The sequence below is a fragment of the Rattus rattus genome, chromosome 4, assembly GCF_011064425.1.
Source record: "Rattus rattus isolate New Zealand chromosome 4, Rrattus_CSIRO_v1, whole genome shotgun sequence".
Lineage (NCBI taxonomy): Eukaryota > Metazoa > Chordata > Mammalia > Rodentia > Muridae > Rattus > Rattus rattus.
Window position 1 is genome coordinate 2,115,549 of NC_046157.1, and position 107,907 is coordinate 2,223,455.

The following is a 107,907-nucleotide window of genomic DNA, read 5'->3' on the forward strand; positions in this document are numbered from 1 at the left end:
TCACATCTCATCATGATATTGAGGACTTTAAGAAGAGGCATAAATAGCTCCCTTTAAAGAAAATACAGGATAACACAGGTAAACAAGTAGAAGCCCTTAAAGAGAAACACAAAAAATCCCTTAAAGAATTGTTAGGAAAACACAACAAAACAAGTAAAAAAATGATCTAAAAATGGAAATAGAAACAATAAAGAGATCACAAAGGAGACAAACCAGAGCTAGAAACCTAGGAAAGAGATCAGCAGAAATAAATGAAAGCATCATCAACAGAATGCAAGAGACTGAACAGAGAATCTAAGGGGCAAAGATACCATAGAAAAGAGTGACACAATAGTCAAAGAAAATGCAAAAAGCTGCTAACCCAAAACATCCAGGAAGTCCATGACACAATGAGAAGACCAAACCTAAGGATAATAGGTATAGAAGAGAATGAAGATTCCCAACTTGAAGGACCAGGAAATATCTTCAAAATAATTATAGAAGAAAACTTCCTTAAGGTAAAGAAAGAGATGCTCATAAACATACAAGAAACCTACAGAACTCCAAACAGATGACTAGAAAAGAAATTCTTTCCATCACATATTATTCAAAACACCAAATGCACAAACAAAGATTATTAAAAGCAGTAAGGAAAAAAAAGGGAAAAAAAGCAGTAAGGAAAAAAGGTCAAGTAACGTATAAAGGAGGACCTATCAGAATTACACCAGACCTCTTAACAGAGACTATGAAAGCTAGAAGATCCTGAACAGATGTCATACTGATGCTAAGAGAGCACGAATGTCAGCCCAGGCTACTATACCCAGCAAAACTATCAATTACCATAGATAAAGAAACCAAGATATTCCATGGCAAAACCAAATTAATACAGTATCTTTCCACAAATCCAGCCCTACAAAGAATAATAGATGGAAAATTCCAACACAAGAAGGGAAAATACACCCTAGAAAAAGCAAGAAAGTACTCTTCTTTCAACAAACCTGAAGAAGAGAGTCCTATGAACATAATTCCACCTCTAACAACAAAAATAACAGGAAACATCAATCACTATTCTTTAATATCTCTTAATATCAATGGACTCAATTCCCTAGAAGAAGACAAAGAATAACAGACTGAATACATAAACAGGATCCAGCATTTTGCTGCATATAGGAAACGTACCTCAGTAACAAAGACAGACACTTCCTCAGAGTAAAAGACTGAAAAAAAATTTTTCAGGCAAATAGTCAAAAGAAACAAGTTGAAGTAGCCACTCCAATATTGAATAAATTCAACTTTCAACCAAATAAGGATAGGATAAGGATAAGGATTCTCCTCAAAGGACACATTCATTAAAAAAAAAAACTTTACTAAAGTTCAAAGCATATATATTACACCACACACAATAATAGTGTCACACACCATTCTAATCAATGGAGAGATCATGGAAACAGAAACTAAATGGAGACACAGTTAAACTAACAGAAGTTATGAACCATATGGATTTAACAGACATCTATACAACATTTCATCCTAAAACAAAAGAATATATGTTCTCAGCACCTCATGGTACCTTCTCCAAAATTGACCATATAATCGGTCACAAAACAGGCCTCAACAGATACAGGAAGATAGAAATAATCCCATGCATCCTATCAGATCACCACGCACTAAGGCTGATCTTCAATAACTCAAAGAAACAGAAATCCCATATACACATCCAAGATGAACAATGCTGAGCTCAATAATAATTTGGTCAAGGAAGAAAGAGAGAAAGAAATTAAAGACTTTTTAAAATTTAATGAAGCAGACTCCCGGACCAGCGGAGGATCCCTGCCTTCAGCAGCTCTCTGCTCCCAGGCCCCCTGGAGGGGAGTTCTTGCCACCTGGTCGGGCGGGCTCTCCTGAGGCAGCAGAGCGGAGGAGACCACCAACGCTGCCCACCCCTGCCCACATCCCTGGCCCAGGAGGAAACTGTCGGCCTCTGGGTACCCGAGAGGAGGCCCAGGGAGCAGCAGATCCACTGCGTCTGAGACACCGCACCTGAAGGGACTGACCGGATAAACAGTTCTCTGCACCCAAATCCCGTGGGAGGGAGAGCTAAACCTTCAGAGAGGCGGACACGCCTGGGAAACCAGAAGAGACTGCACGCTGCACACAGTACTGACCCCAGAGGAAAACAAAAGCTATCTGGAACCCTGGTGCACCAAACCTCCCGGAAGGGGCGGCGCAGATCTTCCTGGCTGCTGAGGCCGTGGAGAGCTCATAGACAACACCCCGCGAGCAAACTTGAGCCTGGGGACCACAGGTAAGACAAACTTTTCTGCTACAAACGACTTGCCTGGTGAACTCAAGACACAGGCTCACAGGAACAGCTGAAGACCTGTAGAGAAGAAAAACTACGCGCCCGAAAACAGAACACTCTGTCCCCATAACTGGCTGAAAGAAAACAGGAAAACAGGTCTACAGCACTCCTGAAACACAGGCTTATAAGACAGTCTAGCCACTGTCAGAAATAGCAGAACAAAGTAACACTAGAGATAATCTGATGGCGAGAGGCAAGCGCAGGAACCCAAGCAACAGAAACCAAGACTACATGGCATCATCGGAGCCCAATTCTCCCACCAAAGCAAACACAGAATATCCAAACACACCAGAAAAGCAAGATCTAGTCTCAAAATCATATTTGATCATGATGTTGGAGGACTTCAAGAAAGACATGAAGAACTCCCTTAGAGAAACACAGGAAAACATAAACAAACAAGTAGAAGCCTACAGAGAGGAATGTAAAAATTCCTAAAAAATTCCAGGAAAACATAAATAAACAAGTAGAAGCCCATAGAGAGGAGTCACAAAAATCCCTGAAAGAATTCCAGGAAAACACAATCAAACAGTTGAAGGAATTAAAAAATGGAAATAGAAGCAATCAATCAGAAAGAACACATGGAAACAACCCTGGATATAGAAAACCAAAAGAAGAGACAAGGAGCTGTAGATACAAGCATCACCAACAGAATACAAGAGATGGAAGAGAATCTCAGGAGCAGAAGATTCCATAGAAATCATTGACTCAACTGTCAAAGATAATGTAAAGCGGAAAAAGCTACTGGTCCAAAACATACAGGAAATCCAGGACTCAATGAGAAGATCAAACCTAAGGATAATAGGTATAGAAGAGAGTGAAGACTCCCCAGCTCAAAGGACCAGTAAATATCTTCAACAAAATCATAGAAGAAAACTTCCCTAACCTAAAAAAAGATACCCATAGGCATACAAGAAGCCTACAGAACTCCAAATAGATTGGACCAGAAAAGAAACACCTCCCGTCACATAATAGTCAAAACACCAAACGCACAAAATAAAGAAAGAATATTAAAAGCAGTAAGGGGAAAAGGTCAAGTAACATATAAAGGCAGACCTATCAGAATCACACCAGACTTTTCGCCAGAAACTATGAAGGCCAGAAGATCCTGGACTGATGTCATACAGACCCTAAGAGAACACAAATGCCAGACCAGGTTACTGTATCCTGCAAAACTCTCAATCAACATAGATGGAGAAACCAAGATATTCCATGACAAAACCAAATTTACACAATATCTTTCTACAAATCCAGCACTACAAAGGATAATAAATGGTAAAGCCCAACATAAGGAGGCAAGCTATACCCTAGAAGAAGCAAGAAACTAATAGTCTTGGCAACAAAACAAAGAGAAGAAAAGCACACAAACATAACCTCACATCCAAATATGAATACAACAGGAAGCAATAATCAGTATTCCTTAATATCTCTCAACATCAATGGCCTCAACTCCCCAATAAAAAGACATAGATTAACAAACTGGATACGCAACGAGGACCCTGCATTCTGCTGCCTACAGGAAACACACCTCAGTGACAAAGACAGACACTACCTCAGAGTGAAAGGCTGGGAAACAACTTTCCAAGCAAATGGTCGGAAGAAGCAAGCTGGAGTAGCCATTCTAATATCAAATAAAGTCAATTTTCAACTAAAAGTCATCAAAAAAAGATAAGGAAGGACACTTCATATTCATCAAAGGAAAAATCCACCAAGATGAACTCTCAATCCTAAATATCTATGCCCCAAATACAAGGGCACCTACATACGTAAAAGAAAAACCTTTATAAAGCTCAAAACACACATTACACTCACACAATAATAGTAGGAGATTTCAACACCCCTCATCAATGGACAGATCATGGAAATAGAAATTAAACAGAGACGTTAGAAAGACTAAGAGAAGTCATGAGCAAATGGACTTAACAGATATTTATAGAACATTCTATCCTAAAAGCAAAAGGATATACCTTCTTCTCAGCTCCTCATGGTACTTTCTCCAAAATTGACCATATAATTGGTCAAAAAATGGCCTCAACAGGCAGAAAGATAGAAATAATCCCATGCGTGCTATCAGAACACCACGGCCTAAAACTGGTCTTCAATAACAATAAGGGAAGAATGCCCACATATACGTGGAAATTGAACAATGCTCTACTCAATGATAACCTGGTCAAGGAAGAAATAAAGAAAGAAATTAAAGACTTTTTAGAATTTAATGAAAATGAAGATACAACATACCCAAACTTATGGGACACAATGAAAGCTGTGCTAAGAGGAAAACTCATAGCGCTGAGTGCCTGCAGAAAGAAACAGGAAAGAGCATATGTCAGCAGCTTGACAGCACACCTAAAAGCTCTAGAACAAAAAGAAGCAAATACACCCAGGAGGAGTAGAAGGCAGGAAATAATCAAACTCAGAGCTGAAATCAACCAAGTAGAAACAAAAAGGACCATAGAAAGAATCAACAGAACCAAAAGTTGGTTCTTTGAGAAAATCAACAAGATAGATAAACCCTTAGCCAGACTAACGAGAGGACACAGAGAGTGTGTCCAAATTAACAAAATCAGAAATGAAAAGGGAGACATAACTACAGATTCAGAGGAAATTCAAAAAATCATCAGATCTTACTATAAAAGCCTATATTCAACAAAACTTGAAAATCTGCAGAAAAGGGACAATTTCCTAAACAAATACCAGGTACCGAAGTTAAATCAGGAACAGATAAACCAGTTAAACAACCCCATAACTCTAAGGAAATAGAAGAAGTCATTAAAGGTCTCCCAACCAAAAAGAGCCCAGGTCCAGAGCCAGGTTTAGTGCGAATTCTATCAGACCTTCATAAAGACCTCGTACCAATATTATCCAAACTATTCCACAAAATTGAAACAGATGGAGCACTACCAAATACCTTATACGAAGCCACAATTACTCTTATACCTAAACCACACAAAGACCCAACAAAGAAAGAGAACTTCAGACCAATTTCCCTTGTGAATATCGACGCAAAAATACTCAATAAAATTCTGGCAAACCGAATCCAAGAGTACATCAAAACAATCATCCACCATGATCAAGTAGGCTTCATCCCAGGCATGCAGGGATGGTTTAATATACGTAAAACCATCAACGTGATCCATTATATAAACAAACTGAAAGAACAAAACCACATGATCATTTCATTAGATGCTGAGAAAGCATTTGACAAAATTCAACACCCCTTCATGATAAAAGTCCTGGAAAGAATAGAATTCAAGGCCCATACCTAAACATAGTAAAAGCCATATACAGCAAACCAGTTGCTAACATTAAACTAAATGGAGAGAAACTTGAAGCAATCCCACTAAAAATCAGGGACTAGACAAGGCTGCCCACTCTCCCTACTTATTCAATATAGTTCTTGAAGTTCTAGCCAGAGCAATCAGACAACAAAAAGGAGGTCAAGGGATACAGATCGGAAAAGAAGAAGTCAAAATATCACTATTTGCAGATGGTATGATCGTATATTTAAGTGATCCCAAAAGTTCCACCAAAGAACTACTAAAGCTGATAAACAACTTCAGCAAAGTGGCTGGGTATAAAATTAACTCAAATAAATCAGTACCCTTCCTCTACACAAAAGAGAAACAGGCCGAGAAAGAAATCAGGGAAATGACACCCTTCATAATAGACCCAAATAATATAAAGTACCTCGGTGTGACTTTAACCAAGCAAGGGAAAGATCTGTACAATAAGAACTTCAAGACTCTGAAGAAAGAAATTGAAGAAGATCTCAGAAGATGGAAAGATCTCCCATGCTCATGGATTGGCAGGATTAATATAGTAAAAATGGCCATTCTACCAAAAGCGATCTACAGATTCAATGCAATCCCCATCAAAATACCAATCCAATTCTTCAAAGAGTTAGACAGAACAATTTGCAAATTCATCTGGAATAACAAAAAACCCAGGATAGCTAAAACTATCCTCAACAATAAAAGGACTTCAGGGGGAATCACTATCCCAGATCTCAAGCAGTATTACAGAGCAATAGTGATAAAAACTGCATGGTATTGGTACAGAGACAGACAGATAGACCAATGGAACCGAATTGAAGACCCAGAAATGAACCCACACACCTATGGGCACTTGATTTTGACAAAGGAGCCAAAACCATCCAATGGAAAAAAAGATAGCATTTTCAGCAAATGGTGCTGGTTCAACTGGAGGTCAACATGTAAAGAATGCAATGATCCATCCATGCTTATCACCCTATACACAAAGCTTAAGTTCAAGTGGATCAAGGACCTCCCACATCAAACCAGATACACTCAAACTAATAGAAGAAAAACTAGGGAAGCATTTGGAACACATGGGCACTGGAAAAATTTCCTGAACAAAAACACCAATGGCTTATGCTCTAAGATCAAGAATCACAAATGGGATCTCATAAAACTGCAAAAGCTTCTGTAAGGCAAAGGACACTGTGGTTAGGACAAACGGCAACCAACAGATTGGGAAAAGATCTTTACCAATCCTACAACAGATAGAGGGCTTATATCCAAAATATACAAAGAACTCAAGAGTTAGACAGCAGGGAGACAAATAACCCTATTAAAAAATGGGGTTCAGAGCTAAACAGAGAATTCACAGCTGAGGAATGCCGAATGGCTGAGAAACACCTAAAGAAATGTTCAACATCGTTAGTCATAAGGGAAATGCAAATCAAAACAACCCTGAGATTTCACCTCACACCAGTGAGAATGGCTAAGATCAAAAACTCAGGTGACAGCAAATGCTGGCGAGGATGTGGAGAAAGGGAAACACCTCCATTGTTGGTGGGGTTGCAGACTGCTACAACCATTCTGGAAATCAGTCTGAGGTTCCTCAGAAAATTGGACATTGAACTGCCTGAGGATCCAGCTATACCTCTCTTGGGCATATACCCAAAGATGCCCCAACATATAAAAAGACACGTGCTCCACTATGTTCATCGCAGCCTTATTCATAATAGCCAAAGCTGGAAAGAACCCAGATGCCCTTCAACAGAGGAATGGATACAGAAAATGTGGTACATCTACAAATGGAATATTACTCAGCCATCAAAAACAATGACTTTTGTGAAATTAAGTAGGCAAATGGTTGAACTGGAAACTATCATCCTGAGTGAGCTAACCCAATCACAGAAAGACATACATGGTATGTACTCATTGATAAGTGGCTATTAGCCCAAATGCTTGAATTACCCTAGATGCCTAGAACAAATGAAACTCAAGACGGATGATCAAAATGTGAATGCAGATCGCTCCTGAGAGACACAGCCAGAATACAGCAAATACAGAGGCGTATGCCAGCAGGAAACCACTGAACTGAGAACAGGACCCCTGTTGAAGGAATCAGAGAAAGAACTGGAAGAGCTTGAAGGAGCTCAAGACCCCATATGTACAGCAATGCCAACCAACCAGAGCTTCCAGGGACTAAGCCACTACCCAAAGACCATACATGGACTGACCCTGGACTCTGACCTCGTAGGTTGCAGTGAATATCCTAGGAGGAGCACCAGGGGAAGGGGAAGGCCTGGGTCCTGCTAAGACTGAACCCCCTAGTGAACTAGACTGTTGGGGAGAGGGGCAGCAATGGGGGAGGGTTGGGAGGGGGAACACCCATAAGGAAGGGAGGGGAGGGGATGTTTGCCGGAAACCGAAAAGGAATAACACTCAAATGTATATAAGAAATACTCAAGTTAATAATAAAAAAAAAAAAATTTAAAATTTAATGAAAATGAAGGCACAAAATACTCAAACATATAGGACACAATGAAAGCAGTGGTAAGAGGAAAATTCATAGCTCTGAGTGCCTCCAAAAAGAAACTGGAGAGAGCATACACTAGCAGCTTGACAGCACACCTGAAAGCTCTAGAACAAAAAGAAGCAAACAGGAAATAATCAAACACAGAGCTGAAATTAACCAAGTAGAAATGAAAATAACTATACAAAGAATCAACAAAACCAGGAGCTGGTTATTTGAGAAAATCAACAAGATAGAAAAATGCTTAGCCAAACTAACCAGAGGGCACAGAAACAGTATCCAAATTAGCAAAATCGGAAGTGAAAAGGGAAACATAGCAACAGAAACCAAGGGAATCTAAAAATCATCACATCCTACTACAAAAGCCTACACTCAAAAAAAATAACTGGAAAATCTGGAGGAAATGAACAATTTTCTAGACAGATACCAGGTACCAAAGTTAAATCATGATCAGATAAACCATGTAATCAGTCCCATGACCCATAAAGAAATAGAAGTAGTCATTAAAAGTCTCCCAACCAAAATAAAACCAGAACCAGATGGGTTTAGTGCAGAATTCTATCAGACCTTCAAAGAAGACCTAAGAGCAATACTCTTCAAACTATTTCACAAAATAGAAACAGAAGGTATACTACCCAATTTGTTCTTTGAGGCAACAATTGTGCTTATACCTAAACCACACAAAGACCCAAAAAAGAAAGAGAACTTCAGACCAATTTTCCTCATGAATATCAATATAAAAATACTCAATAAAATTCTCCCAAACCAAATCCAAGAACACATCAAAACAATCACTCACCATAACCAAGTAGGATTCATCACAGGGATGTGGGGATGGTTCAGTATACAGACCATCAACACAATCCACTATATAAACAAACTCAAAGAAAAAAGAAAACCATATGATCATCTCATTAGATGCTGAGAAAACATTGACAAATTTCAACACCCCTTCATGATCAAAGTCTTGGAAAGATCAGGAATTCAAATCCCATAACTAAACATAGTAAAAGCCATATAGAGCAAACCAGTAGCCAACATCAAACTAAATGGAGAGAAACTAGAAGCAATCCCACTAAAATCTGGGATTAGACAAGGCTGCCCACTCTCTCCCTACCTATTCAATACAGTGCTTGAAGTCCTAGCCAGACCAATTAGATAACATCAAAAGGATACAAATTGGAAAGGAAGAAGTCAAAATATCACTCTTTCCAGATGATACATTAGTATACTTAAGTGACCCCAAAAATTCCACAAGAGAACTACTAAACCTGATAAACAACTTCAGCAAAGTGGCTGGGTATAAAATTAACTCAAACAAATCAGTAGCCTTCTTCCACTCAAATGATAAACAGGCTGAGAAAGAAATTATGGAAATGATACCCTTCACAATAGTCCCAAATAATATAAAATACCTCACCGTGACTCTAACCAAGCAAGTGAAAGATCTGTATGACAAGAACTTCAAGTCTCTGAAGAAAAAAATTGAAGATCTCAGACAATGGAAAGATCTTCCATGCCCATGGATCGGTAGGATTAATATAGTAAAAATGGTCTTTTTGCCAAAAGCAATCTACAGATTTAATACAATCCCCATCAAAATTCCAACTCAATTCTTCATAGAGTTAGAAAGAGCAATTTGAAAATTAATTTGGAATAACAAAAATCCCTGGATAGTGAAAACTATTCTTAACAGTAAAGAACTTCTGGGGGAATCACCATCCCTGACCTCAAGCTATATTACAGAGCTATCGTGATAAAAACTGCATGGTATTAGTACAGAGATAGGCAGGTAGATCAATAGAATAGAACTGAAGGGCCAGAAATGAACCCACACACCTATGGTCACTTGGTCTTTGACAAAGGAGCTAAATGGTTTCATGGGGGGGGGGGTGCAAAAAGCAGCATTTTCAACAAATGGTGCTGGTTCAATTCGAGGTCAGCACATAGAAGAATGCAAATCAACCCATTCTTATCTTCTTGTACCAAGCTCAAGTCCAAGCTCTGTGCTTCTGTAAGGCATAGGACACTGTTAATAGGACAAAAATGGGAACGAACAGATTGGGAAAAGATAGATAGAGGCCTAATATCTAAAATATACAAAGAACTCAAGAAGTTAGACTCCAGAGAACCAAAAAAATCCTATTAAAAATGGGGCTGAGAGCTAAACAAAGAATTCTCAACTAAGGAATGCCGAGAAACACCTAAAGATGTGTTCAATATCCTTAGTCATCAGGGAAATGCAAATCAAAACAACACTGAGTTCCCACTTCACACCAGTCAGAATGGCTAAAATCAAAGACTCGTGTTATAGCAGATGCTTATTGAGGATGTGGAGAAAGAGGAACACTCCTCCATTGTTGGTGGGATTGCAAGCTGGTACAACCACTCTGGAAATCAGTCCTGTGATTCCTCAGAATATTGGACATAGTACTCCCTGGGGACCCAGCTATTCCATTCCAGCTATACCCAAATGATGCTTCAATATATAACAAGGACACATGCTCCATTGTGTTCATAGAGGCCTTATTTACAATTGCCAGAAGCTCAAAAGAACCCAGATATCCCTCAACAGAGGAATGGATACAGAGAATGTGATACATTTACACAATGGAGTCTACTCAGCTATTAAAAACAATGACTCCATGAAATTCTTAGGCAAATGGATAGAACTAGAAAATATCATCCATGGTTACAGGCTGTAACCCAGTCACAAAAGAACACACATGATATGCACTCACTGATAAGTGGATCATAGCCCAAAAGCTCAAAATACCCAGGATACAATTCACAGACCACATGAAGCTCAAGAAGAAGGAAGACCAAAATGTGAATGTTTCAGTCCTTCTTAGAAGGGGGAACTAAATACTCATGGGAGGAAATACAGGGACAAAGAGTGGAGCAGGGACTGAAGAAAAGGTCATCCAGAGACTGCCCTGCCTGGGAATCCATCCCATATGCAGCCACCAAACCCAGTCACTATTGCTGATGCCAAGAAGTACTTGCTGACAGGATCCTGATATGGATGTCTCCTGAGAGGCTCTGTCAGAGCCTTACTGATACAGATGAGGATGCTTGCAGTTAACCATCAGACTGAGCACAGGGACCCCATTGGAGGAGTCAGAGAAAGGACTGAAGGAACTGAATAGGGTTTGCAACAATATCAACCAATCAGACACCCCAGAGCTCCTAGGGACTAAACCACCAACCAAGGAGTACATATGGAGCAACCCATGGCTCCAGTCGCTTATGTAGCAGAGGATGGCATTGTCAGGAGAAGGAGCCCTTGGTCCTGTGAAGGCTCATTTCTCCAGTGTAGAGGAACTCCAGGGTGTAGAGGTGGGAGTGGGTGGCTGGGAAGGGGATCATCCTCATAGAAGCAGGAGGAGGAGGAATGGGAGAGGGGGGAACTGGGAAAGGGGGATAACATTAGAAATGTAAATACATAAAATATCCAATGAAAAAGAGGATAAAATCATATAAGAGAGATTTTGTATCCTAATACTGAATCACCCTTGTAAAAAGCTTGCTTTTGTTATGGTTGTTTGTTTTCTTTCTTGAGACAAGGTTTCTCTTTTTAATAGCTCTGACTGTTCTGGAACTCAATGTGTAAGCCAGGCTGGTCTCAAACTCACAGAGATCTACCTGCCTCTGCCTCCCAAGTGCCGGGATGTACCACCATGACAGACCCAAAAGCTAGTTTAATGCCTGTTCCATTCTCTTTTCGAATGTCCTTTGTGAGTCCAGAAAACTTCATTATCATGGTTCAACATATTACTCGTGCCTTTACTAATTGTAACATACATGTATTTTTCCAGTTTTCACTATATTTTAAAAGTTATATATTCTATATATATATGCTGATGTGACATTAACATTCATATTTTTAAAATGTGCTGCACCATCTGAACATAACAATATCACTATGTGCCAACAACTTTGCTAATGAGAATATGCCTGTGCTCCCGGGTGTGAAGTCTAGTGAGAGGAGTGAGTTCATTCTGCAAGCATATAGTACAGTTGGTATGAATTCAACAGACGTATCTGCTTCTGTTTTAAGGACTGTAATCACTCCAAATTTGTTAAGTGCTTTGGGAACAAAGATCAGGTGGTTGGGGGTAAAGCAGAGAATGGTGAAATATAAGAAACATTATTTAAGTAATAAAAGCATATTCAAAACAAAAATTAACCACTTCATATAGATTTGAAGTCCTTTAACAAACAAATTTAAGCATTACATTAGCATTTGAGAGTCATGACTGGTGATGGTGGTGATTTGAATAGGAACGGTCCCCTAGACTCACGTATTTTAGTGCTTGTCCTCCAGGGACTGGCCTTGTTGGAGTGGGTGTGGCCTTGTTGAAGGAAGTGTGTCACTGTTGGGGCAGACTTTGAGGTCTCAATGCTCAAGCTACACCCGGGATGAGATACAGTCTCCTTCTGCTGTCTGTGGATCAAGATGTGGAGCTCTCAGCTCCTTCTGCAGCACCACGTCTGCCTGGATGCCGCCATGCTTCCCACCCTGATGATAGTGGACTGACCCTCTGAACCTGTAAGCCAGCCCCAATTAAATGAGCAATGTACCAAGGGCAGCACCTCTAAAGAAAACTGGCACACGCATATCCAGCAGCCATTAACTGCCAACAGCTCCTCGACTTCATACATACATACATACATACATACACACATACATACATACATTCATACATACATACACACATACATACAAAGTAAGTTATATTACTCTAGAGGACCCTGACTCATACACTGAGATCATCCAAATGTGGACTACTGCTCCCTCATCCCCTTAGCTGACTGACAGGAACTCATTATTTGGTCAGAGATTTGGTTTGGTTTGATTTTGCTTGATGGATCCAACACAGACATTAGAACTAAACAGGCAAAGTGTAAACTGCTCTCAGGTCTGGCCCTTCAAAGTCCAGTATTTATTATTATCTGACAACTGTTACTGCTATATGTATAGGTGCTGCTGCGTGTATAGGTGCTGTGTGTATAGGTGCTGCGTGTATAGGTGCTGCATGTATAGGTGCTGTGTGCATAGGTGCTGTGTGTATAAGGGGTGTGTATAGGTGCTGTGTGTATAGGAGCTGTGTATAGGTGCTACATGTATAGGTGCTGTGTGCATAGGTGCTGTGTGTATAGGTGCTGTGTATAGGTGCTGTGTATAGGTGCTGTGTATAGTATAGGTGCTGCATGTATAGGTGCTGTGTATAGGTGCTGCATGTATAGGTGCTGTGTTTAGGTGCTGTGTGTATAGGTGCTGTGTGTATAGGTGTTATTGTATGGATAATATGTGTATGGATGCTATGTGTATAGTTACTGTATGTATAGGTGTTATATGTATAGGTGCTAGGTGAATGGATGCTGTATGTATAAATGCTATATGTATAAGTGCTGTATGTATAGGTGCTATAGACACAGGATCTGGGTCCAGCCTGTCAGCAGAACTGTTCTCCTGTCAGAGTAAGAATATGCTGTCTCTTCTACCTCCCTAGGTAATGCATGCCTGCTATGTTCAAGAAGCCAGTTAAAGGGCTAGAATATAGAAAGAACTTCTATCCTCTGCTTACAAGATAACTTATCTACTCAAAGTCAAAATGTAACATTCATTAACTCTCCAACTTCAATAAGGGGAAAAAAGCCTTTTAAAATTACAGACCACAAAGATATTTTCCAAAACACTTGGAACAAACAGAAGTCTTGTAGGTTAACATCATATGTGGACAGGTAAATCTTGATGTGTTACTTTATTCTATAAATATAATTTGGATTCAATTTAATAAACTTGTAAATTGATTCATTAGTGTTACTATCCCTCCTGTGATGATAAGTTTGTTTTGTTTTTGTCTGGTAAGTTTGTTTTGTTTTCGTCAACATGATTCAAGCTGGGAAAACAAAACCTTTGGGTGGGGGATGCTGAGACAGGGTTTCTCTGTGTAGCCCTGGTTGACCTGAAACTCACTCTATAGATCAGGCTGGCCTGGAACTCATGGAGATCAATCCGCCCCCACTCCCACCCCCACCTCTGCCTCTCATGTAAGAAAACAGAAACTTAATTTTGGAATTGCCTCTATCAGGTTGCCTGTAGGGAAGTCTGTAGAACATTTTTAAATTGATGATTGATGTGGAAAAGCCCAGTTCACAGTGGGTGGTGCCATTCCCTAGGCAGGTGGAGCAGGAAAGTCATGTGGCAGGGAAAGATGGTCTGGAGCAAGAGTGAGGTCAAGACATGTCCGACCCCAAAAATGTCCAGCAAACACCTGGAATTCCTCTTCATATAAATGAACATTCCCCAGCACCTAAGTACCAACCAATAATATATATTCACCCCAAAACCCCTACCAACTCCCCCAAGGTTTATATAGACCTTGTTCCCCCACAATAAAGAGAGCTGTCTCAATGAAAACCGTCTCCAGAGAAGGCTGTTTCTCCCACACTCACACTGACCAAGATTCTGACCACTCCACCTCCACCTCCCAAGCTCTCTACCTCCTGTCTGTTCTTCTGCTCTCATACTCCTGGGGCCAGCTCATCAGCAACCCATGCAGCTAAGGCCAGTTTTACCCTGCTGACCAGTCAAAGCGCAGGACCTACTCTCTCAAATGCTGCCGCAGGTAAGGGACAGAGGCAGCTCTCCTGCCTGCTGTGACAAGGGGTGAGGGAGGGCATCTCTCCCACACTGCTGCATGGCAGATAAGGTGCAGGGCCAGCTCTCCCATGCTCACACCCTCAGGGCTCACCTGTGCCCCTGCCACCAGGGTCAGCTCTAATGGACTGCCTAGGGGAGGTGCAGGGTCCACTCTCCTAAATGCTGAATAAAGCTGGTAAGGGGCAGGGCCATCTCTCCTGCTCTCATGATTCTAGGATAAGGTTTCCCACAGTACCAAAGTGAGGTCCAGCGGTGAGTCCAGTTTTGCACAGCTCTCCTGTCCTCAGGTGGCATCCTGGCCTTTGTGGTATCAGACCTCTACTGCTGCAGGGCCACAGTCCCAGATGTGGCCCCTGGTGTCAGCACAGGCCAGGACCCCAACATGTCCCTGGTGGCATCTCTGGCCTCTCTACCCCACAGTCTCCAGGTCTGTCTCTTGTTATGTGCCCACATCCTTCTGTGTCTCCTTTTCCTCCATTTCTCCACCACTTACTTGCTCCTCTTAGTCGCACATGAGGTCTCTGGTGTCTGCAGTCATCCCAGGAGTGGCCTCTGCTTGTGCATTATGGCACCAGGCAGGGGTCATCTCAGGCTCATCCCCCCCACCCCCCGAGAATGTTAGGCTACTAAGCATTCAGACATTCACAGGTCAGAATGCTTGAATGTAGACATAGCCTGTCTCCTGTCTGCCACCTACTGGCGCACATGTAGCACAGCAGCCACACCTGCAATGTCTCTACATACTGCCGTCATTTCCTCCATTTCTTTTCCTCCTTCCAATTCCTTCCATGCACCCATCTCACTCATTCTCAAATAAACGGCCACTTTTTCTTGTTAATGTTACATGCATGTGTAACATCTGAGCCAATTAGTGTTGCTTGTACATATATAATTTCAAGGATGACTACTTAGAATTGTATAACCAATTATGAGGCTCATCCCTAGAGAAGATGAACCCTACACTCTCTTTTTTCTTTTTCTTTTTTTTCCGGAGCTGGGGACCGAACCCAGGGCCTTAAGCTTGCTAGGCAAGCGCTCTACCACTGAGCTAAATCCCCAACCCCCGAACCCTACACTCTCAACAGTCCTTAGTTGCCTGTAGTTCTTTGTCTAGGTGTAAAACTCCAGGAGGGTTCCTATTTTTATTTGGTATTATTATTATTATTATTATTATTATTATTAGGTATTACTGGTATTATTATTTGTCCTGTTTAGGCAGCCGTGTTTTTGAAGCATCATAGGATAGCTTCCCTATTCATTTCTATAAGTCACAACCTCACAGAAGACTTCTTGGTCCTCCGACTCTTGCAGAATTCCCAGCCCCTGTCCCACTATGTTTCCCAAGCCTTGGATGCAGAAATTGTGTTGCTTATGTGGCCGTTGAGAGTTTGGCCACCTTGTGACTAGTTTTTCTCTGAGTTTTGACCAGTCGTGGTCTTCTTTAATACTCACTATCTACTGCAAATAAACTTCTAGAATGGGGAGAGAGAGCTTCACTTGTCCGTGAATAAAAGAATAACTATTTAAAATGTAGTGGCCAATTATGCTAGTTTGGTAAAGTGGTGGTAGGGGGTTCTCCGGTAAGATCCATAAGCTCACTAAGTAGATTTCCAGTCCCAAGCAAGCTTTCCTTCCTGTTAGACAGCTGTTAGTTACTGCTGTCTGGATGCCACTACTGCACTTTTAGGGATATCTTACACATGCTGGTCATTGTTGTGATCAATAGGCGGCAAGGTGTGGTAAGAGTATTGGTTACTGCCCTCCTTAGTTTATATAGTGCTGTAAGCTACTTCACAGAAAGGAGATTTTCAGGTCAGATGAAGCTAGCTAGAGTCTTCCCAGGCCTGTGACCAAAGTACATGGTGTCTTAAGCAATATGGACTTATATTCAACCTCTGGGAGGCAGCTAAGGGCAACAGCAAAAGCTTATACGGTTGGGGAGTCTTTTAGACTTACCTAACCAAGAAGTCTAAACGGGAGTTTCTCTCATCTCATGCCTCTACCAGGTGTGATGGTTTGAATGAAGATGGCCCAAATCGATTCACATTTGAAGGCTTAGTCATTAGGGGGTAGAACTGTTTGACATGATTCCAAGGATGAGGATGTGTGGCCTTGTTGGGTAGTTATGCTGTTAGAGGAAGTGTGTCACTGGGAGTAGACTTCAAGGTTTTCAAAAATCCATGCCTGTCCCCTCCCCACATCTGTGGCCCTTGGATCACGGTGTCTCTTCACAGCAACAGAGCAGTGTGACTAAGACGCCAGGGTTTTGTTAGCTAGCCTATGGCTCTTGGGAAAAGTATTATCAGAACAAGTGGCATAACTTCGTGTAAACTACATGTGCATGTATACACATATGGTTTTAAGAGTTATCTGTAAATGTAGGCAAGTATAAACTAATAATAATTCCGTGTGTCTGTCTTAGGATCCTTCCTGTACTGATCTGTCTTCCTTCCCTTTTCTCCCTTCTTCCCCTTTCCCAATTAAAGCCCGTCCCCCTTTTCCTACTTCTCCTTCATATCACCCACATCCTGCTGTTCGCTTCTCTACAGCGTCCCCTAACCATGATCCCTCTTTACTTTCCTGGTTTCTGTCGTTACTTCAGGTTTTATGCTTGTATTTGAAGATATGAACCTAGAAACCACAGACGGGAGACAGGCTGGAGTGTTTTTTGGGTCTGGCCTATCAAACTCAGTGTAATTTGTTCTAGTTCCATCCGTTTACCTGAAATTTTCATAGTTTCGTTTTCCTTTCCTGCAGAAGAGCATCCCGTTGTGTACACACCACATTTTCATTATCCACACATCACTTGGAGGACATTTAGGTGGCTTCCACTTTCCAGCTATTGTGAATAGAGTGGCAGTGAACATGGTTGAGCATGCTGGACCTAAGCAGATATCTGTGGAACATTGTGTTGGGTACTCCAGGCATACTCCAAGAAGAGGAATAGCTGGGTCGTTTGGTAGGTTAATTTTTAGCTTTTTAAGAACTCTCCATGCGAGCTGGAGAGATGGCTCAGAGGTTAAGAGCACTGACTGCTCTTCCAGAGGTCCTGAGTTCAAATCCCAGCAACCACATGGTGACTCACAACCATCTGTAATGAGATCTGATGCCCTCTTCTGGTGTGTCCGAAGACAGCGACAGTGCACTTATATACAAATAAGTTTTTTAAAAAAGAACTCTCCATGCTTGTTTTTACAGTGTCTGGACCAATTTATATTCTCATTAACAGTGAATTAGGAGTCCCCGTTTTCTATACCTAAGCCAGCATGTGTTGTCAGTCGGTTTTTCGGTTGGATGGATGGATGGATGGATGGATGGATGGTTGATTTTTTTTATCTTGGCCACTGGGATAAGATGGAATCTCAAAACTGTTTTACTTTGCATTTCCCTAATTGTTAAGAACGTGAAAAGTTTTTTAAATGTTTCTTCAACATTTTTATTCCTTCTTTAATGAACTCTGTGTTCAGATCTGTAGCCCATTCTAATTGATTGCATGTTTTTCTGACGGTTTCTTGAGTTCTTTACATAACCTAAATATAGTCTGTCAGATATACAGTTGTCATAGATTCTGTCCCACCCTGTGGGATTCTTCTATTCTTAAGGGATTGTTTCCTTTGCTGTACAGAGCGTTTTATGAGCTCTTATCTGTCAGTTGTCGACCTTAAATTCTGATCAGATGAAGTCTGATTGAGAAAACACTTTCCTACATTTGTATCTCGTAGAGTATGACTGTTTTCTTCCAGCTGTTTTAGCAGTTCGGGTTCCACACGGAGGCATTTGACCTGTTTAGAGTTGATTTTTCTGCAGGATGATAGATATGGGTCTGTTTCATTCTTCTATGTTATGGATTGCTGTTTGTATTTTCTGCTCCCCCAAGAGGAGTGCCTGTACCAGATGCAGCTCTCTCCTGAGAGAGACAGCCAGAATACAGCAAATATATAGGCGAATGCCAACAGCAAACCACTGAACTGAGAACGGGACCCCCGTTGAAGGATTCAGAAAAAGAACTGAAAGAGCTTGAAGGGGCTTGCAACTCCGTAAGAACAACAATGCTAACCGACCAGAGCTTCCAGGAACTAAACCACTACCCAAAGACTCTACATGGACTGACCCAGGGCTCCAACTGCATATGTAACAGAGAGGTAGTGTCTGTCTTTGTCTCTGAGGTGTGTTTCCTGTAGGCAACAAAATGCTGGGTCCTAATTACATATCCAGTTCGTTAATCTGTGCCTTTTTATTGGGGAATTGAGTCCATTGATGTTGAGAGATATTAAGGAATAGTGATTGTTGCTTCCTGTTACATTCGTGTTTGGATGTGAGGTTATGTTTGTGTGCTTGTCTTCTCTTTGTTTTGTTGCCAAGACAATTAGTTTCTTGCTTTTTCTAGGGTGTAGCTTGCCTCCTTGTGTTGGGCTTTACCATTTATTATCCTTTGTAGGGCTGGATTTGTAGAAAGATATTGTGTAAATTTGGTTTTGTCATGGAATATCTTGGTTTCTCCATCTATGTTGATTGAGAGTTTTGCAGGATACAGTAACCTGGTCTGGCATTTGTGTTCTCTTAGGGTCTGTATGACATCTGTCCAGGATCTTCTGGCTTTCGTAGTCTCTGGTGAGAAGTCTGGTGTAATTCTGATAGGTCTGCCTTTATTTGTTATTTGACCTTTTTTCCTTACTGCTTTTAATATTCTTTGTTTGTTTTGTGCATTTGGTGTTTTATTATGTAACAGGAGGAATTTCTTTTCTGGTCCAATCTGTTTGGAGTTCTGTAGGCTTCTCATGTTTATGGGCATCTCTTTCTTTAGGTTAAGGAAGTTTTCTTCTATCTTTTGTTGAAGATATTTAGTGGCCCTATAAGTTGGGAATCTTTGCTCTCTTCTATTCCTATTATCTTTAGGTTTGGTCTTCTCCTTTTATCCTGAATTTCCTGAATGTCTGGATTAGGAGTTTTGTATCTTGCATTTGCTTTGACTGTTGTGTCAGTGTTTTCTATGGTATCTTCTGCCCCTGAGATTCTATGTTTTATCTCTTGTATTCTGTTGGTGATGCTTTCCTAGGTTTTATATCTCCAGGGTTGTCTCCCTTTGTGATTTCTTTATTGTTTCTACTTCCATTTTTAGATCCTGGATGGTTTTGTTCAATTCCTTCACCTGTTTACCTGTGCTGACCTGTATTTCTTTGAGGGAGTTATTTATGTCCTTCTGTCAACATCATGAGATGTGATTTTAAATCCATATCTTGCTTTTCTTGTCTGATGGGGTGTCCAGGACTTGATGTTATGAGAGATCTGGGCTCTGATGATGCCAAGTAGTCTTGGTGTCTGTTGCTTATGTTCTTGTGCTTGCCTCTCACTATCTGGTTATCTCTAGTGTTGCCTGCCTTGCTGTCTCTGACTGGAGACTTTCCCTCTTGTGATCCTGGTTGTGTCAGAACTCCTAGAATCCAGCTGTCTCTGTGCTCCTATGATCCTGGGAATTTCAGAGCACCTCTGATCTTCAGGGTGTTAGAGCACCTGGGAGTCTGGCTTCCTCTAGATGGTGGTACTTGGTACAGAGCCAGTGCCCAAGGTCTGCTCTGGGCACTGGTTCAAAGAAGAAGGGAACCCGTGTCACTGGCTGGGTGGGGGTTCCTGTATCCCTGGATCCTGGGGGTCCCAGTTATTCCTGGTATTGGGGAAGTTGTTGTGGCCTCTCCTGTGATCCTGGGTGTTTCGGACCATCTGGGAGTCAGTCTCCCTCTGGGTGTTGTAGGAGTGGGTGCAGAACTAGCAGCCAAGATCTGCTAGGGCACTGGTTCAGACCAGAAGGGCAACACTGAACTTTTAAAGTGTTGAAATTTTTAAGAACTGTGGGACCCTTAAATTTAGAATATTTTTATTGTGATATTGATATTAATATAAAATCTTAGGAACAACAAAAAACAAAGATTATGCTGATGTATTTGTGTGTCAAGTTGACAAAGGGTCAATTGTGCTTACTAATTTCATGTCAAGTTGACAAAAGCTAGAGTCGTAGGGGAATGGGGAATCTCAACTGAGAAAAAAATGCTCCTACCAAATTGGCCTGTGGGCAAGCCTATGCTACATTTTCTTGATTGATGTGGAATGGCCCAGGCCACTGTGGTCCTGGGTATTATATCAAAGTTTGCTGTGCAAGACATGAGAAGCAAGGCAATGAGAAGCCTTGACCTCTGCATTAGCTCCTGCCTTGAGCTGCTGCCCTGACTTCCTAGATGACAGACTACAAAGGGTAAGCTGAAACTGTCGTTCAAAAGTTGTATTTGGTCATAGTTGTTGTTTGTTTGTTTTGTTTGCTTTTTTATCATGCCCATAGAAGCCCTAACTAAGAATCTAGCAACATGCATGGATCTGTTATGTCACTACCCAGGAAACCAAGTTGTGGAAGGCAGATGGCAGGAAACACCTGCTAAAGGAGGCATAGAAGCAGTTGGCACCTCAAAGTTCAGCTATCTGAAAAAGCACAAAATTTGTGGATGCAGGAGCTAGCCAACAAAGCCTGGAGAGGCCGTGTGCCTTGATTTGTTGCAGAGTGGGAGTTAAGCCAGGAAAAAATGAGAGGAGTTGGAACCTGTCTCTTCTCCCAGTATGTGTAGCAATGTCGTCTAAACTGAAACAATGTATATTAGCAGAGACTTTTTAAGACTTGGAAAGTAGGGGCTGGAAAGAAGTCTCAATGTTTAAGAGCAGTTTTTGCTCTTGCAGGGGACTACAGCTCAGTTCCCAACACACAACCAACTGTGACTCCAGTTGGAGGCTAATTACTGCCCCTTCTGGCCTTCTGGGGCATTAGACCCACATATGGTGCCCATTTCACACATATGGACAAGAAACACAAAATAAAAATAAACCAAGAAGTAAAAGAACTTTACAAGGCTCAGGAAGTGAACAAATGCATAAGTCTCTAGAAGTTCTGAAATGTTCCCAATATTTACAAGATTCCCATGGTTTTATAAGCTGTAGTGATTGCTGGGGTGAGGTGACTTTCCAACCAGCCGAGGTGCCTGGGAATCTCAAAAGGATCTCCCATAGTGCAGCTTTCATGAGACTGCCACTCCTGATGATGGGAAGGCTTTTTGGTGATGCAGCTACCTCTGAGTCATGCATACTCCTATAAGTAAAACAAATAAACTCATTAATTTGCCATGTTGGACTTCAGCGGGATTGTTACTGTTGTCTACAAGTAGTTCTCCATCTGAGATGAAGAAACATCTGTTCACATCTCACCAGGAAAAGTCACACTGCTGCTGGCCACCCCAGTAACCTCCAGACTGAAATTAATCAGAGCTGAGGATGGAGAAGAAAGGGGGGAAAGATAAACCAAGCTGCAACACATAGGACCAGCAACAAGCAGGACAGACGGGCTCCATTAAAGGTTATGTCTTGGATTATGTTCCAATCCTAGCTCTGTTCTTGACTCAAATGCAACCTGAGCCACTTCCTACTGTTTCTAAGTCTTGAGCCCTCAGACTAGAGTAGAAATAGAAGGCCTTATCTCAGGAGGTTAGAGTTCCATCCTGAAAGGAAGAGGAACATGAGGGGAGGGCTATGCTGGAGGGAGAAAAACATAGTAGCTCATGGGCTGAAATCTTGATGACCACACTTGTGAATTGTAGCAGGAGTTTTTAGCTACACCGCTTTGTGTTTCGAGTGAATTGAATGTTTCCAGCCACCCACCAGGAATACACACACACACACACACACACACACACACACACACACACACACACACACACCAGTTAATTTTAAAATACCTTGGCTACCTCAAAGGCTGGGAACCCCTAAACTTTCCCCTGATAACCCAAGCCCAATTGGGAAAGTGGACAGTGACTACCCACCTGAATTCTCTCATCCTGGTTGGCTTTCTTTCCTGCAGCTCCTGCATCCATCCATCTCCCACCACTTCATGGCCATCTCCCTTCTCTCTCCCCTGCATCCTAGACTGCACAACTCCAGGGTCCTGCCCCATTCCCAGCCATTGGCCATTTGGGGACCAGGACCCCAAACCAATTGGGGACAAAAACCTTTAGCGTTTGGACCTGCAAATTCCTGATTGTGTCAGAGCATTAGAACCAATCTCCAACAGTGAGTGACTGTTCACCAACCCAAGAAACAGCCATCTTGGGGCATTCAGCTGCACCCCACTGTAAAAAATCATCCTAGTTAAATTTGTTGATGATTTATACCACCAAATGGAGGGATGGAGAAGAGCATGAGATTCTTAACCTGAGTATCAAGTTCTTTCCTATAATCTGTTGAATACATTTCTGCCTTAATTAGTGAGACTGCATGGAAGGCCCTTACCCTTCTAAGTAAGGTGTTTCAGGTGCAGCCTGTTAGGAAGGAGGAGTGCCCACATCTGGATAAGTAAGCCCTCACCTATGATCCGTAAGGAAGCTAAGAAACTCATTGGTTTCCTGGAATGAACTTTGGTGGTGCCTTGACTTGTCATCAGTACCTTAGAAGGAGTACATATCGCATATGTCTCCCCTAAGAAGGAATTTTAGCAATAACACTATTTTCCAGGGAATACTTGGGTTGAAAACTCTCCTCTGAGTTAGTTTCCCACTGGGTTCCAGGACTCCCCAACTCTGCATCCCTGGGCATGCAAGTGATGATATAGGCAAGACTCTTGTTGCTGATAAGATATTTATTGAGTATTACACACAGGAAAAACAGTGGGATGATTAATGGCAAAAGAAAACAAAAACAAAACAAAAAACTTTTTTCTGGAACTTTAGATCCAGGCCCCCTGATGCTTCAGGAAGGATCGTGGTCTAAGAACATTCAGCAGGTGACACACTCTTCTCCACAGTGTTTCCTTCATGAGTGACCTGGCAACTGTATCTACTGTGAGGCATCCACTGGTCAGACATCAGTGTCAGGTAGCTGCTGGCCACGTACTTGTTGTTGGTCTGTTTGGAGGGTTGGGTTGTCTCCACACCCTGAGTGACAGGGATCCCATCTACCTTCCAGTCCACCACCAAAGTACCTGGGTAGAATTCGCTCACCAGACACACTAGTGTTGCCTTCTTAACCTGGAGATTCTTTAAGGAAGGCAGGAACAGAGTGACCAAGGGGTCAGACTTGGGCTGCCCTGTGCAGATAGAGAAGGGGATAAGAGTTGGCATAGGAGAGCCCACATGACAGGGAAGCATCCTCCTCTTATCAGGAGCCCTGTAGCCATTCACTACAGCTCAGAGTGTTCCATCAAGAATGCTTCCTTCTTTTCCTCTGCCCACCTGAGTCCCCTGGAGAGCAGACAGCCTGGTGCCCTATTAGACCGTGTTCCTCTTCCAGGTGAAATGACCCACACCCTGCCCCTTGCAGTTTCCCCACTGAGACCAAGGCCATCTGTCTCTAGCCACTAGGAGCTGGAATCTGAATTGGGATCTGACTCTGACCTCCTGTGGGCAGTGGGGTGGGGAGCAGCTCCCCAACCCCCATTGCTTCTCCAGTGTCAGAGCCTCCTCTGAGAATTACTGCTCATTTATTCTGCAAGACTGGTCCTGGGGAGTTGGTCTTGAGGTGTACCTGCTGTATAAGGGCTCCCAGGCCTGTGCTCCAGATTCCATTTAGTTATCTCACCAAGGATTAGATTCCATCCTGAAAAGTCCTAGGAACTCCTCCAAGGGCCTGATGCTTTGTCCACAGTAATCACAAGGCCTACTCTGACTGTGCTCCTGGGGCTCCGTCTCCCAGACTAGGAAGGATAGCAAACCCCTGAGCACCCAGGAAGTCTCTGGTGACTCCTGATTTCATTTGGCACCATTTGCTCCCTCATTCCTCATCTAACTCTAAGGACATTTGAGGGAGATGGACAAGTTAGACAACAGGCTCCAGGCCTGAGAGACCCCAGAAACAATAGACAGTCTACATTTTTTTCTAGTAATCATCCTGGGAGGAGCTGGTTCCAGTTACCTGGTCACTCTAAGCCTTTTCTGTGTCTCTATGACCTCAATGGTCAGCAGAAGATTAAACTGAGCCAGATTCTTCTCTCAGCCTCTGTGGTTTTCTATCTAGGGTTACCTGAATCTTTAAAGGCAGGATTCATGGCACCAGTCATATCCCTGCACCTACTATGTGGCCTTCTTAATCTGGATAGGCATCTGGGCCTCAGTTTAGATGCTGAAGTGCAGTGGTCTCTATAGCCTGAAAACCTCAGTCCCTGATCCCTTTTTGGACATCTGCCTCAGAAGAGTAGATGAAGCTATTGGGACCTTCCCTGTGGTTTACCTTAGAACTACTTGCCTTCCCCATACTCACAGAAAAAGGTACCATTCAGACTACAAGACTAGGAAAGGCAGGTGAGAAGAACTCCCCAGAGGAAAAAGGGACTTCCCTAAGACAGCTGGATCATGAGACCATGGGAATCGCTTACCTAGGATTGTGAGCTGGGTCCCACTACCAAAGACGTACCATAACTGGGACTCAGATGGAAGCCTATGGGGCCAGCACCTGGGACCTGCTCCCCGTGGAATGATCTGGAACAGGAACCTGTTGGGTGAGTTAGGCACCGGACTTCAGGAAATGAACTATGTCCTTGGCAGAAAATAAGTCCATCTATCCATCTCCTATTTCCATCTATGAATTTTTCTGTGTCGATGGCAACACCAGGTCCAACAGATTCTCAGAAAATTTCTGGGTAGTATATCTTCTCTGGTGAGTGTAGTGGAGCCAGGAATCTCTGATGTGTATTTGTGTGTGTGTGTGTGTGTGTGTGTGTGTGTGTGTGTGTGTGTGTGTGTGTGTGTATTCCTCCTGGTCCTGTGCTTCATCCCAGGACCCATGCACACTATATTTTGTGAGAATTCTTTTGTTTTATTTCTGTCATGAGGCTACTATGTAAACCAGACTGGCCTCAAACTCACGAAGGTCTATCTGCCTCTGCCTGCCAACTGCTGGGATATAAGGGATGTGCCACCACACCAAACCTTAATTTTTTCTATTTATCTGAGTAAAAAACATGTGATTGTATCTTGATAGCAGATGCATGAGTGCTGAGAGTCTGAACTAGGTCCTCATGCTTGACAAAGTCTTCTTCACTGGGGGGTCTCCATGTCCCCAGTGTTTACTCTTCCCACCCCAAGACACTCTCAGAATATTTAATGGATGTTTTGATAATTGTCTAATAATAAACTTCTAAAACTGCAACTATTTGACTAAGATGAGCCCACACAATTCTAAATGAATTAGGACCATGACACACTAAAATAACCTGGTACCAGTCTTAATTCCAGCTACTAAAGAGGACTTAGGAAGGAGGAAGGATCTAGGAGGTCAAATCCTGCATAGGCTACAGAAAGTAAGATCAGCCTAGGCAATCAGGTAAGCCCTCTACTCTAAATAAATGGAAAAGGGAGGCGGGCTATGGATATGGCTCATCGATAGAATACTGGCCTTGCATGAGTTAGGTACTAAGTTTAAGCTAGCATTTGCCCAGCCCCCTCCTCTTAGGCAGATTCTTCCTTCTCACACCTATGGCCTCAATGGTTACCTTCCTTCCCAGTCACCCATTTCAGCCTCCAGTCCATGGACCCACACACGTACATTCCCCTATAAGCAAGCCCCTTACCTGCCTGGAAGGGTCCACAGGCTAGACCTGCTGCTTCCCACTGAGGCTCCAGGGCCCACAGCTCTGCCTCTTTGTGCTGAGCTTGGGGAAAGTATGTGGTGGACACCATCCACCAGGCCCAACAGCAGCAACAGAAGGAGAATTTCACACTGCCTGGGGATAGTGCCCAGTGTCTGTCCTGCCCTGAGCTTCATTGACCCAGAAGTTCAAAGTCAACTCCGGTCCCACTTGCAATGTAGGTCTCCTGGTAAAAGAATTGTTCTTCCTCTGACGGCCAGAAGCTATTCCAGTGCAAATGGATCTGTGTAGCCAAACCGCAGGTTGTCTCTGATTTCCACCACCAGCAGGCATACCCCAGTGCCCATGGTCACCATCTGTGGAGGTCTCTCCCAAAGGGACATCTGCAAACTACCCGGCTGTGGTTGGGATACAAGCTCAACTGTTTTTAACTCACAGCTGCCTGTCTAACCCCATCCCTGGAGCTCTGGGCAGCTCCGCCTGACTGATACCTAGGTCCCCAAGGGCTCCTGGGTCTGTGGGGCAGGTCCCCAGGGCTTAAATGGGCCAACAACTGAACACCTGCCCCCATGGAACAAGAGTCTCTAAAGGCCTAATGCCAGAGGTGTAAGGTACAGCTGTAGCTAATGTAGGGCCAGGGGTATCCTGAAAGCAGAAGTTTAGGTCCAGCAAAAAGCTGAACCGACCCAGGAAAAATGACGTAGTGATTAAAACGGTGTTTAGTGCACCATATTCAGCACCTATAGGTCTCATATAACAAACTAAGACACCCCAAATCTTTGTAGGTAACACCCATATCTTCAACAGTAGAACTGATAAACATTAGCCACTTGCCATGCCAGCCACCTGCAATTGCAACACTAAGGAGGCTGAGGCAGGATAGTGAGTTCAAGGCCAGCCTGTGACACATAACAAGATCTTGTCTCTAAAAACAGCATAAAACAAAGAAAGTGAATAGAAATTGGGTCGAGACATATTACATGCTCTTTGGATACCCCATATGCATTGTCAAATAACTCTAAGCTATTTATCTGCCATCTTATTTGTGCTTTTCTGTATAATCAAAACATGCAAAGTCTATCCTCGGCACTGTTTCCCATGACCTATAGGATTCTTGTGGCACAGAAGAACTTCAGAACTTCATTGTACATCTTTCTCCAAAGCCGATGAGTTTCTCCAGCTGTGGCCACCCAAGACTTCCCCTTCATCCATCCAGCCACACTGTGGAAGGCTGGGATAGGCAGACATCTTGGTGTCCCACAGAGATCACGAGAGCCACAGTGAAGTCAGACTCCATGGACTGATAAGATACGACTTGGATCTCTGTGTCCCACAGACACTGACTGGAAACCCTGTGGGACAAGCATTACATCTTGGAGTGTTCGTGGTCCATCAGGACAAGGACAAAGTAGCAAGCTATAGAGTACAAGTTCCCCTAAAGATGAACCGTGAGCATAGGGGTGACCTCTGATACTATCTAGCTCTTCCTCACTTGGGGCACATGGCCTTCTCTGCCTACTTTGACCTCCTTATATTTTGGAGATTGGAGAAGGATCCAAGGGACATTGACTAAGTTACTCCACCCCAACAACCCCACATCCCAGGACCCAGAACCTATGATTCCCTTTAGAGAAGTGCCATACTTACCCTAAATGTATAGTGACCTAACTGTTCTTTGAGACCTGATTCTACCACAGGCTCATGGCAAGAAGCAAGCCACAGACCACGGCTTCCTGCAGTTATCCAGATGCAGCCATCAGACTACCCCCTTTGCTCAACACCCAAGATACCTGACTCTTCTGTCCTTGTGTAGAAGACTGTCTCCTATCCAGATACTTCTGCCCTGCTTTGATACTAGAAAATATCTCTCTCCTCTGGCTCCTGCCCATCTAGGTCCCAGGGAAGCTGCTTGTGACCATTGTGAACCCACCTACACAGACTGACTTTAGAACAGCCTCAGAACTGCTTTTTCCAGTTCAAACATGTTGGTGTTCTAGAAGCTTCCTAGCTTTCAGAGTCCCTAACCTATTTCATGGCTCCTAAGACCCTCTCTGAGGTGGCTTCTGTGGTTCTGGAAGGCTCAAAATATTCTCCAAAGTCCACAGATCTCCAGGTTTCACTGAACATGAAATGATAATGAAGCAAACACTGGAAGTAGTAAGTGCAGCCAGAATAGCAAGGAGGTCTCTGCATCTACTTGGCTGGTCTACAAGAGCCCAGGGACTTGGTCCAATCTTTATCTTGATGCTTTGTGGATAATTTGATGAAATTAATATTTAAATCATGGACTTCAAATAATATATTATCTTTTATGATATGGATGACTCATCCAGCTTACTGGATGGAGTACAGAGATTGAATTCCCCTGAAAAAGAAGAACTTTTGCTGGCTAATGGTTTTAAGCTTAATAGCAAGTCCTCCCTGGGCTTCCACCTTGACAGCCCCTTCAGATTCTGAGCTTGCCATCCTCAAGTATAAGTCTGTGTTGAGAGTTATACTGGTCAGGTCATATGGGGAAAAAGAGAGAGAGACAGAGAGAGAGAGAGAGAGAGAGAGAGAGAGAGAGAGAGAGAGACTGCATGATATATTACAGGCTTTTGCTAGCAGCAGGACATCAGAGCTAATAAACTAAACAAACCCCCTCGCCAACGTGCTTTTACTGATCGTTACACACAAGACCTTCTAGCAATTGCCACATACCAAAACCTCCTATCTGATCTGGGAGTTGTCATAGGAAACCATTACCTAAGCAAACATATTCATTGGTAAGAATTCCAGGATTGCCAGGAATGTCTTATGACTGAGGTCATGCTCAGGGTCTGAAATTCCCATAAATCTCAGATAATAATCACTGACTATTTACAAGAGATTACTGCAGGGCCCAAGTAGCCATCACTCAGGAGTAATGGCACAATAGCTTTATTCTGCTGCAAAGCTGTGGGCATCAATTCATGAAAACACACGCACAATTTTGTTTCTCTAGAAAATGTTACTAGCAAATCAGCTATATCAGCTGATAGCCATTGAGTGCTTGTCACAGTCTCTCACAGATGGGCACATCGATATGCTGGGCTTAACACTGGTACACCTCCTGCCCAAGCTGTTAAGGAACCCTGAGACGGCCCTAAGTCCAAAGAAGATAAGCCTTTTACAAGTCATTATCTCAGAAAATGTACGGAAAACCACAGAAAATCATTTAGAAAATAATGTATGCCTCCATAAAATGCTGCTTCCAACTCCCAGGGCTTCACGGTTAGACTAGAAACTTGGGGAAAGCAAGGAAGTGCTCACACTCACTACAGCTTCCCTAGTGCACTGAAGCTAGCACATGATGGCACTTAGTCGGGCTTCCAGATTCACAGAGTTGAGTCCAGACAGATGTTTCTGACCAGGAGGCATGAGACATGAGATGTTAGAGGTAGTTAAGACTCTCAGTACATAGAGTCACAGAAAGATCAAGTTCAAGTTCCAGATAGAAGACAAATCTAGTCACTAATACCAAGGCCCTGCTCCCAGCAGAGGTTGGCTAGAACTGTGGGTACATATCCATAGGGCTTACAGTGGCCTGGGCAGAGGGTCAGTGGGGTAAGCACTTACAGATGACCAACTCTGCCCACCTCTCCTGCCCTGCCAACACTACTGAAAGAGATATACCATGGCATCTGAAATACCAAGCCTGGGCTTGTCCTCCACAGAGCCAAGAGCACAATACTGAAAGGAGAACCCTTAAAGGAGACATCTGTGGGCTGGAGAGATGGCTCAGAGGTTAAGAGCACTGACTGCTCTTCCAGACGTCCTGAGTTCAAGTCCCAGCAACCACATGGTGGCTCACAGCCATCTACAATCAGATCTAGCGCCCTCTTCTGGCCTGCAGGCAGAAAACTGTATGATGTATACTAAATATAAATAAATAAATAAATAAATAAATAAATAAATAAATAAATAAGACATCTGTGTTGCATGTGCTAACTAAGATTGGTACCAGAGGCCATTTAGAGCTCTTCAAACCATCTATGTCAGAAACCACTAGGACGCACATAAGTGTCACCCTGACACCCACTCACTATGCTGGGGATATAGTTTGCCTTCCAAAAGGCCATGTGCTCCAAGCTTTGTCACTAGTGTGGCAGTGGCAGTGTGAAGATGGCAGTACCTTTAAAGGTAGTGTCTAGGATCTCAAGCGATGACATCCAGGGGAGAGGTCCAGAGTCTGCATCCCTGGAATCACATAAAAACCCATCTCTCTACACTCCCAACCCTCCGAAGTAGGAGGTGAGCACCTCTGGAGCAAGCCGGCTAGACCGCCTGCGTTGGTAATGTCTGGGTTCAAGCAAAGAATCCTGCTTCAGCAATCGACTTCTGCCTGACCCCTACATACCTAACACAAGTACACACACACACACACACACACACACACACTAACATGAATACAAAAGAGCATGCATAGCACATACACGTGCCAAAAAAGTTGGAGTTCACTGGAAAGTGGTTACGTAATTGGGGCATTCACCTATAGAATGGTCTAGTGGAACAATACCAGAGGACTACATGGAGATCATAATGTGAGGCCAAGAGTCTTAATACATAGGGGATATGATGCTTACAGGGGCAAGGTCCCAATATCTGCACAGAGATGTTAGGCTTGTAGAACCAAGGATTCTCATATCTGAGATCTTCACAGTGCTCTAAAACTGCTAGGACCAAAGGTTCTGATGCCTGTGGCTACCTGGGATGACAACACTTATAAGGGCTACCTATTTCTACCATTCAGTGCTACTACACCTGAGAGAAATGAAAGTTACTAGAGACCAGCATTTCGAAAGCTTTCCTTGCCCAACTACAATCCCTATCCACGTAGTACGAAAGAATCCTAAGCCAGCTGATTCCTGGACACTACCTTGCTCCTAGTAATACTCTCTCTGATTTAGAACATAACTGCTTAGGAATTCTCAGTGCAGGAGGCTCAGCTCACCTACTGGCTTTCTCTAATGACTTTTCTGGAGCCAAGCATGCTGCACCATCTCCACTCCCAAGCCTGGCTCTGCACACACAGCAGTTCCCGCGCTGGCCCAGCCTGAAGCAAGCTGGACTCTGTATCGGTCTAAGAAAAGAAATCTGCATGCACAGGTCATGTCACGAAAATTCAAACAATATGAAAAACCAAGACGTGTTCCCTTCCCTCTCCACACCCACCCTCCAGCATTATAGAAGTGTTTTCCAATGGGAATTACTTAGAAAAACCTCAGCATACACAACAATCATAAACTTGAACGAAGAATCCAAGGAGTTTTAAGAAGACATTTAAAAAAAAAAACCCTCAATGGGGGCTGGAGAAATGGCTCAGCGGTTAAGAGCCCCGACTGCTCTTCCAGAGGTCCTGAGTTCAATTCCCAGCAACCACATAGTGGCTCACACCCATCTGTAATGAGATCTGGTGTGTCTGGAGACAGCTACAGTGTACTCATATACATTAAATAAATAAATACGTAAATCTTTGAAAAAAAAACCCTCAATGGAATTAAACAGGATAAGCAAAAAAAACACCTTTAAGTTATGGCCAAGAAAAGACAAATACAGAGGTGAATCAAATTGTGGGGATGACCCAAGATACAAAAGCTTAATTAAATAAAAATTTAGAAATAGTGAAAGTTCAAGCTGAAGTTCAAAAGGAATTGAAAAACACAATAACCAAGTCAGAAAACTCAGGCGGAGGCTTATAAGTAGGATCAAGAAGAAGACAGAGTGTCAGAATTTTAAGATAAAGAAAAGGAGTTAGACTACACAAGCAAAGGCTATGAAAACATATTTTAATCACATGAATCATGCAGGAATTATAAGGTTCTATGAAAAGACCAAATCTTCAGATTATATGTATAGATGAAGGAGAATACAAAGTCAATGCCATAGATCAGCTCTCACCCCAGATTAAGGGGAAACACATACATACAGATACAAGAAGAACCTTAGAACCAGAAAAGAAAGTCCCCATATAGTCAGTTCTTCTAAAAGAATGGAGCTGACAAAATGAATTTATATATAAAGAAGTTTTATTAGAGTGGTTTACAGGCAGGGGTCCTGCTAGTCCAACTATCACTGTCTCCCAGAATCCAGCAGACGTTCACTCCACGAGGCTGGATGTTTCAGTTGTTCTTCTGCATATGCCAGAGTCCTGAAGTAGGCTCTAATACGGCGAGGGAACGCCTCTATAGCAGGATAGATGAGCTCGTAGGGAAAGCAAAGGCACACGGGGGAAGCAAAGCCTTTCTTCTTCCATGCCCTTTATGTAGACCCAGGTGTGGCCTAGCTTTAAGTCTTTTGCCTTGGGTGATCAGATTTAAGGCTGGTCTTCCCACTTCAAATGATTCAGAACAACCCCCCCCCAAAAAAATAATCACTCACAGGTGTACCTAGCTGCTTGGGGTTTGTAATTAATTCCAGATGTAGTCAAGCTGACAACCAAGGATAGCCATCAAACACTCCCCACAATATATTACAATTAAAATGCCGGAATATGTGGAATAAAGAGAGGGCATTGACAGCTGCAAGAGAAAAAGTACGAATCACAGATAAAGGAACACCTAATACAGATGATGCCTCAGTGGAAACTTTCAAAGCCAGAGAGGCCTACAACAATATACTTCAAGTTCTAAAAGACCACAGATGCCAGGTTAGATGACTATACCCAGCAAAACTAACCACCATAGTTGAAGGAGAAAGAAAAACGTTCCACAATATAAACGTGCTAAACGAATTCACTTCCGTCAAGTCAGACTTACAGAAAATGCTGGGCACTTCAAGGAGTACTTCAGATTAAAGAGAACGATAAGTATGGCTCAGAGATCCGTGCCATCCAACCACCATCAGAGAAGCCTCCTCCTGCAGCAGCTGGGAACACATTCACAGACGCACAGCCAGACACGCAGAGAGTGAGAGACCTTACAACACCAGCCCTCGAAGGAATGTCTCCATCAAATCCCTCCCCACAGAGCTCAGAGGACTCTCCAGAAGAGGAAATGAAGAGTGAAAGAACCAGAGGGGGTGGAAGGAATCAAGGCCTTCTAGGTACAGCAGGGCTGCTGCACATAGGCGCTCAGAGACTGTGACCGCATGTACAGAGCCTACACCAATGGGGCTCTAGAGCTGAAAGGCAAGTAGACACCATCCCTAACCCAGAAGCTATTTCCAGTTGATAGCTTCTGTAAATGAGAATATCGCTTTCTCCAAGGGAGTCTCACTGGGGAAACAAACGCCATGCGGTAGATGACAACACAAAACAAATTCAACAGAATCTGGGGGGGGGGGAGGTTTCTCCTAATGTTAAGTCAGTGTGTGTGTGTGTGTGTGTGTGTGTGTGTGTGTGTTGGGGTACATTGTGTGAAGGTGTGGCTTTTTTTTTTTATTCAATTGTTTATTCTGTAACAGCAGAGAGCTATACACTGGCAGGATCTTGGTATTGTTATTTTATAGAGAGTGGAGGGGCAGGGAGGGAGAAAGAGGGAGAGGGAGAGAGAGAGATGGGGGCAGGGGAACCAGGAGATTCACCACTAGCCTACAGGGAAGGGATGGCGTAGAGCAGAGAGATAGCGGTAACCACGTGGTGGACATAGTGCCAGAATTAGTCCAGTTAAGCCAGACACCTGGCTCTGGCTGCAAGACTGCCCTAGCCGAAAGGCCTAAGCTTTAAAATATTAAAAAGTCTCTGTGTCATTATTTATACTGCTGGTGGTTCAGAAGGCCATATACATATAATTCACACACACACACACACACACGCACATACACACACACATTGACACATATGCACACACACTGACACACATGCACACACACATGCATGCACACACACACATGCATGCACACACACACATGCATGCACACACATGCACACATGCACACACACTTTGTGTCTATATTGTGGCCTCTGGTTTTATGGGATTCCTTAGTGTTCCAACATGTACCCCTGCATCCATATTTGTTTCTTGTGTTTTTTCTTTGGCTGCTGTTTGTTTGTTCATTTATTCATTTGGAAGTTTTGTCCTATTCCAATTTGTTCATCATTATGTCTTAGATACCTTTTGTTTTCTAAAGAGAGACACATAGGTATGGATCTGGATGGTAGGGAAGAACTGGGAAGAATGGGGGAAGGGAAACTATGAAAAATATACCATTTCTTCCCTCCCCCCCCCTTTCCTCCTCCAGCTTTACTGGAATAGTTTAAAATTACATTTTCTATTTTCCAGGACTTCAGTTGCTTTTTCCATCTGACTTTTAAAAACTGATTACAGCCAGTGAAACACGGTCGTCTAAGTGACACAGTATACAGAAATAACATCTTGATTTCTGTGAGATTGCATTTCTCTGCAATTCCTGAATAGCTCCAAATTATGCTAACTCTGAACATCGGATGTTTACCCTGGGTTTTAGATTTAGTCTTTGGAAAACTGTGTTCTGCACCTTTGCCATCACCTTCTGTACGTCCAGCATCAGCACTGGGATGAAGCTGCTCCTGTGTTGGGCTTTTAGCCAGATTCCCTGGCATAGCCTTCAACACAGTTGTCTTTTCAGTTCACTCCCAACTCCACTGTACGTTCTATGAGGGCCCGATGTAGATGTAACTCGATGTTATTTAATAGCTACTGAGGTCAGACAATCCAAGGCTCTCATGCTGAGAATAAAGTTATTTATGGAAGCTTAGATGCTTTCAGAATTGGTTTTACCTCCTACATGGGAACACACTCAAACCTAGAAGGGCTTACTAGACTGACTGAACTCTTCCCAGCCATAAATCCCTATTCACCAGTGGCATGGAAAGGGGGTTCTTTAACAAGGCATTATACATAACACCTCTACCAAACTAAACATAAACTTTTTTTTTGTAGTTAAATGCAGAAATTCGGGGGTTTTTTTCCACCCCTTTCCTCCTTTTACATTGCACGTAAAGCTTACTGGCCTGGAGAACAGCCTCTATCTGCCAACAGTGAAGAGGATTCAGGGAAAATAATATAACCATCAATCAGAAAAAGGAGGGGCAATAACAGAAAATAATTAGGCTGTAGCCTCACTGTGCATTCCCATGCAAGATGCCCTGACTCACCACGGCGGTAACAGTTGACGTCACTTTTCTTGCTGCAATGGATGGCTACCTGACCTGTTTCACCACACCTATAGCACTTCACCTTGGTGCAATCTTTTTGAGCATGTCCAAATTCACCACAAGGATAGCACTTCTGCTCATCTGCGTGGTCCCACTCCCGAGCCAGATGGCCTGGCTTGCCACAATTGTAGCAGCATTGCTCTCCCTCTCTCTTGGGCTCCTTGCAGTCCTTGGCAATGTGGCCTCCTCTACTGCAGTTATAGCAGGTTTCATCCTCCTGAATCCTTGGCAAGATGACCAGACTCACCACGGCAGTAGCAGATGTCAGGAAGATGTCTAGGAAACAAACTAGAACCCTCTGCCTCGACTTCTCATTCCACGACCCCGACCTCCACCAGTAGGGCGTTCCCTGGCCTAGTGGACAAATCATCCACACTTGGAGCATTCGTTGCTGCTCATAGCTGCAGATAGAGCTTTGGCGTCTGAGCTGCCCACAGCGGAGGAGACTCAGACTTAGATCCAAAAAGGCAACTCGCAAAGCAGCTGCTGTTTATTTTCAGGGTCCTTGCTGCACCACTCGCAGGTCTGCACAGGGTCCCACACTCGCTGCTGCAAAAAATCCCACTTCAATAGGAGAAAAAAAGATAATGCAAAAAGGGTATGCAGACCTTCCACTTTATTAAATTTATTTTGATATAATTCTTGGTGACGACATTAATATGATTACCATCTTGCACTGTTTGGTGTTCCCCCATCTCCAACAGACTCGGAAAACTCATAGTTTCAGCAATCTCTTTTAAGCTGACAATTGTTTCCAAGAACACTCTGTTTTTTTGCCTGTCCCTGCACACTACTTCAAAGTCACAATTTACAGCTGTTCTTGTAATGTGTTCATTAGCATTACTTAACCATAGTTATGGCTAATACGTTTCTCCTTAGACTATAACAAAGTGACAGTTAACTTATGAACCAGCTGAGTAATAAAGAACTACTTCACAGGGCATTAGTGGCACATGCCTTTTTTAGTCCCAGCACTCAGGAGGCAGAAATAGGATTTCTGAGCTCAAGGCCAGCCTGGTCTACAGAGCAAGTTCCAGGCCAGCCAGGGTTACATGAAAAAACCCTGCCTCAAAAACTCCAAAATATTTTTTAAAAAAGAATTATTTCTTGTGTAATTATTCTTGTGTGTGTGTGTATTCACATACATACATACATACATACATACATACATACATACATACATACATACATACAGTTTTTAAAATGCTGACTGGCCCTTCCCTGCCCTGCACAGAAGGTAGATGCATCTTGCTAACCCTGGGGCCTTCACTGCTACCTGGTGCCATCTGGGACTGTCACCACTCACATTGGAGAGCACGGGCTGGGTGCTGCATTTGGTAGCAGAGGCCACACCCACAATGCACAGGCAGCTCCATGACAACGGTCTGTCCATCCCACAACATCACTAGTAACAGTGAGGGGCACCTGCCCCACACCTGTCACTTGGCACCTGCTCTCCCCCAAGGTAGATGGCGTTTGCTGGGCTCCTTTACTCTGTGACTGTGGAGATGACAACAGGAGACCCTGTCCTTTGCAAGAAGGTCCTCCTCCAGGATGTTTTTATCACCCATTTGCCCCATGATCATAACAATAGGGCTAAGGCAGTGCTCTGCCTCAGTGTTGGGTACCTGGCCAAACTGGGCATGACTAGCCAGGGTCCGGGGACCTTTGACCTAGCCAGTTCTTAAATTGGTTCTGAGATCACAAACCAGCCAAGCCAAACTCAGTAGAAAAAAAAAAAAACAGCTTTAATTCTACAATCCAGCCTCCGATGGGGCGCATAGCAACACTGCAATACAAGGAAAAGCTGGCTGGCTCCACCTTCCTGGCTCTGCGAAGCCGGGCGTTCTACCCCTCCTCCCCAAACCAGCCTAGCGGAGCAAAGCAAACTCCGTGGTTCTGGGTCTGAATGTCTCCAGAGCCTAAGATCCCGAATCTGTCTGCTACTTTTCTTCTTCCCACTCCCTCTCCATCCTCTTCTCCTTTTCCCAGCTCCGAAGCCCCACGGCGCAGTAATACACAGCCTCGTCCTCTGGCTGCAGGTCAGAGATGCTCAGGTACCCCAGGTTCCTGGCTATATCTTTGGATCCGGAGAAGCGAAGGGGGATCTTGGGACCCTGGTGCTTGTCTGAGTGTGAGAAGAATCTCAGCAGGAACGTAGGAGGGTGGCCTGGCCTCTGCTGGTACCAGTAAATGCTGTAAATGCCAATGTTATGGTTGCTGCTCAGGGCACAGGTGAGGCGGATGGAGGTTCCAAGGAAGGAAGAGGCCGATGGTGGCTGATGCAGCACGGGCTGAGGGCCACAACCTGAGAAAATAGAAGCGTACCCATCACTGCGGCAGAGCAAGGCAAGAGGAGGGGCAAGGAGGCTCTGGGCCCCAAGAGTTCCCGTACCTGTGAGATGGGCCAGCAGTATGAGCAGGGCAGACGTCCAGGCCATGGTTCCAGACCTGCAGCACCCTGACCCCTACAGCCACTGCTCCTGTGCCCTGACCAGCTAGGAAGCAGTCTCGCCCCTGCTTTGCACCCTGGTTCCTGCTCACCACCCTCCCAGGCTTTCTGGGCTCTGCAACGTCACTTACCAGAATGGTTTAATGGTAGCCTTTGTGGCTCTGGGTTTAACCCAGGGAAGCATCCTGGGAGGAAGCACCTGCTGGAAAGTCATGGGCCAGAACCCAGGCGCTAGATGGTGGGCTCATCTCCCTGAGGGAGAGTGACCTCAACTCCCCTCTGAGAGGCTGAGCCCCACGGAAGCAGATTTGTAGTTCATGTTCAAATGCCTGGTGAATGGGATGAGAGTTCTCTCCTTAAACCTAAGCCTCATATCAGACCCCAAAAATGTGTGGGAGCAGTCATTGGACCTCTTTAGATGTTCATAAACCACATGTGAGCACACTGAATAAATTCCTTTTTAGTATTACTTATCTCTTTTTTAATTACATTTTTACTTTCATTTCTTTTGTGTGCACATGGTCAGCTTGACAACCGCTGTCTTTGCCTGCTGAGCTATCTTACAGGTTCTTACTTGTCTCTTTGATTGATGATTTGAGAGTGTGTGCTCAACCCTAGCTTGTTGGGGGTGTTAGAGCCAGCCTTGGTAACAAAAGAATGGCTTAACACCATAAGTTTGAGGCCACCCTGGGTCCACAGTGAGTTCCAGGACATCCTTGGCCACATAATGAGACAATTTTAAAATAAATAAATTTAAAAAAAATTTTTTTAAGATAGGGTCCCACTATGTTGCTCTGACTGGCTATTCTGGACCCCGCTATGCAGATGAGGCTGACCTCGAACTCACTGAAATCTGCTTTTCTCTGCCTCCCAAGAGCTGAGATAAAAGGTGTGAGCCACCACCAGGCTATTAAAAATGATATGCTAGGGTTGGGGATTTAGCTCAGTGGTAGAACGCTTGCCTAGCAAGCGCAAGGCCCTGGGTTCGATCCCCAGCTCCGAAAAAAAGAAAAAAGAAAAAAAAATGATATGCTAATAGAGTCATAAAAACTATTTTAAAATTACATAATTCTAATGCTCTAAAAATGTATATATTATCTTCCAGATACATTAACACAAATAGTATGGTCTACAAAAATTTAAATGGTATTTTGTTTTGTACAGCCTGTAGTCCTAAGCTGGAATGAAATTCACTGTGTAGCCCTGAATGGCCTCTAATTCTCTGCCTCGGCCTCCTGATTGCTTGATTCCTGGTAAGAGCCACCATCCTAGCTCACAGATGTTCCTAACACTGAAAGAAGCCTGCTATCTGAAATGTTTAAATCATTTTAATTATTGGGCTGAAGAGATGCCTTCGTGGTTAAAGACACTAGCTGCTCTTCCAGAGGACCTGGGTTCAATTCCCAGCATCCACAAGGCTGCTCACAACTATCCCCAGTTCCAGGAAATTCGACACCCTCACATGGATATGCATATGCAAGCAAAACACCGATGTACATCAAATAAAACTTTATTAAACTTTTTATTAAACTTTAAATTTTTATTTTAATCATTAATTGCATCTGTTTTCATCATCATACTGACAATCGTCATTATTGTCCTCTGGATAGTTTTTGGAAGACCAACTCCAGGCTGAGGGAAGACACACAACGGAGACTTGGGGAACCCCTCCTGCACCTAACAAGATGCAGACAGCAAGGCACCCGGAACTCACCAACCTCGGAACTTGCAGACACCTTAGTGTCGACATCGGAGAGCAGATGAGGGGACGCCACAAGCGGACAGAGCCGGAAGTGCGTTCGTGAGTGGCCACCGGGAAAGCACGGCCGGAGCGAGAGGTGCAGCGGCACGGCGGGTGAGCAGTGGGTTGCTGGCTGCTCGAGGAAGCGGAAGACGCTGGCTTTCTTCGGGCATTTCCGGAATGGTAGCGGAGCTCCGACCCGGGTGGGGGCGTGGGGGAGGGTCCTTGCCTGGTGCAGCTTTTTCCCGGTCCCGCCCTCGCTTCGGGTGGGACCGAGTTTAGTAGGCGACTGTCGCTCCACCGAGCTCCCTGCGGCCCCGCGATGAGACGTTTCTCCCTAATTGAGGGTAGGGAAACTGGCTCAGGGAAGCCTTGCTGCCCACAAAAGCTCGGGCCTGCGGTCCGCGTTCTTAGTCGAAGGTTCTACTTGCTGCCCGCCGGAGCCTGCTCTGTCTGGAGACCCGGGCTGTTCTCTGTTTTGATCTCCACAGGTTTGGAGAAAACGTGGGTAAACCAATGAATTAGAATCGAGGGCCAGCTACTTAATCATAGGTGAAAGGGAAGAACGATGACTTCTCTTAAACTATTTGGCACTCGGCCTTTGGGAACAGGACTGTGAAAAGCGAGGACGACTTGGATTTGATATCCAGAGAAGGAGGGGAATTTTCACCGTTCGCCAAGGTCCCTTTTCACTTGTCTGAATTATTAGGAACTGCAATTTACTCTGGCTAACTGGGCTGATGAGATGGCTCAGAGCTCTTACCACCAAGGTTTCGATCCCGGGAACCCACTTGGTAAAAGGAGAGCTGAATCCCACAAGTTGTCCTCTGACTTGTGACCTGCAGCATGCGCGTGCCCATACATATCCACACACAAATAATTGTTTGTTTGTTTAATTTAAATTTAACTCCTATTTTATAGCGATGTTCATAGAACTGCAGCATAGTAGATACAGAGGAGTTAAGAGATAACAGAGAAGGAGTTAAGAGGCTTGTTTTCCTGGGACTGTAGGTGCTTAAAAGTCACTGAAGTGTTAAATACTTAGATTTTCCGTGCTTTGCTGACCCCTTTTGGGGATCCCCAAGTTAAATCCCCTACTTCATAATACACTGACCCAAAAGGAAATCTCCATATTTACAATGTTTTCCAAAGGGCACAATGATTGGTGAGATTTGGCAAGGTATAAACAAGTTGTCTTACTATTACTCTCTCTATGCAGTCCACACCTAAATAACTCCAGAATAGGACAAACTGTAATGTCAAAGCCTTGGCAGAAAAGATCAAAGTTGGTGTATCATGTAGGTTTACGTTAAGGAGTCTATATATAAAAATCTTGGCTGGACATTTTGGTATACTCCTGAATTCCCAGCACTCAGGAGTTGAAGATGGAAAGATCAAGAATTCAAGATCATAGTGACTACATAATAGAGAGGCTACACAAGGCCCTGTCTCTGCCTAATCCCTCACCCCACACACACCCACACCCCCCCACCCGGGGGGGGGGGAGACAGACAGACAGACTGAGGGAGGGAGGTGGGGGGAGAGCACAAAAGCACAAAAGCTGAAGTAAATAGTCGTGTTTCTGAGTCACAAAGTGTGAAGGTGGTATGTAAGTGATCTTGTAAGCCTGATATCACATCCAGGTTTTCTTATTGGTTTTCACTTTGAAATGGAAGATGTGCCTTAATAGAAAATAGGGAGGTCTTGAGATTAATCACAGTTACATCTCCAGAGACCTTTTTAAAAAGTAGAATCCAGTCTAGGTAAAGGGAAGTGTTCTAAGCTAGAACTAAGGAAACCAAGTTCAGCCTCCCCTCAACAAGTTTCCAGTAACTGAGTCACTTTCTTGGAGACTTAGTGCCTTTTCTTTTGTGACAGAGACTGTTAAGGCCCCGGATTACCTGGTTCTGTATCCTTAAAGGAATAAAAAAAATGTTTTAACAGCTTATTGCTATGTAACTGAATATAGCCTGCAACTCAAGCTTCTCCTGCCTCATTCAGCCTCTTGAAAGATGCTATTATAGGTGTATGCCAGCATACCTGGCATTAAAAATCATGTTTTTCCTCCTTTGAAATAGTGATAGAATATTACAAAGTCCCCTTATGCTGAAGTGCTACAACTACTTGTATTTGTTTTGAGTCAAAGCTCCTGAAGATAAATATATATTCAAAGTGGACAACAGCTGAATAATCTGACAAGTGGGCAAGCATCTGAAGTTGAAATGTGTCGCATACCTTTGTATTACTGCCCAGTCATATTCCTTTTCCTGGATAAATGACATACTCCTGCAAAGGCAGAATGTCTGTGTCTGAAGGAACTTGTCAATCTATTCAGTAATTTAGGATCTTAGGTTGTAGAAGAGTAAAAGAGATACAAACTTCCCAAACTTTGAAAGCATAGAAAAAGAATGCCTAGAAATAGAAGTATTTGCTGGCAATGCCCTATAAAGTCCGGTGTTGCTGCTGTTGCTGCTGCTGTTGCTGTTTTTATGTGATGAGGACTCACTGATAACACTGGCTATCCTGGAACTTACTGGAGAGACCAGACTGGCCTCAAACTCACACTAAGAAATCTACTTGCCTCTGCCTCCTACCACACCTAAGGTGAACTAAGTTTTTGGTCTGGTTTGGTGTGGTCTGGTTTGGTTTGGTTTGGTTTGGTTTGAAGGATCTATAAACAGGTAAACTTACAGGTAAAACTGTTGTCATGTATTCAGACACTCATGTAATTGAGATTGCTCACCATCCACTACTTTCTGTTAGATTGAGCAAGAAAGTCCCTGCTCTCACATAGCCAGCTTATGTTCCAGGAGCTGTAAGATAAGAACCTGTTAGGAGTCTGTATCAGGCTTAGAAGTAAGCTACAGGGCAATATAGCAGAGACATCCTTAGAGGCAACAGGATAAAATCTTAGAGCACAGGTTCTAGAGCAAACAGATGTCCTGCCACTTCAGCTCTAGTGTGATCCACATTCCCATTCATTATAGAACATTATAATGACAGTGTCCCCATTCCAACCACACTGGTGGGACTGTCCAGTACCCACCACTTTCTTTGGAAGACACAGGAACTTCAAAAGCCTTAGTAGAACAATCTGTTTCCAGTTTTCCTTTCTGGCCTCTTGCTCCTCTATATGTGATAGCTCTAAGGACTGAAGACCTAGGTACGGAAGACACAGCAGTAACCTAAACAAGCCATGGACAGACAGACCATGGACAGACAGACCTGCAGTACCAAGTATGGTTCTCAGAAAGAGGTAGGCCAGGAAGTCAGAGTCAGTACATGTTTTGAAGATGCTTGGCTTTTTTCTTATGTGAGGTTGTATATTTAGGAAAAACATTCAAGTTTTTACTTGGGGCAATTTTTATTCTTTTGTCCTACAGCAAGGACTGTAACAGCCCAGGTTCACCTCCATACATGATATCAAGGAGTAACAAAAATACTTTTAGTGAAGGAATTTTCCTTAACATCTCCATTGTTTCTAAACAGTGCTCTTTCTGGGGCACCTTAGAATCTCTCTTAGGATTCTAAATTCCATTGTTTTTTGTCCTTTTTGATCAGTCACATGCATCCAAGGCACCAGATTCTTAAATAGCACAGAAGGGATTGGAATGAGCTAGAACCATCTGCACCCCAGACCCTCACAGCCTCCCCAGGCAGCTGCTTCTGAGTCGTGTCCAAATGCATCTGCCTTTTGTAAATGTATTAGCTGGGGTTTTACTGTGGTAAACAGACACCGTGACCAAGGCAAGTCTTATAAAGAACAATATTTAATTGGGGCTGGCTTACAGGTTCAGTCCACTATCATCAAAGCAGGAGCATGGCAGCATCCAGGCAGACATGGTGCAGGAGGAGCTGAGAGTTCTACGTCTTCATCTGAAGGCTGCTAGGAGAAGACTGGCTTCCAGGAAACTAGGATGAGGGTCTTAAAGCCCACACCCATAATGACACACCCTACTCCAACAAGGCCACACTTCCTAATAGTGCTATCCCTGGGCCAACCATCTACAAACCACCGCAGTAAATGAGCATGTGTGCACAAAGACATGTTCAGTCGCTGTTTGTTTGGGTTAATTGCATAAGGTCCCTATGTAACTGATCTTGGTGATCTGTGGGTGTCCTGGTGTACTTAGATACCATTCATTCAGGTAACCAGCTCCCTGCCGACTACTAGGTCGTTATGCAGTGTTCTCACAGCTGTCTTATCTGGTCCTTCACCACAGTCCTGTCTGCCTCACAGGGTTCACTGTCCACCTGAACCAACTTGCTAGCACTTACCGTTTGTTTCTGTCCTTTCTTCTCAGGACACTTCCACCCCTCAGATCCATGTTCATTGCTATCCCCATCCAAGAGTCACTCCCTCTAACTCCATTCCTACGTGAGCAACAAGCTTTTTACCATTGGAGCCCACAGGACATAGTTTATCCCCTTCCTGCACCCTCTCCTTACCCTCTCTAGAATCAGGGCTGCTATCTTGATCATGCCTCTCACTGCCCTCTCCTCACCTAGAGGCGCCACCTCCTTTGCTTCCCATCTGAAAGCTGCCTTTCAGCCCTCAGACACTCTGGTGTCATGTCAGTAGTCCCTAACCCCCTTACCTTTCTTCTATTTTACTGGGACAGTTATCACAGTGGTATGCCATCCATCTGAAACAAAATGAAACAATGTCCTTTTGGTTTTCTAGAGTTTGTCCCACTCGACCTTTGCTTTTGTCACTGGACAAATGGTTTCCATCCAGGTCACAGAGGTTTACTCCAGTCTGTTGTTATATCCCCCAGCCTGCATTTAACACTGTAGTAGTATCACTGTTTCTTTTACTGGGTTTCAGGCCTCTCCTCCTGCCACACCCAAATAGCTCCTCTTCACCTCCTTGGCTCCCCGCCACATTCCTTCCATGTACCCCTGCTGCTGCCCTCCACACATCTACACTGCTCCTGAATTCTGACTTGACCTGCTTCTCCTTCAGGTTTCCATTAACCAGCAGGGATTTCTTTCTTCATTTGCCTGAGCCAAAAATCCAGAGGTTATCTGTTTTTTCCACATCCCAGTCTTGCCTAGCCCCTGTCTCTTTAGGGTCCCGTCACCTGTGTGTCAGCTAGAGGGCCTCTTTAATGTTTGAGGTCAGCTTGTTATACTCCACAGCAACCCTTCACTGCCTCCCAGCTTCTCCACCCCACCCCACTGACTTTATTGCCCCTCCAAGTGTCCAGCCATCTCTCCAGGTCTCACCTTTCCTGACCCCTTCTACCTGTATACTTCTCCCAGCTGCCGTCTTGTCCAGTCCTATCCTATCCCTTACTCTCCCTCCTGTGGAGACACGGCACTGTAGTGTGAACTCCAAGAAGACATGAACTAGTGTTGCTTTCTACCATCGTAGCTGAACCCAGGAGTAGACCTGGTTCTAGTGTAGTGTAGTGGTCACTCAGTAAACTTGCTGACGACGGTACTCGTATCTAGTCAGGGGACTGCTGAAGAGGTGCACTTAAACAAATGGCCCAGTTCAGCCGTCCCACGCTGACATAAGCTATGTTCTTAGACTTAGGGTCTTTGCTACTAAGTATAGATTTGCTTTAGTTCTTCATTTTCATAATGAATGTTGTCAAGCAGCCTTTCCTATCACTAAATACTATTTTTAAGATAATATCTTTAATTATGTATATACAAGTAGGGGTTGTACATGCAAGTACAAGGCCAGAAGAAAGCATCAGATCCCCTAGCAGTTGTGAGCTGCTCCATTTGGGTGCTGGGAACCAAACTCCAGTTCTCTGCAAGCGTAGTCCACACGCTTAACTGCTGGGCCATCTCTCCAGCAAAACTCTAATTTTCTTAAACAATTTCTAAAAATAAGAAAACAGTCCAACTGTGCCCAAATGTGAGTAAAATATAAATGTGCAGGGATAAATAAACAGTAAAAGAGACATTTTTATAAGTTTGCAGTTGTGCTGTTCTCGGAGGCCAGAGGTCAGAGGTTTCTTTTCTTGCTCTCCACCCTATTTTTTGAGACAGAGTCTCTCAGTAAACCTAAAGCTTACCATTTCTGCTAGATTAGCTAGCCAGCAAGCACCAGATCAGCCTCTCTCTGCTTTCCCAGTGCTGGGATTCTAAGCCCATGCTACCACATCTTGCTCTTCATGTTGGTCCTAAGGATCAAACTTGTATCCATACACCTGCACAGCAAGCACTTCACTCACTGAGTTGTCTCATCAGGAAGAAGACGCCTCACATCACCTTTGCCCCAGAAGGTTGACCTTGTCTGAACAAGTCTTTGGGTTTTTAAATAAACACAGTAATGTATTTATAAATTTTAATGCAGCTGGGCATGTTGGCCCAGGACTATAATTCTGGCGCTTTGGGAAACTGAGACAGTAGTATTGCCACCAGTTCAAGGCCAACATAGAACACAGAGTAAAACTCTTACTCCATAACAATAATGTTATATCTATAGATCAAAAAGAAAGGGAGACTGGAGGTATGGTTGGTGGTAGGGCACTTGCCTGGCATGCATGGAGCCCTGGGTTCAACCCCAAACACAACAAAGAAAAGGAATGTGGGGCTGGAGAGATGGGCCCAGGTTCCGTATATATCACCCATGTGGTAGTTGACAACAGTCTGTAACTCCATTTCCATTTCCTCTTCTGGCCTCCACATACAAACATTCAGGGGAGAAAAAAATAAATACATATATACATATATATATATATATATACATATATACATATATATATATCAAAACAAAAAAATTTATTGTAAAGAAAAAAATGCATCTTTTTTTCTGTTTTATTTTGGTTGGTATGGTTTTGGTCTGGTAGTTTTGTGCTTATATTAAGTCTTTCTTCCTCCTCTACCAGCAGGTTTCAAGTGACACACCCTGCCCAGAAAGCTACAGCAGAGGCCAACAGGGGTCCAGATGTGACGTTTGCATGTCCTCTTGCAAGGTATCACTGGTCATGGCACAATATAATGTGGGTTAGTTAAGACAGATACCTGGCCAAGGGCTATGGGTATGGGAGAGAGGCTTGACACCAGTACAGTGTTAGGAGAGCTCTGAGGCTGTGTGCAGCTCCATGCAAAAATTTGGCTTCCTAGGCCAGCAACAAAAAGAAGAGGGGGTCACCAAACAGTATTTTTCAGGGTGGTGGAACAGTCAGGGAGCACAGGCAGAGGCTCCAAATGGACTCACGTCTTTCTTTTCCTCCCTCCTCCCTCCCTTCCTTTCTTTAGAGGGGTGGGGACTATTTTGAGATAGAATCTCACATATTCCAGGCTGGCCCTGAGTTCCCTAATAGACAGTGACCTTAAACTGTTGACTCTCTGACCTCTATTTTCCAAGTTCCCAAATAGGGTTGGTTCCCCCACCCCCCACCCCCTTAGGATTTAGTTTCTTTGTTTGTTTTTTAACATTTTTTTAGTAAAAAATGTTTTTTTTTCATATATTTTGATCATGTTTTCCCCCCCTCCCTCAATTCTTCCCTACATCTCTACCCACCCAACTTTGCAACACATACACACAACCATACAAAGTAAATAAGCAAAATATCAATAAAACCAAAAATGCCCAAACATTGCAAAATGAGATAAAAAGACTACAAAGATATTGTTGGTTCATTTGGGATTGGCCAACTACTCCTGGGCATAGTGCCTTCCCTGAGGTGTGGTTAATATACACATTGAGACTCTGGTAGAAAACTAATCTTTCCATTGCAAGTAGATATCAATTACAGATAGCTTCTTGGTTAGGGGTGGGATCCCCTGTCCACGTCCTTCTCTCAGTGCTGGGACTGCATCTGGCTGAAACCTGTATAAACCTTGTGCACGCTACCACAATCCCTACGAGTTCACATGTGCATCAATTCTGTTATATCTGGAAGACACTTTTCTTGAAGTCATCCATCACCTCTGGCTCTTAAAATATTTTTGCTTTCTCTTCTACATAACTCCCAAGCCCTAAGGAGAGGGATTTAATACAGACGTCCCATTTAGGTCTGAGTCTCTTATTCTCTGCACATTGTCCAATTATGAGTCCCTATGTTAGATCCCAGCTACTGCAAAGAGAAACTTCTCTAATGACTGTTGAGCAAGGCTCTGGTTTTTGGGTATAGGAGAATGTCGTTAAGAGTCATTTTACTGCTGTGTTTCTGTAGCAGAGCAATAGTATTTGGGTTTGCCGTAGGCCTGTGTACTGTCTGAGATCAGGTTCTCAGCTACCTTAGCAGTGTCAGGGATGGCTTCCATCTCATGGAGTAAGCCTTAAATCTTATCAGAAAGTGTTTGGTTACTCCTGTAACATTTGTACCACTATTGTACCAATATAATTTGTAAGTGTCGTAGGTTGCAGGGATTATAGCTGAGAGATACTGGTAATTACCTTTCTCCTCTAGTAGCATGCAGGGTACTCTGCAATACCATGAGTGTATCTGTAGGTTGCAGGGATTATAGCTGAGAGATACTGGTAATTATCTTTCTCCTCCAGTAGCATACAGGGTACTCTGCAATACCATGAGTGTGTCAGTAGGGGTGAAACCTCTAGTTGGGCATCAGCTCAACTTCTCCATGTTTGATTCATATAAAGTGTTTTCTTCAGTAATAGGACCTTAACTTTGGGTAGTGGAGAGCAAGCAGTAGCCTTGACAAAAGCCTGAGATGTTTGGGGGTTTCCATAGTGCTCCTTTGGCCCATTCAAGCTGTTACTCATTCCTGGCACTGGAGGTTTGAAAACTTGGCAGCATAAGATGTCTAGTTGGGATCCTGTCAGAGCCTATTATCTGGTAACTCGATTTAGATTCCTTTTTTGTATGACTGTATTTTAGGAAGCTTCTGCAGTAGGTTTCCATACAGCTTTTCAAATGTCTCTTAGTGTTAGTTGTCCCTCTCCATATTCCTTCCTTTATCTTTTTCTCTATCTCCTTCCTTACTTAATCCCTCTATTCTAGTTTCCTCTTTGTCTCTCCACAACACTGTGTTCTATTTCCCCTTCCAAAAAATGATTTACAAACAGGTATTCCAAGAGCTGGCAGGGGCTTGGGCACACATACCCTGCCCCAGCCTATGAGTCCAGGTCTGTAGGTCCCAGCATGTTTTAGGCACAAGTTTAACACCAAACTGAAGTCGTAGTGTCACTGCTGCTTTCCCACATAGAGTCAGACTCCCACTTCCTGAGCAGTTGGTTGTAGGCAGATGTTCTCCGATTTCCCCAGGTTTTCTTTTTCTTGCCCTGGCTTTCATTGGTTCTGTTTCCATAGGGCTAGGTACAGTTGAGTACTTACTTAGCATTCTGGGTTCCATCTCCATCACCAACCTAAGAAAGAAAGTGCATTCCTTGTTCTCCCCACTTAGCCTTCTGTCAACCCAGTCATTAGCAAATTATACCTAATAATGGGTTTCCTCATGACATTTTCATACGTGAATATAATGTATTTTTATATTCGTCACTGACTGTCTTTTTCATCCCATTCTGTGAGTGCCTTCCTCTTCCTAACTGTGGTCTCTACTTTCTGTGTGTGTGTAGCCTGTGAGTTCCGCTGGGTTGTTTACAGGATCCTGGACACTCGAGCAGTAGCTACACCACTGAAGAAAATGTTTCTCCTTTCCTCAAAACTGTTAACCACATTTAGAAACTTGCTGCCTGCGAGAAAGCACAGCACTTCCTCCCCCAGTGCATGCCTTCTTCTGCCCCTCTTCACAGAGTTCCCTGAGCATGGAGGGATGAGGTAAATGTGCTGCCTTTCTTCCCCTTAGGAGTCAGCGTCGGCAGTCCTGTTGAACTACAGAGGAGACATTTCTAAGCTTTTGCATTGCTGCTCTTCTGGGTGCCACAGTCTGTGGGCCCTGACAGCCTGGAGCAGGAATGAAGACGGTGCTCATGGTAGCAGAAAAGCCATCCCTGGCACAATCCATTGCCAAAATCCTCTCCCGAGGTAGGAAAAAGCAAGCACTAGGCTGTTTGATTGCTTTCATCTGTAAACACAGACTTGTGGGTTTTTGGTCATTTCTTTTTCCAAAGTGTGCCTCCACAGCTGGTGGGTTCAGCTGGGATTGGCAGGTTTCAACAAGCACCTTAGTAGCAAATCTCCTATGACATGCCATGTCCACATGTGGAAGTCCCAGGGCTGAAGCCTCCAGGAACAACAGTGACGTAGTAGAAAGTGCAGTGGTTGTCAGCGTGCTGACCCAGTTAGGGGCACTGGTCATGAGCATAAGAAACAATCATGGAAGAAGGTAAATGAGACTGAGTCTTGGGCTTTGCACACTAGATATCACTATAGTCTGCTGGTGATATAACCCTGGACGTGGTTACAGTTACATTCCCTACATCTCATATCACTCACAAGTGGCCAGTGACTTGAGAGCCAGAAAGGCAGAGGAAGATTTGCCCATCAGGACCCACTCTGCCACTGAGATGATACATGGAGGGAGGCCCTCTAACAAGAAAGATGCTTGGATGCTGGCTGGCTATCCAGAGATGGCAGGCATCCACCTTGACCTCCTGTCACCAGCACTTAGAGGAAGAGCCCCCCTTGTTAAGCTGAGAATGCGCACTCCAAAGGTCCAGACAGGCCCAGAAGGCATCTTCTCATTTCCAAGTACCAAGAGTGTGCAGCTGAGGAACCATAGTGTAGGATATAATAATTAGGTTTCTGGTAACCTTATAATCTAAATAAATGAAGGTAGCATTCAAATTGAAAAACAGAAATATAATGAGACCCCAGGAGTCTCAGCTTCTAGTTCCCAGCCAGTATGGGACTGATGTGAGTTTCTGTGAGATTTTTTATAGATGTTTCTGTTCCTCAGCACCATTAAGTCAGCCAAGACTTAGTTATCTGCAAGGGAGCTAAGGGATGTTACCAGTGGCCACGCTGGAGAAGGAGAACTCTTGTCCCCTGAGAGTCAGCATGTAGGCTCGGGGATCCACAGCGTCTACAGTCTCACAGTTGTCTGTGTGGTTTGCCTCCCTAGGAAACATGTCCTCACACAAAGGGCTAAATGGGGCGTGTTCAGTGCACAAATACACAGGAACCTTTGCTGGCCAGCCCGTCCACTTCAAGATGACATCTGTCTGCGGTCATGTGATGACACTGGATTTTCTGGGTAAGATAACCATTCTCCTGTCTCTGTCCTGTTGAAAGGACACCATACACTACCCAGGGTCCAGTTAGACCCTGTTCCCAGCAGATCATGAAGTGGTTAACATCTGGGTAAGCTACCCATCCCCATCCCTGCATGATGCACCCCACCTTCCCCATCCCTGCATGATGCACCCCACCTTCCCCATCCCTGCATGGTGTACCCCACCTTCCCCATCCCTGCATGATGTACCCCACCTTCCCCATCCCTGCATGATGCACCCCACCTTCCATATTCCTAGTTGTGACAACCACAGAGGCCGACCTTTGTGAGCTGTGACGTGTGACTTGGTGCCTTTGGATATTGTTTCCAGGAAAGTACAACAAGTGGGATAAGGTAGATCCTGCAGAGTTATTCAGCCAAGCTCCAACAGAGAAAAAGGAAGCAAACCCCAAGCTGAACATGGTCAAGTTCCTGCAGGTAAGGGAGGGCGTACGAGCCCACCAAGGAGGCTCCTCCCAGGTCCCCATGTCATAAGTAGCCACAGCTGTCTTTTGCACCATAATTTGTGCCCTCATTCACATCTTAGCCCTCATCCACGTCTTAGACATCAAGGCTCTGGCCAATAACCACTGACCCATCTTTCTGTCATTTCTAAAAGTACTCTGTTGGCCCGCCTGGCACTTTCCCTGACACTCTTGACACCCGTTCAGGAAAGCAGACATTCTGCTTTTATAATGGCTCAGTTAAGGGTTTTCCCCAATTTTAAAATAAATATGTACGTCTTATTAAAAAGACAAACTGGAAAATAAAGACAAGTTTAAAGGAAAAGCTGTATAGCCACATGACCCAAAACAAGCATTGTTAATGCTGAACTGTGTCATATCAGCTTTCGATGCGTAGGTCAGGGCATTAAGGTCATAAAGAAAGGAGGAGAGCCAGTGGAAGGAGATGAGGACAACAATGTAAAAAATAAAACCTTCAGTAAACCCACTTAATCTTTTATTTCCCTCTGAAAATTATGAAGCACACACTGTGTTTTGTACACAATAAAGTTAAAAACACTCACTATAGGGTTAGCGAGACGACTCCCTGACAGCTCCGTGGGTAGAGCACTTGCTGCACAAGCATAAGAACCTGAGTTTGGATCCTAGCAGCCACGGCAGTGCTGTGCTGTGAAAGGCAGAGACAGGAGGATCGCTGGGGCTTGCTGGCCAACCACATACCTCCAGGTTCAGTGAGAAACCTCGTCTTAGGGGATAAGAAAGAAACTGGTAGAGCAAGATACCCAGTAATGTCCTCTGGCCTCGGCCCCACAAGCTTATGCACATGCACACCCGTCTTGGTTCTTCTTTTCTCCTCCTCTCTCCAAAACTCTGTACCCACTTTACCTTTTCACTGCCCAATCACAAGCCTTGCCCTATCTTGTGCCTGCCCTCGCCTGCATATAGACATCAATCTGCATTTCACCCTTTCTGTCTAATTAAAAAAGGACTTTTCTCTCAAATGTAAGCTGAGCACAACTGTTACCATTCTGTAATTTAGAAAATATAAAATAAGCCTAACACCCATCATTTTTGTTAATTAAATAGTACATTCTGTTATCCTAGCTTATGAAAGGCTTAAAAATCTGTGTGTTATGTCTTGGCTAGCTTGTATACTCTCTGAAAACTATCTAATTAAATATGTATTCTCAATGTTGAATAGCCTGGGTAGGCTGTGAGACTATAATTAGTCTTCAACCCTGTCAGAAATCTGAGAATGACCACTACTATCTGAAAATATAGGAATCCTAACACGACTTCCCAGACTGAGGCAAGTTGAAGAGACGGCTGCCTACCTGTACAGTCCTCTGTTAGCAACACAAAAGAGCATCAGTCTTCAGCCTTCTGGCCCAGGATCTTCTGACAGACGTTTGTAACAGAATTTTGAAGGACTGATTATTCTGACTTGGCAGAGATTTTCAGTCAACTATTCTGTATAGTGTGTCCTTTTCTGGACAGTATTTTATCTGTAATGAAATAGGCAATGTCTGCCCAGTGGCTGCCTAGCCACAATGTAATGCGTCACCTAGAGTTAGAGATGCTCAGTTTCTTCTTTGAATCCGCAAAAGGAAGCTGCTAGAGGCAGATATGTCTCAACAACAAAAGAATAAATACCATTAAGTGTCACATTTTGTGGATTTCTGACATTTTTAAAAACCATCTATGTAATCTGGACTGTTGTCTGATAACTACTCTTAACTATTTCTAATAAATTATCTTGAAAACATCCTAACATAAACTCAGAGCTATGAATTTGTTATCTGTCCCTTAACTCATACATTTAATCATCTCAGATCAGTGTATAGTAGCAGTTATAGGACTGGGTCTGAGCCCTGTATTCTTAGGTGTGTTGTATAAGCATAATGTTTGTATGAGAGTAATAATATCAATCTCAATTTTATACCAATAAGAAATTTATACCAATGAAAACCTTAAATTTGTATTAAATTCTGTACCAACATAAGAGATTATAACTTAAACTTAGTAACAAATATAAGGATTTCTACCAAATGAGATTACAGCAATCAATTCTAGCTAATTTCTGCCTGTTAAATTATGACCATTTCTAAATTTCCCAGAAAGACAGCCTCAGAACAACCACCCTCAGCCCCCAAGTCCAGGACACTGGGTCGCCGACTTGTCACAACTTCTTCAGGCTGAATGTGGGCCTTGAGATATCTTGAAGTGGGGTGGGGGTAGGGAAAATGTCTTAAGAAGCCATACCAATGATCACTGTAGTCTCTGCTGTCTGTCCTGACTGGATCCAGCCAAAGGTCCCTGAGATCAGGAGTTCAAGCAGGCCAGTTCAGCATGTCTGACGATGAGACCCACCAAAGCTGTCCATTCTGTGATAAATCGCAAGACAAAGTTTTAGTGTCATTGAGACATCCGTGTGGATTGCCTCAGTCTGGGTAGGGTGTGCAGACTGGTTAGGGTGAAATTCTGTTCCCCTTTGTTGTTGTTTTATTCTCTTCAGTCTAGTTCTTCCAGGGTCTCCCTCTATCAAATCTGATCCACACTGACCCACTCTGGAAGGTGTCCAGAGCCTAACACCTTTTCTAAAAACACAAAGACAAAACCTTTCTCCCAAGTCAACATATCCTTCAGTCAGCAACCAGAAAAGCTTGTATCTTGTATTCCCTTCCAGAGAAATAATATTATCACAAAACTCAAAATTACACCCATTTTGAAAATTAAAACAATTTAAAATAAATGAACTAAACTAAACAATACTGTATGAGCCTATTTTTAGGCCTCTCTAATCTGTCATGCCAGGAAATCAACCCAAATTCCCATGGAGCCCATGTTAGAGATTATGAGCCTCCTGCAGACTATAATATACCATCTTTAAAGTGAACTTTACTAATTCCTGCCTGTAGGAAGCAGGCAGCTTTGATCCATTATGCTGTCTGCTTGGAGCCATTGCATTTTTCCCTGTACTAGTTGTGAACTGTGGGCAGAATTCTTGTATGACTCGGGCAAAATCTGTATTCTCTCCTTTAACTATAAAAAGTTTAATCACACTTCTATTAATACCTGCTAATAAGAAGCAGGCAGCTTGCCAAACCAAGATTTTAACCCAAAATCCCCGTGGAGCCCACGTTAGAAAGAATATGAGTATCCTGTCAGACTTATTAGAGCATTGTCTTATACCTCTGTCTGCTAAGCTCTCTACCTGGAGCCTCTGACGTCCACTCACAGCAACTTCTGTAATGTGTATCTGTTATGCACTCTGCCTGGTGCTACAGACTTCTGCTTTTTCTCTCTTAGTTCCAAATCATGGTCAGAAATCCCCATGTGATTCAAACAAACTCTGTATATAAATCTATTCTAAAACCAAATAAGCCAGTCTTTGAATTAAGCCACACTCGGCTCCCTGACCCAGAGCAGCTTGTTTTCTTTCACAGCAGGGGACCTAGAGTCCGTGAGCAGGACACCCCCTGTGTTTGTTTCAAGGGTCCTGTACTTGAGTCCATGTGACTCCTCTCCACACCACCACTCCCTCACTTAGAAAATAAAACTCTAACTCTCAGGCTATAATCTAAATCATTAGTGGATTCTTGCCTAACACGTTGGTTCACCATCTGTTGCTGTAAATATTAAATAAAGGAAGCAAGACACCAAGCACCATGCCATGCTACCTCCTGCTACTCTCTGTCCCTGCAGTGATCTCCCCACCATGGCTAGTCCCAGCAGCAGCTATCCATCTAATTCCCAAGGCAGGTCGCTGCCACACCAGTCCCATACAGAGACCGCCTATCTCGGGGCTCTCTTGCTGCACTCTGCTCACATTTCCAGCTACCCAGTAAAATCAAAACTCAATAAGCTTATAATTTATCAATCAGATTTATATCAGTAAACTCACAACCTCCTGTAAAACATCCCTTATAGGATTTTCATAACTACCTATGGCCATTTAAGACCACACGGATCTGGGTCATCCTCTGCCTCCATTTTGTTCTTCTTTTCTCCTTCTCCTCTCTCCAAAACTATGCTCGCTTTACTTCTTCACCGCCCCATCACAGGCCTTGCCTTATCTTGTGCCTGCCCTCATGTGCATATAAACATCAGTTCACACACCCATGCACCTGCACACCCATGCACTCGCACCACACCACATGCAGAAGGATAGACATATTGTAATTACAAATTTTTGATCTAACGATATGATAGTTCTGAACCAAAACCGAGTCTAAGACAGCCTCATTGTAGGCAGCTTCTTGCTCAGCTCCTCATCCTAGAAGTCCAGTACCTTGTTCCATCTCCTGTCCCCAGAGAGGAATGTCACAGGGATGACTGTCAGTGTGTACTTCGTGGCAGGTGGAGGGCAGAGGCTGTGACTATGTCGTGCTGTGGCTGGACTGTGACAAGGAAGGCGAGAATATTTGCTTTGAGGTGAGTGTGGGGCCCACTCTGGTTCCCTGTAGACCTTTTCCCCACCTTCCCGGTCAGATTTTGTCACATTATTCCTGAGGCTAACATAGGGAGTATAGGGCTAAAAGAACATCTTCTTCCAACCCCTCAATTTCAGAAAATCTGTAGCTACTTTAAATGCATAGACCTAGAGCTGGAGAAACAGCTCATTGGTTAAGAGCACTTGTTGCTCTTACAAAGGAAACAAGTTTACAAGCATCTGTAACTTCCAAGGTATCTGATGCCCTTCTCTAAAGGCACTAAGCATGCACATTGGGCACATACAGACAGACAGAACATTCATACACATAACGTGAAATAAATGAATCTTTTTTTAAAAAAGATTAAGACATAACTAGGGCCTACAAGATGGTTCTGCAAGTGGAGGTGATTCCCACTAAACCTGACACCCTGAGTTCAGTCCCCAGAGCCTCAGATGGTAGGAGTAAGCCAGCTCATGAGAACTGTCCTCTGACTCACACCATGGCACATGCACACAGCCCAGTTAGTAGTAGTTGTAGTAGCAGTATTTTTTTAAGCACTGTTCTGGGTGAGTGCAAGTTTCAAGAACTTTCAGTGTTTGGCTTAGCCTGTTGTAGACTTTGAGTTCCTGTAGTTAATCTCCTCAGCAGTTTGCTAATTCATATGACTATTTTGCCTAGGTGTATATATTTGCCCTTGGCAGTCAAAAAAGGGCATCAGATTTCCCAGACCTGGAGTTACATGTAGCTTTAAGCCTGAGTCCTCTGCAAGAGCAACAGGTGCTCTTAACCACTGAGCCATCTCTCTAGCCTCTGGTCTCATCTCCCACCTTCACATGTCCTCTGCCCTGTCATCCTGGGGAGCCCAGCCACAGGGAAGCTGGTGGAGGTTTCCCATGTGCCCTCTAATGACACTTTAATGATACTGGCTGTGCCTGCTGGTCCTGCCACTGCCCCTTGCCTCTATGTCCCTGTACCCCAGCTGTAACCTGCGACTTGTCACACTTAAGTACAGGAGATGGCTCTAGTGAGACAGGAATTCAGGGCACCAGAATTCTCATGCAGCTCTCTTAGCAAATGCCGTACTGTCCCTTCTCAGATACCCTCTTCTCTCCTTTTTCTGTTCCACCCGACAGGAGTATCCCCTCGGAAGGCCTTTGCCTCTGGTACTAGAAACAATAGCAGCTCATAGGGCCACTGCTTTCTCATAATGTTGCCACTGCATGGCCCAGCTTCTCTGGTGACGTCCCTCCCCTCGTATGGCCTTAGTGAGTCTCAATTCCAGGAACTTTATACCTGGCTCTCACCCCCATACAGAGCCTGCTGCAGCCTTCCCATTCTCCGTCACTTTATCTTTTCCTTTGTCGGTTTTCCAGTTGTGTGAAAGTTCTACCAATCCATTCAAGCACTCCCTACTCCCAGCAAAGGGAAGGGATGTGGGACCATGGAGTCATTTGTGTACTGGGTACAGCATTCACTGGTTAGTTCAGATGCACGCTCATGAGAAGGGAAAGGGTAGCAGTCTTGAGGCAACACTAAGAGGAAGTGGGCTGAGGAGTGGCTGCGTATCTGGAAGTCAGTGCAACCAGCAAGACAGCCAGAAGGCAAGGAACTTGTAGGGGACAAGATGTCTAAAAGGGAGAAGGGGTATAGGAGGGCCCTAGGGGTGGGAAAAGGCTAACCCTGGAAGGCCCACCTAGCAGTGGGGATAAAGAGGGAAAGGCAGGGGCCAGGGATTAGCCACAGCCAGTATTCTTCCTCCCAGGTCCTTGATGCCGTTCTGCCTGTCCTGAATAATGCCCACAATGGTGAGAAGACAGTGTTCCGGGCCAGGTTCAGTTCCATCACAGACACGGACATCTGCAATGCCATGACCCGCCTGACTGAGCCAGACCACAATGAGGCACTCTCGGTGGATGCCCGCCAGGAGCTAGACCTGCGCATCGGCTGTGCGTTCACTAGGTGCTGTTCCCCGCCACAGGCACAGGGCCAGGGTACTGCCTTTCCCAGGGCCCTAAGAGCCTGCATGAGCTACCAGAGATGCCATTTTTTTTAACCTGAAGAAAATTTTATATATTCATCAGATGCACATCAATAGGCCACAATTTCCTAACCAGATTATTTGTATGCACTCTCGTGTACTGGGGGACAGTATGCATGGGACACGCTCTGCCCTCACTCCATCCTGTCCTGGGGACAGTATGCATGGGACACGCTCTGTCCTCACTCCATCCTGTCCTGGGGACAGTATTCATGGGACACGCTCTGTCCTCACTCCATCCTGACCCTGGGGACAGTATTCATGGGACACACTCTGTCCTCACTCCATCCTGACCTGGGGACAGTATGCATGGGACACGCTCTGTCCTCACTCCATCCTGACCCTGGGGACAGTATGCATGGGACACGCTCTGTCCTCACTCCATCCTGACCCTGGGGACAGTATTCATGGGACACGCTCTGTCCTCACTCCATCCTGTCCTGGGGACAGTATGCATGGGACACACTCTGCCCTCACTCCATCCTGACCCTGGGGACAGTATGCATGGGACACACTCTGCCCTCACTCCATCCTGCCCTGGGGACACTCTTCATGGGACCCGCTCTGCCCTCACTCCATCCTGACCCTGGGGACAGAATACATGAAACACGCTCTGCCCACACTCCATCCTGACCCTGGGGACAGTATTCATGGGACACACCTGTCCTCACTCCATCCTGACCCTGGGGACAGTATGCATGGGACCCGCTCTGCCCTCACTCCATCCTGACCCTGGGGACAGTATTCATGGGACACGCTCTGTCCTCACTCCATCCTGACCCTGGGGACAGTATGCATGGGACCCGCTCTGCCCCTCACTCCATCCTGACCCTGGGGACAGTATGCATGGGACACACCTGTCCTCCTCCATCCTGACCCTGGGGACAGTATGCATGGGACACGCTCTGCCCTCACTCCATCCTGACCCTGGGGACAGTATTCATGGGACACGCTCTGCCCTCACTCCATCCTGACCCTGGGGACAGTATGCATGGGACCCGCTCTGCCCTCACTCCATCCTGACCCTGGGGACAGTATGCATGGGACACACCTGTCCTCACTCCATCCTGACCCTGGGGACAGTATGCATGGGACACGCTCTGTCCTCACTCCATCCTGACCCTGGGGACAGTATTCATGGGACACGCTCTGCCCTCACTCCATCCTGACCCTGGGGACAGTATGCATGGGACCCGCTCTGCCCTCACTCCATCCTGACCCTGGGGACAGTATGCATGGGACACGCTCTGTCCTCACTCCATCCTGACCCTGGGGACAGTATGCATGGGACACGCCTGTCCTCACTCCATCCTGACCCTGGGGACAGTATGCATGGGACACGCTCTGTCCTCACTCCATCCTGACCCTGGGGACAGTATTCATGGGACACGCTCTGCCCTCACTCCATCCTGACCCTGGGGACAGTATTCATGGGACACGCTCTGGCCTCACTCCATCCTGACCCTGGGGACAGTATTCATGGGACCCGTTCTGTCCTACCTCCATCCTGTCCTGGGGACAGTATTCATGGGACACGCTCTGTCCTCACTCCATCCTGACCCTGGGGACAGTATGCATGGGACACGCTCTGTCCTCACTCCATCCTGACCCTGGGGACAGTATTCATGGGACACGCTCTGCCCTCACTCCATCCTGACCCTGGGGACAGTATTCATGGGACACGCTCTGCCCTCACTCCATCCTGACCCTGGGGACAGTATTCATGGGACACGCTCTGCCCTCACTCCATCCTGACCCTGGGGACAGTATTCATGGGACACACTCTGTCCTCACTCCATCCTGACCCTGGGGACAGTATGCATGGGACACGCTCTGTCCTCACTCCATCCTGTCCTGGGGACAGTATGCATGGGACACGCTCTGTCCTCACTCCATCCTGACCCTGGGGACAGTATGCATGGGACACACCTGGCCTCACTCCATCCTGACCCTGGGGACAGTATGCATGGGACACACTCTGTCATCACTCCATCCTGACCCTGGGGACAGTATGCATGGGACACGCCTGTCCTCACTCCATCCTGACCCTGGGGACAGTATTCATGGGACACGCTCTGCCTCACTCCATCCTGACCCTGGGGACAGTATGCATGGGACACGCTCTGCCCTCACTCCATCCTGACCCTGGGCACAGTATGCATGGGACGCGCTCTGCCCTCACTCCATCCTGACCCTGGGGACAGTATGCATGGGACACGCTCTGTCCCTCACTCCATCCTGACCCTGGGGACAGTATGCATGGGACACACCTGTCCTCACTCCATCCTGACCCTGGGGACAGTATGCATGGGACACTCTGTCCTCACTCCATCCTGACCCTGGGGACAGTATTCATGGGACACGCCTGCCCTCCTCCATCCTGACCCTGGGGACAGTATTCATGGGACACCCTCTGGCCTCACTCCATCCTGACCCTGGGGACAGTATTCATGGGACACGCTCTGCCCTCACTCCATCCTGACCCTGGGGACAGTATTCATGGGACACGCTCTGCCCTCACTCCATCCTGACCCTGGGGACAGTATTCATGGGACACGCTCTGTCCTCACTCCATCCTGACCCTGGGGACAGTATTCATGGGACACGCTCTGTCCTCACTCCATCCTGACCCTGGGGACAGTATGCATGGGACACGCTCTGGCCTCACTCCATCCTGACCCTGGGGACAGTATTCATGGGACACACTCTGTCCTCACTCCATCCTGACCCTGGGGACAGTATGCATGGGACACGCTCTGGCCTCACTCCATCCTGACCCTGGGGACAGTATGCATGGGACACACCTGTCCTCCATCCTGTGCACATGCATAGTTCTTCTTTCATGACTTCATACTCTGTCACCATTGCTAACTTCAAAGTGAGGAGCAGCCTCTTTGTGTGACCTCTCCGTATATTCCCCCAAATCCACAGACTAGGTTTACATGGGGTTTTTCTAGAACTAATTATTCATCCATTTTTTTGTCTTTCCCAACCTCTAGGTTTCAAACAAAGTATTTCCAGGGAAAATATGGCGACTTAGACAGCTCTCTCATCTCCTTTGGGCCTTGTCAGACTCCAACCCTGGGATTCTGTGTAGAAAGACATGATAAAATCCAGTCCTTCAAACCAGAGACCTACTGGGTACTTCAGGCCAAGGTTCTCTTCCCTTCTGTATTCCTGTTCTGTTGTTGTGGGTTTGGGTGTGGACTTGAGAGTTTTCCTCCTCATCATGAGCACCTTGTTGGCACCAGGCTAAGAGCACGAGTGTGTCTTATAGTACCAAACAGTTGTAAGTCCTGGCGCCCAGGAAGGAGAGTCTCCAGCTTTCATGGAGCAGTGAAGCTGGGCTGCACCTGGACACACTGAATTTGGATAAGTAGGAGTTCCCTCTTGGTAAAGGTGAGGTCAGCCATTGGAGTCTTCAGTGGGGAAGCTCAGCACAGGGTTAAGACTGCTGTCAAACCTTACAGGTCTTTAGGGCTTTTTTACATAAAGCCTCCTAATGTACAACAGGTCTAAAACCCAGTACAGAGTTCCTCTGGTCGCCTTCAAGGTTGGGGACTGTGTGGGTATGGAGACCTTGATAAGCAGGGATAGAGTGAGAAGCACAGCTTCAGATATTCCATAAGGGCCCAACCTCAGTGTCTGCTCAGCAATGGGAAGTCAGGTATCAGCTTGGGATCCACAGCTCAACAGTTATGAGCTGTTACAGTGAGGCTGTTTATCTGTGGACCAAACCCAGCGTCCTCTGTCTCGGTTTTCTTCCCTGCAGTGTGCTTGTCTTTTGTCTTTCCTGCAGGTTCATACTGATAAAGAGGAGTCACTCCTTTTGGACTGGGACCGAGTTAGAGTTTTCGACCGGGAGATTGCACAGATGTTTTTAAACATGACAAAGCTAGAAAAAGAAGCTTGGGTATGCGTTCTACGTCCACATCTGTCTCGTCTGTCCTGGATGGGCATGCCCTAGAATCAGTGACCCTGGGCCATGCTTTCTGCCTTTTATGAAACTCAAATGGCTTCTCAGACAAATGAATGGTTTCCTCACACATTCATTCATTCTTAACAAGTTGTGCAGTGCAGCATCTGTGAAGCACTACCTCATGCTAGCCACACCTGAGCCACTGCTGAGCCATTTCCATTGTTCTTCCAACAGACTGAGGTGCAAGGCCTCAGGCAGGACTCCATTTCATACAAATGTTTCTCTTCTATAATATCCAAAGCCACCAGCTGCAGAGGAACCTATGTGCACATTCATAAACTTGCCTGAGTTCATACAGCTAGGATATAGGTCTAAGATCCCACACTCAGTCAACTCTTACACTTCAATGGTGGTGTCTCCTACTCAGGGCTTCTCCGAGTCAGGGTCTCCTGCCTGGTGCTTAGGAAGATGGTCAGCTTAGCAAAAACTGGCTGACAGGATAGAAGCAGGTCTACATTCATCACAGCCAAGATCCGACAGCTGTGACAACCAACCATCACTGAGCCTCTGCCTGGCCTTCTGTCACGTCTATTTACAGTTTTCAAACCTCGCTTTGGTGCCATTTTTGCTCAGGCTCTGCTGACTCACATGTGTGGCTATTTCACATTGGTAACTGATGTCAGGACCCACCCCAAGGGAACCTAACCTCCAGTGTCACTTGTACACAAATATTATCAGTGTCAGCACCCATATTTGTTGGCCTGAAATCCAGAATGTGTTGCAACATTCTTTGTGAGTCTTTGTGACCAGTCTTTGTGAGTTTAGTAAAGGAAGAGACTAGCTGGTCTGTTTGGGTTGGTTTTGCAATAGGCAAAACAGTCAACTTCTCTGTGAGTGTGCTGACCCGCAGTGGGAGGGGAGCTCACCAACTGACCACTATGGGAGAATTATGGGCTTTCCCATAGAGATCACACCTTGCAGCTCCCCTTAAAAGTAGGAAAGCTTTACAGTGCTATGGCCCAGTGGCAGCACTCACAAAAGGCCACCAGCAGCCATTTCCCTCACCCAGCACACAGGCCACCCTGGGGCTTGGCCTATGTTGACTTCTGTGGGATTTACCTCTACAGTCCTTCAGTTCTTCTCCAGTCCTCCATGTTTTCTGTTTTCTTCAAGAGAAACAGGATGTGTGCACTCTCTGCCCCCACTCCACCTTCGCCCCTTTCCTAATTCTGAATATTCAGAGAAAGTGAATTTCAGAAGGGCAGCCAATGAACTAATTCAGACCTTTGTTCACACATTTCACCTCTGTTATGTTTATCTTGCCAGTTATCACTCCATCTGTCCTGCCCCCAGGTGGAGGCTACAAGCAAGAAAGAAAAAGCCAAGCAGAGACCACTTGCTCTGAACACTGTGGAGATGTTGCGTGTGGCCAGTTCAGCTCTGGGTATGTAGAAACGCTTCTCTAAAGCACCTCCAGAGGCGTCTCGAGGTTGGCACAGGGCAGGGCCAGTATTGTAACCCGCACCAAGCCCTTTCATGCTGTGATGCTCGAAGCTTGCAGGTGGCGGTCTTGAGCCTCATGCGAGTTTTCTTTAAATCCTAGTATAGGACTCCTGAGCACTGCTTCCTTAGCTAGCTGTCACACGAGATAGCCGAAAACTGGTGATCTTTGAAAGGTGTTTGATATCCTAAAGCGTTATCCTCAGAGGTAACAGTGCCATCAATGGTCAGTAGCCAGGTGCCAACTCACAGGTGAGAGGGGAAGAGAACCGATCCTGCAGTGTAGAATCCTAATAGGCCCAGCCACCCAAGGCCTGCTTGCCACTCGATGCCGTCAGCACTGCTGTGAATGCTGTAAAGTAGCACTGTGGAGCAGTGAGCAGTGTTTCCCACTGGGCCCACCTTTTCAGATACAGGACCTCAGTTTTAGACAGGCTGTGTTCCAGATGCCCAGCCAGCCAGTACCTCTGAGCCTTGGCAGTAACCACTAAGAGTCATCTGTGGGGGTAAACGAAAATGCCCAAGCCTGTGGGTGAGCCCTAGCCACCTTCCAGACCCCTTAGCCACCTATTTTTGGCAGGTATGGGACCACAGCATGCCATGCAAGTAGCTGAGAGATTATACACACAGGGCTACATCAGCTACCCACGGACAGAAACCACCCACTATCCCGAGAACTTTGACCTGAAGGGCTCTTTGCGACAACAGGCCAATCACCCATACTGGGCAGACTCGGTGAGTAGAATGGGCCTTGCCCTGAACAGCCCATCGGCTGTGGCCCCTGGACAGGCTTTGGCCAAAACCAAGACTGGTGGGAAGCCATCAGCCTGACTTGACTCTGCTTTGCCTCCCCTCCCTCAGGTAAAGCAGTTGTTAGCAGAAGGCATCAACCGCCCTCGGAAAGGTCACGATGCTGGTGACCATCCTCCGATCACACCAATGAAGTCAGCTACAGAGGCTGAATTAGGTATCACTGCTCCTCTTTCCAACATCCTCACACTCCTAAGATTCCAAGGTGTGAGGTGAAGCTGCTGTAGGCTCCAGTGGACAAGGTCAGGCCTTATCAGTACAGCTGCTCACGAGCCTGCCTCCGGCATCACCAATCACCTAAGACAGACGTGAACTGGTTGCAGCTAGTTGGGGAGAGGTAGTATGCAGACAGCCTTGGTGTCGGGGAATGAGGCAGAGTAACAGAGCTCAGAGGCAGTCTGTACCTCCTACCTAAACTAAGGCTGTTCTGGTATTCCAGAAGGCCTGTGGAGAAGGGAGAGCCATGCTAATGGGACCAGGAACTGCTGTAGATCCGAGTGTGAAGCAAGAGTCCCACATACAGATGTGCCTAAAGCACAATCCCCTGGAAACATTTTGTGAAGGGGCCACCTAGGCACTAGACGCAGCTTCCATACCTGTGTTTTCCTTCCTCCTTTCAAGCTTTGAGGCTGGGGATGGGACTTAATGGTATGGTATGGACTTATGGTGTATGCCTGGCATGTGCTTAAAGCCCTAAATTCAGTCCCTGGCATCATAAATATGCACACATCCTTGGTGCCCACGCAAAGGCCCTGTTGCTGGTCCAGGGCACCTGGTTACACTGAGCCTTTACAGGAGGTGACGCTTGGCGACTCTACGAGTACATCACCAGACACTTCATCGCCACAGTGAGCCATGACTGCAAGTATCTGCAGAGCACCATCTCCTTCAGGATCGGGCCCGAGCACTTCACATGCATGGGAAAGACAGTTATTTCCCCAGGTACAATGGCAGACCACGGGGGTCCCTTCTCATCCATACAGACACCAAGATCCCTGGATAGAAGGCCCAAGTGGGGACCTCAAATGGCAGTGGTATCTCTCTAGGCTTCACAGAGATCATGCCTTGGCAGAGCGTGCCCCTGGAAGAGAGTCTGCCCACATGTCAGAAGGGCGATACCTTCACTGTGGGTGAGGTGAAGATGCTAGAGAAGCAGACGAGCCCCCCGGACTATCTGACTGAGGCTGAGCTCATCACCCTCATGGAGAAGCATGGCATCGGTGGGTACCCAGATCTAGGGTCTCCATTCCCAGGGCCTGAGCCAAGAGGTGGTGATGGTAGTAAAACTTCCTGTGATCTGCATATACCTGGCTCAGCATGAGGTAACATGGTCCAGTGTATAACCCAGGGATCTAGGCAAACTCCCTGTGTAAAGCCATTTACAAAGCCTTACCGTCAGGTCTGACCTTCCTTCTATATGAAGAGTGTCATACAGCCTTGTACACCATGGGGCTGTTACACACTAACCAGTACCCACCAGACTCAAGGTTAATCCAGGATTCTTAAGGATTCATGGGCAAGATCAGCTGCCTCCCCAAAACAGACAGTTAGGGGAACTGCCCTAGAATTCTGGTCTGGGCCTGCTTCTTCCCAGAGCCTAGGTGCCTAAAGTGAATCCTGACAGTAGCTTTGGCCTGCGGCTGAGGTCCCATTGATGGATAGCTCAGCGCTAAGAACCTTTTCACACTCGTGACTTACAGCCTTGTGTACTGTTCTGGACCTAGTAACCAACATACACTTCAATTTGGGACAGTGAACAGAGTTTCTGTATGACTTCTGAACAAGAAAGAAAGAGCAGTGCTGTTGGTCAAGGTCCAGGGGGGCAGAATAAAAAAGGTGTAACTACTTGGGCATAATGATTTACATTTAGGAAGCTAAGAGAGAAAGATTGCCAGGAGTTCAAAGCCAGCTTGAGCTCTGGAGTGAGAGATTACCTTAAAAATATAAAAAATAAATAAATAAGATCTGACTATAGCAGCCATACAGGAACTCCTTTATGTGCAAACTGCCATGGTCCAGGCCAGTTCCTAACCTTGGCAAGTTTCCTAAACCCCCAATGCCAGTATCTCCCCCAGGAAACCCTGCCCAGGTACCCAGGGAAAACATTCTCCGGCCAGCACTCCACGTGTGTATGCGTTGCCGAGTTCCTTTTTACACCCTCTGACATCACAGCAGATGCATCCCCTTCACTTTTCCATCTCTGCCAGGAAACTTGTACAGGGTGAAAGAAACTGCGTCCCTGGGGTGGGAAGCATGCTTGCCTTGAGTGTTGTGAGGGCCTAGAGAGTGGGAGAAAGTCAGAGATGGGTGAAACCAGCTTGGTTCTACAGTAGCTTTGTGAGCTCTCTGGTAGAAGCTGGATCCTGATAGCTAGAGGGCCACAAGACACAGTTTCTGGATAGAAAAGGCCAACTCCTGTTTACTGGCTTCAGAGGATGCCCTCTCTGGGCTTCTGTCTTTTAACTAAAGCTTAAACACCGGTGAAGGCTGTCCTTGGGTTCACAGGTATGCCCCAGCACAATGCAGACACAGCCCTGCTCTATCTTGGAAATGTTTCTACATCATGGCTTCTGGCAGCCATACAGGAAATAGCAGTCTGGACCTAATGAGCAAACTAGGCTTCACTTTGTGGCACTACCCCTTATGGGTGTCGAGGAGGGCTTCTGTGACGGGTGGAAGGAACTAGAGGGCGTAGTCCAGACCATCTCCCTGGGCAAACTGCAGAGTACTGAGCAGTGCTGTGCATTCCAGGGACGGATGCCAGTATCCCTGTGCACATCAACAACATCTGCCAGCGCAACTACGTCACTGTGGAGAGCGGCCGCCGGCTCAAGCCCACCAACCTCGGCATAGTTCTGGTGCACGGTTACTACAAGATTGGTGAGTCTGTCTACCCACCACTGTGGCCTGCGGGGTTTCCTGCTCCTTCCTGTGCTGTGGCTCTGCTGCCTCCTGCAGTGACCCCGTGCTCTTCATGCATTCCCCAATCCCCACTGCTGTGGGACTCAGGCATTTGATGGATGAACACATTGTAATGGGTCCCAGGGTACAAACCTTGGGTTCTTCACTAAGATACCTGCCAACTCTGCCCACTAAAGTGCCTTGTGCTCTATGGGAGATGGAGAAGTACATCATGGACCTGGCCATTCTGCAAAAGATTTCTACACAAACTTTCATGATGGGAAGTTGAGGAAAAGTCTGGTAGCAATAGGAGCTGCCCTTGGTGCCTTCCAACTCTGTGGACCAGCAGCCCAGGAAGACTGGGTCAGAGCTAGGTTGAGCAGGACAGCAGTTCTTGCCTCGTGGGGCAGCAGAGTCCTGGGTGCCCACAGCCACTCCACCCACTTGCTCACAGATGCAGAGCTGGTGCTCCCCACCATCCGCAGCGCAGTGGAGAAGCAGCTGAACCTTATTGCCCAGGGCAAAGCCAACTACCACCAGGTGCTGGGCCACACCCTGGATATCTTCAAGAGAAAGTTCCACTACTTTGTTGATTCTATTGCTGGTAAGACCTGCCTCTTCCCTGCCCCTCATCAGCAGCTACTCCCACAGGACAGAGCTACCTGAGGCCTCCCCCAGATCTGGCCCCTGAGCCTCTACCGGTCACAGCAGTGATGCCTCCTCATTTGCTGTTGCCAGGAGCAGGTTAATTAATATCGGCATCAGGAACATACAAAGCTGGTGAGCAGGGCTTCGGCTCTGCACTCCATCACTGACAGAAACACAGTCGCACTTGGATCCTTGACCATGTGTGCTGGCCTCTTTGTCTAGTTCACCCAGTTTTACCAAGCTGCCTGTTGGAGGGAGGGCTGCCAAAGACCTGGAGGGACATGACCCCTGTGCTCTGCTTGCTCTCAGGCATGGACGAGTTAATGGAGGTATCCTTTTCACCCCTGGCTGCCACTGGCAAGCCCCTCTCTCGCTGTGGGAAGTGCCATCGATTTATGAAGTATATCCAGGTATGTGGAGGTTGAGAGACCATAGCACACCTAGCCAGAGCATTTCTGTTCAGATATCACCCTAAGCCTCTTGTCATTAGTCAAGCAGAAATAATGTTCATTGTCACATATAATGATTAAAAGGCCTGAATCAGCACCAGTAAACAACATAAACCACCAGGCCATATATACAGTCTATTCACTTTCACCACCATTCACTCTCCTGCTCTCATGAGTATTAGTAACATGCTGGGGCTTTACATTTGCTCTGTGTGTGTGTGTGTGTGTGTGTGCGCGCGCGCGTGCACGTGCATGTGCGTGTGTGTGCTTGCATGCATGCATGCGTATGTATAGGAGTCAGTTCTTTCCATCAAACGGGTTCTAGGGATTGAACTCAGGCTTAGCAGCAAACTCCTTTACTTGACGAACCATCCACCAGCCTCATGCTTGGGGCTTTAGAATCTCTGGCTTTGTGAGGGAGCGAGGGAGGAAATGGTGAGGTGTGGTAACTGGGTTTCATACCAGTAGTTTCAAGGTCCTTGCCTGGCACTGAGTTCTGTATCTGTTGGGAATTCGGTATTACCTATTCAGGGTCCTAAAGGAAAGGGCAGTGAACAAGAACGTCAGGCCCAACACCCCTCATACTCCTTCTTATTGCCCCCATCCCATAGGCCAAGCCAAGCCGCCTGCACTGCTCCCACTGCGATGAGACCTACACCCTCCCCCAGAATGGTACCATCAAGCTCTACAAGGAGCTGCGGTGCCCATTGGATGACTTTGAACTGGTCTTGTGGTCCTCAGGCTCCCGGGGCAAGAGCTACCCCCTCTGTCCCTACTGCTATAACCACCCACCCTTCCGAGACATGAAGAAAGGTGAGTGGCACATGGCTGTCCTCAGGTTCATACTTACCAGACTCCAATGGGATCCCTTACCCATCCATCTCTACCTGTACACACTGGTACTGAGTCAGGGACCCTAAGAAATAGCTGTGCCACTGCTCAGGCACTGGCCAGCCCATCTGGTCTGGGTATGCCTGGGTCCTAATTGAGCAAACAGCTTGCTCATTTAGGATCTCGGCAGGGGGCAAGATGTGCCCCTTAGGGGCTGGGCTAAGTTAGAAGCAGGCAGCCTCAGATAAGGACACCGGCAAACAAAACCCCCTGGGTTCTCAGCACTGCTGTTGTCATACTTTGCACTCTTTGCTGGGGGAAAAAAAAGAGCATGTATCCAGGCCAAACAGTGCATGCCAAGCCTGGAACCAGAGGGGCTTATGCCCAGCACATTCACCCACTCTCAGGCAGTACCATCCCCGTCTCAGAATAGGGGTCAGTGCCTTTGTTACCCAAGGCATTCATTAGGAATCCTGAGGGTCTCAGTCCACATTACTACCAAGATAATGAGGCTCTCTTCTTGCCCCCCAGTGTCTTACAATGTAGCAAGAAAGTGACAGGTGATCTGAGAGCACCCTGGGAGAGCCATTAATAAGCTACAGAAGCAAATGAGGGTTTGGGGATCAGCTGGAGTCCGCAGAGCATTGAGGACTGAACATTCTTAGAGAAGCAGAGGAACCCAGGCCAGTGAACAAGATGCCCCAAAGGCAGGTTAAGTGTGAGTGCCACTTCGTTCTGGAATAAGAATCCGGCAGTCTGACATTGAAAGCAGCCAGAGCTGAAGGAGCCAGGGCATGGTTAGGTCACTGGACTCCTCTCCCTTCAGGCATGGGCTGCAATGAGTGCACACACCCTACCTGCCAGCACTCACTGAGTATGCTGGGCATTGGCCAGTGCGTGGAGTGCGAGAATGGAGTCCTGGTTCTGGACCCCACCTCCGGTCCCAAGTGGAAGGTGGCCTGCAATACATGCAATGTAGTGGCACACTGCTTTGAAAACGCCCACCGAGTACGGGTATCTGCTGACACCTGCAACACCTGCGAGGCTGCCTTGCTCGATGTAGACTTCAACAAGGCCAAGTCTCCCCTTCCTGGCAACGAGACACAGCACACAGGCTGCATCTTCTGTGACACCGTCTTCCAGGAGCTGGTGGAGCTGAAGCATGCAGCCTCCTGCCACCCCATGCACCGAGGTGGTCCTGGAAGGAGGCAGGGTCGTGGGCGGGCCCGGGGACGGAGACCTCCAGGAAAGCCCAACCCCAGGCGGCCAAAAGACAAGATGTCAGCCCTGGCTGCTTACTTTGTATAACTACCATCTTGCCCCACTCTAGCCCCAGTTGATGTAGACATGTCGTGGTGATCTTTGAGCCACTGAAACCATTAAAATGCTTTTTATTTTGTATTCTCTGGAACAAAAAGCCTGGGGCCTTTTAATGATGAAGCAGGGGGTTCCTGTGTCTGTGAAAACCTGTGAGAATCAGCTTTATCCCTCCATCCTGTGTGTATTTAAAACATACCCTGTTCTGCCCACACCATGGCCGTGCCAGCAAGAAAGCAGCACATCTGGGACCATAGCAGCGATCTGTCCGTAGCTCCCACCACGTATGTGCACGAACAGTGGTGTAGCTGTGTGCAACACAGCAGGAAGCAGTCTCAGGCTAGCAGGAAGGCGGACATTAGCAACCCAGAGAAGTGCTGGCAAGCCAGGTGAGCAGGCTCCCTTCTCAGACCCTTGCTCAGTACCTGTAGCCTACCTTCCTGATCCCTAACCCAGATTTGTATGGCTGCCACTTAGAAACTCCAAGCAAGTTTGGCATGTAGAGCCTGTGTGTGACTCTGATGACGTCGTGGGTCTATTTTGACACCTGTCCTCACCAAGAGTCTGTATTGCCTCAGTAGCCGAGTACCTCGATTGAGGCTGGTCAGAGCCCAAGCTTAGAAAATACTCTGTAAGGCCGTCTGACCTGTGGTGTGGCAGAGTGTAGCTATAGACCACCTTTCTGACTGCAACCCCTTCCTGTGTTCCCTTCTCCACCCACCTAGCATGGGCTCCTGTTTTAGGTGTAATAGAAACTGCCCCTCTGGCCAGGCCTTGCCATGTGGTACCAAGGGCCCAACAAGACAGGTGCCCAAGATTGCTCTACAAAATGCTTGCTTGAGAGGCAGCCAACGGCATTGCTCATAAGATCCCTCCCTCTGCAGTAGATTCACAGTCACACAGGGCAGGTAGAATCATGAGAAAGCCATAAGGCAACTAGTTGTTCAAGACTTCCCACCTGAGCCTGACAACCATAAAAGGACATACAACAGGAAGAAGTGATGCCTTGGGAAAGCTGCCCAGAGGCAGCAGCCCACAAACCTGTATAGAAGTTGCTAGAATGTGGCACAGAGGTTATAAGCTATAGGACAAAAAGGAAGCTCAGAGTCTATCCTCTCCACTCCAGCCGGAATCTGGTACCTGAATAAGCCACATCTCGAATCAAGTGCCTAGCACAAGGCTGAAGCTTTGCTATTCTGCCCATTTGGCCCAATTCCATCTTGAGTAGACTGCAGGAACACAGACAGCTCAGTTGTGTGGTTAGTTTGGGCTTGAGGAAAAGACTAGCCTACAGGCCTTAAACCCAGACTATTCCATCTTTAAAATTCTATACTGAGGTTTCAACCCACATGGGCCTCTTAAAGTGTCCCTTTGTTTCTCCCTGTAGTTGCCCCCTTTGTGTGGAACTGAATTCCAGGAGACAGACACCCTTTGCTATCTAAGCTCTTCTCTAAACTCCTGACCCCATCACCCACACTCCCCACGCCAGCACCCGTCAGTACAGCCTCGTTATCATTGCTAACCTGTCAGCCAAGAACAATTAGGACTAGAGGAACTGTCTTCAGAGCAGCTGTGTTCCTAGGCATCACCTTTTCTGCTGTGGAAGCTGATGAGGTCAGAGTGGCAGGGTGACCTATGTTGTGGGAGGCAAGCAAGTTCTCACAGGCCAGCCCTCCAGTGGTTTGTCCCCCAGGCACTGCAGGTACTGTTTCTGTTACCTTGAGATTGTGGTACACACTAACATGAGGAAGTCTGTGTTTCATCAAGTGCAACATCCTCCCAGCACTGTAGAAGGCAGCGTGGGCCTCAGCTATACATCATTCCTTCTAGCCCTGTGAGAAAAGTTAATACCCAAGAGAGAGCCAACATCCCATTAATCATCTTTTCTCACTGTGATAAAACACCTGAGCAAAATTTAAAAGAAGAAAGATGATTTGGGCCCAGTTTGAGTCATCTCTGATAGCCAAGGAGAAGAGAGAAGAAAGACTGACAGGAATACACCTTTCCAGGAACTGAAGATACCTACTCTTCCAGGGCACACATAGCCATGACCTTCCTCCATCCTAGTTTTTACTGTCTCCTAATAATGTCTTTGTGAATGATGAATCCAATAGACTGATCGGCTGATAAGGTTAGAGCCTGATGATCCAGTCACCTCCCAAAAGCCCAAGCTTTCAAGAGATTTCGGATTGAAATCATAACAGCTACCTTTAAAAGGAAGTGTTACCAAGTCATACCCCCATTGTAAGAGTCGGAATTCTGGAATGAAGAGTTTGGGGTCCTGGGGTTAAGTGGGCAGGACCACAGTGAAACTTGAAAGGTTATTCTCCACACTGTACACAGGCAGTGTACACTTCATTGATATAAAATGAATATAATGTTATACATTAAAATGTTTTCTAAAGGGTTTTATTTCCTTTGAATTTCTAAGAAAACAATCCCATGGCCCTCTATTTAAAAATAAAACAAACACATGACCCAGCGGAACACACCTTTTGTCTCTGATGTGTGGCCAGTCCTGGGCAGTATGGAACTGCATCCTTGCCCTGCGACTGATCACCACACACGTTGTGAAGCAAGGACTGCTTTCTACCTAGTCAAGGCTGGATAAGTGGCGAACAGGTCGTTCCCCGAAACAAGAGGGCAGAGAGACCGCCAGGAGGCGGCAGAGGCGCGCCCGAGGTCCGACTGCGCTTGCGCGGAGCCCGCGGCGCCCAGGACGGGAAGTAGGCGGGGTTGGCCCAAAGCAGCTCGTGGGGAGCATTGCGGCAGGCTGGCAGGTGAGGCCCGCGGGGCGCTGGAGATGAAGAACGAGGGTGAGGGTGGAAGACTCGGACTAGGGTGGGGGTCATGTGCGGGCCTGAGGTGCACGAGAGCGAAAGGAGACTGAGGACGAAATGGAGAGGTGAGAAAGCACTAAGGCCAAGACGGGTTTCGGGTGCCCGAGCCCATGGGACTTAGGGGTAGAAGTGTGCAAAAGATCTGAGCAAGCCGCGGGGACCCTGAGGAACTGGTGGCAAAGCGTAGGGAACTAAAGGCAGGGAACTGAGAATCCATTGACCCTATAGGGGTGTGACTGAACCAAGGTCCAGGAGGAGGCTGAGAGCTGTGAGGCAAAACGGAGTACCAAGGGGTGACAGTCCTCTGTTTTCAAGGATCTCTCGTCCTTTTACCTTCCAGAAACATGTGGGCTAGGCCCATGGCTCTGCCCTCAGCCCCACCAGTGAAGATCAGGTCTGGGACCACATTTTCAGCCTGAATGCCGGCCCAGTGGCGTCCCTGAGTATATTTAGAGCTAGTGTTTTGGTTAACACCAGGTTTGGTGGCACAGACTGATGCCGTTTTCCTAGATTGCGGTAAAGCCTCAGACCTGGGAGCCTGGGGCCTCACTATTACAGCTGTGTATTCTCAAGCCAGCCCCTAAGCTCTCCGAAATACGGAGAAAAGGCGCTGTAGAGATTTCTGCAGAGACTAACTAACATCTGGTGAGGCCCAGAGGAAGACAGTGATCTGCTCCACCAAGGCCTTCTATTTCGAGGCCCCTTGATTAACAGATGTGTTCACAGTGTGCCCTGGGCCAGTCCTGTGAACTGTTACCACCTGAGGAACTGAATGAGAGCCCTCTCCATGCTCAGATCCCTCCCATCATCAATTTTTACTTTTTCTCAGCAACAAACTGGGGTGCAAGAGGCGAAGTCACTGGGCACCAGAGTCCTCAACTGAGTCCTGCTTTGATGACAGCTCATATTTGTGACCTTAGGTGCGCGTTCCTCCTAGCACCTGGTTTTGTTTTTGTTTTTTGTTTTTTTGTTTTTTTCAACTGCATTATGGCTTGATGGCATGTGTTTGTCTGCACAGGTCTGAGATGTAAACAAAACAATTGCTTTAATAACCGTTAACCTCCCACAACAGATTAATTTGCAGAACTCCTCTGTGATGTCACCTGAAGCCAGCCTTGTCTTGAAAGCTCTCTTTGCTACCCAGTGTACTAAGGGAGAGTTCATTTCCTGTGTGATAGCCCCAGGCCTCCGGTTACTTAGCTCACTCCAGCGGCCATGTGGTCAGTCCCGCTGACAAAGGGCCAGGGGCCGTGACCACATGGAGCTTAGGATCACTTGAAAACATACCTAGCCTTTAAAAAGAAAAATGGCCGCACAATACTATGGCTGTGCTCGATGCCACAGAACAGCTCAGCTCATGAAAGTTGGTTCAAGTGGGGAGCACACAGAGCGCATGTAGATTGAATCTCCAACCAGAAGAAAGAAAAATATTCTTAAAGGTAGGTTTTGGCATTGTTGTTTTGTCTTTTGAGACAGGGTCTCATGTAGCCCAGGCTGGCCTTCAACTCAGTATAGCTAAGATTGAACTTGATTGAACTTGTACTCCATCTCTATTTGACTCTTATCTCCCAAGCCCTGGAATTGCAGGTGTTCACCACCACGTCTAGTTTTATAGATGAACCCAGGGCCTGTGCCTTCAAGGCAAGTATCTACCAAAACCCACTCTATACCCTTTGAGTTTTATTTGTTTGAGGGAGGGTGTTCTAGTTTTTGCTTATTTTGGTTTGGGTTTGGTTTTTTGAGACAAGGTTTTACTCAGTAGCCCAGGCTAGCACCAAACTGATGTCAAGTCTCCTGCTTCAGTCTCCCAAGTGGTAGGGTTAGAGGCATGAACCACCATGCCAAGCTAAAGGGATAGTTTTTAACGTATATTTTGCTACGATATTTACAGTAAGCATTTATAAATATAAATAAAATCTTTTCCATGTATGTAGCAAAAGATTGGTTAAGATCTGAAAGGATTTACACCGAACTATTCCTAGAAGCTAGTTACAAATAGAGAAATAGGAGTCCTAGAGGTGAGGGGGATAAAGCTCTGTTGATAGATTGCTTGCCTAGCATGTTTGACCAGTTCCAGCACCACATCCCCCCAGATGGGATCCCAACACTGTCAAGGAAAAGACACAAAGATCACAAGTTCAGACTCAGAGAAGCAGCTGCCAGCTCACCATATAGAGAGGCACAAGGCCCAGAACTAGGAGGAACCAGCCAAGGGTCAATTTGGTCAAACCAGTCCAGGCAGTGCAGCCATGCTTAGGGACTTGCACACGTTCATGCACACGTCCCTCTCTTTCTGAGTCCTTTGCAACTCTGGGACTCTATTAAAATCAAACAGCTCGGGGTTGGGGATTTAGCTCAGTGGTAGAGCGCTTGCCTAGCAAGCGCAAGGCCCTGGGTTCGGTCCCCAGCTCCGAAAAAAAGAAAAAAAAAAAAATCAAACAGCTTTCCTGATCCAGGCCCAGCACTTCTGCCCACCTCTACTTCTCCCAGACTGTGTGTAGCTGACTGTCAGCCAGCTAGCTACCATTCTCCCATCCAGCAATCCTAGTGGGGACACACCCTTCACCAGTTCTTTCTGCCACCATCACATCCTTTCTCCAGGCTTCAGAGTGGGATTGTTTTTGCTACCGTGGAAAGACAAGCATCGTATTTAGGAGCTTATTGCAAGGAAGGTAAAAGGTAAAAGAATATTACTCTTTTCCTATGCCTCTGCTAGACCTCCAAAGAAGGAAAACTGATCAGGTTCTTCACTTGTGGCCCAAGCCACACAATGTGAAGTGAGTCTGGGTAGTTACAACAGACAGACTTTCTCCTGAGTACACTGCCTTTCTCGTGCAAGTGGACAGACAGCCCAGGCTCTGTAGGCCAGCAGATGCAAGCAGAGCTTTGCACAAGACCACGAGTACAGTGTTGCGCTGTGCTTGACACCAAGGCCTACTCAGCATGCATGGTGCAGATAGCCTTGGGGCCCATAACAGGTCCTGAGCCTGGAGCACAGGCACTGAGCAGTAAGAGCAGTACAGCCAGGTACGTTCAAGTTTCTCTAGTACTGCAGTACAAAGATGAACCCAGCCTCCGAGGAGGACAGGTGGACTGTGGGGAAGGGATCCAGCTCCAGGAAGCAGCCCAAGGGCAAAGGTTACAAAGAGTCACCTGCCTTCTAAAATGTCTAGCAGAGATAGTGCCAGCTAGGGTGATGTCGTGGGCAGGGTTTTGCTAGTCGGGGCTCTCTGTACTCTAGGGTGTGAGCATGCTGCTGTCCTCTCGCCGTGGTTTCAGTCCTAACTTCACGTTAGCCCGGTTAGCACTGCCAAAGGTTTTGGTACCTCTAGGGCGTGCATGGTACAAATGTCTAAATGCCTGGGAACAGCTCCACGTTGTTCACACTTCCTTTCCTGCACACCAAGAGGCTAGAGCAGTCGGTGGGTAGGGTACGATGTGACACACGGCCTGGTCCTCTCGGAAATTAATGCCACCTCCGTCTCCTGCTCTACAGCTCTTCCCGTGTACAAACTCCCAGTCCTTTGCCTGGGTCTCAGTCCTCTTTTCTATCTTACCTTTGGGTAGACTGCATCTGCCTGGTTCCCATCTTGTTCTTTCTTTCTTTGCTTTACTTACACTCTTAACCTGCTTGGTCTTTGTAACCCAGGCTACGCTTTATTAACTTGCAATTAAATGTGAGTGTGGACAATGAGTTTTAGCTCCAGCAACATAACCTTCAATCAGAAGTACTATATATTTTTGTTTATTTACAAAGCTCCTTTTAACACTTTGAGTATGACCCAGAGAAATTAAAAGAACACTGGGAGAAGGTAACCCCTTCACCTCTAAGAGTGGTCCAGGGGGAAAGAGGTTATCTGAAGGAAAGGAAGCCAAAAAGAACCCACTGCAGAGTCAAGACAAAGGGAAGTCCTGGGACCGTGAGCACTGCAGGAGGAGAGGCGACTGTGGTGGGCGGGAAAGTTGACCATGAAGCGCTCTGCAGTCTGCCTTCTCATTCACCTCTTTCTGATTCTGCTGTGTGATCTCCAGTTCCCTCTGATTGCAAGAGCACAGAAAACCTATCACCTCTCCGTCCCTTAAACAGAGTTGCGCCTTATCACTCTCCTGGATGAGCTGAGGCTGGCTACTACAGACCTTCACTCTGTCCAGTATTGGAGGATGTGTGGGTTTTTGACACCAGATCTCTACCTGTAGCTGAGTCTAACTTGGCAGTTGCCATGTAGACCAGAATGGCCTCAAACTTGTGGCAACCCTCTTGCCTCTGCTTCCTGAATGCTGGGGTTATAAACCTACCTCAAAAACAAACAAACAAAAGACAAAACATGACAAAAGCAATTTAAGGAAAGAAGGGTTTATTTTTGGTTTTTGGTTTCAAGGAATACAGGCCATGGTCTCAACATAATCTTGCGAAGGGAGCTGATCACACTGTGTCCACAGTCAGGAGACCTGAAACTAATTCCGGGCTCAGCTAGTATCCTTCCATTATTTAGTGTGGGGCCCCAGCTGATAGGATGGTGCCGCCCACAGTTGGCCTTCCCACTTCAGTTAATGTAACCCAGAGAATGCTTCACAGACATGGCTTGTCCCTTCAGTAATTGTAGGGCCTGTCAAGTTGACAGTATTTGTGTCACAGCATGCCTTTCCTTTTACACCCTGAGTACCACTGACTAACATGATACTGGGACCCTTCCCTCATCTACTTCTCTTTCTGTGTTTTGTTTAGTTTTGTGTCATATGAAACAAGAGTTTCATGTGTTCCAGGTTGGCCCATGATTCTGTATGTAGCCCAGGATGGTCTTGAAGTTCTGATCCTCATGCCCCTACCTCTCGCGCGTAGGATCTCAAGTGTATATTACCATACCCGGTTTATGTGGTGCTGGGAATTGAACCCGGGGCCTTGTGCTTGCCAACAGAGAGGCCCTTCATCTCCGTCCCCCCGATTTCTCTGTACTTCACCTGTTAGAAGTTAGTGAGCATAAGTGACAGTAGCCTTTGCCGCAGCGTATTGAATTCCCATTGGTTCTCCAGGATTTCCTCATCTGTCTGTCTCACATCTGAGCCCCTGCTTCTGGCAGAGTTTGGAGTCACCATCCGTGGTTGTTCTAACACTGATTCTAGAAGTCTCACCTTCCTTTCTGCCTGGTTTGTTTAGTAGTTAGAATCTGAAAGGCCTCCAGAGGAAGTTGAACTCCTGATGCTGCTCTCCAGGTTCTCCTGCCTAGAACTTGGGGTGCTCAGAATCTCAGATCTATTTTGTCACCTTAAAGAGTGCCATACGTTTCCTCTGGTGGCAGACACACCGGGCTCTTTCCTAATGTAAGTCCCTGAGCCAGGATATTAAGTAGAGCCCTCAGAGGTACCACATCCTTGTGGGGCCACAGTGAGTGGGCAGCCACACTAGGCCTGGGGTAGCCCTGCCAAGAAGCACCAGCCGAAGACAAGCCTGTGTGAGCAGATACCGGCAGGAAGGTTATCTGCCCAGGCGTAGTGGGAAGTGGAGCTTTACTCCAACACCAGAGAGGGCAAGGAGGTCATAAAAGAAAGACAGGTGAGGGGCTGGAGAGATGGCTCAGTGGTTAAGAGCACTCACTGCTCTTCCAGAGGTCCTGAGTTCAAATCCCAGCAACCACATGGTGGCTCACAACCGTCTGTAATGGGATCTGATGCCCTCTTCTGGTGTGTCTAAAGAGAGTTACAGTGTATTTATATATAATAAATAAATCTTAAAAAAAAAAAAAAGAAAGAAAGACAGATGAGACCCTGGGCTCCATTTCCAGTACCACACCTGGGAAGCCCTTCTTGCTCCTAATTTGCTTTGTCTCCCAAATAACTGCCCTGACGGCCCCTGTGTATTGACTCTTCTTTTTTCCACCATCTCTATAGCCTGGAGATATAGACATAAACATACATACACACACACACATATATATATGTGTGTGTATGTATGTATGTATGAATGTATGTGGGGGGGTGTGTGCGCGCGTGTGTGCACGTGTGTACTTTCTACCAGCCGGTCAGTTGTTGGCATGCTGGCATCCTGAGATTTTGCTAAGCCCTGTTACCTACCTTGATGACCTGGTCCTGGTGTCGCTGTCCTGCTTGCCTCTGGTCATGGCCGCCACTCTGCAGGGAACATGCATTCCCTTTGTCACCTCTATGAGATGCGTCTGCAGCCTGCTTCTGATACCTCCCGAGGCTATTCCTTGGGCGTTCGACTTTCCCCACTTGAACCCACGTTTGCTTTAAATGGGATTACCACTCCACTAAGTGTGTTCCCTGAACGGTGAAGCCCAGGGGTTGTTGAGGTACCTGCCTCATTTTGCTGGTTAGAGACAAATAAGGCAGGACACGTGTAATCCATGTCGTACAGAAGCTGCGACCCTGCGATATTGCTAACTCTTACCATCTCTCCCCAGAGTAAAGACTTGACTGAAGACCATCTCACCCCAGCCTAGCTGCAAGCCCCCCGGAATGCACTGGGCATGGCCTCTGGAGCCCCACAGAACAGCAGCCAGATGGCCTGTGACAGCGAGATCCCAGGTTTCCTGGACACACTCCTCCAAGACTTCCCAGCCCCACTGAGCCCGGAGAGCCCTTTGCCATGGAAGGTCCCAGGGACAGTCCTGAGCCAGGAAGAGGTGGAGGCTGAGCTGACGGAGCTGGCAATGGGTTTCCTGGGCAGCAGGTAGGCATGGGCTACCTCAAAAGAGAGGAGCTTGATGGACAGGGACAGGATGCAGCATTGCCTATCAGGTGCAACTTGGAGCTTGCCTAAGTCTCGTGAGAAGGGCGTGGTCGTCCCTTACATTCCAGCAGAGCCTGAAAATTCAGACACCGATGAGCCCTGTCATCCAGTGCCGTCTCCACCTCAGTAAATGCCCAGCAACACTAGGCCATGCCGCCTCTTTTGTCTCTCGGTTCTACGGGTAGAAGACTCATTGGGGCAGGGGAGTATTTTTGGGTTTCTCTTGTTTCCTTTCCTTATTAAGTCGAGAACTTCCACTATCTCATTTAAAGGAAATACTTTATGCCCTCTCTTCACCATCCGTATGCAACATCCTACTCCTGTGTTTTGTGGCTATTAACCTAAATAAAGTAAGGTTCTTTTGGACACTAAGACAGTGGCTAAGTGACTAGTGGACAGGTGCACTGGAAAGACATGATTACTGGTCCCCATGAGACAAGCACATGGCTAAGTTCCCATCATGCTACTCAGAATCTCAGAATAGTGCATAATTCCAAAGTTATTTATTTCTTATTTCTGCAGTTGGGCTTTTTTTTTTCTTTTACTTACTTCATTGTGCGTGCATGAGCATTTTGCCTGATTATTTGGACGCGTACCACTTGCCTGCCTACAGTTTGCAAGCCACCCTGTAGGTGCTGGGTACAGAACCCAAGTCCTTTAGAGGAACAGCAAGTGCTCTTAACTACTGAGCCACCTATCCAGCCCATACAGTTTCCAGTGAAGTGTTTTAACATATCGTTTAAAGTAATTGCAGTAAGGGAAAGTGTAACTTCGAGATAAGGATGCTTCTCTGTAGATGTTCTGTGGCCATGTAGCCAAGTATTGCAGTCTAGACAGCAGAAACAAAGTTATCCCTTGACAGGTCTAAAGGCCAGAAATTCCTTATGAAATCAAGCTATGAACAAGGCCTCAGTTTGTCAAAGGCCACAGGGGCTGGTGGTGTTCTAGGCCTGTCTCTGGTGGTGACTGCTTAGCGTTGCTTGGCTTTCCCACTCACATCTCTGGTGAGTCTTCTCCCTCTGTGCAGCATCACTTCCCTTTCAATTTACTGTGTGTGGGTATGCACAGCATTCACACAGACCGGAGGAGAATCTTGGGTATCAGCTCACCTTTTGTTTAAAACTGTCCCCCATTGGCCTGGACCTTCACCATGCAGGCCAAGGTAGTTGGCCTTGAGTTCCTAGGGCTATCCATGTCACTGCCTCCCGTCTCACCATCATCGAGATTGCAGACGTGCACCCTTGTACTCAGATTTTTACATGGCTTTTGGGGATCTAAGCTCATGTCTTCATGATTGCAAAAAAAAAAAAAAAGTGATTTACTGATTGAGCTATTTTTTTCTTTTTGATCTCCTTCCTTGAAGGATGTTAGTCGTGATAGATATGAGCTAGAGGCTGCCCTTCCACAGAGTGACTGCACTTTACTGTAAATGCACTTATGAGTCACATTCTGGAACCAGCTTTTCATGGCTTTTGTTGAGGGGGTCAACAGTTGAGCCCAGTCTAGGTGTTCAGCCGGAAATCCTGTTTCTACCCATTTTGTAGGCAGAGGTAAATGGGTCATGAGATTACCTTCATAGTTGGATAATACCAGGCCAGATGGCTCTCCAAGTTCTGACAATGGGCAGCCGACACTGTCCCATTCCAGATGAAGGGTTCCCAGGCAGAGAAGTGCCTGGTCTAACTAGCCACACGCATACTGTGAGAAAGAAGAAAGGCAGGTCTGCGAGGGGGCTCCAGGCTCTCTCCTGGACTGACCCTGTTCAGAAGAGATATGCTGGCCTTGTGGCTCATTTATTTATCCAGTCCAGAAGTTGAGTGCGATGAAAGACAGTGGAGGTCAGATCTGTCTCTGATCTCTGCCCTCTGCACTCAAGCTGTTGTTAGTCAAGGGGGGTAGGCTAAGCTCATGGAAGCCAGAGGGCTTTCGGGCTCTCAGGGTCATCTGCACAAACCTAGCCATTCACTAAGGCATAAGCCCTGACTCTTAGTCTCAGCATTCTCCATGACTCTTATGCAGATACCTCACAGTTAGAACCACATCCAGCCTCGGCACATGGTCACCCCAGTGTCACCTGAGTGTGTACTTTCTTCACCCCCTTGGTGCCAACTCCCCCTCCCACCCAGCAGGAGTTGCTAGGATCCTAGCACAGTAAAAGCTCACAGGCAGTCTGTGTCAGAACCACATGCACCCGGGCCCCACCGGCTCGGGAGATTGCTCTGTGATAGTGCTGTATGAATATGGTGCTGCTAGTTGATTTGAGGAAAATATTTTTGAAGACAGGAGGTATAAAGTAACTTATTCTCAGGTTGGGAAAAAGCTGACTCTTTCATGGTCAGAAGCCTTGAGTACAGGAAGTGAGGGTAAGTCTCCTAAATTCTGCCTTCCTAAAAGTAGAGGGAGCAGGAGAAAGCAGCTGCTGGATCTAACACATATGACAAAGGGTGTTGTCCCGCATGGCTCAAAATCATGCCCAGAAGGGCTGCAGTAGGAGGGAAAAGGCTGACAGGGAAAGGCACCTGCTGGGATGGCAAGGACACATGGCCTAGGCTAGGAATCAGTCCCTAAATCCTAGGGCATTGCAGGGCTTCTAAGCTATGGCATAGGTTCCCAGGTATAAGCAGTCCAAAGGAAGGACTTTCCTGGGGAAATGGGAAGGGGGTGGGGTGTAAGGCATTGACAGCCGCCAGCAACAGCAGGTAGCCTGCCCAGAGCTGGGCTGAGCAGGAATGATGTTTACTCGCAGGGATGAGGGTAGAACGCAGAGCCCCAGGTCCACAGAGTTGCACATGATAAAGGAAGGACCAGGGTTCATTTGAGGTACACACTGGTGGTCAATGATGGGCAAAAGCCTATATTCAACACTGGGTGGGCCAGAGACGATGGATAACACCATGGAAGTGTCTTCCAGACACAGCAGGACTGGGCACATATGAACCCACAGAGACTGGGGCAGCATGCACAGGGCCTACACAGGTTCAAGCCAGATGAGGTCCCAGCACTGCAAGGAGGAAGTGGTCACAGGCTCCTCTCCCTAACCAAGAATTTCTCAGTTGACAACCACTTGCAAAGAAAAATTAGATTTCACTGACGGAGTCTCTCTGGGTATATGAACCACACTTACAGGTGGGTCCCAGGCCCAATTATAGATGGCCAACACAATGGTATTTTTGAAGATCTTTTTGTCTCATATTGCTTTATACGGGCATCTTTTAATCTTTAAATGTTGTTTTATTTGTTTTTATTGGCCTACTTGTTTCTAGAGAGAGAGAAAAGCAGTGGAATTGAATGAATGGGGAGGAGATTGGGAAGTGGAAACCAGGGTCAGAATATTGTATAAAAATTTATTTTTCAATTAAAAAAGGAAAGAAAATGGACAGGATGGCCCAGAACCCCAGGGACCACTAAACAAACCATAAGTGTGCCATGAAAATGTACAAGCCAGCATGGCAGCACACGCCTTTAATCCCAGCATTCAGGAAGCAGAGGCAGGTGGATCTGTGAGTTCAAAGCCAGCCTGGTCTATAGTGTGAGTTTCAGAACAACCAGGGATGTACAGAGAAGCCCTGTCTCAAAAAACAAAAACAAACAAACAAATGAAAAATTCAGTACAAGGCCCGGCGTGGCGATGCATGCCTTTAATCCCAGAACTTGAGAGGCAGAGGCTCTGTTTGAAGCCAGCCGGGTTTATAGAGTGAATTCCAGGACAGAACAGGCAGGGCTACACAGAGAAACCCTGTCTTGGGGGATGGGGGGATTCACACAGTATTATACTGAATGTATTTTTCAACTGTCCCAATGGATTTTCGTTCCTGTCTAGCATTTCTCCTGTGTATGTACATGGTGTGTGCGGTCATTACCTGTGGTGTGGACATGGTGTGTGTGGTCATTACCTGTGGTGTGGACATGGTGTGTGCGGTCATTACCTGTGGTGTGGACATGGTGTGTGCGGTCATTACCTATGGTGTGGACGTGGTGTGTGTGGTCATTACCTGTGGTGTGGACGTGGTGTGTGTGGTCATTACCTGTGGTGTGGACGGTGTGTGTGGTCATTACCTGTGGCGGACGTGGTGTGTGCGGGTCATACCTGTGGTGTGGACATGGTGTGTCGGTCATTACCTGTGGTGTGGACATGGTGTGCGGTCATTACCTGTGGTGTGGACGTGGTGTGTGTGGTCATTACCTGTGGTGTGGACATGGTGTGTGCGGTCATTACCTGTGGTGTGGACATGGTGTGTGCGGTCATTACCTGTGGTGTGGACATGGTGTGTGTGGTCATTACCTGTGGTGTGGACATGGTGTGTGCGGTCATTACCTGTGGTGTGGACATGGTGTGTGGGTCACACCTGTGGTGTGACATGGTGTGTGATCATTCTGTGGTGTGGACGCAGGTGTGGTCATTACCTGTGGTGTGGACGTGGTGTGTGTGGTCATTACCTGTGGTGTGGACATGGTGTGTGTGGTCATTACCTGTGGTGTGGACATGGTGTGTGCGGTCATTACCTGTGGTGTGGACATGGTGTGTGCGGTCATTACCTGTGGTGTGGACATGGTGTGTGCGGTCATTACCTGTGGTGCGGACATGGTGTGTGTGGTCATTACCTGTGGTGCGGACATGGTGTGTGTGGTCATTACCTGTGGTGCGGACATGGTGCGTGTGGTCATTACCTGTGGTGCGGACATGGTGTGTGTGGTCATTACCTGTGGTGTGGACATGGTGTGTGTGGTCATTACCTGTGTGAGCCTCAGGATAATCTGTATCATGTGCAGCCGCTCCCAGGCATTCACACTCAGTCATGTGCACGCATGTACACACACAGTCATCTTGTGCCTTGCACACCCTCATGCTTTGCTCTTGTCCCCACAGCCCATCTAGAGTGGTGGGTGTAAAGGGCTTCTGCTATACTGTTCCCTGGCTTTGTTCAGACTTTTCACTGGTGTCTCCTCTGAAACCATCTAGAAGTCAGACCTCTTGGCTCTACCCACTCCTTTTCCTTTCTTCTCCATTTATTTTGATTTCATTGGCACATCTATAGGTCCCTGAGCAAAATATAAAACTTAAATTGTAATTATCTAGATGTGGTGTCATCTCCTGTTATGGTGCAGGTGCCTAGCAACCCTTGAGGAGGTCACTTCCTGGGTACAGCATCCTCTAGGCAAGTTTAAGAGCCTCACTCTCACAACCAGGATCAAGACTGACATTCTCGATGTGATGACAGGACTGAGGGCTTCCAGACACATCCATGGGTGGGTCCCTGCAGTAAGGCAGAGGCCTTGTCCAGGAAGGAAATGCCGATGGCTGGAGGCCAGGCATTGTCTGTATCTCTGCAGGGGGAAGCCGCCTCCCCGCTCCCAACTGCAGAAGCAGCCAGCGGACAAAAAGCTTAAGCATGACCTCATCAGCACAAATGAGCAGGTATCCTTTTCCTGCCCCTAAACGGAAAAACCAGTGCCTGGCAGGAAATGCCGCAAAGTGGGGAACTTGTTCTTGGCTTACTCACAATGTACTGTTCTTTATTTGGGTCTAGGGATATGGCAGGGGTGTGCTAGAGATGCAGGCTAGGCCTTGACGCTGAGCTGCACCCCCCTTCAGCTGCTGTTCCAAAGCCTCGTCCAGAGGCCTCTCCCTAAGTCACTCTCTCTCTTGAAAAAGTCAGCCGATTGCACAGTTCCACAGGCTGTCAGTAGCAGCGCCTATAATCTCAGCTACTCAAGTGGTTGATGCAGAGGGATTGAAGGCTCTGGCCTGCCTGGGATCCAGGATAAATGAAAGGCCAGCCTGAGTGGCTCAGAAAGTAAAAAGAAAGCTGAGACAGTGACAGGCTTGCCTGCAGGAGTCTCTAGTCAGTTCCCAGTTCTCTAAAACCAAAGGCCATCAGTAGATGGCCTGTCCCCTTAGGATGTGACTCATCAACCAGGCTCTTAGAAGGTCATTGTTCTCATTAAAGCTCAAGTGTTAGCCTAGCGTGGTGGTGCGTGACTGTAACCCTTAGCACTCTGCCCGAATAAGCAGAGAAAATTAAGAGTTGGAGGCGGGGGGGGGGGGTGTCAGCCTTGGCTACATAGCAAACTTGAGGCTAGCCTGGGCAACACAAGAACACTGTTTTTTTTGGGGGGGGTGTTTGTTTGTTTTAAAGGTGAGGAGCCTATGGAGATGCATGGTTCAGTGGGTAGGAGAGCATTTGTTGTGCAAACATGAAAACCTAAATTCAGCAACTCTGTAAAAGCTGAACATGTCTGCCTGAGCCTGTAACCCTGACATTTGGAGATAAAGACAGGCAAACCCCATGAGCTCAGTGGCCAGCCAGCCTAGCCCAAATGGCAAGTTTTTAGATTCAATGAGTGACCCTGTCTCAAGGGAATCCAATAGAGAACCATAGAGCAGGACATCTAATATCTTCCTCTGGTCTCTGCTCTCACAGGTATCCATGTGAACACACACAGATGAACACACACACACACACACACACACACACATGCGTATTTATACATACACACATTTACACATATACACAGGAAGAGAAAGAGAAACATAAAAGAAGCCAGGCAGACTGGTTCACAACTATAATCCCATATGAATAAGTCAGGAGTTGATTTACAAGTTTGAGGCCAACCTGGGGTATTTAGCTATTTAGCTATTTCAAAGCCAGCCTTAGCTACCAAGTGAAACCCTGGTTCATTTTTTTGTTTTGTTTTGTTTTTTTAAAGTCAGCTGTGAAGACTCGACCAAATGCCCTTCCACAGGCACATGGGACAAGAGCACATATTCTAGCTTCAAGGATCTCCCACTAGACATGAAGACAGATTCTAGGGTTGAGATGCATCCTAGATGCATTTGAGGCCCCAAGAACAGTGACCCCGTCTGCCCAGAGACTTGGGGCTTCAGTTTTAAGCAGGATCCCTCAGGTTCAGAGCCCTGTGGAGAGTATGTCATCAGTTCACTGTCTTCACTGCCCACCTTGGCTACAGCAGACTTGCCTTTCTCCCGCACTCCTCTCGTTCGGTCACTTGTCCCACTTTGCAGTGCTACCTGCCCAAGGCCCCAGCGGGAGACTGACATTTCCTCTCTCCCGACTGCTGTTAGCATGAGGTAAAGTTCTTTTCACCCTTCTATGCTCTTCGTGCCCTTCCGGACTCCAGAACAGTCTCCTTCCCTCCGTGTGAAACCTACCTCACTGTTCCCCACTTCGTCCACTCTTCCTGGAACTGGGCCTCCAGGCCTTCATTCCACCTGCGGCTCTTTCTCCCGCCAGACTGTGTTCTCACAGCTCTCCAGGTCTCCTGGACTCCTCAGAGCCTGTGGAAACAGAACCTGGCTCCCTGTCCTAGCTGGGCTCAGACGTGAGGCTACCGCTCCCCCTCAATCCAACTGCTCGGATTCAGTTTGAGCCTCTGTCCTTCCATTTGACCCACTCTCACTCTTGATCAATTCCCAACACTGTTCTGCTCTGTCCCTTTCTAACAGCAAGGCTCCCCGCCCAGCCCCTAGGCCTGGTCTGGCCTCTCTAGACTGTTGTCACTAGCATTCACCATCCACCTGTCCTCCACAAGCTCAAAGAGATCTAAGAACTCAATCCGACACTGTCATATCTCTCCTTAAAACAGACCAGAGCTCCTTGTGCCCACAGCCTGGCTACCCCTCACCCCCTTCTCCACAAACCCAGCAGCTTGGAGACTAAGGACCTCCTATCAGAAGACATCACTAGGCCCCATTTTCCTGGGGCTGTCATCCCAAAGCACACACACCAGACCTTAATGATAATCATCCTTGTCTCACAGGATAGAAGCCACATGGAGGTGAAAGTGTCCTTGGGCTGAGCCCTCCTGGTAGTTGGCATGGGCATTCCTTGGTGTGTGGGTTCACCCCTTCGTCCCATCGTATAGCTCCATGGCTGCCCTCGTGTGTCTCTATGTCTGTATTTACACCTCTTCACAAGCCAGCCATCCCGAAGCAGGAGTCCATCCTACTCAACCGTAATCCCATCTTTACTAGTGCTGTCCACATTGAACCAGCTTACAAGAATGGTCGCATCTGAGACAGTAACCTCAGCGTATAAATTGGGGGATACAGTTCAGCCCTTACCATGCCCTGGTCCCAGAGGTCACCAGCTTGAACATCAGGATAGGTTCCTGGCCAGTGAGTTCACATGCCCCAAGGATTCCTTCCCAACACATCCCAGCAGATGGTGTGCCTGTGGCGTTGTGTAAATATCCAGGTCCCTGGAGACAGAGATGGCCTGCTGGTAATGACACTGACAAGAGGGTATGAGCCGTCATCTCCATGTCCAAGATGGAGGATGCCAGGAGCTGCTCCAGCCTCACCTCTCATGTCTTCTCCTTAGGAATGCACCCCCAACATTTGCTGCGGCTGTGACCCACGAGGCAATTTCCCAGCTGCTTCAGACAGACCTCTCTGAATTTAAGAGGTTGCCTGAACAAGAGGAAGAGGAGGAGGAGGAGGAGGAGGAGGAGGAAGAGAGAGTCCTCACGACCCGTAAGTTCCCCCCATGGGGCTCTGGGATTTTTTTTTTTTTTTTTTTTTTGGTTCTTTTTTTCGGAGCTGGGGACCGAACCCAGGGCCTTGTGCTTCCTAGGTAAGCGCTCTACCACTGAGCTAAATCCCCAGCCCCGGCTCTGGGATTCTTTAGCAAGAGACAAACTCAGATCGACACTGAAGGTCAGTGCCAGGGGTGGCGTCCAGACAGCAGCGTCAGAGTACGGTGAAAGCATGAGGAGCCACAGAAAACCTGCAGTGACTGACCAGGGCCTGGGCCAGAACTGGCCAGGGAGACAGCTTTGTGTTCAGAGCACTTAGAAATGAGTGGTGCCTGTCCTGCTTTACACATGAGGAGTGCAGGGTGTTGGCTCAAAGCCACGTAGCCAACCTCACTAACATGAGGCCCTCAGCAAAGTGGCGTGTCCACCCATAGAGGGGGGACAGCTGTTGTCTAGGTCCCCTGCCTTGACTTCCCTTATTTGGGATCATTAGATGTCAGTGATCCCATAATCATAAGGTGGCTAAAATGGAAGCAGTGTCCACTGCTGCTGGAGCAGCAGCCATCAGTAGGTTGGGCCCTACAGTGGTACACCACAACCAGAGCAACCCAGGAACTGGGAGCAAATGCCAAGAGGCCCCAAGACCGATTGACTCGAGAATTCGCTTATAAAATATGGGCTCTTACTCTGCACGACTCTCTTTCGTTCTCTTTTGCCGAGGTACCAAATTACCGGGAAGGAAGAGGCAGCGGCAGGGTTGTTCACGCAGAATGGGGGCGGCCGTGTTTCCCAGGCCCCAGTAGAGGGAGTCTCCCTTTGTTCAGCATCAGGGCTATGTAGAAAGACAAAGAACACGGTAGGAGAAAAAAGAAAACTACTACAGCCTACCAGCCATCCTCCTCACCCCCATGTCTGGCCCCTCCCGCGGCTCCCTGCCAGCCTTCATGCCAGCATGGCCTTGCCCCCTACCTAGGAAACAACTCTCCATAAAGACAGGCGGCCATTGTTCTGTAAAAGCCAGCAGGCGCCCAGTCTGGTAGCAGCTGCCACAGGGCCCCACCATATCCCTCCTGGCAGGAGACAGTATCACCTGCTGGTGGCAAGGAGAATTGCAGCTGACAAGCCAGGCCTTACACACAGGCATTTGTGCCTTCCCCACCTTCCCTGCTGGTCTCAGAGCTGCGTGCAGGCCCAGCGAGTCGCCTTGAGCAAGCCTGTAGTTTGCAGGCTGTTCTTACCTAGATGTATCAGCACATTCTTTGAGGCTTATTGCAACAGGGAGAGATGTGTAAAGCACCTCCTACCCAGCTGCCAGCAACTTCCTGTGGCGGTTGTGAAGCTAGACCTCCCAAGCAGTTCTTGAGGCCCAGGACTATAAGCCCTTGGCCAGAAAATCAGGGTAGGACTCCAAGAGCCTGAGGCTGGGCATTACCACAGGGCTTGCCGTCTCCATTTTTAATTGCACACTCTTTGCTTGAGCAAAATTCAAGTCTAAACCTATTGCTAGAAACAGCAGTGTAACCAAAGGCTAAAAAGGAGACCGCTCAGGCCAGGAGGCCCAGCCATGCTCAACGTTTCCTAAACACCAGCAACCTCCAGGAGCAAAAAGGAGACCACAGTAGCCCTCCAGGCAGTCATAGAGTCTGTCTGTGTACAGAGAAAGAGTGAGAGACCTGAGAAGTCATATGGCTGGAGACTGGCTTAGACGCGGGGCACTTGAGTTCATCAGGGGTTGCACTGGGTCACATTTAGAGCTGTGATCCCTAAGTTGGGCCTAACAAAGTCAGTTCTCCAGCTCCTCGACCTGTCACTCCCACAGCTGTCGCTAACAGTCCCCAACCAGATGGATGTCTTACCCCCAACCTTGACGGAGGAGTCTAGTTGGACTCACCCTTCTCCCTGCTCATTGCTTTCCTCCTGTGGCTCCCTCTGGCCTTCTTCCCCTTCTCCGGCTTCTTCCCTAGCATACTTCTGACAAAGCACACTTCCCCCAATTCTCCATGTCCCTCTGCTGTGGCCTTTGATGCTTGAACTCTGTGGTCAGGGTCTGGGAGGTTGGCGTTGTTCTAGTCTGTTCCGTCTTTTAAATGTATTCATACAATAAGTGTGAATGCAGTCAATTATGAGAAATAACACAGAGATACCCCAACTGCATATGCACAACCCTGCTTCCTCCTAGGAACATCATACAAAACTGTAAGAGTGTGTCACATACAAGATCTGAATATGGTCAGACACAAGCCAGCGTCCTATTGCAAGGATTCTACATTTCCCTCCCACAGGCCACTAACTGCCCTCCCCTGCTGTAGCCAGTTCGTAACTCCCAGCAGGGACTAGTCTTCATCATTTCTAAAGGGCCTATCAGTGGAGTGGCACAGCTGACATCTGGGGTCAGTGTTCCATGTGACGTGATTCCCTGGAGATGGACCTGGCCACTCCACTCAGTTCTGCTGCTGGACCCTCACCTAGGCTCTAACTGCTGAGCCATTATGGGTTGGAATCTGAGCAGGTCAGATTTGGGCTTTTGCAGATGTAGCTGCTATGACTCATGCACTGTTCTTATAGGAACAGCCCTCATTTTCTAGGAGTCATGCCCAAGAGTACAGTTCCTGGCTTAGAGGATAGTAGTTGTGTGTAGTTGGGAAAGTTATTTTTAGTAGCCGCTTAAGTCAGAATTCACTTATTCCTCTGCCATTGGACCTGTAGTATTACAGACACGTTCAGTCACTGACAACAGACTTTCTTGCATAGTCATATGTCCGTGTGCTGAGCATGAGCATGAGCATGCCCTGGGAAGTGAGGTGGCTGACTAGTGGGCCCCGTATAGGCTGTTGGGAGGGGCCATTTAAAACCTAGGGACATGGCAGGAAAGGAGTATAGGAGAGTAGCTGAGCCTCAACTGCGTGGTTTTACTTTTTGGCTAACAATTCTCCATCATGCCCATCAGTACTGGATGCCAAAGGCCTGTCCCGGAGCTTCTTTAACTGTCTTTGGGAAGTATGCAGCCAGCGGCAGAAACGGGTGCCACTGACTGCCCAGGCCCCTCAGCGCAAGTGGCTGGTCTCTATCCATGCCATCCGGAACACACGACGCAAGATGGAGGATCGACACGTGTCCCTTCCTGCTTTCAACCACCTCTTCGGCTTGTCTGTGAGTGTTGCCCCTGCAGAACCCAGAACAGGCAGTGTAGGGGAGCTCAGCGGGGAGTGGGCTGCAAAAGGTGGAGGGTCATGAGTGCTGAGAGAGCTGCCGGCCAAGGCTACGCCTGGGCACACACTGAGAAGCTGCTGTCTTAGGAGTCCCACCTGGGGAGCCCCAGAGGCTAACTAGTAATACCAGCACCTTTAGGCCAAGCTCCCAGGCACACTGCTCTCCACAGCCAAAGACTAAACAAAGACAACAGTTGGCCTTCTTTTTTTTTTTTTTTTTTTTTTTATAAAGAGGCTAGATGCTAGGTTCAGACTTGAATTGCTAAGCCTCCAACAGCAGACACCTCCTGATACATCTCACCTTGGGTTATGTCTGCAGTATCCGGGAGGAGCTGGTGAATTCAGGCTCCACGGGCTGTCCTTTCCCAAGTGGCCATGCCTGTAGTAGGTGAGCTAGTTTGGCTTGTCTAACGGTAAGGGCTGTGCCAGTTCCTCCAGACCCTACCTGTCTTGGGTCTGCTTTATTGTTTAATAGGATACCTGAGACCGGGTCATTTATTAAAAATGTGCGCTGCATCTAAAGGTAGCCTTCATGCTGATGAGGAACTCTGCAGAACACCAGAGTACTACAGGCCACCACACAGCAAGACAGATCAAGTTTCCCAAGGAGAAAAATTATTTCCCCGTTCGTCCCCAAGTGGATTGATGCCAGTTATCTCCCAAAGATCACTCTTACATACTGTGGGGATTAGGTGTCCACTACATGAATTATGTGGACGAACTCTGCAGCCATAGTGCTATCCTAGTTACAGCCCGGAGAGCACAGATGAGAGAGCCGCCTGGAGGTCTGATTCCCAATGTACTCCTGCCAGGACTCCGTGCACCGCGCCTACTTCGCTGTGTTTGATGGTCATGGAGGTGTGGACGCAGCACGGTATGCCTCTGTCCACGTGCACACCAACGCCTCTCACCAGCCAGAGCTGCTCACAGACCCTGCAGCAGCTCTCAAAGAAGCCTTCCGGCGCACTGACCAGATGTTTCTCCAGAAAGCCAAGCGAGAGGTGAGAACTGGCAGTTGGGTCGAACGTGCCATTGGGTGATCTGTAGCTGTTTAACATCAGAGAGTTCTGCTTTCCGCAGAGGAAGAAAAACAAGGTGCTTCAGGAAGGAAGGGTCTCACGAGGACTGCTGGCAGTCATGCTATTCCGTTCCTTCAGGACGGGGGGCTCAGTTTTCATTTGAATGGAAGCATCGTAAAGTTTATTGTATTAGTCTTGTTTTTCATTACTATAACACGATCATTGAAGCTGGATCGCTGTATTAAAGATAGAGGCTTGTTTTAACTCAGTTCTGGACATATAAGGCAAAGTGGCTTTCTTGATAATGGCCTTGCTAGTGGGTCAGAGCAAGACATAGGGAAAGTTAGAGAGAGAGAGAGAGAGAGAGAGAGAGAGAGAGAGAGAGAGAGAGAGAGAGAGAGAGAACAAATATGCGTGGATACATGTATGTGTGTGTGTGTGTGTATATGTATGTATGTATGTATGTATGTATGTGTTTTCTGGTCTCCCTCTCCCGTAGCCACCAGGACCTAACTATGAGGAAATCTATGCTCTACCCTGTCCAGTCATGGCCTTATCGAGCTGCAGTCACCTTCTTGTACTTCCACAGCAAAGCCCTCCTTCCTGATGGAATGGTTGTTGCTTTTATCCTCTTAGTATCTCATGATGGGAATTTAGTTACAACACATGAAGCTTTGGGGCCTGCAAGCCATAGCACTCCTATCTGCCAGCCCAGCAAAGGGCTCCCTGACGTACGACATAGGCTGTTCCCTTCAGCCGGAGGTGGTAGAGCGGCAGACAAGTACTTAAAAGAACTGATTGCTTACAGATCGGTGAGCAGGAGGTAGGGCAGAGAGACAAGCCTGGTTTCCCAGGAACCTGAGGCCCAGCAGCACAGTCCTGGGTGCTCTGAATAACCCTTGCTAACCTGAGCTGTAAGAATAGGCCCAGCCAGCCAGGGCCAGGAGGACCTGGGCCCTGCAGTTGAAAGACTGGCTTTTGGGGCATGGGCTCCGGACTTACATGCCTGTGAAAACGGGGGTTTGTGTTGCTGAAAGTTTGTCAGCCAGGTTCCACCAAGACCCAGATGTCAATCATCAAAAACCAAAACAAACAACATACAAAGCGTGATTGACAGACTACTCCATTATCCTTTGCTCAGCCAGGTCTCTACTAGGAGCCCCTAGGAACTCTTCTCGGACTGACATTATGTGTATACATGAGGCCCTTGTTTATGAAGTACACAGTGGGCCTCTCTTTTGTGAACTGAGAGCAGCCTCACCAGGCCCTCCCAGCAGCAGTGAGGACAGAGTCTGTGGGGCCAGAGCAAGAATCCTGCAGCACTTATGGGCAAAGTGTAGAGGGCCACTGGCTGAGAGCAAGCAAAGCCCAAACGACATTAGTGGAATACACAGGTTTTCAGTTTCTTTTCCTCTCACTTGCTCTGGGGATCAAACCTACAGGCTTCACAAGGGTCCCACTGCCTCAGTACACCTTCAGGCCCCTTTGGCTTTTTAACACACATTTTTAATATACAATTCGAACACTCGGTATACTTGTTTAGGGTGTTCAGTTGGGACACTCATGAAGCCCTGACTCACTCCTGCCCTTCCATACCTAGTTCCCAACATCATCAGTCTGCTTCCCGCCACCACAGATCATCCTGCCAGTTCCAAAGTTAGGTATGAAGGGGGTCCTGTAGGACATGCTCTCTCTATCCAGTGTGACCATTACTTGGTCCCTAAGTCCAGCTGGGGGGTACCTTCGTGTAAGCTCGACTTCCCCTTCAGTCCCTCTCAGCCTTACACGGCTCTCCTCTCCCTGCAGCGGCTGCAGAGCGGTACCACAGGTGTGTGTGTGCTCATCACAGGAGCAGCCCTGCATGTTGCCTGGCTTGGAGACTCCCAGGTCATCCTGGTACAGCAAGGACAGGTAGTGAAGCTGATGGAGCCACACAAACCGGAGCGACAGGTAAGGGTGTGCTTTATACAAACGAGACATTCTTAGGCCCCTGTTGTGCTGGGCCCCAGTTGGAGACCCCACAGTGAAGTGGAGTGCCGGGAGGTCCCAGCTCAGTATTATTGGTGTAAACTAGAAAGTTCAGAAGACTCCCAGAGCTCCTTCAGAAGGAGGGTTCCTTTGCCTGATGGGCAGGAGATCCCATATGAGCCCTCCAGGGAGTTCTGTGGACCACAGTGACAGAGCCCAGAGTTTCGAGCAAGAATGGGGCCTTCTGCCCTAACTGGCAAACCCAGAATTGAGTCTGCGGGTCCTACACTCAACCCAGAAGAATCCTGCAATGCTTCAGGCAGGATGGCCACTGGCTGAGAGTGAGCGAGGAAGCCACACTACCCTAAGTCTGGAAAACCTCAGGCCTGGAGCTTCTAAACATGGACACCACCCTAGGATCTCAGGACCCCAACGTCTCTTGGCCTCTTGAGTCTCGAAGCCGTCACCTGGACACAAGTGTAACAAGTGCTCAGACTCTTTACCTCACAAGCACATGTGGACTGCCTCCTAGAGTCAGAAAGGGAAAGCTTAGAATCAAGGGATACCCCTATACTGCCTTCCCCAACCCCGCTTTCGCCATATTCCTCTCTGCTGTGTCGCTTAAAGGACAGCTGGTGGACTGCCCCTCGTCAGCACATAAAGAGCTCCCGCCTTCTTACAGACACATGGCATGGCCTTTCATTCACAGTCCACTCCCCAAGTCCACAAGATATTCACCAGTGTTCTCCTTTCCATTCTGAGAACGAGGCAGGATGATGACCGTGTGCATCCGTCGTCCAGGCTCAGGTGTATCTGCACAGCAGGTCCTGGGAGCTAAGTCACAGGAGAGATGCTGCAGTCTTAGAGATTTGCCCAGCCTCTGTCCTCTGCTGGAGACTGTCCACTGCTGCTGAGGCCCTGTTGTCCAGTCGCACCAGTCCATGGAGTCTGCCCATCTGTTTTGTGACATTTCACGGAGAGAAATAAGGGCATGTTCACTTCAGATAAAAAGCATCAGTGGCAGACCAGAGTCAGTCCACCAAGTCTAGCGGACAAACCAGTCAGTCTGACAGGATTGTTTATGGGTGACTTGCGGCTGCACTGTGGGAAAAACCTACCCCAGGCTTGTGAAGGCTTCATGCCTGAAACTTCCTGCACAATACTCTGGGCATCCCAAACCCTGCAAGCCTGCTGAGCTGCTCCCACCAGAAGGGTCTATTTCAGTCAGAAGGGAACTGTTACACAACACCATCTGGAAGGCAAAGCTACCTCGTTTCTCTCTTTCAAAGTGAATTAGTCTTAGGGTTTTTGTGGCGTTTTTGTTTTGTTGTTTGGTTTGACTTGGCTTTTGTTTGCTTGGTGGTTTTGTTTGTTTGTTTGTTCTTTTTCTTTCTCTCTCTCTCTCTTCTTTTAAAGACACATGATCTCTGTGTAGTCTGTCTGGCCTGGTACTTGCTATGTAACCCATCCTGAACTCAAACTTGAGACAATCCTTCTGCCTCTGTCTCTCAGGTACTAGTGTTACCCATGTGAACTACACACCCACCCTTCCAGAGTAAATGTGAATACAGTTTGTGTTGTGGTCATTAAGATTTATTAGTTTATTATTTTTATTTATGTGTATGAGTGTTTACCTCCACGTATGTGAACCACTTTTGTGCCTGGCATCTACGAAAGCCAGAGAGAATGTCAGATCCTCTTGAGCTGAGGTCACAGGTAGTTGTGAGCCACCATGTGGGTGCTGTAAACTGAAGTCAGGTCCTCTGGAAGAGCAGCCAGTGCACTTAACCACTGAGCCCTCTCCCCGACTGTGGACAGCACAGCCATGTTAGGGAGGTCAGCTCCTGCCTGGGCACCGCCCATGTCCCCCTCACATCCCTCTGTTGTCCTATAGGGGTTTGGGATGTTTGGCAGCAGAGTCAGATTATGTCCCCTCTTGTAGTTCCTGGGCCGCAGAAGCAGGACAGGAAGCAGTCAGGTACGGCTCATGGTCTGGGAAGTACATGCACTCAAGCCGGCAAAGAGTGGAGAAAACCAAGGTGCAGTCACTTGGCCGGTGCACACGGGTGAAGTGGTAGCCTCTGCTGCTCTGTCTCCACCACAGGAGATTGACGTCTGCTACCTGGGCAGATCAGACACAGCCAGGTCTGCATCCAGTACCAACCTTTGCCCTAGAGCTGGATATTCTCTTTCCCACGCCTTGTGGGAACACTTTCCGCATAGTCCTGAACCTGTCTGGTCCTAGCTTGGCCCTTCAAAGCCTCAGGGTTTACCGGTCAGGCGGGATCCATTGAAGGTGCAGGGTAAAGATGGAGTGGCCTGGTGCTGAGGTTAGTGCCAGCCCAGGGGATGCACGCCTGTGGGTCAGGTACCTGCCGACCTATAGCTAACCCAGCCGTTCCCCATCCCACCAGCTCTTGCCTGTAATCCGTGTCACTATCTGCCAGTTTCCAGAAAAGCAATCAGACACAGGTATAAAGACTCGTGCAGGAACTAGAGCTGTGATAGGAACATGAGACCCTGACAGCCCTTCAGAGAGGGCCCAGCAACCACCACAAGTGACTCTGAGGGCTGTGAGGACTCCAGATGATATCTCGTCCTGCAGCTGTCTAAAAGCCATCACACCCGTGGGCTCAGTTTAGGCCAGCTGACATTCAGTGTCTACTCTGTAGGATGCCTTCCTGAGGCAACAAGGTGATGCCAATGGAAGCAGTGCCCTCCGCCCAGCAACTCTGGAGGAGAAGCAGGATACAGCAGTGAGGGTACAGGATTCAGGTCAAGTACTGTGGAGAAAGCACACGGAAATAAGTCTGAATCCTGGAGACATGCGACTTGAGCATGCAGTGACGAGAGAGAGAGAGAGAGAGAGAGAGAGAGAGAGAGAGAGAGAGAGAGAGAGAGAGAGAGAGAGAGAGAGAGAACAGGTGGTGCACACGACCCGAGACAGTGGGAAACTCTGTAAGGACTCACTGCCGGCCCTTACCGTGTCCAGGCCACTAGAGGGCAAGCTGAGGTCTGCCCTCAAAAGGATGGGCTGTGAGGTTGTAGATGATCAGTGGCCTCAGGAGGGAGGAGCCCAGGCTTTGGGGCCATGTGGAGAGAGCCGTGGGAGTCCACGGGGATTCAGAGATGCTCTGAGTGGTGCACAGTGCAGCCCTGACACTGGGGAAAGGGTGATGTGGCTGTTATTAGAACTTCTGAGCTATCAAGCTTTCGCTGCAGAGATGCAGTTTCTGGAGGTGGGGAGGATAAAGCAGGAGGAAGAGGGAAGGGTATCAGAAGAACCAGGCAAGGGTGCTGGCTTATGCCTGGAACAAGCATGGGCCCAGGGCAAGGCTGTGATCAGTGCAGGTGGAAGAGGGATCCAGGAAGGGGAAGAAGGAGCAAGGTGATAGGACCGACCAGCAAGGCCAACCAGCTTGGCACATTACTTTAACCCCTGGTGCTACAGCCCATGCAGACTACGTAGGCCTGTTGAAACAGAGGCCTGTCGGGGTGGGGATCACCAGCCCCAGTGCCCACTTCAGCTCTGTTCCCATAGCCAGATAGCTTGACCTTGAGCTTCAGAAAGGAAGGTTCTGCAACTTAGAAGCCTTGGGGAGGTTCTACCCCAGGGAAGGTGTGAGGTTAGGCTTATACAGGTAAAAGAGAGATATGAGTGGCCTCCCTCACCTAGGAGAAATTCAAGATGCCCCAGAGGGGCTCAGCACATGCACTCAGCTCGTAACATTAGCCTTCAGGAGTCAAACTTTATATCTGTGAGCCTCTCCCTGGAGGGGACTGACAAAACCAAAGAGAGTTTCAATATCTGTGGCTAGACCAGGCCACTACCCATCCTCTTTGCAGTTAGGGTTGGATCTCCTGGCAGAGACAATGCCCAGGAATGAGTGGGGAAAAGGATGGCTAAGGGGTAGACATGCTGCCCCCTCTCATGGCCTAAGTCAAGTGTAAGAATCCTGCCGTATGGGCTGGAGAGATGGCTCAGCCGTTAAAGGCTAGGCTCACAACCAAATAAGAATCCTGCCGTATGACCTTGTGTACATGCACATGCTTCATCCCAGCAGTTTTCACAGTAGAGATAACAGTCACAGGTGAAAAGTGAGGGATCTGCCCTCTGAGTCTGAGTTAATACCACTCTCCTGCCCCAGGAGTCCCTTCTTGGCCCAAGCACTTCTTAGAGATGTATCATGATTTGACCCTTCTACACTGCCCCTTGATCAACCACTCTGTCTTTAATGATGTCTGACGTGGATATCTAGGTGAGTTTCTTGATTTGGCTCAAGTACTCTGTCTTCAAATGTGTCTTAGGACTTAAGTTCTACTTATGTAGTGACATTCAAGCCCCCGCCCCTGCCCCCCAACTCACCCAAGTCCTCTCATGACTCTCTTGCAGGATGAGAAAGCACGCATTGAAGCACTGGGTGGCTTTGTTTCTCTCATGGACTGCTGGAGAGTCAACGGGACCCTGGCAGTGTCTAGAGCCATTGGTAAGAGAGTCCTCCAGGGCTGCTGCATAGTAAGGCTTCTCCGTGACTTAAGGCAGGGCAATGCTCCCTAAACTATTCACAGCATTCGGACCTCCTTGACTTACAGTAGAGCTGCCTGCAGATCAACCCGAGATACGCTAACTAGACTGTGCTCAGAATGTGATCCACCCAGCCTAGTGGACCCCAGCTCAGCACAGTCTAGGGAAATGTCAGCAGGTATCTCCCAGGCTCCCAGCTGATTGTAAGCTGCAGTTTTCTGCTGCCTCAGCTTAGAGGTGATTGGACCAGGTCGCTCTAACCGGGAGAGGCTCAGGTTCACAGTGCAGTTCCTATTGACCGTAAACTGTCAAACCTTGTAAAGTCAAGAAGCTACTAAGTAGGAAGAGTGTAGTTCATTTGGTAAAGTGCTTGCCTAGCATGCACAGAGTCCTGTGCTCAATTCCCTGCCATGGTCCTGCTGCTGCTGCTGCTGCTGCTGCTGCTGCTGCTGCTGCTGCTGCTGCTGCTTAGACCAGGCATGCATGGCGACACACACCTGTCATCCATCCTAGCATTCTGGAGGAAGATCAGAACTTCAAGGTTATCCTGGACTACATAGGCTATTTGAAGCCAGCCTGGACTAGAGATCTTCACACAAATAATAATGCTCAACTAGAAACAGAAAATTAGGGGCCCTCTATAGGGCCCACTAAAATACAGCGGGAAACCTGTAGTCAGGGTTAAATATTCAACAGATGAAATATTCTGTAAGCTCATTCACGCTAATGATTTTTTTTCTCCCAAAAAAACAAAAAAAAAAAACAAAAAAAAGAGTTTAAGATTCCTTTTCCTCTTGGAGAATACCTTCCCATTCTTCTCTGGCTGCAGTCACTGCTGAAACCCAACTCAGAGAGCATCCCGCCCCTTCCAACAACGCCATCTCCACCTAATCCCTGGACTTTGGTGTCTGCCCTCTCACCCTCCTAAAGAGTCTTTGTTGGCTCCTTCCTCTGCCTGTCTCTGTGCTGCTCTGACTGTCATCTATCTTCAGGCACACTGGAGGTGGCAGTCTTTCCTAGAGTGAGCTGCTCCAAGGAGCCTGGGGATGGCTCCCCGACAGAGTGTGGGAAGCATTAAGCAGGCGACCCCGAGGCCAGCTGGGCTCCTGTACCTGCCTGCCCTTGGGGATGGGTGGCATGGGTTGGTTCTGAGCACATGGGATGTGGGAAACGAGGTTCCTCTGCTTGTTCATTCCCAGGGGATGTCTTCCAGAAGCCCTATGTGTCTGGCGAGGCAGATGCAGCATCCAGAGAGCTGACAGGCTTGGAGGACTACCTGCTGCTTGCCTGTGACGGTTTCTTCGATGTCGTCCCCCACCATGAAATCCCGGGTCTTGTCCATGGCCACTTGCTCAGGCAGAAGGGCAGTGGGATGCACGTTGCTGAGGAGCTGGTGGCAGTGGCCCGTGACCGGGGTTCCCATGACAACATTACAGTCATGATGGTTTTCCTTAGGGACCCCCTGGAGCTGCTGGAGGGTGGGGGACAGGGCACAGGGGATGCCCCGGCAGATGTAGGAAGTCAGGACTTGTCCACCGGCCTCTCAGAACTTGAGATCAATACCTCACAGAGAAGCTAAGTGGTCCAGGCCCCCAGGCCCCATCCCTCTGCCCTTATGACCCTCCCCTTCAAAGACCTTAGATCCAACAGGTATAGTGGGCAGGGGTGCACACCCTCACAGCATTCCCTTAGCACCCCAGCCCTTCATGTTGCCTGCCACAGCCTGTTCTCATGGCTGCAGAACTGTAGGCACCAATGGATCTCAAGGAAACATAGGAAAATGACCTCACAAAAGGATAGATGGCTGAGGTGATCAGGGCAGGACAGGTCTGGGGACAGAAACCACAGGCACCTGCTGGCAGCCTAACCAAAAGCATAGGTCAAGTCTTAGGAACCCTCACACAGACCCTGGGGTAGGATCCAGCCCAGACTGTGGCTTCTCACTGTCCCCAAGTGAGGAGGGTTTGGTCTGTACTAACACACAAGCTCACAGTCCTGCTTGACTGCTGGCTTCCCAAAGAAGTTGACATTGGTCTTGCTGGGAGGAGCACCAGGAGAGTGGCCACTGCCACTCCACTCTTAACTTAGTACTAAGTCACTAGGCCTCTCTCTGTCCCTTGAGCTTCCTGGGGAGGTAAGTCAGATGTGTGCGTCTTTGTTTGTGTGCTTGGATTTACTGCAGGGAAAGGTCTAATCCAGAATCAGTATTCAGACTTCGTCATGCTGTATCAGTGCCAAGGTGACCTACAGGGTCATGTAACTTAAGCAAAGCTTAGCATTTATTTTATTCCTGAAAACTTAAGTATTTTACTTTTTTGTGTGTTCGTGGAGACATTTGCAGTATTACTGATTTTTTTTTTTCCTAAATCAGGATGGAAACAAACTTTTCCAGGTTATGTTAATAAGCCACTTAAGTGCCTTAAACAGTTTTGGTGTAGATGAGAATTGCTGGGCACGTCATGGATCCTGATAGGCAGACATGTTGAGGTTCTCAAAACAGCAAGCAGCATTTGTTGTGGGAAGGCATGCTTTGAGCCAGATCTCTTTCTGGGAAGGTCCTTTTGTGCTTCTGGGCACCTCAGAACTTCCTTGAAGTGACTATGGGCCCCTGGGATGGCACTGGCCTCCTTGCCAACCTTGGAGTCTGGCTGGGTCCCGGCCAAGAGGACCTTACTGCTTTTGGCTAGAAGTTCAAGACTCTCTTAGTGTGTTTGCAGTTAGTTGATAGACTCGTTGAGGACAGCGCTTCGGTGAGGAGCTTTGGCCAGCCCAGCTGTCCACCACCTTTCTCCTGCTAGACTCTGTCCAGTACCTGAGCAACACGAAAGACCTCCACATCCCTAGAGCAACGATGTATAAAGTCAGGCAAGGAAACCAGGTGGGGGAGGCAGAATACCAGAGTAGAAGGACTAAGGGGACCCTCAGCAAGGGCCAAGTGTGAGTCAAGGCTGCTCCATGCAGACACTGGCAGGTCCAGAGGATAATGGGTGGCTTAGCAGAGGCTCAGGGAAGGAGCAGCAGGAAGAATGATGGTTGTGAGGTCCCCGTGGAGGAGACATAGTCCACCTCTGGAGAGCAAAGCCCCAGCAAGACTTGCAGAGCTTCGCCCAGTGCAGCTAATCCCTCTTTCAAAAGAAGCAAGGGTTCTCGCGCTCTTCCCTGAGGCAGGTCCACAGTCCAGCAGTAGGGGGCGAGCCAGCCAAATGCAGTTGGGCACACCTCCTGCATGCTTGGCATTCACCCATCCCCACAGCAGGGATGGCAGAGTTGGGGCCATGGAGTTAGTTCACGTCTCCTGATAGGAACATGACTGCCCACCATAATCACTAGGTATTGCTTACTTGAAGGTCTGCTGCCTTCTGGGGGTCAAAATCCAGGATCCTCAGTACCATCTCAAGACGGGGTGCAGTAACCTTGATAGAGGGAGATGTTGACTTTGGTTTTCTCCCATTTTTGCTAACCCATTTGTTGCTGGTAAGAGTGGAATTTGGGCCCTCTCGGTGGTCTGGATTCATACTCACGTGTAAAGCTGTGCCAAATATCAAGGCCTCAGTGTTAGGGGCAGCCCCTTTCCCAAGCTTGTCTGAGGGCCTCCCCCACCCCTCAGTTCATGTGCACTGGTGGTAGCCATGTCTCTGCCTGGCAGTGGTCAGGGACCAACATCAGGCACTGCTCCATCCTGGTCCAGTGGCCAAGGGAGACCACATTCTTCCGTGTTAGTCCTTAGGCACAGAGAAGAACTCTTCTATCTTGACTGGAGCTGCCAGTGCTAAGCCTACAGGACTTCTTGGCCTCTTCAGGCCCTCATCCCAAAAGAATCCCCTAACCAGAATGATTCCACTTCTCAAGTCCCCACCTTGCCACCATCACACTGTGTGAGCTGAACCAGCCACCGTACTTCTTGGGCCTCAAGTACCCTTTAGGATAAGGCATGGAGAGTATGCATAGCATTACCGGGAGCTGCCAGAGAAGGGGAGCCCATCCTCCACCAGCAGCAGAGAGGGATTCAGTATTATTAGTGTCTATTCTTAAAATTAAGTGGGCTGGAAAAGAGCTGAGTTACAGGCGCCAGTGTCTTGCATGGATACAAAAGCTGAAGCCGTCAGCCTGCCTTTGCAGTACAGCTGCCTCCCAACTAGGGCCTGGGGGCGTAAGAGGTGGGAGGGCACAAGGAGTGTTGAAGCAAGGTGTCTGAGGCACAGCTTTGGGAGTCTCAGAACTCATGGTGGGAGGGGTATCAGCACCTAGAGGTCTTAAAAGCCCTGCCGTTCACCATGATCTGTCTGCCCCTGCCCTCTTGGGTTCTGCATGCAGTGCCCACCTCTCCCAGTGGTAAGTTTCAGCATGGGTGTCCTGGCTACCTCAACTGTATTCTCAGGCCAGGAGGATGGCTCTGGCCATACTGTAGGGAAGCCAGGCCAATTTGTGTGACGCAAGCTGGGCTGGTTTGCTTCAGCGTCTGTAGCCTCCAGGGACCGTCTTCTGGAGTCCCGTGCTTTTGCACTGGACTCTTTGGCTTTACCAAACACACCAAGCTTTGCCATTTACATGCCATGTGGGCCTTGCCAAGGGTTATTTCAGGGGGCTTCCTGGGAGTCTTGTTCTAAGACGCCACGTTCCTTTAGTCTTAGAGACAAGTCCCAAGGTGATGAGCTCATAGGACAGTCTTCCCTGGGGCCCCTATACTGGTGTCAATAAACCATATATTCAAGATTCCTGAGTGCTACTGTGTCTGTCCATTGTGTGCCTGTCTACAGTTAACCTGTGTATCCAATACTCAACAGAGAAAGTATTTTAAAAGAAGACGTTCTAGAGAGTTCAGCCCATGGTTGATCCCGTGTGCTTGAGCAGGAACACGTGACAGACTTCATGGCTGTCTACCTCAAAGCCAACCCAGGAAGAGTGGAGAGAAGTGACCGGGGACCCACAGGATGTGATCAGCTTCCAAAACCCAAGTCCTGCCTGCTGGTTTCTGCAATTTCCCAAAATAGCACCAACAGCTTGGTCCTTGGGACAGAGCATTGAAAACCTGAGCCTTCAAGAGACATGGTGGGTCTGGGGACCTCTTGGCATCCAGGGTGTGTTTGGAAGCTGCTGAGGGTTTGAGAAAGTACCTAGCCAGCTGGTCCTGGGACGCATCCTGAGATTGTCCATCCCACCAGCCGTGGGGTAGAGGGTCAGGCCCCTGGAGAACGCAGCATTCGGGCACTGAATACAAGGTCCTCCAGTGAGTTGGGGCCACCTCTGGGCATAGACCCTCACAGTATTTCAAGAACCACCTGCATGGGCACTAAAGCGCCAGGCATTTCATGGGCTTCCACCCTGCCCTCTGCCTGGCACTCGCCATGTCCTGCATGCAGGGCCAAGGGCAGAAGCTCTCAGAAGATGGGGTGCACAGTGGGAAGCACGGCCCTGAGGCTCCAGTGCGTGAGTGCACTGAGCGCTCACTGCTGACTTCTGAGACGCGGTTATGGGTCACTCTTCTCTTGTTTACATTTCCCCTAAGTTCTGTTTTCTCAGCACAGCAGACATCCTTTTGTGTTCAGTCTAATTTTATCTCAGTAGAACAGACAAATGTTAAAATTCCACGGTTTTGGGTTTATTGTCTGGAAATACCCAAATAAATTGCTTTCACATTGTTGTGACTAAAACACTGACGAAAAGCAAGTGATGGAAGAGAGTTCATTTTGGCTCACAACCCATCCGGTAGGGTGTGAGGCCAACCGAGCAGCCCAGAAGAACAGATCTCATCCATACAGAGGAAGCAGGGCCAGCTACAAACCTTCAAAGTCCACCCCCCAGTGACCCACCACTACCCTCCACTGCACTTCCTGGAGGCTCCATAACCTTCCCAAACAGCGCCACCAGCCGCAGACCAAGTGTTCAGATCTCCGGGGACATTTCATACTCGAGCCACCACACCGAATAATCCAAAAACACCACTTAAAAATCTTTCTCTAAGGAGAGTCATAAAGAGCTTAGGGTTGCCATGGAAACAAAGCTGCAGCACGGTGCTGTGCATCAGGATTTAAGCACAGTTCTAGAACGGAGCCAAGTTAAAAGGTGGTGTGTGCTAAGTCTAGAAACATGCTTGCCAAGAGCAACTGAAATGCCTGACTTGGAGTGAGTCTGCTTTAGGCTGGACGTGGTGACGCACACCTTTAATCACAGCACTGAGGCGGGCAGAGGTAGGGTGATCTCTGAGTTCTAGGCTAACCTGATCTACAGAGAAACGCTGTCTTGAAACCTCAGCTGGTGAGATGTCAGCAGTAGCATAAGAGAGGGATGCTAAGACTAAGGGTCTCTCCACAGACCTGGTAGTGCCTGGGCAGCCAGGTAGATCCACAGTCCAGGGAGCTAAATCAGGGTATGAAGGGCGGCAGCTGAGGGAGCCTGTCCTGACGGCGAATTTCAATGTCAGACAAGGCTCACTGATCTAATGAAAAGCTTGAAACTACAGAACCCAGTGACTGGTCCTTAAAGACTTGCCAGAACAGGTAAGGGACCTGCCTCAGAACAATTATAGCAAGTGGCCTTTAAGAGAGACCTACCTGGATCCACTGAACTCCCCATCTGACTCTAGACCTGCAGCCCTCCATCCCTCCACAGTGACTTGCAACTCCTGCCACCTCACCCACCTTGCTGGTTAGAGTGGAATTTGCTCCCAAAGGCTTCAGTGCAATAAGCACATGCAGGGTCAAGTGGATTGGAGCCCCCAGTACCCAAGAAACCGCTTCTTCAGGACAACTGAAAGCTGCCTCAGTACCCTTGGGGATCAATACATCATTTCAAGTGAAGACAGCTGAGAACCGGCAGGGGCAGGGCTCAGTCCAGCCATGTAGAAGACATCATCTTGACATTCACACAGCTCCAAGGGATAACAGGGCATCCCACAAAGCCATCTACCAAATCTCCACCAAGAGTGGAAGATACACTGCCTGCAAAGCCTACCCGGGCAGTTCTTCAACCCGAGGAAGAGGCAGTTTTCAGAATCTCTGTGGTTTCTGTCATTTGGTTTGTGATTCCTTCATCAGACAGGGCGGGGGAGGGGGGATGCAAGTGAGGGTAGGGTGGGTCATCCAAAACTAAGGGTGTGCAAGACTCTGGAAGGAAACCTGTTACTACTGTATAAACTATCGAAAGTCAAGAAGCCTTCAGATGCTCCTCTCTCTCTCTCTCTCTCTCTCTCTCTCTCTCTCTCTCTCTCTCTCTCTCTCTCTCTCTCTCTCGCTCTTCCCCCTTGTCCCTTCTCTCCCCATTCCCTGCCCCCACTTCCCTCCACATGCTCATGGCCGGCCTTTACTCCTCTCCTCGTCTACTCTTCTCTCATTAAACCTTTCCACGTGGGGGAAAAAAAAAAAAGGAAGCCTTCCGATAAACACCATTTCTGCTTTTTAGTATTCTTATCTGATCCTGAGAACTAGGAGAGACCCGGGTGCCTTCACCTTGCTGGCGTTAACTATCCTAGGCCGGCTGCACTCCTTCCCCAGCCCTGGCTCAGCCCAGGCCCTGTCCACTTTGCCTTTTGGGGCCTCTCCGGTCCCCCAGCCTTGTCTGCCTTGTTTCTCTTACCCTCCCCCAATTACCCAGGCGGGCCATCCTGTTGTTGTAGACTATCCTTTATGGGACGCAGCACAAACTGCTGTTGGGACTGGGGCACTGGGGACAGGGTTGCTAGGGCTGCAGAGTGGCAGAGCCAGGCAAGAGGCAGATAGAGTCTTTTTTAATTTGTCCTTTCACACATGTACACAATGCATGCCCTCCTACAACCCACCCTCTCGCATCTTCCTACAACCTGTAAACCACTCCTCCCCGCTACAAATCTCTTTTCTCTGACTAGTGGGCTGATGCCTCCGTGTCCCCAGAGCTCCCTGTCCCCAGAGCTCCCTGCCCCCAGGGGACACAGCTGCCCACTAGGCGACAAGCCCAGAAGAAGATAATGGCAGCATGCGAATCTGGGGGGGTCCTGATCAGGCCCCGCCCCCACTGCCCACACATCCATCTGTCTTCCCCCTCCCTACACCCACACAACTCCTCCAGAGCCCCTGGCAGAACCTCCTTAAGTATATGCTGCCTTGCTGTTCCTGATGAGTCGGCTCGTGTATCTGAGTCTCCAGATGGTGGTTTGCATTCCCCCTGTCCTCCAAATGCATGTAGCTCGACACGCTCTCTCAGAGCCACCAGATGGGAGTGGGGGAGGCAAGAAGGACAAGTGAGTTGTGACGGGTAAATGGCTGCAGGTGGGAGCAGTTCACCCAAGGGACTGAGCTTCCAGGATAGGGCAGGATGGACTCTGCCAGGAGGGAAACAAGCTAAAGTTAATGGAGAGAGCAGGGCCATGGTCTGCTAGGGTAGGGGTGACTGGGCCTTATGTCCATCAAACAAGGGTTCCCACCTGAGGAAGGGAACGTGAAAACCAGGTCCCCCAGGCTGGGTCTGCAATGTAGCAGAACCAGAAAAAGAGAAGCAGAAATCCTGACTAGCAAGCTGATACCTGATTTGACCACACATCTCCACACTCAGCCTCATTAACTTGTCTGGGGCCAGGATAGGCTCTAAGCCAATCAAAAATGGGTCAAAGAGAACTTCAGATGGGACCCATAACACATGAGTCACCATGGGCCCATAGCCCTAGCACTTGAGAGACCAAAGAAGAGAGCTGCAAGCCCCAGGTTAGCCTGGGCTATATTGGGAGAACTTGTCTCAAAAAAACAAAACAAGAGGCTAGGGAGATAGCTCTCTTGCTAAAGTGTTTGCCTTGCCTAGGGATTGAGTTCAATCCCTAGAAGCTGTGTTTTTAACAAGCCAGATGGCGTATGGGCAGTCAGGATGACTCTTGGGCCCTTTAGCTACCCAGCTATATTAGAGTTCTCCAGAAGAACAGAAGCAATGGATAAATATGTATAAAAGGAGACTTATTAATGTATACCATACAATCT

The 107,907-nt window shown here is 47.2% G+C and overlaps 4 protein-coding genes, 1 non-coding gene and 1 pseudogene across 5 annotated transcripts; 2 read left to right on the forward strand and 4 right to left on the reverse strand.

Moving 5' to 3' along the window:
* Positions 1-15,406: 15,406 nt before the first annotated feature.
* Positions 15,407-15,539, reverse strand: LOC116899852. Its single transcript, XR_004387848.1, has one exon. It is a non-coding gene; the product is annotated as a small nucleolar RNA SNORA17 (small nucleolar RNA).
* Positions 15,540-23,584: 8,045 nt separating this feature from the next.
* Igll5 (immunoglobulin lambda like polypeptide 5) lies at positions 23,585-26,576 on the reverse strand. The gene is made up of 3 exons (XM_032899199.1): positions 26,383-26,576; positions 25,189-25,304; positions 23,585-23,904 (listed from the first exon to the last, which is right to left on the reverse strand). Exons 1-3 carry the CDS (start codon positions 26,574-26,576, stop codon positions 23,585-23,587), a joined length of 630 nt encoding a protein of 209 aa, XP_032755090.1.
* Positions 26,577-35,342: 8,766 nt separating this feature from the next.
* On the reverse strand, positions 35,343-35,953 carry LOC116897752 (annotated as a pseudogene).
* Positions 35,954-37,284: 1,331 nt separating this feature from the next.
* Positions 37,285-38,118, reverse strand: Vpreb1 (V-set pre-B cell surrogate light chain 1). The gene is made up of 2 exons (XM_032899201.1): positions 37,950-38,118; positions 37,285-37,862 (listed from the first exon to the last, which is right to left on the reverse strand). Exons 1-2 carry the CDS (start codon positions 37,993-37,995, stop codon positions 37,498-37,500), a joined length of 411 nt encoding a protein of 136 aa, XP_032755092.1. The 5' UTR covers positions 37,996-38,118; the 3' UTR covers positions 37,285-37,497.
* A 1,633-nt stretch (positions 38,119-39,751) lies between these two features.
* Top3b (DNA topoisomerase III beta) lies at positions 39,752-70,257 on the forward strand. The gene is made up of 18 exons (XM_032899828.1): positions 39,752-39,861; positions 49,483-49,661; positions 50,701-50,832; positions 51,182-51,288; positions 55,674-55,748; positions 57,513-57,709; positions 60,788-60,944; positions 61,588-61,701; positions 63,061-63,151; positions 63,788-63,942; positions 64,069-64,174; positions 64,813-64,959; positions 65,064-65,237; positions 66,769-66,897; positions 67,373-67,522; positions 67,876-67,976; positions 68,627-68,828; positions 69,673-70,257. Exons 2-18 carry the CDS (start codon positions 49,592-49,594, stop codon positions 70,152-70,154), a joined length of 2,589 nt encoding a protein of 862 aa, XP_032755719.1. The 5' UTR covers positions 39,752-39,861; positions 49,483-49,591; the 3' UTR covers positions 70,155-70,257.
* Positions 70,258-72,884: 2,627 nt separating this feature from the next.
* On the forward strand, positions 72,885-103,681 carry Ppm1f (protein phosphatase, Mg2+/Mn2+ dependent 1F). The gene is made up of 8 exons (XM_032899829.1): positions 72,885-72,943; positions 79,423-79,691; positions 88,094-88,245; positions 91,195-91,397; positions 92,269-92,457; positions 94,282-94,425; positions 98,837-98,930; positions 100,168-103,681. The coding sequence occupies exons 2-8, from the start codon at positions 79,489-79,491 to the stop codon at positions 100,545-100,547; spliced, it is 1,365 nt and encodes a 454-aa protein (XP_032755720.1). The 5' UTR covers positions 72,885-72,943; positions 79,423-79,488; the 3' UTR covers positions 100,548-103,681.
* The last annotated feature ends 4,226 nt before the right edge of the window (positions 103,682-107,907 follow it).

Excerpts from the sequence above, each read along its gene's own strand:
- Top3b (XM_032899828.1), top strand. The coding sequence starts at position 49,592 with ATGAAGACGGTGCTCATGGTAGCAGAAAAGCCATCCCTGGCACAATCC. Across the intron at positions 55,749-57,512 it reads GCGAGAATATTTGCTTTGAG|GTCCTTGATGCCGTTCTGCC; the intron begins GTGAGTGTGGGG and ends TCTTCCTCCCAG. Across the intron at positions 57,710-60,787 it reads ATCGGCTGTGCGTTCACTAG|GTTTCAAACAAAGTATTTCC; the intron begins GTGCTGTTCCCC and ends CCCAACCTCTAG.
- Vpreb1 (XM_032899201.1), bottom strand. The coding sequence starts at position 37,995 with ATGGCCTGGACGTCTGCCCTGCTCATACTGCTGGCCCATCTCACAG. Across the intron at positions 37,863-37,949 it reads ACTGCTGGCCCATCTCACAG|GTTGTGGCCCTCAGCCCGTG; the intron begins GTACGGGAACTC and ends CTATTTTCTCAG.
- Ppm1f (XM_032899829.1), top strand. The coding sequence starts at position 79,489 with ATGGCCTCTGGAGCCCCACAGAACAGCAGCCAGATGGCCTGTGACAGC. Across the intron at positions 79,692-88,093 it reads ATGGGTTTCCTGGGCAGCAG|GAATGCACCCCCAACATTTG; the intron begins GTAGGCATGGGC and ends TCTTCTCCTTAG. Across the intron at positions 98,931-100,167 it reads GGCAGTGTCTAGAGCCATTG|GGGATGTCTTCCAGAAGCCC; the intron begins GTAAGAGAGTCC and ends GTTCATTCCCAG.
- Igll5 (XM_032899199.1), bottom strand. The coding sequence starts at position 26,576 with ATGAAGCTCAGGGCAGGACAGACACTGGGCACTATCCCCAGGCAGTGT. Across the intron at positions 25,305-26,382 it reads CTGTGGACCCTTCCAGGCAG|GTTCCTGTTCCAGATCATTC; the intron begins GTAAGGGGCTTG and ends CTCACCCAACAG. Across the intron at positions 23,905-25,188 it reads GACCCAGCTCACAATCCTAG|GGCAGCCCAAGTCTGACCCC; the intron begins GTAAGCGATTCC and ends CTATCTGCACAG.